We start from the raw sequence: 132,327 nt of genomic DNA on the forward strand, positions 1-132,327 counted from the left end.
TGGATGACATACAAGTTAGTCGTCCAGGAAAAGTCAAACTTCTGACATATTTCGGTCAAATGCAAAACTAACATGTTTTCTCCTGGACGACTTACATGTTAGTCGTCTCGAGTTTTTTTCTTGTCAAACAAAGGTGGACGACTTACAAGTTAGTCCTCAATGTTAAAAATAAATTGCAAAACTAAAATAAATGGACGACTTCCTAGACGTCGTCCAAGTCCTCCAGACGACCGTCTGCGTTAATGTTTAATAAACTTTCATTTTCTCAAAACCTATAAATACTTTTTAATATTTTTTTTAATTCATGTGTATATTAGTCAATATTAGAGCTACTGAATGAAATTTATAACTTAATTGGTGATATTTATGAGGTTACCAACATTCATGTTAATTAAAGTTTCTAACTGATCTGAGAAAACTTCCATATAAGTCTCTACGCTAGTTTTTAAGTCTTCTACGCTAGTTTTGAATAACTTGTATATTTTAAGAGTGTTAAGTAACTTCAAGATATGTAAAACTTATATTTTCAAAATATGTTTTCTCCCTTAGTTTTACTAAATTTGATTTAGTTTTTCAGCACAAACATGTAAAAAAATGTGATATGCTTTGACTAGTTACTATTGTTTGTTTCCATCTCTTAAATATTATTGTTATAGACACCAATGATGATTATTGGCAAGAGTTGGAAGAAAGGTTAAAATACTTTTTAAAATGTTGTATCAATAAAAATTTACCAACATTCTTGTTTATTAAGATGAGAAGAAGGTCATTGGAGTTTATTATTGCATATGGGAGATCTAAAGATAAGAAAAAAAGCGATTGAAATCAATTATTTCATTGATTTGTAAATGTGTAAAAACATTGTTAGCACATATATTACATCTTGAGAAACATTATTACTGATTTTACCAAAAATTCACAACTAAATGAGTACACATGCAAATCACAAAACATACCACAAATAAAACTATTAAAGATCATTCCTTTACAATTTCTGTTATAAAAAGGAGAGACATCGGAAAAGACTCCGTAAGACGACTTCCAGGAGGTCCAGACGGCTTTCAGGAGCTCCAGACGACTTCGAAGAGGTCCAGACGACTTCCAGGAGGTCCAGACGACTTCCAGGAGGTCCAGACGACTTCCAGGAGGTCCAGACGACTTCCAGGTAAGTCGTCCCAGAAGTCTTCCAGATCTGAATACCTGCATATCCAAAAACGTTCAAATGGCTTAAAACAGAGAACATAAGTGAAATATTAGATAAATCTACCTCTATAGAACACACAAAAAATTCGTATCTAAAATTAATAGATCTATCTTTAAAATGAATGGAATATGGGAACCATGTGTGAAAAACCTCCAAAAAATATAATTAGTGAGAAAGACATGAGACAAAACTGAAAAATTCATATAAAGTTTGGTGTTTTCAAGTCAAAGAGATTAGAGTGGGTTTGGAGAGTTTTAGTTTGGGAAAAAATGTAAGAACTTTATACAACATGAAGTTAACAAATGAAGAAAAATCAGACATAAAAACTTACCAAAACGCTCAGATCTGTTATAAAAAAGAGAGACATGAGAGAAGACTCTGTCAGACGACTTCCAAGAGGTCCAAACGACTTCCACGAGGTTCAAACGACTTCCAGGAGGTCCAGACGACTTCAAGGTAAGTCGTCCCAAAAGTCTTCCATATCTGAAAAACCTGCATATCCAAATCCAGATCTAAAAATCTGCATATCCAAAAACGTTCAAATGGCTTAAAAACAGAGAAAATAAGTGGAAGATTAGATAAATCTACCTTTATAGAGCACACAAAAATACATATCTAAAATTAGTAGATCTACCTTTAAATGAGTGGAAGATAAAAACCATGTGATGAAAAATCTGCAAAAACAAGATAAATTAGCGAGAAAGACATGAGACAAAAACAATAAATTGATATAAAGCTTGGTGTTTATAAGTTCAAAGAGATTAGAGAGATGTTGGAAAGTTTTAGAAAAATGAACATTACATTTTTTGTTGCTGCCATTTGAGAGGAGGAGAGAGAATGTGTAAAATTTTCTTTATATAGGGAGACACGAAAATCCAATTAGGTTAAATATTTTCTATTCAGACGACTTTCTAGACGACTTACTTTTAAGTCATCCAGAAAACTTTAATATATTTAGCGGAAAAATAAAATATTTTTAGCGGGAAACTAAAATAGAAGATTTCTAATTTAAATTATTTAAGCGGGAATTTTTTTTAAAAATTTTAGGCGGGAATATTAGGACGACTTACAAGTAAGTCGTCCAGACCCTAAACATAACTCCTAAACGAAATTAACTAACTAAACACTTCATAAAATCAAATTAAACTTAAAAATGTTTATTATAGATAGAAATAAACATATATAGGTAAAAAATTATTTTTTCAAAAAAATATTTTAAATTTTCAGTTTTAGTTTAGTAAAAAAATATTATTATGTAAAAATTTAATTTTTGTTTTTTTGAATAAAATAATATTTAAGCGGGAAAATAATTTTTTCAAAAATTTTAGGCGGGAATATTTGGACGACTTACTTGTAAGTCGTCTGGTTTAAATTATTCACCAGACACTTACAAGTTAGTCATCTAGACCCTAAACATAACCCCTAAACTTATTAAGTAACTAAACACTTGATAAAATCAAATTAAACTTAAGAAGTGTTTACTAGACACATAAATAAATACATATAGGTAAAAGTTTATATTTTCAAAAAAACATTCAACCTTTCCAAAATCTAACCCTAAGAATACATACAATAGTACAACATATGTTGTCAAACCCTAAAACAAAAAATATCATGATTGACTACTTTCACTCATCTATGTTGAAAACTATTCAATTTTATTATATCTTAAGTTAAATCACTTAAAATTGTTTGTAATTACATGATTTTGATTTTTCACTTGTCAAAATATTTTTTTTAAATTTATAAATTATTTTTAAGATCAACTACATTAGACAACTAACTTGGAAGTCGTCTAGAAGACTTCCAGCATCTCAGACGACTCAGACGATTTACTGGGCTATATTCGTAAAAGTAACTTCCTTTTTTTGTTTGGTCACAAAGGGTTGACTGTAATTTCACAAGGCTTTTAGGTTAGTTTTGCTTTTGATTCAAGTTTGGGTCTAAGTACAGTGCAAAGATTGGTTATATTTTTTTCTTGGTTGAAAGACTGAGTATAGGTTTTCACTAAATATACTGCACCATATCTTTTGGCTGTCATATTAATATACTATAAGATTGCCAGCTTTGTTTTAAAGTATTTACAGTATTTTGGGAGGTTTCACTGTTTTGGTCACATCAGTCAGAGTCTAGCACCCGATATTCTTTTGGACATCTTTCTCGCACCATAACAAGATCCTATTGGTAGGTGTTGACCTTTTCGATGGTCAAAATAAGAAGATCGACTATTACCGAGCGGGTATGATATGTCATTTCGATTGTAGGTTTAGCTTTTCTTTTGATATAACGTCATCAAAATTTAGGAAATCGTATGGGTTTGTTTGTCCTACATAATTTCACATATTTTCAAATCTCTTCTCATACATTGTAATGGAGGTCTTCTCTATTAATTATAATCTCTTCCTTTTATTTTTGCATTATTCATGTACATTATTCTCTTTTCTGGAATGTTTTGTGACTTTTATTTGGTCAGCGATTGCCCTAATCTCTTTACTTGAGATTCACGGAAGTTAGGGTTTATCTAGGCTTTAAAGTTGAAACGCTTTGATTATTTACTTCTGCAGTTTGGGTTGAAAAAAATAAAGGAATGTGTTCGATGATATTCTCCACAGTACGTGGAATAGGATCGTTATTAAAACTTAAAACTTGCGACAGGAGGGTAATATCAGTGGCTTGGAACCAAGACTGGAACGGTCACGTTGTTTAATGCTCGGATCTCTTTCCGTTAGTGTGCCATATAGACTCTTGCATATATATACACATATATAACAAGTCAAGAAAGTAACAAAACTTGGTTACGTTTACACTCGCAGACAGTAGATATCAATAAATAAATTCTCTTTGTTTATTTGATGAAACAACGTCTCTGTCGTGTCCAAGATCATTTCACGTCACTAAACAAAGTTTAGGTAGAGTGCGTGTCAATTCGTACAAGCTTGTCTACCCACTTCCTATACAATTTTATAATACTAATACGCAGTAATGACCCGATCAAACGGGATTAAAGTAAACCGGGACTGTACCGAAAAGTCTCAAAAACGTAGTAGAACACAGAAAGTAACACTAAGTTGGGATCCTATCTTGGCTACGAACTGGTGGAATTCAGACAAAATAAAACAGAGGAATAAACAATTTGTTCAAAGAAAAGCTCGGTTGTGGACTCACACACATTTTCTTTGTTTATCAAAGTTTGTTTCCAAGAACGTATTGAAAGAACTTGAAAGGAAAACCTTTATCATGTTGTTTGGTAGCTCCCTTGAAGTTTCCTCTTAGCAAACTCAAACTTTGTGCGTCTGCGTCAAGACCTTTCAGTTTCTGTCAGGGACAGGAACGAACTAAACAGTCAATTACATGTCCAAAATACAAAAAAAAAAGTAAGTTTAAAGATGGAGCACAATATAAATAATTACTTCACAAGATGGAGCATGCAAGAGTAAATAGATACTTCACTTATGACAATAAATATGCTGATGAGATGAATCATTCAAAAGTAGTAGCTAGATACGCCACATGTGTGTGCTAGGTATGATCCCAACCGCATATGGTCATATATAAATAATTTAATAAGAATCAAACACATGGCTCGAGTATATGGTATTTCATTTTTTGCTCGTTTTTATGTTCGTTGTTGTCGATTATTTGAAGTTAAAAAGAAATCAGAGACTCCAGCTTTATTTAAAGGTTTAGTATTCAATGAAAGGACGTTACACCAAAGGAATCTGATCATAGAATTAGAAGAACATAATAAGCTAAAAAAACATGCATGAAATCTTAGCAGGAGCAACCCTCAGAAGTCTCCTCTTGCTTTGGAACCGGAACCAGACTTGGTACAAATGCAGAAGAAAGCTTAGTAACGCCAACGCGTTCATACCACCCATGTCGCTCTGTCTCAACTTGTTTCTTGACCTCCCCCTCTCCTATTTCGTAAACGCTGGCGTAGATACATTCATCTTGGTCGTCTTTTTCCGAACACCATAACTTGACCCTATCGGTATGGTGGAACCATAACTTGACCCTATCGGTATGGTGGATCAAGTATGTTGGATGAAGGGGTAATATCCTGAAATCAGGAGTCACATTACAATACATGCTCCACGAGACAACCTCATCAGTCACAATATTGTTTGTAACCCAAACCTGAATCTCCCCAAATCTCTGTTGAGCTAACAAAGAAAGCCTATCTCCTCCGAAACCTGATAGGCGTGGCGACAAACCTGATCGGCCTGGCAGCAGCCAATCATTGTGATTTATAAAGGGAATACAACATGTTTCTTTGAATACCTCTTTGGAGAAATCAAAAGACTGGATGAAATAAGTTTTGGAGTTATCATTCTCCCTTTCAGCAATCCAATACATGTTTCCATTCATAGACATAGCTTGGCTCTTCCATGCACACCAAGAATAAGCCAATGAATAATCAACACTTCTCCAGAATTGTGACTTCAACTCATATATCTCAACCTCTTCACATCCTTTTTCTCTTTTAAACCTCAAGATCTTGTAGTTGTCACGAGACACATTGTCGTATCCAAAACCGTAGATATCAAACCATGTGTAAGAACTCGAGGGTTTGATCCGCTTGAATTGGCCCAAAAACGGATTCCAGACTGCTAGTTTTCTCTCTTTTGTAGGTTCAATAATTCGTCTACCTATACTACATAGCAATAATCCGTCGCAGTGAATCATTGAACCAATTTTAGATGGACCTTGTAGACTCGAAAGAGATAGGGTCTCAAGATTGATGATTTGATACGAGTTGTGATCAGTAACTCGTATGAAACCTTCATGGGAGAGATCCAAGTGTTTGTAGATGAATATCTTGTCGTCTAGAAGAGCACGCCATTCCTTGCATGTGGACTTGAATCGTGCCAAAGATTCAACCGGTATCCTGAGAAGTATATTTTCTAACAACTCCAAAGGAAGCAGCGACCAGGAAGGGTTTGAAGAAGCCATCAGCAAAACTAGTTAGTAGGTTGCACCAAGAGACAAAACCAAAACTCTATTATATAGGCGCTAGTAGAGAAAAGAAAAAGTCAAATTTCCTTTTTTAAGCAACAAAAAAGGTAGTTTTTTTTTGTCTCTTTCCTAAACTTCTATTTATACGAGCTAATTTGCCCGTTTTCCTTTTTCTTTATCTTTCACACGCTCCTATATTTTCTCTGTTAATTTGAAGTTGAACCAAACCCTCTCTGTTTCTAAACTCGTTAACACACACAAACTAAACAGAAAGATGTCTTAGTGGGCCTAGTTGTTGACCCATTAGTCAAAGATCAAATATAGGTGAGAAATATTATCATTTACTAGGTACTTTTCTCGCTCTATGTCCGGATTCTCCAATAAGTTTTAATTTAATTATTTTTCTTTGGATCAACTTTTTTTGTTTAAATTAATTTTTTTTTTTGCACTTATATATGAGTAAAATTGTGTATATGTATTGCAGTCGATTTTAAACTATCAAATTGGTAGAGAAATAAAAATGGTTTGTATTTATTCATTATCTTGTGACTATGAAATTAACATAATTAGAGTTCAAAATTTGTTTTTTTTTTTGGAAATCATATATAGGATGATAAGTAAGATGGATATAAATTTAACTAAACTTAATTATGATTTAAATAATTTTATCTTATTTTTTTAAGGTTTGGTATAAAGCAATAGTAAAATTTACAAACCGATTTAAACTTTGTTTTAACTTTAGAATTATTAAGTTCCAATATCAATTGATTTAAACTGAATCAAATTAATTCATACTTAAAATATTGTTATTCTCCAAACCAGTTAATGAAAACATATTATAAATTAAAAAATAAATAAAATAAACCAAACCATATTAAATAACAAACTTTTTAAACAAATCATCATCAAAAACTTAATATTCAAATCATTTAAACCAACAATGACTCTCCAAATTAAGAACTTTGGCGTCGTCTCAAAGACATTACTCTTTTCTTTATGTTAGTTTGCAGTTTTAATGATTCTTTGTCATAAAAAATTATAATGATTAAATTAATATGTTATTTTAGAGTTGAATGGGATTTGAATGGGATTTGATAGATTTGAAGATGTTACAGATAAAAAAAAGAGACATCACATGCTAAGGTGTTTTCCAACTCAAAACCAAGTTGCTTGCAGCCTCATGTAGATATATATATAGATATAGATATGTATACATATATATATATATATATATATATATAAAATTTAATCATTTTCCTACTTAATGATTCTTTTTGTTATAAAAACTAAAACCTACTATTTAAAAGAATTGCCATAATTCAAATAATTATCTTTTCCTATCTCCTACCATAAGAGAATTGCCATAATTGAAATAATTCTCTTTTTTTCTTGAAATAATTCTCTTTCCTTTCTCTCTGAAGTTATGTCAAGTCCAAACAATGGAAATCAATGACTTGTGCAGTGGCCACGTTGCTGGACGATGCAAAGCACATAAGCATACAATTAGCGAGAATTCCCTTGCTCGCACGCCATATTCATGAAACGATTAACAGCCTAAAAAAGAAAATAAAATGCATTAGTTAATCAGTAAGAAAATCCGAGTCACTTAAATACCATGATTCAACAGCCGGAAAGTATATTTACCAAAAGAGCATGACACAACTTCTGTTCCTCCTTATTTCTTGAATTTGTTGTTCTTTTTCAAATCCAAGGTTATTGGGATCGATGAGACACTGAGAACCAATGCGGCTTTCTACTTAATGTAATGGATCGTATTCGTACCAAAGAGTAGTGAAGGGAGACTGACCTGCGGAGAGTACTCGATCACAAAATATGAAAATACCAACCCCAATGCTACTGAGACCGCAGAGCCTAGCTGTGTCTGTGTGATTTAAGTGCCTGAAGCCTAACATAAAGGGATGATGAATGCAAGGAAAGAGCCATTTAAATATGATGAGAGTAAATTTGAAAGTTACATAATTAATACAATCAAAACCTGCTGTTACGTAACTAAGCAACTCCATCCTTCTATCTAAATCTATCATCATCATGTGTCTGCCTTGGCGATAAGCGACACTTCCCCTGACTCTTGTCCTTCTTGCATGAACCTTGCATGATTCATCAATTGTTGTTAGCAGTCAAAAAGCGCCTCCTGAAATCAGACAAAAAAAAAACTTGGGATTTATATATCAGGAGTGTTGTGCGGAGTAAGTTATCTGAAGCATTAAATTTACCTTGGCGGATTCCTGCTTCATGTAAGCATAGATTTCACCAATTGTCATTGTCTCGACCCTTGTGACCTCCACTGCATTCACCAGATGAGCAATCTCAGGGTTAGAACCGAACCTGATACAACGTGGGAGACAATATATTTGGAAAGGTCACTGAAGAAGTGAAGAGAGGGTGAATTTGAATATCACTTGGATTTGGCAGGAATTTAAGTGTTGCTTCTACAAACACTGACCAGTTGAAGTAATCAATGGTTGGCTGCACATAATTGTCTGTGAAAACACGTGAGAGTGCCATTGAGCTGAGGGCCAGGTTCCTTGGAGTGTTTTGATATTCACATCATAAATAGATGTGACCTGCACTAATAAACAAATGCCATTGTAAACATAGTATGAACATGAACACATATCTACGTGAGATACACTAATAAACAAATGTAAACTGTAAACACAGTATGAGCATGAAACCATATCTACGGAAGCGCAAGCGCAAGTATACATTAGTCATGAACTTGGACTTGATGAGACATTCGTTTTTAAAGTTAACCATATTATGATCAAAACCTATTAGGCGTTGATTCAATTAATGCTTGAATAGAACACTCTTTGTTGCTGCGTAAATATTATGATGAAAATTTTCATTTTTCTATGTCGGATGGTTCTTTAAAAATCACATTACCAACCAATGTTAGACCAAATCAGAAACGTTGAACATGAAGATTAGTAGCGAGATCTTGGTTAAAGGGAGAAAAGCTTACCTCCAATACATTTCGGGTTGACAGTGTGGTGTCTGAAAGTGGACCACGGAATCTTGGTCAGGGGGAGAGAGAACAGAGTTGTATGAGAAAGAAATGGTAAAACTTTGATCGGCAACTCAATATATCTGAAGGTTGCAAAAAAAAAAACTGAAGGTTATACATGGCTCCTGGTTTGTGGTGCCGTGACTATAGGGGAGCACGACTGGATGAGATGAAGCCTTTGCATGACAGTTCCCAGTCGGTACAAAAATCTGTTAGTAGTGTCGGAGAATGATTCAGATGTCTTTTTGGTTTTTGCCTACTGAATTTTTTTCTTCTGTTTAAGTTAACTCTTCTCTATTTGCTGGCTCAAGGCCGTGGAGGTGATGCGCTCGGCTCGCTGGACTCACTTGTCAATCGCTTACTTCAGTATTTAGGAGCAAAAGAGGTAATTTTCTATTTCTGATTCACATTAATTAACTGTATCCCACTTTTGTTGTTAGGAACTAAATCATATCACACTAGATTTATAAACAGTGTCTACTTGTTATACTGAACACCTCCTTGAATTCCATGCAGGGAAGATCTCTCCTTGCATCATCAAACGAAGATCACCTAATGCAGCACAAGTTTCCTTGCTTGTATATAATTCTTTATGGAGCTTGTCTAGGCACAAATTTACCCCCAAACCACTTGTTGAATTATAATAATGCGGTTATAATTTTTTTGTCTCAGATAACAGACGGAAGCGCTTCCAATGTTGATATAACTGCACCTGGAGCGATTATTGCACTCGCGTTAATATCTCAAGGTGGTCCTAAGAATGTTTTTTTTATTTTAAATAGATTACTGGTTTGACGTTCACCCTGTACATTCTGAAAGCTTCATATAATTTTTTTTTGCAGACAGAATCAGATGTCATTTTCTCAAAGCTTTCTGTTCCACAAACCCATTATGAGTTTGGGTGCGTAAGGCCTGATTTCATAATGCTCCGTGTCATTGCTCGGAACTTGATAATGTGGAGCAGGTATTCTTTTATCTTTCTTGATTAGGAGTGCTGTTATTCAGGCTTCTAAGATTGTATTTCTAATATATTTTGTTTATAGGATCCGTCCGACATGTGATTGGATTCAATCCCAAGTTCCTGAAGTTGTCAGAAATGGTATCAGTCACCTCCAAGATGGCATGGATGATATGTATGAGATGGATGTTGAAGCCCTTGTGCAGGCATATGTCAATATAGTGGAAGAGAGTAAGTGTACCGAAGAGAGAAGGTGGACTGGGATTTAGAGATTTGGAAGTTTTCAATCAAGCCCTTCTGAGTAAACAAGTTTGGAGGATTATGCAGAAACCAAACTGTTTAATGGCAAGGGTTCTTATAGCCAGATACTTCCCTGATGGCAATATTCTTAAAGCCACTCTGAAAAAGAAAGCTTCATATGGATGGAAGTCAATTTTACATGGACGGGACTTAATCACTAAGAGATTACGATACATTATTGGTGATGGATCACAAGTTTATATGTTGGAAGATCCATGGATACCGGATCATCCCCCTCGAGCTCCAAGACCACGCCATCACATGACTCAAGGCACCAAAGTCAGCCAGTTCCTGCATCGTGATAGGAAACAATGGGACATAGAGATACTTTAAGAGGAAGTCAGAGCTGAGGATGTTGAAAAGATATTAGCCCTCAAGATCAGTCCAACGGCACAACAAGATTTATTGGGTTGGCATTACAATGATAATGGGATTTATACAGTGAAGTCAGGGTATTGGCTTGGTACACACTTACCAGGCAATGATCAACCTATACCTACATATGGGAATATCGAGCTTAAAGCAAAGATTTGGAAGACAAAAGTTCCAACTAAACTGAAACATTTTTTCTGGAAACTTATGTCCCTTTCATTAGCTACAGGCATCAACTTGAAAAGAAGACATGTGATAAGAGATGCAGTATGCCGACGATGTTGTAATGCTGAAGAAACAGAAGATCACATATTTTTTGAATGTGAATATGCAAAGGAGATATGGAGAGCTTCAGGAATTTCAAACTTGACGATCCTCAGTAATTTGACCAGTTTAGAAGATAAAATTGGCGCCTGTCTACAGATGTGTATGCCAGCAAGGTTAAAGCATTTTCAGGATCTACCACTCTGGATCCTTTGGAGACTATTGAAAGGGAGAAATGTGTTAGTTTTCCAACAAAAACATACACATTGGATGAATATTATACGATGATGCAAAGGAGTGGAAGCTGATTTATGATGCAGAGATGAATGTGGTTGATCGGAGGAACAATATTAGAACAGTTCAAACACAGGGCCATTGGAGAAGGCCTCCACAGGGATGGGTAAAATGTAATACAGATGGAAGCTTTATTAATGAAGAAACACTAACAACTGCAGGTTGGATTATGAGAGATTCAAACAGGACTTATAGAGGTGCTGCACAAGCTATTAGAAAACGAGTACAAAGGTCTCTGGAAAGTGAACTACAAGCTATCCTGATGGCGCTTCAACATTGTTGGAGTATAGGTCATCGCAAGGTAATCATGGAAACAGATTGCAAGACGGCAAAAGAAATTCTACAAGACAATAAGCTTCATTTTCCAGTTTATAATTGGACAAGAGATATTAAAGAATGGAGTAAGAAGTTTGAAGCAATTGAATTTCAGTGGATCAACAGAAGATCAAACAAGGTTGCAGATAAGCTGGCAACTTCAAATCCAAACCTAGATTCATTTTTATTTCATTACTATGTACCAAACAATCTAACAACTCTTCTTCAAGAAGATTATGTACTATCCCATTCAAATTAATGAAATAAGTTGATATATATAAAAAAAAAGTTCTAGAAGAAAGGCTAAGAAAAATTTGGAGTGCTTCTCTGGACCAACACGGACATGACTTTTTCTTCACTTTCTCACCATATCTGTGTGTGTGTTTTATTAATTTCTAAAATGAAATATATAAATTAAATTATTAATAAAAAAACTGAATAAAAAAGATACTCTCGCCGTCGCCAGCCATTGGCGAGAGCCAACTTCTGGCCTGACCCAAATGTGAAATGCGAAATCTCTTATGGGCTCCTAGAGTCTCTTATGCCCCTATTTCATAATTATTTTTTTGATCAAAATCAAAACTCTCAAATCAAATCCTTCTCGGTAATCAAAACTAAACCCTAACCCCCTATGTATTAGTGAATCCATGGGTAAATATTTAAATTATATACCTTTCAAATTCAAAAAAAAAAAATATTTTAAAATCGTTTTTAATCATATTTTGATGATTTTTTTCGAAAATATGGAAAACAAAGTTTTTGGATTTTTGAAATATTTTTATCAAATTGTATAAATCAAATAAAAAATATTAACGTTTTCATTTTTATTTTATGATTTTTTCGTTTGACATAAAAAATTAAAAGAACAAAAGGGTCCTTTTGAGATTGTGTTATGAGATATAAGAGGATTTGTCTCCATTGGCGACTTCTTCTTCTTCCTTCCTCCGATCTTCTCCTCTTCTTTTGCCTCCTCCACCAGATCTCTCTCTTTTTCATTCGTCTCCTTCTCGTTCTTCTTCTTCATATTGATGTACACGCTTGCGTCACCCTCCATCTCTCAAAAAGTGAAATTCTCCAGGATCCGAATCTACCCATTTCGGGAATAAGCTTTGGGCTTCCCTCTGTGCTCGATCAATTCCATTTTCGTCTCGAAAAAGGATAGCTTTTTTTTAATCTCTCCGATTGAGGATCTGGATCTACCTCATTTCGCAGGATCGTCCCTCCAAGGAGAAGCTCTATCTCCGATTCGACCTCTGGGTATCGTCATCTTCTCCTTCGATGAGTTTTCAATTTGATCCGTAAAGTTCACTCCTTTCAGTCAGATCCTCTCTCAGATGGATAAACCACCTCTTCATCCTCATCACGAATCCATATCTTCGAGATGGAGCAGCGTCTCTTTCAAAGACAACAAAGAAGTAACTTTCTCCGATTTGGGCTCGAAGCGTATCCGCCACGGTTCAGCCGGAGCCGACTCCGAGATGCTAAGCATGTCTCAGAAGGAGATCAAAGACGAGGACGCTCGTCTAATCTACATCAACGACCCCGACAGAACCAACGAGACCTTCGACTTCACCGGGAACTCAATCAAAACAGCTAAATACTCCGTCTTCACATTCCTCCCCAGAAACTTATTCGAACAGTTCCACAGAGTCGCCTACGTCTACTTTCTCGTGATAGCAGTACTCAACCAGCTCCCTCAGCTTGCAGTCTTCGGGAGAGGAGCCTCCATCATGCCCTTAGCGTTCGTCTTATTAGTCTCAGCCATCAAAGACGCTTACGAGGATTTTAGGAGGCATAGATCAGATAGAGTCGAGAACAATAGGCTTGCTTTAGTTTTCGAGGATAACGAGTTTAAAGAGAAGCAGTGGAAGTATATTCGAGTTGGTGAGGTTATTAAAGTTGTGTCCAACCAGACTCTTCCTTGTGACATGGTGCTATTAGCTACGAGTGATCCTACAGGTGTTGTTTACGTGCAGACGACTAATTTAGACGGAGAGTCTAATCTCAAGACGAGGTACGCTAAGCAGGAGACTCTTCAGAAAGCTACTGATGATTTGGAGACGTTCGATGGGTTTATTAAATGTGAGAAACCGAACAGGAACATATACGGGTTCCAAGCGAACATGGAGATTGATGGGAGAAGGCTCTCTCTCGGACCTTCTAATATTATCCTCAGAGGATGTGAGCTTAAGAACACTGAGTGGGCCTTAGGTGTTGTTGTCTACGCTGGTAGCGAGACGAAAGCTATGCTGAACAACTCCGGAGCGCCGTCTAAGAGAAGCAGGCTGGAGACTCGGATGAATCTAGAGATCATTCTCCTGTCTTTGTTCCTCATCGCTTTATGTACCACCGCGGCTGCCACGGCTGCTGTGTGGCTGAGAACGCACAGGGATGACTTGGACACGATTCTGTTTTACAGGAGGAAGGATTACTCTGTGAGGCCGGAAGGGAAGAATCATAACTACTACGGTTGGGGCTGGGAGATATTCTTCACCTTCTTTATGGCGGTTATTGTCTACCAGATCATGATACCGATCTCTCTCTATATATCTATGGAGCTTGTCCGTATTGGTCAAGCGTACTTCATGACCAGAGATGATCTGATGTATGATGAGTCTTCGAACTCGAGTTTCCAGTGCAGGGCTTTGAATATAAATGAAGATTTGGGGCAGATTAAGTATTTGTTCTCTGATAAGACGGGTACTCTCACTGATAACAAGATGGAGTTTCAATGTGCCTGCATAGGAGGTGTAGATTACTCTGACAGGGAACCTCCTGAGAGTGAGCAAGCTGGATACTCCGTTGAAGGTAAAGAAACTCTTTTGTGTTGTTAAGAGTAATAATAGCTCTGCGATTTCGGTTCGGTTTTTGGTTAACCAAAATTTTGAAAAACAATTCCGAAATTAACCGAATTACATTTCGGTTCGGTTATGGTTAATTTTGGTTTTCACATTTTCCGAAAATAACCGATTTTTTCTGTTAATTTCGGTATAATTTACTTTTCTTCACATTTTCCCAAAATAACCGATTTTTCGGTATAATTTTCTTTTAAAATAGGATATTTTTGGTTAAATTCAGTTATTTCGGTTAAATTTGGATTCGTGTCAGTTCGAATTTTTGGTTATTATTTTCCTAAACCCTACCTAACTAAACCGAACTCAAAACCGAAAATTTCGGTTTAAATCGGATATTTTTGGTTAAATTCGGTGAAATTTGGATTCGTTTCAGTTTTTATTTTTTCATTTTTTGTGTTTGAAAATCGAAAACCGAACCAAAAACCAAATTATTTTCCTAAACCCTATCTAACTAAACCGAACTCAAAACCGAAAATTTCGGTTCGGCTGGTTCGGTTCAGACAAAAACTGCAGGACTGGTAAATAGTATGTTTTCTCTGTTAGCTGACGTACACCTTTTGATACAGTTGATGGAGTTACTTTGAAGCCAAAGATGAGGGTGAGAGTTGATCCTTCACTTCTTCAGCTGACGAGAAACGGCAATGCAACAGAAGAAGCAAAACATGCGAATGAGTTCTTCCTCTCACTAGCAGCTTGCAACACAATCGTGCCAATCGTTACCAACACATCTGATCCCAATGTAAAGCTTGTCGATTACCAAGGGGAGTCCCCTGATGAGCAAGCACTAGTCTACGCAGCAGCTGCTTACGGTTTCTTGCTCATAGAGAGAACATCTGGCCACATAGTCATCAACGTCCGCGGAGAGATGCAGAGGTTTAACGTTTTGGGGTTGCACGAGTTCGACAGCGACCGGAAGAGAATGTCGGTGATACTTGGATGCCCGGACACGTCGGTAAAGCTCTTTGTAAAAGGTGCAGACTCGTCGATGTTCAGCGTCATGGACGAAGAATCCTACGGTGACGTCATTGAAGCGACCAAGAAACAGCTTCACGCTTACTCATCCGATGGGTTGAGGACTCTTGTCGTTGGGATGAGGAAGCTGAACGATACAGAGTTCGAGCAGTGGCATTCCTCCTTCGAGGCGGCGAGCACGGCTTTGATCGGTAGAGCTGGACTGCTGAGAAAGGTCGCTGGGAACATCGAGACTAAGCTAAGGATAGTAGGAGCTACTGCGATCGAAGACAAACTGCAGCGCGGCGTCCCGGAGGCGATAGAGTCTCTGAGGATCGCGGGGATTAAAGTGTGGGTGTTGACAGGCGACAAGCAAGAGACAGCGATCTCCATTGGCTTCTCCTCGAGGCTTCTGACTAGAAACATGAGGCAGATTGTGATAAACAGCAACTCGTTGGATTCGTGTCGGAGGAGCTTAGAAGAAGCGAATGCTAGTGTTGCGAGTGATGATGATGACGAAAGCGTGGCTTTGATTATTGACGGTACCAGTCTCATATATGTACTCGACAATGATCTTGAAGATGTGGTAAGTGATGAAGAAGATCCCTTATGTCTTGTCTTACTCTTTCATGGTGGTGTAATTTCATTTTTTTTTTTGAAAACTATGCAGCTCTTCCAAGTAGCGTGTAAATCCTCTGCAGTACTCTGCTGCCGTGTTGCTCCTTTTCAGAAAGCTGGGATCGTTGCCCTTGTCAAGAACCGGACTTCTGACATGACTCTTGCCATTGGTGATGGTAATTAGTCTCCTTGATCATGTCTAAGCAGGTTCTTTGTTTTGTTTTTCTCACCTATCTCACTTGTTCAGGTGCAAATGATGTCTCGATGATCCAAATGGCTGATGTTGGGGTAGGGATCAGCGGCCAAGAAGGTCGGCAAGCTGTGATGGCGTCTGATTTCGCAATGGGACAGTTCAGATTCTTAGTTCCGCTACTCCTCGTCCATGGACACTGGAACTACCAAAGGATGGGTTACATGATACTATACAATTTCTACAGAAATGCAGTTTTCGTTCTAATTTTATTTTGGTGAGTTATTTTGTCTTTACTGCCTTTTGTTCTATCCGTCTTAGACTATAAGACTTAACTCTCAACAATTTTTCACGTAGGTACGTTTTGTTTACTTGCTACACATTGACAACAGCCATCACAGAATGGAGTAGCGTCTTGTACTCAGTCGTGTACACTTCCTTCCCTACGATAGTTATCGGTATACTCGATAAAAACCTCGGAAGGAGGATTCTTCTAAGCCATCCTCAGCTCTACGGTGTTGGCCAGAGGGCGGAGGGGTATTCGACCACGCTCTTCTGGTATACGATGTTTGACACGGTCTGGCAAAGTGCAGCCATCTTCTTCATTCCTCTATTCGCTTATTGGGGCAGTACCATCGACACGTCGAGCCTAGGAGACTTGTGGACCATTGCTGCAGTTGTGGTGGTGAATCTTCACTTGGCAATGGATGTGATTAGATGGAACTGGATCGCACACGCCGCCATTTGGGGATCCATTGTTGCAGCTTGTATATGTGTTGTTGTGATTGATGTTATACCCACTCTCCCTGGTTACTGGTATAAACTTCTTTCCCTCAAGCTTTCCCTGCATTTTTTTTTGCCAACATGTTTTTTAACTTTTGGGGATGTGACAGGGCAATATTCCAAGTGGCGAAGACATGGATGTTCTGGTTTTGCTTGCTTGCTATTGTGGTGACAGCATTGCTTCCTAGATTCGCCATCAAGTTTCTAGTTGAGTATTACAGACCTTCTGATGTTCGGATTGCTAGGGAGGTTGAGAAGCTTAGAAGTTTCAGTGAATCCCAACAAAACATGGGAACTGAAATGAACCAGATTCGAGATCCTTCAAGGAGTTGATATATCAGGAAAGACCACATTTTCTCAAAATCAAAATTCTTTATACCCTTCAGTGGAAGTATATATTTTATAAATGTTCCATTTTCCCTCTTGGTTTGCTTACTAATGCAAGAGTAGAGTTTGTTTTGGGTTTTGTAGTGTAACAGAAGATTTACTTTAATCTCCGGCTGTAATTTTACATTTTGTTGTAACATACACACCAGTTTTCCTTTGTAAAGAGAAGAAAATTGAAAATTTCATTCATTTCGTTTCATGTAATCTAAAATAAAAAAACAAGTTTCCACAAGAATTTAAAAACGGTCTGAACACTAATATGATTACATATCCAACAGGAGAGAAACATGAGAACACATCTTCCACAATCCCGAAAAAATCATACACAGCTTGCGTCTTATGCTGTTGAAGAGAAGATCAAACCGAGACTTTAACACTTTAGTTGCCACCACCACATTCACTGCCAGATAAACAAAGCCCAGAGGTTCCATCTTTTAAGCTTTATTCACATATCTAATATAGATTCAGTACATAAGTAACAAATAAAAACGAGATACTAACCTTTCCCATCCAAAAATCATCAGAGGTCACTCTTCTCTCCCCATCATCAACCAAATGAACCACGGCAAAACTCTGATCCGCAAAAGCACTTCTTCTTACCACATAAACTCTGAGCTCCACTAGTTCTCGTAACTCCATAGTCATAAGTCAACTCAGTCATGGGAGGAATATGAGAAATAGCAAAGAAGGCAACTTGCAAGAAGAGCTGACCGTTATTCTCATAACTAACCGGCTGCCAGAAAACATTAGGCGAGCAACTATGGTTCATGAACCTCGCAACGTTCCCCACGTTCTTAGCACTGATCACAAGAGGCAGCGGAAGCTCAGGCTCTTCAGACATCTCCTCAGAACCATCTTCATCCGCTAAGCCAGGCTCATAGTTCCATTTAAAAGGGGTGTACACACGCGTCGTATCAAAAGTATAATCATCATTAGCCATCGCTGGCTGCATTTGCGATTTGTCTATAGCCTCGCCTGCGTATATACATATAAACGAACCAGCACGGATTGGATCCCACGACCGTAACCCCCATCCTCTGTTCACAGTCTTGAACACTTCGAGCTTCAGTTTCACTCCCATCTGAGTCACCTTGTTCTTGCAGCCCGGACAGAGGCAAGCCGGGCTGCACTCATGTACCATTCCCCTCCGGCTAACGAGAACTCCGTTGCCGGAGTAAGGGAAGTCACCTCCGTTTTTCCTGATGCAGTGACAGTTCAAGTTCCCCGGCTTGCACGCCCCGCCGCACTCGCATCCATAAGAAGGCTGCTGAGTAAGCTTAAACGACGTCACAGTCGTGGAGTAAGTGAAGTAAGCAGGACCATTCTCAGCGTCAACTACATTCACAAGCGAGACTCCGATGCTTTCGACACCCGAAGTGAGGTCGGTGAGGATCATTCCTTCCCTCGAAGGCAAACCTTTCTTCCACTTCTGTATCTCAGTCCACGAAGCGAACGCAGGAGCCTGACCAGGAGCTCTCACTAGCTTATACTTGAAAGTGTTGTGTCCTGACTTCCCTTTCTCCACCCATGACTCTTTGACGTCATACAGACCATCATATATGTAAATCTTAGCGCTCTGAGAAGCTTCTTTCAACCCTCTGATCACCCTGACCGGACTATTCTTCTGCAGACTCTTCTCCAACGCGAGGTTACCTCTCTCTAGCTTCTGGTCAGACGATTGCTTATCTTTATCAGCGTTACCTCCTTGGCCAGTGTACACCAACACATCAGGGTTACCTTCGTCGTTGTCGTAATAGCCAGAGGAGACAATGCTGGTTGCGATAGGCTCTTCTTCTGCTTCTCCTCCTCCTCCTTTGACGACGAGATAGTCAATCCCAGCCATGGATGGAGAATGTAAACCGATCAAACACATCTCGAACCTGAAGAAGAACACGTCACCGATCTCAAGACCCGGAACAGGGCCGGTTCTCTTCTTGGTGTTTGTCCTGACGCCTCTGCTCATGCAAGTGGACCCTGCTTTCAAGTCAGGGCGTTTGATGATCCCGGTGACGGATTCTTTCGCATCTTCCAGCTGTGAAAGCCTCCTCCTCAGCGCGTCGAACCGCGTGAGGACACTCATCACCAGCTTCCTGTCGCCGTTCTCTTTCTCCGCCGCGCTGATCCCGCTCGAGAAATTCGGGTTCTGAGCTATCGGAGTTCGCTTTCTTTGGATCTTTCTCTTCACTGTTGACCCCTCCACAGCATCACCATTAGATGCTGTATTATCAGGAGGAGGAGGAGACCTGAAAGTTCTTAGAGGAGTAACCAACGAAGGCTGATGTTGAGATTGGTTGAGATCTGGAGTGTGTTGAGAGGAGCTAAAGGGATAGAAAGGTGTGAAGCCAGGAGGGAAGGGTCCCAAAGGAGGTGCGCAGACGAAAGGAGGAGCTTGGTTCCCGCTTGGGAACACTGGTTTTAGAGTGCGTAATGGTTTTATATCCAACACTCGAGTCTTGTCAGTGTAGCCTCCGAAGCTCCCTTCCATAGCTGCAAACAAACAAACAAAAAAATTCCTAGATAAAAATCAGATTTTTATTCAGAATTAACAAAAGATCTGTGAAAGTCAGAGTCTTTAATCAGATTAATCTAAGATATTAGAGACACTCAGAGCCAAATCACACGCATGCACAGATTCAGAGATGTTCAAGCGAAAGAAACCCAGAAAAGCTTATAACTTTAAGAATGATTAACCTGAAAGGTACGGACTTTGAGATCGAGATCGCTCCGTTCAGATTTTTAGGGTTTTCAGAGATGAGAGAGACAGAGAGGAGAAGAAGAATGAAGAGGGAAACAAATCGAGCTGAAAGTTTCCACCTTTGGTAACCAAAAAAAAAAATCTGTAATAGTTGGAGAAGATGATTAATTAGATCAGCCGTTGGATCAAAATCTATTTGCATCTTTGACCGTACAAAGATCTAAAAATGACTGGATTACCTACGGAGCAGGTTGTATCTTCCGTTTCAGTTTCAGTTTCGTACTGTGTACTTGCGTTCCTTGTTGAAGTGATGTAATGAACTTTTGGAGCTTTTGTCAGCTGCCGGTTGGTTGTCAACACGTGTGTAATAAGATGGTTGTCGTTTCCCTTGGCTCAATTGTTTTCACTATCTCATTGAATAAGTTTTGGAACTTGAGCTAAGATTCTTGGCTATGCAGTTAAAATCATTTTCATCTAATTTTTAATCAAGCACAAGCTATGAGTGATTTGTCCTAAAAACAATCTGAAGAACTAGTAAGATTACTTGATCAAGAAAAAAAAAGTCTAATTTTTAATCAAGCACAGGCTATGAGTACACAGAGTGACTTGTCCTAAAAACAATTTGAAGAACTAGCAAGATCACATATCTAATATCAAGGAAACCTAAGGATACACTTACTACAATACTAGAAATATTTTTTTTTTTATTGGAGATGCAACAAGAATCCATCACAGTTGGCGTCTTATGCCATGCCGTTGAAGAGAAGACTTAGCACATCTCCATCCCTACTCCATTTTTTTTTCTCTAAAATGGAGTAAAAGTGATTATGGAGTAAAGAATGCTCCAAACCAACCTCATATCTCACTCTATAATGAAATTTACTCCGTAAATAGAGTAATTTATTTTTTTTTGTTCATCACTCCATTATAGAGTGGGAAATGAAGTAGGATTGGAACAATTTTACTCTATTTTTACTTTTACTCCATTTTGGAGGAAAAAATGGTGTTTTACATTGGAAAGAGCATCTCCATCCCTACTCCATTTTTTTTCTCTAAAATGGAGTAAAAGTGATTATGGAGTAAAGAATGTTCCAACCCAACCCCATATCTCATTCCATATTGAAGTTTACTCCATAAATAGAATAATCTATTTTTTTTTGTTCATCACTCCATTATAAAGTGGGAAATGAAGTAGGATTATAGCAATTTTACTTTATTTTCACTTTTACTCCATTTTGGAAGAAAAAATGGTGTTTTACGTTGGAGATGCTCTTAAACACTATAGTTTGTCACCAAAAGAACAAAACGCTTCGCCTACCAATCGAGAGTTTAAACTTGATCAATATCTTCTTCATGAGTTGAAATGTTCATGCGGATTTTCTAGCAAAAAAAAAAACAAGCTAGAAAGAGATGCATAATAATTTTCCATGTAAATTATATATATCGGATAAGAAATACTAGAACTTCAGATGCATGTATATTTTCTCTTTTAAACTATATATATAATCGGATAGAGTTGTTTCTAATAATTTTTTTTACCACCCCCCAAAAAAAATCATATGGACAATTGACAAAAAGTTTCAAACTAATTTCTTGCCATTCATGTTTTAAGCAAATCAAATCAAATCAAATTAAAATTTTGTTTGGTTGTTCAAATCAATATTTCAAATATGAATCCTATAAACTGATCGCATTCATGGGCTTGGTGTAGTTCTAGTCTTGGTGTATTTCTTTTTGAGCCACCATTACCATACAATCATACATCAATCACAAACAAAACCAATATGATAACATAATAGTATATGGATGTGGATTTTTCAAGAATTTATACCAAGCAAATAAAAACATTATTTATATTATTTTTTATTGATGAAAAAAAAGGAACAAAGAAAGAGTTCTTCTGTATCTTCACAGTTCATAACGAAGGTCAAAGAACTCAAAATTCACCAACTTATACGAGCCACACACACGTCAGAAAACACACAAGATCACATGAAATTAAAAAGAGAAATTAATACAAGACAAAAACATTAAAACACATATAGTCTCAAGAGATGAGATGTGTTCAGTAATTACTTGCTTTAGTTACTCGATGGCACTAAACTCCTCGATCATCATCTTCTTGCAACGATTGTTCATAATCGCATGGACCTTAGAGCAGTTACAAGGCATGAACATGCAGCCACGAGTACCATTGACCCCCGTCGTGGTCGAACCACCTAGCTTGCGTGCGATGACAACCGAGTTAACAACGTCATCGGTCGGATGATAGATGGTCAAGAGCTGGAAGCCTTTGAGGTCAGAAGAGTCAACGACTGGATACAAGAAAGCTCGAAGAGCATGAGCACTCCTTAGCATGAGGGTAGCTCCAGGAGCCATGTGCTTCTCCAAGTGCTCGATGGCTTTGACCTTTGCCTCTTTGTCCATCCCAACGAGAGCCGCCAAGAAAATTACGTCGTATTGGTCTAGCCCTTCGGTAGCGTTTAGCACGTCCGTTGTGTGGAAGATCATGCGTTTTGAGAGGTCTGGATCGCGAGAGACGAGGCTTGAAGCGAGTGTGTTTGCGTGTGCGTCGATGTCAAAGTTGTGGAACGTCGTGTTCTTGAGATGAAACTTAGCCAAGACGATGGATGTGAGAGGCATCGGTCCAGAGCCAACGAAGGCAATCTTGTTGGGAACATGGCTCGAGTGTTGACTCAAGAGATCAAACTCGAGCTTGCCTAGCTTGAGGTAGTTGTTATAGTAAGGAAAGATGTTTAAATGGTCAAGTGGGTTTTGGTCTCCTGGTAAGGACCCCAAGATTGTGGAGAAGTGTTGCTCTAAATAGCCTTCGGCTTCACCACATAGCTTGATGAGGTTAGATCTCATGTCTTTGACTTCATCACTCATCTTTGTGACATCGATGTTTGTGTCCGTGGGTAAGCACGTGGACACGAGTTGTCCGAACAAAGTGTCGACATTTTTTGAAGGTTTCAAACACTCGAGCTTTGAAATTTGGTCGTATAAGTCGATGATCTGCTTCACAACAAGATTGTTTTGGCAAGCCATGTCGACACTATGAGGTTATCTTTTTGGAGAGAGATGATAAGTATTTGATTTCTTAAGTATTCTTTTTAAGACTTTTGAAAATCTTTGTGTTGTGGCTTTAACCTTCACAAAGGGTCGTTATTTATTGGCAGTTGTAGCTGTGGGTCCCTTCTTCGCTGAAATTATTTATCTATCAATGATTTTATTTATATACTTTGTATCTATACTATTACTTGCGAGATTTTTCGCATTCGAATTTCCACGTTAGAAATTAAATTGGTAATATCGTTTATACCTTTAATAAATAAAATTAAATCTCGACCCGTGCAACTGCGCGAGTTTTTGTTTTTCATTTATTTTTATATAAACATTTTGTTTTCAATTTTAAATTAGTATATATTATAATATAAATATGTCTATCAATTTTAAAACATAATAATTTTACGGTATATTTTTTTCATTGAATAGATTGTTTCAAACTTTCACATGTATTTGTATCTTCTTCTATATATATATTTTCGGATTATTATTTCATTATTAAAATCATAATTATATATATAAAGATTAGTAAAATGTTGTTTTATTGTCATATTCAAAGATATTGTAACATTTCACAAATTTAGAATTTTTTTTAAAAAAATAAACTTTTTTCTTCATAGATTTATATTATCGAGTAAATAATTAAACATTTAGTTTTTGTTTAATTTTTTAAAATAAACTATATAGTTTAAAATTTGTTTTCATTGGTTTAAGGTAGTAAAGATTAATCATTGTTAGATAATATGATTTTTGTTATTTAAATTTTTTTTTTTATAATTTTAAAAGTTAACATCGACAAATATTTAAATAATTAACATATGGAGATATAATATTACAACATTAAATTATATCTATTTAATTTATATTATCTATAAATCCAATGGATCATCTATTGTTTAAATCCAATTATTGATAGTCCAATAAAAATTTTTGGTAGACCCAAAATTTAAATGATAAGATTAGAGATTAAATGTAACATGATTTTCTATGAATATGTCAATTAGGTCCATTTTTAAAAAAATCACACATGAATCAAGGTTGTGACTTCTGTTTTAATATATAAGATATATAAATTAGTTATAAAATAAAAACGAATTTAAATTATTTTGATTAGGTAAGTGATTAAAATTAAGAATGATAAGAATTATCCGGTTGACCACGGTTGCCGGAAACCCGCGGTTACCGAAAAAAAAAAAGATAATTTATATATACACTGTGTTGTTATCTGAAAAAATATATTTTAATAAAATAATTAAAAATTAAAAAAAAACAGAAAACACATAATTAAATACTTATCAAATAACTTTTTTAATTTATATAATTGAAAAGAGAATACTTTTAAGATTTAATAATGAATATAATATAATTTCTTAAAAAAATTATATGCAAAAATTTTCAAACGAAAATATACATAATAATTTTATAAAAAATATAAACAATAATTTGTCATTATAGTTTTTAATTAGTAATGAATGTATTAATAATTAAGTATAAAATGTTTATCTTCGCATATACGGGCGAAACACCTAGTTTGTTTAAAATGATATAATCTCAAATCATCTCTACGTACATAATAACTATGTAATTTTTCGTGCTATATAAATATTTAAAATAACTAATTCATAATACTTAATTAGTATTTATTTTATATATTTATAAAAATATAGCTTTATATGTTAAAAAATAATTATAGATTATTTTTAATAATAAAATGTTTTTTAGGTTAGTTACACATAAAATTGTCTGTGTAAGAATCTGATGGTTAACTTATTTATTTCTGTATAAATTGAGTTCATATATTCTTCTGAGTTAAACTAATTTTTTGAAACTCAAAATTCAATATACTGGTTGTATATTGGTGTATACATATTATAATACCCAAATTTTAATACTTAGTTTAGACGTATAAAGAAACCGGTAAGACAGTCGCAGAAATGAGGATTGACTATATGATTCTAGTTCGATTTTTCTCTTTGTCAGTTATAATAAACATGCATTTGCATTAGACATAACTTATCTAGTCACTAATCAGATAAATAAACTGTATTATTTAAAAGTATTTCAATTATCTATTTGCATATGCATTATTTTATACGTAAGCACACCCCAATATATTCCTTTTACACATACATATATGCTGGAAATTAAAAGAGCGGCATAAACCATTCCAAACTAAATGAACTATATAGTCTTTACCCACATGGCATGACCCACAACTTGGACTACCATATGATACAACTCTTTCCAATTATATCATTCATTATTATTTTAAAGATCACGAAAGGTGCGCCTCGTAAGTCTGTATAATAAAACATCAAAACTATATGTAGATAATGTATTTAAGTTGTGGGTACGTACTGATATGCTTCCCGAACAGTGAACAGTCCCATATTGGGGCTGGGAAGTGAACTAGGGTCATCTGGACAGGCCTCAAAAGGCTTCCAAAGAACTATGTTTCAACGTTTTTCAATGATTTTGGATCGAGGAATCTCTTTTTCTCGGTTTGATTCCTAAGGTGAAATCTTATATAAATAAGTCTTTTGATAAATTATTTACTTGACACGTACTACAGTTGAAAACTGAATTTTGTTTTATTTTCTATGGACTTTTACATGATTTTGGTGCGATTTAATTATACTGATTTTGGTATCTTAAAATTTAATAATTGTTGATTGGTCAAACTCTTACACTAGATGTAAGTAGTAGTTTCATTGCTACACGTATGAATGGAATTATAATAGGAGATATTGAGAATACATTGTCTTTATACGTGTTTGCAGAATTGAACTTTTGATTTTAAATATTATCACTCGTTCGTCTATACGCGAGATAACGTATGTGATAGTTGGTAAATGGTAATTAATTATATGGCATGTCTCAGAACATTTGATAAGTCACCACGAAAATGTAGCATATTTAAAATATAAGATATGATTTAGTTGGATATCATATTCATATGACATATAGTTGAATTACAAACAGTCGTCAAATATTAGATTCCGTTCACTCGCATGCTTGGTTCACAATAAATCTCACTTCTTCTTTTTCTGAACATAATAAATCTCACTTCTTGAAGTGGTAGAGGTAAAAAAATTGGGTAGAAAAGATAATCAGTATGTGCGAAAATGGGAAAAAATTACACATTAATAACAGATTTTCTATTAAGCTTGTAAAGTATATAATGATTGAACGTATAACGTAATTTCCAAGTTATATGAATGGTTAGAAATAAACAGAATTGAATTAAACTGATGTTACATATACATTGATCTTATTATTTACATTATTTGTGCCTCTTGCGTAAAATGAATGGCCAAATTGAAGTCCCTCTCAACGTACGTTGACAGATATGATCCTAAAAACAAAATACGATTTTGTATTCAGACTTCAAATCAAGCGTAGTACAGTATAACATTTTTTTTGAACTGTACAGTATAACTTCTTGTTGAAATGCATATAGTGATCTTGATTGTTTCGTTTGCTTTTAATTTTACCTTTAAAACTTTTACTTACACAGCACAAACTATAAATTCAAGTCTCAAAAATATATGTGAGAAAACTAAATAAAATGGTTTGAGGTGTTAAAGAAAAACAAGTATGTATGTCTTTCTTTTTCACCTTTCTTTGTTAATATTTTCCAACCTTAGAATTGGAAACAGTTTAACTGTAGTTGTATAAATTCATTTTGCTTAAAAGGAAGCTTGTTGAGTACCAGAACAACGTCCACCATGTCGCTGTTTAAATTCATAATTAGACAACCATACATGTTTCGTCTATTTATAGCAATATCAAAATCCATAAATAAAACATATATTTTTGATATTTAAATAATGTGTGGTACTGTTTTTAACTTTTAATATGTTGCATATAATAAGTGGTGGACAGAACAAAGATTTGCAGCCACTAATCAAAGCATCTATCAACAAGTCAATATCAACAAAAAGTTATATCGATGCCAAAAATGATGTTTCTCGCATATTATTATTGTTTAACGAATATGATATTTGAATATGCATACAGTGTTCAAAGAAAAAAGAAGAATGTGCATACATATTTCTGGAAGATGAGATAACATCCATAACTGAAAACCCAGACCAAAGATTTGTGTAACTAGTCATGGTTTGGAATATATCAACTAAGATGATTGCATTTGATTACATGTTTTTACCAAAACTGATTACATGTTATAATGTGTATGTTAAAACGTGCATCCAGCATCCGTCTAGAGAGAATATACTTTTGCAAATACTTATAACCTTTTTAATGTTTTCGGAAAATTCTTCAACGCTACACCGTGTCCCTTTATAGGTAACGATCTATATGTAGCTAAGATTTCAAATATGGACAAATATAATTCATCAGTGCTTTGTCCCTTTAAAAGGTAAACGATCTATACCTCTAAAGATAAATATAAGTTACTTGATCCGAGTTTGGATCGGGGATCACTGGAATTTTGTTTAGATGTGCTTGACTTCTTTAAGCCAATGGATATATAGATCAGCTAGTCTGTCTCGTATTGGATAATGTGGTCATGCTGGTTAGCACACGGGTAATATAAGACCAAACTATATGTAGCTAACATAGGCTGTAACCTTAAGCCATTTCATTTCTAATGATATTAACATTTTTACCAAAAAGTTATACATTATGTTAATTGGTTTATTCAAGTTTTGGTGACACCCTATAAATTAATTTGAGACCGTTCTTCAACCTGACTTCTTGGGATTATTGATGCAGGCCATAATCGTTAGTAGTATACCATTCATCTAATCTAGTTTAAGAGGGATTAGCTCTTAGAGAAAATTTTGAGGTTTAAGTAATCACAAATTAAACTTGACGTGTGGTGTGGAGGTTGTGAAATATCAAACAAAGTCCCACATTGGATATTAGACGAAGGTATGTCTAATATATAAACAGATGTCCAACTCTAATTAGTATGAGGTTTTTTGGGAAGAAAACAAAAAGTAAATTCATACATGCTTGTCTAAGGTCCAAAGTGGACAATATCGTACTAATTGGATAATATAGAGTTGGACATGAATTGAATAAATCTCAACATTGGTATCAGAGCGTCAGGTTGACGAAGATCTGGAAGAAGACCAAAATACCCTTCAAATAGGAAGTGGACCCTTCAAGTAAGAATAAGAGAGGTTCTCAAAGGACCGAGATGTTGTGGGAGGCGCATTCTCAAAGGAAAGAAACACACGAGATGAGTGTTGTCCTTAGTTTGAGGGGGAGAATGTGAAATATCAAACAAAGTTCCACATTGGATATTAGACGAAGGAATGTCTAATATATAAAGAGATGTTCAACTCTAATTAGTATGAGACCTTTTAGGAAGAAAACCAAAAGTAAATTCATGCGAGCTTGTCTAAGACCTAAAATGGACAATATCGTACTAATCGGATAATATATAGTTGGACATGGATTGAATAAATGATGTGTAGGGAAGTTCATATATCATTTAACTATTGAGGAAAAAGTACTACAAGTGGACCATACATATGTGATTTGGTATCCCACTCCCACATAGTGATGGAATACATACAATAGTTTTGAATAAGATCTCTACTAAGTGCAATATTTTAATTTGATTGAAAAGTATATTTGTAAAATATAAATAAAATAAAACGAATCTTACAGAACATAATAAATCAAATGTCATTTCAGTTATAAAATCCGTTTCTAAACATTAAAATTGGTTTTTAGTTTAAATAAATTAATAAAAACAGCAAGATTCTAGCATATAAAAAAACATGAGAAGCACTCGCAATGTCCCTAGGCTTAATAATGAAAGTATCAAACGATTCATCTTAGTGCCTCGCACGCAAATATGTATCCACCGCGTATAACCAAATTTCATATTCATTTCAAGCCAATAAAATATATAAATCAACAACACTATAAAATCCTTATATGCAAATGAAAACGAATCACTCAAAAGCCAAAACATTTGATAATATCATTCGATAATATCAAAATGGCCTCCTACGGCAAACTCGACGAGCATGAACAAGCCAAACTCGAGGCAAGTCGAAGGACGAAAAAGAGAATCGCCATTATCGCTATATCTTCCATCGTCCTCGTCTGCATCGTGGTAGGAGCAGTCGTCGGCACCGCAGCTAACAGTAGCGGCAAGAAACCGTCGTCAACGGAGGGTAACGGTAACGGAGATTCAATCTCCGTCTCGGTGAAAGCCGTGTGCGACGTTACGTTACACAAAGACAAATGTCTTGAGACCGTTGGATCCGCTCCAAACGCGAGCACACTAAACCCTGAGGAGCTATTCAACTACGCTGTCCAAATCACGCTCACGGAGCTCACAAAAGTCCTTAACGGATTCTCCGACAACAAACACACGGACAATGCCACGTCAGCAGCGATGGGAGCTTGCGTGGAGCTTATCGAGCTAGCCGTTGACCAACTCAACGAGACAATGACGTCACTCAAAGACCATACGACGTCGTCCACCAAGAGTGTTGCGGATCTCAGGACGTGGCTTAGCTCCGTTGAAACGTACCAAGAAACGTGCATGGAGGCATTGGTCGAAGCTAACAACCCTAACACGACGACGTTTGGAGAGACGCATTTGAAAAATTCCACGGAGATGACGAGCAATGCGCTAGCGATCATAACGTGGCTAGGGAAAATCGCTGACTCGATTAAGCTTAACCATCGTCGTTTACTGGCGACTGCTGAAGCTGACTTGCCGATGATGAGTGCTAGGGGACTTTTGGAGAGTAGTGATTTAAGGAAGATAGCGAACATTGTGGTGGCGCAAGATGGGTCAGGGAAGTATAGGACGATAAGTGAGGCTTTAGTGGAAGTGGAAGAGAAGAATGAGAAGCGTACGATAATTTATGTGAAGAAAGGAGTTTACGTGGAGAATGTTAGGGTTGAGAAGAAGAAATGGAACGTTGTGATGGTTGGTGATGGACAGAGTAAGACTATTGTCTCTGGTGGACTTAACTTTATCGATGGAACACCAACTTTCCAAACGGCCACATTTGGTAAGTACTTATACATATGAAAATCTTTAAAAATTTATAATTTGATTTATTTAGATAACTTTACTAAAAAAATTCATACACACACACACACACACAAAGAACAGTAGATGCTTTTGAAAAATGCTGGATTTATATATGAGAATTGCGTTTCCAAGTCATTTTTCTATTTCACTTAAATTTTTTTGCTGATTAATGTAAACGCCGAATGATTTGTTTTTGCGTTTATAATTTAAAAAATAACAATTGAAATATTTCAAAATTTATAATTTGATTAATTTAGATAACTTTACTAAAAATATTCATGCACACACACGCAGAAAGAACAATAGATGCTTTTGGAAAATGCTGGATTTATATATGAGAATTTGGGTTTTGTGTGACTTGTTAGCTAATTGAACTGAGTTGGAGTACTTATTTATATTAAACTCGCTACTAGTGTGTAATTCCATACACACTAGTGTTTTTGCTCATTTGTATGTAATTTCATATGATCTTTTATTAATTTATTTCTTTGAATTGTATAGCTGTCTTCGGAAAGGGATTCATGGCTAGGGACATGGGTTTCCGAAACACTGCTGGTCCAGCCAAGCACCAAGCCGTAGCTCTTATGGTGAGCGCAGACTTATCTGTGTTCTACAGATGCACCATGGATGCTTTTCAAGACACGATGTACGCTCATGCACAACGTCAGTTTTATCGAGAGTGTGACATCTTTGGAACAGTCGATTTTATATTCGGAAACGCTGCGGTTGTTTTCCAGAACTGCAACATTTTACCTCGTCGTCCTATGAAAGGCCAGCAAAACACCATAACCGCTCAGGGAAAGAAAGATCCGAACCAAAACACTGGAATCTCTATCCACAATTGTACCATCTTGCCTTTGGATGACTTAACTGATGTTCAAACGTTCCTAGGCCGGCCTTGGAAAGATTTTTCTACCACGGTGATCATGAAGTCTTTCATGGACGGATTTATCAACCCTAAAGGGTGGTTACCGTGGGTAGGAGACAATGCTCCAGACACTATCTTCTATGCCGAGCACTTAAATTTTGGGCCAGGAGCCTCCACGAAGAACCGAGTTAAATGGAGAGGGTTGAGGACGTTTTTAACAAAGAAGGAAGCGAATAGGTTTACAGTTAAACCTTTCATCGACGGCAAAAAGTGGTTACCGTCGACCAAAGTTCCATTCAAATCTGATTTTTGATTCTTTTTACCTGAAATGCCTGTCGTTCTTTAATTTTTTTTAACGAACATACAATTTCTCCTTCCAGTTTTCATGTGTTGTGTGGCTTTCAAAGTTTCTGAATTTGTTTCTTACCATCAACAAATATAATCATACAATTCAATTTATTTTCCTTTATGAAGTTTTGCATATGTTACGAGATGATTATAGTAATACATTATACATATTAATATATTGTTCGAGGTATACGACTTATTTGCTTCACGAAAACCATGCATGTAATATAGCACTGCATCAACGGCTACAATCAATTTTTTAATTTTTGAACAACAATCAATTAGTTCGTATTTTTAAGTAAGAGGAACTTTATATTTTTAAAATTCAAGAGTTTTATAAAAAAATTATTTTGTTCATTAATACTAAGTAAATATTTTTAAGTTTTGACATAGGCATAAACCCCCTAATACATGAAACGTTCATCGTAGAAAGTAACTAACACCAAATTCAAAATTTCTAACAGCAAAAATGAATAGTAATTTTTATTACATTTATTTTTGGCGCAGGATCAATTGTGAATATAACATAGTAGGACATTTTCATTCTGTGCGAAGCAACCCACCGTAGAAGGGAATGTCAGTTTGAGGCAACCAAGTGTCTCCCAAAGTGAAATTGTAGACGGTGAAGTTCATGGCTTGTGCCAAGTTCAATAGGCTATAACCTGACCACTGGACCCTCTTGCTTGTATTAGCCCCCGGTCCAAAGTTGTCATATTCACCATATGAGATCGTATCTAGCCCGGTTGTACCATTCCATTCAAGCCATCCCACTGGTTGGATAGCATCACTGATGTAGGATTGGATGTATACCGTTCTCGAGTAAGGCTTCCATGGCCGCCCAAGAAATGTCATGGCCGGGTTGGGGTCAGCAGCGAGGTCCGGAGCAGCTCCAATTGTACAATTGATTATGGATATTCCGGTTTTTTGGCTTGGGTCGGTTCTTCCATGGGCTGTCACTGCATTTTTCTGGTGTTCCATTGGTTTGCGAGCATATATATTGCAGTTTTGAAATACTGCAGCTGCATTTCCGAAAATAAAATCTATGGTACCTGTAACAGCAAAGATAAAATAATTCAAAAAATATTGTTGTATTAGTTTGGAGTTAAAAATGTAAACTATATCATTACCGTATATATCGCATTCACGGTAAAACTGTCTTAAAGAATGCACGTAGAGAGTATCTTGATAGCCTTCGAAACTACACCGATAAAATGTCGATCCATCCGCATTATTTCTCACGGCCACGGCCTGGTGCTTCTCCGGTCCAGCTGTGTTTCGGAATGTCACATCAACTGCAACAAATCGGTCTCCAACCACCGCTACAAACGCCAGTTAAATCACAATTAATCTAGTATATATTTAGGAGTCAAACCATTCTAAATGTAAGAAAAGAAAAATCGAAGATACTTTACCAAAGGTTGAAGAATTATAAGTAGTCCAGCCATCAATAAAACTGTGGTTTCCAGAAATGATGGTTTTATTGATTCCATCACCAATAAGCATTATGTTTCTTTTTTTATTTGAAATGACAATGTATTCTTCGTAAAGACCTTCTCTTGCATAGATGACGTAGTAGCCTTCCTCAGGAAATGTGTTGTTAGGTGCGGCAGCGACGGCCTCAGTTATAGTAGTGAAGTTATCGGTTTCGTATGGACCGACGATCACTGCTTCTCTTACGAGGATCGAGCCACCGCTCGTTTCCCCTAGCTCACCTAATTTCCTATCATTCCTACAATCTTTGCTCTTGTCGCATGTTTTACGTAAAACCTTCACAATGATTAGTTTATAGTTAGTTATTAGATACTTAACATAATACTGATTATCGAGTTCATGATCATAATCATAATGAACATGACAATACTGATGTACATTAGGGATGGGGGGGGGGAATCCATGTGAGGGTATTGATTGGTCCGGAAAGACCATGTGGCCCCATGTGATTTTATTCGCATATCTTTTGTTGCATATTTTCGTGTTAAGTTTCAACTTTTAAGTTTCAAGTGATTAATGTTTGTACTTTCTAGTTTTAAATTTGCAAGTCAAAACTCAAACGTCTTTCGACATATTCACAGAATTTCGTTGACTTTGTATTATATGTGGGCCATATGCCATTATTGATTGTACTAAGTACGTACGTACACTCCAACCACTATTTGAATCACATGTGCAGATCTATAAGTTAACCAAAACGAATAAGATAATTTATAATTTATATAATTATACACCTAATGATCCGATCAGTTTAATTACATCCTTCACCCAAATAAAAAAAATAGAGCTCAAGGAGTTTATGACCGACGCACATTTGATCATTAAGTAAAGTAAATTAGTCTGTGAGATAAAATACTACAATAATTAAGAGGCCATTATGTATTTTTCCTAAATTTAAAGCAACTAAAAATGATGAATTCATTTTTTTCTAATACGTTGCATCTTACCTATTTATATTTTATTTTCCAATTTGTTAAAAGTATAGTTTTGTACATTGTATTAAACTTCTAAACTTGTAGGATATGATTTGTCTCAATGTCAGTATTGTGAAATATTCCCGGTCCACCACAGGGATGCCAAACCTAGCAAAGTTTAATAAGTATTTTCACATACATATTTATTATTAGTTATATAGAATAAATTCAATATAATTAACTATATATATTTTTTTTATATAATTAACTATATTGAAGAATATTAAAGTAAACAATACTTATATTAACCATTTCTCAACGTATCTTAATATTCCGACATTGTAGGTTAGTCTATTGTTTCTTTTTAAACACATAGGTTAGTCTATTGTTTATGCTAGTTTTTGTCGCATCTAGTTTTATAATCACATAATAAGTTTATTTAAAAACCCACGAAGACAATAAAATAAAGAGCTAATAAAGTAAAGGAAATTACCTTAATCAAAGTCTCGAGCGGTTCACGCACAGCTTTTTTACCACCACCAAAGATTTTACCCTTGGATCCTTTATACCGCTTCAGGTTACGGCTAAGCGCGTGACTCACAAGCCCCAGCGATACACTGTAGAGCTGCGTGACATTCCCCAACGGCGATCCAATCACCGTCGCAAGCGCGCTCTTAGCGTCCTCAAGACCGTCGAGGCAAGTCTGTTGGTTCGTCACGACGCCGCCAAGAAGACTCGACACACGATCAACTAGCGCCTCCGTCATGAGCTCCGCTGCTTTCAGCTCATCCGAAACCGTTTCAAGGTACTCAACGCTAAGCTCCGCCAGGTCGCCGCAGTCAGCCACCGCGCTGACCTCTTCCGCCGTGGACGCTCCGGGATCTTTCTGTACGCGCTGGGCGAAGCGGTTAATGACTTTGGAAAGGCGACGCGCTTGTTTGAGGCATTGCTTGAGCGTGAACTTACCGTAACGGTATGGATCGGACGGTGAGGATTTGAAGGCGGAGAGGATTGTGCGGCAGAGCTTTGGGTAAGGAGTGGATTTACAAGCGATTTTGGCTTGTTGTGATGGAGACTGCGCTGGAGGCTGTGAAGGTGGCGGTGATGGAGGCTGTGACGGTGGCTGTGATGGAGGCTGAGTCGGTGGCTGTGATGGAGGCTGCGTCGATGAGATTATCAAAGCCCATGACAGACATAGAAGAGACAGGAACAAGAGAGATGAACAGAAGTGTTGTGTTTGCATTTTTCTTGCTTCTTTCTTGATGTTTACTAATTAAGAGCTTGTCCTATTTATGCATGGTAGAATACATATATACATTTATAAATATTGCATGGTAGAGAGAGAATTAATAATGTAATGCGCATGTGTTGCCTTGTCTAGGAATAATTAGACCGAGGGAAAATTATAAATAACTTTACAAAATTATATAGGCCCGTATATATCTAATATATTAAAAGAGAAATCACAACTTTGACTCATGTATGATTTTTTAAAAAATGAACTTAATGGATCTATTAGTAGAAAGTCATGTTGCATTTAATTTATAATCTTATCATTATTATAGATTTAAATAATTCACTTTCTAGATTATAAGAACTAAATAATATATCTACTACATTATAGGAACTAAATAATTATCAATCTTTCCCAAGCAAGAAAACGTGATCTGAAAACAACCAATTCAATAAAAAAATATACGATAAAATTATTATGTTTTAAAAAGTGATAGACACACCTCATGTATATTATACTAATATATACCAAAGTAGAATTGAAAATAAAATGTTTATATAAAAATAAATGAAAATAAATATCTGTGCGGTCTGAAATCTAGTATCATTTTTAATTTTGATCATGGAATTTTTAGAATTTTTATAGATGCTCTTCTGAATAAGTTACCGTAAGATCCAACAGAGTGCAACAAATTCTCGAGTCTTACAATGACCAAAATATACGGATATTAATATATGATACTGATATGGTGGTTTATTATACGAGTATAGATTTTTTTTTCTTGTAACTCATTTTTTTCATAATCCGCATAATTTGCGTTTTCTGGCATCTGAACCCTAAATCTTCTGAAATCTTAACGAAACCACTAAACTAAAGTAGTTTCCACGATTGCACCTACGTTAATAGCAACTTTACAGCGAGTCTTTTAAAGTCGGAGTTTTAGGCTGTTTGAAAAAACTTTTGCATTGTTTATATTGTTGATTTTAATCAATTTTCTTACCATATGATATATTTACATATCCAAACTGTTGCACAAACGAAAAAGAAAACATCATTTTACCAAAAAAATTCTATGCTCAATTATACTTGTGATAAGATCTCAAAATTTCTTATTTTTTTGAAATAGACGACCGTAATGTGTTTATTATTAGGAAAAACAATATATAATGTTGGAACATTGTATCTCGATTCGTATTATATCACATGCAAGTCGACAAGCACAAAAGGAAAAGAAAATCATCATTGAGAGAGTATAAATATCAAAATTCTCTTACAAACAAAACCAGCAAATTAAAACAAAGCAGTAATGTCTATAATTCATAAAGCAAATACGTAATGATTAATTAGAATGAAGTTAAAATGAATACATGTGTTTTGTCAAAAAAAAAAAAAGAATACATGTGAGATGATGCGGAGCTTCAGGTCGAAGGAAAGACCCGTCTAAAAGTTTTTGAAATCTTAAATCATCACTTAGTTTGTTACACTTAGAAGTTAGGCCGAAATTGATTATACTCTTTCCAAACATTGGTTACCAAAGAATTGATTCATATTTTAAAACACGTGAATAGTCAAATTACAACTCCAAAAGAGATTAATTAATTTTAAGAGGTCAAACTGCGATAATCTTAACATATTAGGCAGCCGGTAGGAACTTACGGAACATGTGAATACATACATAATCATATTATAGAATATGGATGGACACTAAATATTTTTATCATACTATAATATATATAGTGAATATTATGTTTTTAAGACATAATATGCGACACTTCCATTAGTTGGGAAATTTATTAAGCAAAATAAACAGCTGATTTTTTTGTTTTGTTTTGTTGATATTGCTGATACAAACCGAAAGAGTTGCGGAGTTTTTGGTTTGGTCGGTCAATATTACCAAGGAAACTATGTCTACTGTCCACCTTTTTCACAACACGCTAGTGAGTAGTGTGACTATGTTGTAATAACATTTAGAACGGTGTGGCCTTTTTTAGTATCTACTAAGATATCTTTCAACAGTTGATGTAAGCTATTGTCTCCTAGTTCCGGTTTTACCCTCGCAAACCTCAACGTTGACGACAAACACGGCGCAGACGGGCCGGTGATCGGAGAATCTCGACTCGCCGCGAACATAGGAGAGCTGCCGAGTTCCATCACCGTGCCAAAGAATCCTGTCACACCTAAGGAAATAGAGAGAATTCGTTCAGCATTAGCTAACCAAAACAAACCAATCAAACCAAGATAGAATGTATCCGGTTAAGTTGTACCATGCAGGAGTTCTTCTCTTGTTCTTCTTCTCTTTGGTAGTGTCTCCAGCGTAAGCATCTGAGTTATAAGAGTACTTATAAGTCGGTGCAAAGAAGATTTTTCCTTCGTGCCATCCTTTAAACACTCTTCCTGCGTCTCTCTCAATCTTGAGCTGAAATTTTCAAAACCGGTTTAGCTTTTCTTGTTTAGTAATCAACCTAGAAGTTAGTTTCTTGGGTGGTAAGGAACCGTAAAAGGAAACCTGATCTTTATTGAGAAGAGTGTCCCAAGCGTTTTTATCCAAGAGGGACTTTGTTTCTGAGTAACTTAAAGCTATTCTGTAGTTCAAATCTCCAAGCCAGATGACTCGACTGAGAGATGAATACCATTAGAATATTAAACGAGAGAAATTAGGGTAAGTTGAAGAAGATGATCATTGTTCTTAGTTCTTACTCATGTTTAGTGATTCGATGGGGAACACGGGTGAAAGACGTTCTACAGATTCTAGGGAAACTTGTGTTCTTCAGGATCTCAATCACATCAGAGTTTCTGCGACGTTCATCTCCTTCTCTCTCTCCGGAAGCTAGATGACTACAAATGAAGCAGAAGCTGGTCTTGTATAGCTGTAGACTCACAGCTATGCATCCCTATGATTATGAAGGAGAATAAAGAGATCAGAAACAACGTTTTTTTTTTCTTGTTTTGGTTAAATTGCAACGAAAGACATAATAATATATGAGATTTGAGGGTCATAAACATTTTTAGGTTAATTTTTATAAAAAAAAAAACGATAACTTGGGACCATGCGGCCTATATATAGTAACTCCATAAAATTTGAAAATCTGGAGGTCGAGGCGAATGTTTCATCTGGTTTCCCTCAGAACCGGCCCAAACAAGAGAGTAGTAAAGTACTGTACCTTGTTTCCTAAGCAACCCATGATTCCACGGCTGACACATGAGATTCTGAGATGAGTCACATGTTGAATAAGTTCCTTTCTCATCCACACAGTCAAGAATATTCCCACCATTTGCTTTGATGCCACAAGACCATACTTCATCATCATCTGGTTGCTTACAATAGAAGCAACCTTCCCTCCTCCTCCTTCCTCATCTTCTTCTTCTTCATCATCATCATCATCTTCTTCTTCGTCGTCATCAGAGAATAAATCAGTTTGGTTAACAAGAGACTCTGGACATCTGAAACAAGATTCTCTCCCATACTTTCTCGAAATCTCTTCAGAGAAGGAACTGCAGTTACAGATCTTCAGCTTTCTCCTGCACCCCGTTCTGAAGTTCTCACTTATCTTCTTCAAAGAGGGTTTCACAAAGAACATGGACCCAGCGCCAAAAGCTGGTGGTTTTGGGACAAATCTTCCACCAGAGGATGATGATGATGAGGATTTGTTCAAGGACTGGTTGATCATAGATAACCATTTAGCAGCAGGCTCGTTGTCTCCCAGCACAAGAACATTTCCAGCATTCAATGGAACAATCTCCTGAAAACTAATGAATAAAAAGAAACAAACTCGAGACATAGATTTATGCAATAATCAGCAAAAAAAAAATCAAGAAAAAAACAAGTTACCCTAAAACGTATATATCGAACTCGCTGTGGACGTGAAACAAGGAATCAAGATCAAGACCAGAGTGAGGAGACTTTCCTCCCACGTTCCATGTAGCCACAAAGACTCTTCAAAATAATCACAATACAAAAAAAAAACATTTAGAAAATGAAAACAGAGCAGCTCTGTTTCTAGGGTTTATATAACAAAAGAAGACTTTAATTGTGGAACAAGTCAAGAAAATCTATCTACAGAGAGAACATGAACACAGACCTCAAGGACTGGAGTTGTTGAGCAGGCATTGAAGATCTGAAATTGCTTGAAGATAACAGAGATTCAACTACTGTCTCGGATTGATACTCTGCAAAAATCAAAATAAAATCCAAAAAAAATCTACAAAATATGAGAGAAAGACAAGAAAAATCTGAAGCTACAATAGACAAACACAAACACACACATATATATAGAGATAGAGTGACATACTTTTATTAAATATATAGAGTGGATCCGACATGTTTTATTTTGCAAAGATTAAAGGAGATTTTCTTTGGAGCTTTCTTCTTCAGGTTTGGTCTCCAATGGAACACAAAAGAATTAAAAAGAAAACTATTGCAGAAGGAAGAGTTCAAAAGAGGACATTTCTTATCATTAATTTTGTTTTGTTTTATGCAAATGCTTCGGTGTTCAATCCGTTATTTTCCTTATATTTTATATTAAAAAGAAGAGGTCTTTATCAGGTCAAGAAGCAAAGATAAGAAAGAATTTTTTTAACTATTTGAATGAATATATTCTGAAAAGGTCTGAAATCAAGAACACTGTTCCCTTTCCTTGATACTTATATACCCCTTGTTTCTTTCCTTTTTATTAACAAATCCTCATCTTCCTTTTTCATATCAACTTTTCAATCTCTTAGATGGTGTATAAACTAAGGTTACATTATACAAATGTTACCTTATGAAGCATCCTTTGACCGAACTTTGATTACTTCAATTATAAAGTAACGTTCTTTAGTGCAATATGCATTTTACGTATGAATTCTATATGTCGAGAGCCTATAGCTCTCCAGTTAATTTGATTTGATTTTATTTCTTTCTAAAAAGCATTTCTCCGTTAGTCTGATAGAGTTTGGTCTGATAGAGTTTTGGTCTTACAATAAAAAAACAAATGAACTCACTGGTAAACTATTTGGCAGATTAGAATAGATTTGATTTAATTGAATATGACATTATCGGTGTATATTCTGCACGATCAAAACCAAGTTGGTGCGATATTCTTTGAAGATGATGTTAATTATCATATCTTTACTACAAGACAGGTAAGATGCGTTTTTATGGATTAACAAAACCAATTGGATTTCTTTAATTAGTTTTATTCATTTCATATTTTACCTTCCTTTTTCTGCAAAAATAACACTTGGCAAAATCATCTAATCACACCAAACCGGTAGATACCAAAAAAGTACAAAATTACTCAAAAGATATAAAAGCTTCGGTGTCGTTACAGAAATTTCTCAGAAGACAGACAAAACCAAAACCGGAGTTTTAAGACCTTCGGCTTGCTGAACCGGAGCCTCGCATCTCCCACGCCGGTTTACTCTCTCTAGATACATCAGACTTGATAAATCTAACCAGTGGCTTCATCACTAACAGGTACTGCAAATTCAAAACCATCAAAACATGAATCATGAAACAGTATGCAAGATTCCCGCTTCTTACATTCACATAACTATCTCCATTAGACAGTTTATTCTGAGCAAACTAGAGGCTTACTTGGAATGCAAAGATTAATGGAATCAGTCGTTTTCCTCTATCGTTTGGGTTTGGCCCTTCCACAAGTTTCTTGTCAACGTGAATCGACTTGTTGCAATTAAAGGAGATCTCTGTAATTGTCTTGAACAGATTTGGAATCCAACTAGTTCCGTCTGGAAGAATCTGTCACAGGTTTGGAAGAAACAAATCACAAGATTAGATTGGACCAACTAAAAAGATGCAGGTAAGTAAATAAAAATGGAAGAAAGAAACCAATCAAACTCACCTTTTCGTCGCTTTCATTCTTATGACACCTTCCACTGTTCTCAACAAGTATGACAGGAATCAACGAACCCTGCATATCCTGTTTCTTCAGCTGAGCGGCACCACGGATCAGTTTCAGAAGAGCATCAGATCTTCTGGAGACAAAGAGATCATAATTTAATCCGTCAGGCGGAGAGAACTGAGCATGACTGAGGACAAGAGCAGACTTCTTCCATATCTCTTTACCAAATGCATCCGTTATAGCCGTCACCACCTGCCTGTCCAAGTCATCGACCCGGTATACATCCAAACGGTCCACGTATAGTAGCACATCTATAGTCTTGTTCAAGAGAAACCTATTCAAGAACAATAAAAATTTACTAATGATGATTAATAAAATTAGGAGGAGTGAGTCAACAACATACATACATACATACCCTTTGATAAGGTTGACGGCTTGATCATTAACGTATCCTCCTTCAATAAGACCAGGAGTGTCGATGATGTTTAATGTAAAACCTGACCTTGAGCGAGAGACCAAGGTCGGTCTCAGTCCGTCAGACTATGAATAAGAAAAACCAACACTTTTAACTAACAGTGATGAAGAAAGCGATGAGAAGAGGATTAAGCATGGCACCTGGAAAGTAGTGACTGCAGCAGCTCTCTCGCCTATAACTGAATTAACAGTTGACGACTTCCCAACACCGCCTTTCCCCATTACAAGTACTGTTAGCGAGCTCACATCCTACATTATTTTGTTCTCTTCCACGTTAAATACATCATTACACAAGTAGAAAGCGTATGAAGCTAGAAATAAAGAAAGGAACCTCTTCTTTGAACTTCTCAAGGATCTCAAGCAGCTTTGATTGAGTAGCTGGTGGAAACTGCTGAATACCGATCCATTCTCGAGACATTTGCAAAGCTGCCATGGACACAAACAACTCCTTCCTTGTCCTTTTTCTGAAAGCAAAGAGAAGACTTAATCATTTGCTAGAATCTTAAATAATCAGGGGCACAAAGAGCAGAACAAGCTTAGGACTTTCTATATCAAGTGGAGTCTCTGGAAACAATTAAAGTAGATAACTTTATTACTAAACAACAAAAACCCTTGAACCCAGTTCTCTTCTAGATCTCTTTATAGGACTATAACAATCTCATTGTTTCAGAAAGCATCACCAATAGCTTAAGCACTGATTAAGTTTCACTAATCGGGTACTGACAAATCCTAAGAAGTGGGTCAAAAGGCGACAGATCAAGTGAGCATGCTTGTAAGTGAAAAAGAGACAGAGATAGTAACCTGTCGGAGCTTGAGTTTATCAGTCGCCGGATATTAGCTGACCTCGTATCGAATTATAAACCCTAGGAATGATGAAACTGACTTTTCAAAGGTTGATTAATTGCTTCAGTCAATGTCAACCGGACTAAACCGAGTATCGGTTAAGCGGATTAAACCCAACCTCCTGTTGGGCTTAAAAGCCCAATAAGAAACTGAAGCGGCCCACAATACTTCTTTACACACACTATTTAATCGAAACCGCGAATTGGCGACTCATCGCGTTTGATCAGTCTCTGGTAACGTCTTCTTCTCTTGCTCTTGGTCTCTGATTTTGATTCTACAGTTAAGTTTCTCGATAATGTGCCTCTGATTATTTTAGATCAGATTCGTTTGATCTGCAGGATTCTCACGAATTCGTTATAGTATTTTTTTTTCGTTTTGATTCGTTAGTCGAGTCTATCACAGTGTTTCGTTTCGTTAGATATCTTCACTGTTAACGCGATTTACGATTCTGAATATCAAATCTCGTTTTCTCTGTTTGTATTCCAGATTCACACTACCATTCTTATAGCTGCTTGGGATTGTTGAAGCCTGAAAATCAAATAAAAAATGGTATAGAGAGTTCTATTTCAATGATTTGTGAATATACATTTTGTTGTTGTGAATTTTTTATTGTTTTATGAGTTTGCTAGTCTGATTACTAGCACCATGCTAAAGTTTGTAACCTTTTGGTTTATCTAGGTTGTGACTAATGCCTCCATTGTGACCAAATCTGGAAAAGGTGAATTATTCTTGTATTATTACAAATTGTCATTCCACAATTATCAAAAAAAAATTTTACTATTTTTACGGTTGTTTTTTTTTTTTACAGTGCTTGTTTCCAGACAATACGTGGACATGTCTCGTATTGTGATTGAAGGTCTGCTTGCAGCTTTTCCTAAACTGATTGGCTTGGAGAAGCAGCATACTTATTTTGAGACAGAGACTGTGCGATATGTGTATCAGCCTATTGAAGCTCTCTTCTTGCTTCTTGTTACTACTAAGCAGAGTAACATTCTTCAAGATCTCGACACCCTCAGGCTTCTCTCCAAACTTGTATGCTTTCTTTTTCTGAATTATGTTTCATTCGGCTTCTTTATTCGAATAGTCTTCATGTGTATTAGTACTTAGTGATTGTGTAACTGACTGTGCCTCCTTCCGCTAGCACCTTATCTTCACTCAAGTGTGGGCATGCCTTTTGATTATTTGACTGTTTATAGGTACCTGAGTATTGCGTGTCTTTGGATGAAGAAGGGATTGGCAGGGCTAACTTCGACCTGGTACATGCGTTCGATGAAGTCTTATCTCTTGGGCACAAGGAAGATGTGACGGTTGCCCAGGTGAAGCAGTACTGTGAAATGGAAAGTCACGAGGAGCAGTTGCATAAACTGGTAATGCAGAGCAAGATCAATGACACTAAAGACGTGATGAAGCGTAAGGCTAATGAGATTGACAAAAGCAAGGTACATACATGACAGGAGAGCACCCTGTTTCTTGTGTTATATTTTTGTAACTCTTTATTAATATTTCATATGGAATTCCCAGGTTGAAAAGACTAGAGGTGATAAGGGAGGGTTTTCGTCTATGGGTTCAATGGGATCTGCAAGACTTGACAGTAGTTTCAATGGCTTGAACATATCTCAAGGTGGTGGTGGCGGTGGTTATGGAAGTGGTGCTGGGTTTGGCATGATTTCAGATTTTGATCCGCTCAATGCCAAGGCGAAAGGTTAGTGTGGTGCTTCACTGCTGACCTTTTAATCCTGAGTTTCATCTGTGGTTTGTTCAGCGCCTGTATTTCCTGATATATTTCAAACAATCATGTTTTTAACCGTTCTTAATCTCACAGATCGATCAAGGTCTTCTGTCACTGCTCCTCCTAAGAGCTCTGGCATGAAACTTGGCAAGTCGGGAAAGAACCAGTTAATGGAGTCCCTTAAAGCCGAAGGTGAACACATCATTGAAGATGTTAAGCCTACTGGGCAAACTAGAGCACCTGTCCCATCTCCAACTGATCCTTTCACATTAACTGTCGAGGAGAAGCTTAGTGTCGCATTGAGACGCGATGGTGGAATCAGTAGCTTTGATGTGCAGGGAACCCTCTCGCTTCAAATTCTTAACCAAGAAGATGGATTTGTCCAAGTTCAGGTAATCCAACTTCCATTTATTTATGAAACTATTTCCAAAGAGTCTACATTGTTCTCGAGTTTTTTTGTTATGAGACTTTCTATCTTTTACTTTGTTTCCAGATTGAAACTGGTGGAAACCCTGAAATTCGTTTCAATACGCATCCCAACATCAACAGAGAACTCTTTAATAGCGAGAGTATTCTTGGGCTGAAGAGACCTGATCAGCCATTTCCTACTGGTCAAGGTGGAGGTGGTGTTGGTCTTCTGAGGTGGAGAATGCAAAGAGCAGACGAGTCGATGGTGCCACTAACAAGTAAGGCTTTTGGAGATTAGCTTTGACTGGTTTACATTTTAAATGTTTGACCCAATTATCATGGAAAACGTTTGTTCTGGTGCAGTCAACTGCTGGCCTTCAGTCTCTGGAAGCGAGACATATGTGAGCATAGAGTATGAAGCCTCGTCCATGTTTGATCTAACTAATGTGACCATCTCCGTACCTCTTCCTGCTCTGAGAGATGCACCAATCGTTAAACAATGTGATGGAGACTGGAGGTTTGAGAATTAATTATACTTTAATGTTTTGAGATGAAACTCATAATTGTTTTATCCAAATCGTAAGAACCAACCAAACATTTGTTGTATAATATCAGGTACGACTCAAGAAACTCTGTTCTGGAATGGTCTTTGCTTCTTATCGACAACTCCAACCGCAGGTAAATACATGATTAAAACATCTGTTATATTAGTAGATCTTTTATTTATCTAGATATATGAATGATACATGAAAAAAACATGTGCAGTGGGTCGATGGAGTTTGTTGTGCCACCAGTTGATTCATCGGTGTTCTTCCCCATGTCTGTTCAGTTTGCAGCCACCAGTACATACAGTGGCTTAAAGGTATGAGACTTGAACAAAAAAAAATCCAAATTCCATCTGAGAAGTGTGTTAATCATAACGGTGATGCAGGTGACGGGGATGATTCCTCTGAGAGGCGGTAGTGGTGGTGCGACTCCAAAGTTTGTGCAGAGGACGCAGCTGATTGCACAGGATTACCAAGTCGTATGAGACGGCTCTGTCATTTCTTTTTGTTTACTGCTTCTAAACTAGTTTCTTTATCGACTTTATTCTAAGACAATAACTATACATATATACATTATTGTTATGGTTTCTTTCTCGACTTGCTTGATTTGTCAAGAGCTTTAACTACTTTTCTATATTATAGATTTCGCTATTCTACTTTTAGTTCTCAAGTAAAACCATAATAACTCCTCGCAGTTTGTTGACACCCAAGTTTCATGATTGTTGTTTATAATAATAGTAATTTTACGAGTATTCAGAAGAAAAAAGAATCTGTCAGTGTTCTCATTTGATGAGCTTTTGCTTCTAGACAGCCATCAAAACAAAGTTTTATCGTTCCAGCACTTCCTCTTCTTTTTTTCTATTATTGTTTCATCCTAAATTTATTTTCACTTGAAAATTACCGATTATCTTGGAAACTATTAGAGGACTACAAAACTTGTTAGAGAGAGAGACAGACAAAAAACTGCAGAGGATTGGTTTGCAAAGGATTATTAAGGAAAGAACAAGAAAAAAAAAGAGAGATAATTAAATAACAAGATAGAGAAATCCCCAAAACCCATGATTTTTTCCCTTTAATTTGGTTGATACCAAATAAAAAATAGAAAATTTATGAAAACGCAGTTCAAATTTTAGAATCTCGTAGAAAATTTTTCTTTTTGAAAATAGGCTTCATGTGTGGGTTTGTGAGACAAGGGGTAAACAGAAAATGCAGAGGGAGATAATGAGCAAGAAGAAGAGTAGTCAGGTTCATTGTCTTCCCTCTGGTGATCTCATGACGGCTTCAACTTCAAAACGCATTCCTGAGATCAGATTGTACAAAGCCTGGAAGGGTAACAACGTAATAATTTACATATTCTTTCTTCCCTTTTATTCAAATGCTCTTATTTTACCTCCAACCTGTTAAATATGTTGGATTCATAATGCAAAGATTATATGAATAATGATATTTGATTTTTGCTTTTGTTGCATCAGAGATTTTTCTGTGGTGGAAGGCTAATCTTTGGTCCTGATGTATCATCTCTGTTCCTAACCTCGTTCTTGATTGGAGCTCCTGCCCTTACATTCTGCATAAGGATGCTCTTCTGGATCCGAAGAGGCGACCCTTCCTTCAATTACACCGTTCTGACTTCAGGATTTATCCTCACCCTCTTGGTTTAACCTCCTTTCTCTTCAACTTGTTCAATCATCTTCCTTCCTTAATGCTGATTATCTTTGCATCCTTTTCTGTAGGACTTTATGTTTCTATTGTTGACATCAGCTAGGGATCCAGGAATCATCCCCAGGAACAAAACATCAATGAATCTTGAAGATGGTTCAGAGAGTTCATTGACACAATCTATGGAATGGGTCAACAACAAAACTCCTCATCTCAAGGTTCCTAAAACGAAAGACGTTTTCGTTAATGGCTACACTATCAAAGTCAAGTTCTGTGATACTTGCTTGCTATACCGTCCACCACGCGCATCTCACTGCTCCATATGTAATAACTGTGTCCAACGCTTTGATCATCATTGTCCATGGGTCGGACAATGCATTGCCCGTGTAAGTTCCCTACACTTCTTGATCATATATATACTACCTCGGTTCTTTTAAACTAAATTTTCTATTGTTTTCAGACGTTATATTCTTATTATAAATACATTATTTTTTTACAATTATCAATTTCCAATAACTTTCATCCAATAGCAATTTAATAAACTCAATAAATTTTCTTATAAATTTTTAATTTCTGCATAGAAAACATAAAAATCTTGTGAAACAATTTTTTTTTTTAAAACATCTATCATAAATGCATTATTTTTTACAACTATCAATTTTAATAAATTTCAACCAATAACAATTTAATAAATTCAATTAATTTTCTTAAACTTAAAAAAAAAATTAAGAAAAAAAAAAACATGTGAAACAAATTTTTTTTTTTCTAAAACATTTATCTTGTGTGAAACTTATGCAGAGAAACTACCCTTTCTTCATATGCTTCATCTCAACTTCAACATTGTTATGCCTATATGTCTTTGTGTTCTCTTGGATCAATCTAATCAGACAGCCTGGGAAACTATGGAGGACAATGTCTCATGATATAGTCTCTGTCATTCTTATAGTCTATACATTCGTTGCTGTCTGGTTCGTTGGTGGCCTAACCATTTTCCACTTCTATCTAATGTCAACAAATCAGGTAGGGAACATACTTTAAATATCTTGTTATCTTACTTACCTTTGACATCTTTCTTGTGTTGTATCTACTTTTTTTTGCAGACAACTTATGAGAATTTCCGGTACCGTTATGACAAGAAAGAAAATCCTTACAAGAGAGGGTTACTAAAGAACGTTAAAGAGGTGTTCTTCGCCAAGATACCGCCTTCTCAACTAGATCTCAGAGCAATGGTACCAGAAGAAGATGACGTGACAATAGCATCTGAGTATCAATCAGAGTATAGTTCATCAGTCAGATATGATTCAGAAATGGGAGGCAAGCTCACTAATCGGGATAGTCCAAAGAAGCTTCCTATGCGCGCAAGAAACTTAGATAATATTGACCTTAGTGATGACTATGACAAATCTCTGGCTACTAGAGATGATGTTTCTCTTGATCTTTCTTCTCATCTCAACTAGACTTGCTGCAAGTAATTGCAATGAAGAGACCTCTTGATGTTGTATCATTTTTGTCTATATTGTCAAGAACATTCTGATGAAACTTTTGTAACAAAAATTACAAACGACTGGAGGTTTGATGTATGTGTCATTGTCATGTATAAGAATCAAAACTGTAGACTTAGAACACCAAAATATTAAACATTCGGTTGGATTGGCAAAAATTGTCTAAAAGATATGTTGTTGTCTAACTTTTCTATTATATTAATTTAATTAAATTGGTCTTTCCTGCTACTATTTATTAGCAATGAACCTCTGTAACAAATAGACGCTAGAGCCTTCACTCTTGTGTCTCAGTAACCAAATTAACTACCAAATTTAGAATCCGATTAAAGATCAAAACCGGTTTACATGTCGAGTTGTGGTTCAGGGCTACATTATAATTGACCACCTAATATTTGTTACACTTCTATTAAAACAGGACTGCATTTATACAGTAGAATTAATTAGTACTTAAGGAACCTTTTAAGTAGTTTTGATATTTGTTTGTAGTGAACTCTACCTCAACCCATCCTGCTTTCTTTTCCTGGCTGACTGTTTGCTAGAATGCTGCTGTCAAAGTTGAAAGATTTGTATGTTCGTGACAACTGCTACTCAAAACATTTTAACTAAGGAATGTTGTTTCCTGGTGGGCTGCCAGAGTCTTACTTGTTCATAAAAAAAGTTCTACATTAGCCATCTTCATCTTTGTTTGACTTATTCCTTCTGAGTCACTGAATCTATGGTTTGGAAAAGCAAAACTTAACCGGTAGGGACAAAACATACTCGTTTGTTTGAATCTCTGACATGTCTGAGGTGGTCAAAGACCCACTAGTTTGCTTGTAAAGGTTTTGTTTTATTAACAGAGATCTGACAGTTTAAGTGCTTAGTGGAGTAGGACTATTGTTCAATCATAACCAAATTTGTATTTCGAGATTTAGAGACCAATTAACAATAAGATTTGTCTCTGGTTTGATAGTTGTATTCTTATCAAAGATTTTGTTTCAGTGAGATATGTCTCTGGTTTGATAATGGTATTCTTATCAAAGAAATTTAAGATTTCTAAATTTTTTTTAATGAGATATGTCTCTGGTTTGATAATGCAACCGTTTTTGTTAAAAAAAAATCAGATGTTTAAGATTTCTGCTTTGTGTACAAGCAGAAGTCGACCGTCACTGTTTGTGGATAATGAAGCAGAAGGTGATGTTCCTGATCATGCGGAAACCATTAAAAGGCTTCAGAAACGTTGTTCATCTGTTGCCTTCGGCTGAAACTGTCAGAGCCAAGAAGAAGTTTATTTTTACTTCTACCTAGATATATGTGAGTAGTAGTAACTCGAGCATGTTAATTTTCTTTTGTATGTGTGGATAACTTTTTGTTGTCTGTGTTGTTTAATGAAGCTTGATAAGGAACACCACGAGGAACTGAAAATGGAATTGACGGAAAGTGTAGTTAATGTTAGCACCTTTGTGATCGAAGAATCATCCCTGATGCAGAAGCCAGATAAAATTGCTCAAAATGAGGCTGATATTGCCCACATTGATGAAGTTCCATGTGTAACTGCTGCCAGATTGTAAGAGATATATAACCGTTGAACACCTGATTGCAAATGGTGTTACATTTTCCTAATGCTAGCTAGTCGCAGAATGATAAATTGGTCTTTTAGTTATTGGTTAGTAGTAGTACTACTACTTCATACATCATCATCATTTCCTAGCTTCGTCCAAAACCTGTGCATTCTTGTAAATGTGTATTCACTATTCATCCCTTTCAACTCTTCTGATTAATAAGGTAGTACTTGTTGAGACATTTCTGGCCATGGATCAACCAGTTGCTGACTACAATACCGAAGCTACCGGACTCACTGCGGCAGATGTTGAAGAACATGTAACTCTACATATGGCATATGTGCAGGTACACGACTGTTTTATTTGAGTGTATGTTTACATGAACTTATTGAACTGTGGTTTTCTTTTTTTTTTCTCTCTTGTGTTTACAGATAACATTGCGGAAAATAATTTCTCTACATCATGTTTTGGTAGGTCACCATTTGAACAAGCATCTAGAATGTACTTTACAAAAAAAAATTGTTCAATTGATGATTCCCATTCTCTTTTTTTTTCTTAATTAGTTAAAATCATTGATTTCTATTCCTTTCGTTTCATTTTAATTGTCGTTGTAGATCAAAATTTTTGTTTCTAAATAAGTGTCGTTTTCTGATTTTAATGCTAAATTTATTGACAAGATTCTCATGTTTATTTTTCTATTGGTTGAAATATGATTAGATGTATAGGTAATGATGTTTTTATTTGGAAAATATACAAAATTAAGTGTTTTCTTAAACTATGCATAAACCTAAAACGACAAATAAATTGAAACGAAAAGATTATTAGGTTTGAAGATGTACCACACAAGAATTATTGACACATCGCTCGTTGTGGGTAATGGCCTAAGGCGTACGTTGGAACAAGTTAAAAATGTAGATGATTCAAGTTTGTTATCTTAAATATGTAATATCTAAGACCACTTGGTCTACTGAGTGAAACTCTGTAAACTTTTCTTTCTCATGTATTTCAATAGAAAATCTTTTGTCAAAAAAAAAACAAGTTAAAAATGTAATGCATATTACAAAAAAAATTTCTTCTTTCTGTGTATTTTGATTGATCTCTCTTAATTTTTTTAAAATTTTTTAATTTTGGCTTCTTCTAATTTCAGGTGTTAGGTATAACTGGTAGTCGTAGAGTCGAGCAAGATTGTAAGGCAGCAGCAAATGAGGTATTGGCAATCGTACGAGGCATACAATCAGACACTTTTTCCCTCTAAAGATTGAATGGACCTAGGGAGGAAAATTGAAGCCACAACTCACGAGAATCCGTAGGGAAAAGAAAACCAAGTTTTATTTTTTTAGTTGCATGGGTTTAGACATTTATAACCTTCGTTAAGTGATGCTTTACAATCAAATCAAAATGAACTGAAGTTGAAGTTGTAGTATCCTCTGCATCTGAAGTTCTAATATATTTCCATGTGATTCTAGTTTCATGCATTGATTTTCTTTGGATGTTTGCTGCTTTCATCATATGTTAACTTGTTCATCCAACTCTCATATGCAAACGGTTCCAATGACACGTAAAAGGGAGCATCAACAGATGAGAAGGTTAATAAGTCTTATCACTAAAGCTGCAATTCTCATGGACACAACGAGGATGACGAGAACTTTGGAGAGGCTCGTGTGTCCTCTGTTTATTGTGAATCAGGGGAGAGAAACATAATATATGTTACCTAAGTAATTGCACAAGTTTTGGACGAAGCTAGAAAATGATGTTGACGTATGAAGTAGTAATACTACTACTAACCAATAACTCAATCACAAATGTGCTAACATTAACTGCACTTCACGTCAATTCCATTTTCAGTTCCTCGAGGTGTTGCTTATCAAGCTTCATTAAACAACACAAACAGCAGAAAGTTATCCACACATACAAAAGAAAGTAATCCGCACATACAAAAGACGGTGTAAAGATACCTGATCATGGGTACAAGCGAAAACCTTAATAGGAGCTTCAGTCACATCTTCACAGAGAACCATATCCGTGAAAAGAGATATTATGACGTCAGGATCCCTCCAACCCATATGATGCTTTTGGCCTTTAACAGACCTATCAAGACCTGCTATGGGCAAGTTACTTCCGGTTACAACCCAAGACTGTAGTAAAGGAAAGAAAATTATAATTATTTACCCAAAGATATAGATTTATATGAAAAACAACTACCAATCACACAAACCAATCTAATTCTTTTACATTTTAACACCCTACATATTTTCTCTTTTTTTCTATTATATTAACATTTTACAATGATTTTGTTTAATAAAAGTGAACGTCCCACTAATTTTATTTCATATTGTTATTTTCTTGATGTGATTAATTTTAATAGAACTTTCAGATTTCAAAATTATTATCAAAATTCATTTTATTTAAAAGCTATAAACATTTTTTTAAACAATTGTAAAATATCTAACTAAAATTTATTAAAACTAGTAAAAATTATAGTCAAGAGTGTGCTTTTGTTGTATCCAATGAAACAATTCTTATTCATAAAAGACCAAATTTCAGTTATATATAATCAAAATTACATGTATAACAAAAATTTCATTTATCAAAGGGAGATGAATATACATAAACAAACCAATAACACACAAACATATAAAAATAAAATAAGACTTTTTGTGAAAAAAATGCATTGATCTTAATTAGCTAGCTGAATACAAATATTAGTTTGAAGTTTTTCACTTCTTTATATTTTCTTCTTTAATTGTTCCTTTTCTCTCATAAATCTTAACATGCAATCTATGGTTTCTTTGTCTGATTACATTCAGTATTCCAAAACAATTTTACAAATCTGATTAAACAGTAAAAACAACATGTAACAAATAGACATTATTGTACGAAAGCAAATCAAGAGATAATTCCAATACAAAACAACCAAAAATAATTAAGTTATAAAAGTTATCAAACTCTTTAGTTTGAGAATAGGTGATATTTACTACTTAGTGTATGCTATTATACATGTAAAATATGTATGGCATAAATGACAAACTCACATACTACATTACTAAAACATCAAACGTATGTCCATTTAATTTTGTTTTAGAATTTGATCATCTTTTCCATTGCAGCAATTTTGCATCTTTTCAATGAATATCAAAGTATATTGACCGTAGAATTTAAGTATAATTGCTTTTGCCTTTTATCAAAATCAGTTCCTCATATTGTACCATGTTTGCGTTGCTTTCTTTTTTCCTCCCCGTTTCTTTCTTCTTTTTCCTATGCTGAAATCTATTTTCACTGATCTAATATGATTTACCATATCCACTCTTTCTCAAACCTTCTTTCTTAGCCCTAAACATGTTCCAATGCAGCAATGTGGAACTTCGTATAAAGCCAACAAAACTGTACAGAGTAGTAAAATAGCCAAACTGGAGAATTTGGGTTGCTAAGATCCGTTTACACAGAAAATTAACTTCCACATTGGCTCATGACATTTTATATGGCTCCAGTTTTGAGTTTGTTTGTGGTTTATCTGTCAAATTAAGAAATATAGGAACATGAGGAAAAAGATTGTGTACAAAAGAGGATCATGGGGTGGGTTGTTTCAAGAAACCGTTGATAAATTTTTTTAATCATTATCTTGTTGTAATTTTTAAAAAAATTTGTAAACTCATCTCAAATGATGTGGCAAAATTAGATTTTGTATGTAACTTGTGATTTATGCTTTAGTACACGGACGATACTTTGACCAAAATCTTGAAAGTTAACCCATAGATTTGGTACAATTTAAAAATCATAACCAGTTTATTGGTCACTAAAATATAAGGAATATCTCAAGCCTGGTTCGGTTACTGTAAACCCGATTACAAAAGAGTTTTTATAGACCAACAAATCAACATAACCAGACATGCCTGATTACATAAAAAGCCTCCAATGGCTCTTGAGAAGTAGCATGCATCATCACAGTCTCCTCAAGCTCTTTTTTCTAGCGTCTACCTTCTTCTTGTCTGCCTGCACCTTGGCCAAACCGGCTTCCCTTTTCTGTGTCGTAGTGACCACACTCGCAGAACCTGCTGCTGCTAAAGAATTGTTAGCCACTTCTTGTTGGTCTTGGCCACTCGTTGTTGTTGTTACTCTGTTGATGTCTGCCACTGAGGAGGGTATTGCAGAAGCAGCACCAGGCGTCTCGTTGTTGTTAGTCTGGCCAACGTTTAGAGCCGTCGTCGACTCTGAGATAGCTCCCGTCTTGAACTTAGGTTTTGGTTTAGCATGGATACCCGTGTAAAGCCTGCATACAACAACAAGTCCAGTAGATTTCAATATAAACGGCATTTTCATTTCTTGTCCAAACAACATATGAAAGCCAAAGTAGATGATGACTCACCGAGCATGCCTAGCATACTCTTCATAGTTCTCAAGTAGCATCTTCCCAGCCTGTTCGTTTAATGCAGATTCTGGAAACGGCTCGATCAGTAAGCACCTCACAACCTGTTAACAACATGTACAAACACACAACTCAGTCTCAAGTCTTAAGTACCTTTAATCAAAGCAATGAAAACATAAGTGGTAAAGGAGACTTACAGAGAGGACATGTCTTAATCCAAGACTAGGATTCCAATCTTTCTTAAGCGTGTTAACGCAGATCTCTCCATTAGAAGCAATATTGGGATGGAATATCTTTGTCATGAAGTAGCCTACAATGGCAAGCAGACCCAAGAGATCATTAAAAACTTAAACATTTTAGTGGTCCTTCAACTTAAGTGAGATGCATACCTTTAGGCGGGGAATGTGGAAAATCATGAGACAGTGCCAACTTCATACGGAAAAGCCCATTCTCATAAGGAGTCCCAACTGTAAGCAACATTTTACTTTTAAAATACATTCAACATTGTAATCGTTCACAGTGGAATTGAAAGGGATATATGATAGTGCACCTGGTCCTTCAATGTCAGCACATATCTGTGAGAAATCCTCGTCATTGACAACAACCTTGATGCCTTCTGGAGGAGATTCGTCAAGACTCTTGAGTTCCTTGGCGAGCTGCCTGATGACATTGGGTGGTAGATTCTCATTGCTACCCTGAGCATTCCAAAACACCCATCAAAATAAAGAAAGACAGATCAGAAACAGGTAAACTTCAAAGGCATTTTCATAAGGTTCGAATTTATTTCTAAGCAGGAACTATACAGAGAGTGAGAGTTACCATGGAGAATACTAAGAAGGAACTAACTGACTGATCAATTCGTTTTCAGGTCTTCAAGACTCAAATGCGATCAACCTGAGGCAAAACCCACAACACACAAAAAGAGGTTAATGCTTGGCTTCCTCAACAAACTAACATTCAGTACTAACATTTCATCAAGTCATAGATTCATCTCAACAGCAAAGAACCCATTGAAACTAAGGCCATTGAACAAATCGATGAGATAAACAAAAAAGGTTTAAACTTTGATCTCTATAAGAAGGGGGGAAGATACCAATTCACTGAATGTAAAGCGATATAAGTGAAAGACATCGATTGAGGAAAACCCTAAAAATGAAAAATTGGGATCTAGCTTAATCGAATCAAGGGTTTCGAACAAAAACTCAATTAAGGGTAAGATGTATACGAAAATCGAAGAGATCCGAGAGATAAGGAACATATACAAAGCAAAGAATCACATCCCAAGCTCATCTTCTCAAGTCGAACAAAGACGACGAAAATTTCATCAGAAATCAAATTACCTTGTCACGAAATCGAGATAGGACGCACAGAGTGAGGAAAGGCGATCCCTTTCTCTTCCACGAGTAGTTGAAATCGAGAGAGAAGAAGAGAGAGAGGTTCAATTATTGTAATTTTATACGAGAGAGAAGAGAGAGATGGCTTTACTATTAAAAAGAAAATTAAAGGAGCGTATCTACAAAAGAAATAAAATGGAGGGTACTTTTGTAAATTTTCTGCCAGCCTGGGACTGACCGTTAGACGTTAGTATGTCTTCTTCTTCTTCTTCTACTTCCCACCCGCCAAACTATTTAGGTAGCCGTTACTTGATGTCAGGTGTTCTTCAACTATATGATTTATTTCTCAACCTTTGAATTTATGGAAACCATATTTTGATGTTTTAAATATAAGGAAAACAACACTTAATACAGGATTTTAAGTACATTAAAGACAAATTATCGTATATACTCTGGTAACATTTGGTCCAGTGATCAAATCTTTGTCTAAAAGACTAAAACCAAAAAGAAGGAAAAATATATTTTTTTATAAAGGGTTTCTGTTATAACAAGCAAACATACGAGCTCTGACATTATTGTCATACAGTTTTTAGGAGGTAGACATATAATTAAGCAAAAGCTTAATCTAGTTTTGTAGAAGCTATCAAAAGCTTAGAAACAAAGGAAGAAAATAGAGATTTAAAATCTTGAGGTAATGAGCAATCCCTTATATATTAAATCGCAAGTCGTCTAGCGAGTCATATTCTGCCACGCAACAAGTGTTTATAATTTAAAAAAAAAATCAGTTAAACAAAAATGCTTAAAAAAACAGAAACCGTAGAACAGTTTTTTTTCTAAACAGACCACGACCCATGTTTCTTATCTTTGTCCACGACCCTTTTTTCTATACTACATCAGATTCAATAAACAAATAACAGAGAATTCCCAGTTGATCAAAAATAAAATACCAAATACCTATGATCATTCTTTTATTTCAAAACTGTGATTCATAACTGGGACCGTATGGAATGTCCCAAGGCAATGCAGAGTTCAAAATCTATGGAATTGGATCTCCACAACCAATATTTTTCAGTCACTATTTCCCATCTTTGTATAGTTTTGTTGGTTTCGGTGAAGCACTATATATTGCTTCGATGTAACCGGTTCATGGCTAGGAAGTTTCGTTAAAGAGTAGATGTGGTGGAACTGAATTGCTAGATATTCAGTCGGAACAAAGCCACTTTAGGACGAAAAAGACTACAAAGTGGAGGAAGATATTAAGCAGGCGAAACACATATGCAAATATGGTAGCTGGAAAAAGGCTTTCGAAAAAAGGTAAATACACTTCCATTAATTCACCAGAGAAAAGATCAATTGATAAATTATTTTCTACTTTACAATAGGTTTTACATCAAAATGTCGATTGAATATATTGTGGAGGGTACTTTGATTTTTTTACTACTTGGGTTATTTCTCGATAGTTTTAATGTATCAGATATTCCAGTAAAAAATGGATTATGTTTGGTCGTAGAGGCCAGAGGAACATGAAGAAGAGAGATGGCAAAAACAGTGTTGCCATGGGAATGTTAATTAAATTCTAAGACAAAATTAACAAAGGTATATACTAATAACAACATTTTTCCATTATTTCAATCCGTGCAATTCACAAATTGATTTTCAGATGTTTGATATACCAATAATACACCTGCTACGATAAATAAATTATTTTTAACTCTATTGCATCACTGAGAGTCTGAGACAATCAAATTCATCAATATGACTTTGATCTGTAAGTATATATACATGTCATTCTTAGTTATATGTTGATTTGTAAGCAAAAGTATTTTAAGTTCAAAAAAATATTCCATGCGAAGCATGGGGTTCATACTAGTATCAAAATAAATCTGCGACCTAGGTGAAGTATTGGAAGGAACATTATTTAGTTGAGTTAAGGACCTTGAATAAAGTGTGTTTTGAAGACTGCAAATTTAATATGGTAGTTACCAACCTTATTAAATATGGTCTACCGTTCAAGTAAGACTCATGATAGTTGGTTGGTAACTTGGTACCAACAGCAAATTGCAATATTTTTGTAAAATATGAAAGTTAATACACAAAAGAATGTTATATTACCAAAAGAAAAAAGTTCTCACATCAGGATTGAAAAAATAAGCCCAAAGACAACGGGCCAACTACAGTTACAGAGATCAACTTTCTCATGACCAGAGATCATCTTCCAATCTTGATTTGTTTGCTCTCTTTGGATATTCAGGTTTATATGCTACATTGATGACGTTCTGATATATAGCTTTGGAAATATCTATTGTAGAAATATGTTCGGCTAGGTAAAAGAACTAGGTTAAAATTAGATTAAATGCGAACAAAGTTGGGTTTAACAAGTCAAAACGTTTGCAAGAACTTTCCCGTGAAGCTTTCATTCTACATTGATGACATTGTAGTTTATGCTTTCATGTTGTGAAAACTATTTTTTTTTAATCATTGTTATTTCTGTTGCGTTATCTGTATAAGCAACTAGCCAATTATACACGTTTTAAGTGTTAAACGATGTGTTTCTTAAATTGACGTACGGTCTATCTAGTTTATCATGCCCTCCAAATAAAACTAGCTTAATTATAGTTAATTAATCATGCTTGACATTGACATACCGAAACACAACTTCCACTAGGTTAAACAAAACGCATATCAACCAATAATTCAGGATTTAAGTGCCATGTAGATCCAAACTAAAGTTAGGTATAAAACCTTAAATTAACATATAGTTGTTTAGACTCCTAAGAACACAATAGCATATACCATAAAGATAGAAACTCTTAGCTAATCATGTTTCATAAAGCTCTCTTCACTAGGGAAAATAGAGATGCGTGAAAATACATTAACAAACAAAACAATCAGGGATACTAATCAAATGGTTCTGAAAATTCGAAAATGTATTAATTTCAGGTTACTTGTCCATCCTAAATTATGTTTTTCTATAAAACTGAGATATTGCAATGCAGTAGGTTTGAGGTTTAAATGCAGTATCAGGCACCTCATAAGAGAAAAATCCAAACGTAAATGAGATAAACTTTCAACATGCAATATGTTCTTCATATAGTATAAGCAAAGAATCAAAGCAGTTCTGCAGAAAGTTAATAGAATTACACTAAAAATGGTAAACAAGTGGAATACACGCGCCAAAGTATGCGTCGGTCGAATCTAATGATCTTAACTCTCAACTGAGAAACAAAAATATAAAAGAATCTTCGGATGTCTCTTGCCTCAAAATCAAGAACTCTCTCTCTCCTCATTCATCGTCACTTGTCAAATTGCGTCATCTCTCGATGTTCATCTTCATCTTCAACTAAAGAGATAATCTCATTTGAATAACTTGCCATTTATAGCCGGAGACTTTCTATTTTGAGTGTTTTGAGTATGAGAGATGAAGAAGAAGAGCTTCCGTCGCCGGAGGAGCTCATACCATTATCTCAGTCACTAATCACTCCCCATCTCGCCCTCGCCTTCGATCTCAGAAGCACTCACCACCGCAACAACGGAAACTCCGGCCACCGTCTGCCTCAAACCACGCCGCCGCAAGCCAACTCATCCGCCGGAGACGAACCAGCTCGGACACTGAAACGGCAGCGTTTAGTATGGACGCCGCAGCTGCACAAGCGTTTCGTAGACGCTGTGGCGCATATCGGGATCAAGAACGCTGTTCCCAAAACCATCATGCAGCTCATGAGCGTCGAGGGGTTAACCAGAGAGAATGTCGCTAGTCATCTCCAAAAGTACCGACTTTACCTCAAGAGGATGCAGTCCGGCGGAGGAGGAAGAGGAGGTAACGTCGGTGAGTCTGATCATCTCTTCGCGAGCTCGCCTGTTCCTGCGCACTTCTTACAGCAGACAGGGAGACAAAGCTCCGACCATTTCATACCGTCTTTTGTCCCATTGGCGGAGACTCTTCAGCATCAGCATCACCAGCAACCGTCTCAGCTCCTCCACCGACCAATATCCGCCGTGAAGATGGATCAGTCGTTGTTCTTGGCTAGGCAGAGTCAGCAGCAACCTGTTGCTATCGTCAGACCATCTTCGTTGCATCTGCACAGTCAAGTGGCTAACTACGCAAATGATTTGGAACCAGGAGCCAAGACGGTCTTGACACTGTTTCCAACTCGACAAGATTGAATTAAAAAAAAAACAATTATAAGATTGGAACATTCCACAAAATTATAGTTCAACCTTTGTTTGTCTCTGTTTGTGCAATGTAGATCCGGTCAGTACAACAAGGCTATGTGACTGGATATGTATTTTCTGTTTCAAAGTATCTTTCATGTATAAGATTTGGGTTTGGATGAAAAGTTTCACTTGTTTAGACTTGATTATACAAAAGTACTTTACTCTGTTTCTTTCTTTTGTTTGTGTGTTTTTGCTTATGGGTTTAGATTTGTCTCCTAAAAGTTGTTTGCAGCTGTGAACCGAATATTTCATAAAAGAAATTGCACTCTCTTTCTTCTTGTGAAATTCAAGAATATGATACTAACCAAATTCATATTGTATGTTTGCATAGCAAACCAAAAAATGTATCTAATATATAAATATATATTGATTGACCAAACCATTGATTGAATCATAGTACATTGTACATAGAACATGAAGCAGCCAAAAAGCAAAGACTAGACAGTGCCAGCCAGGCATAATCTGAACCCCAAGATCCGGTGCTCTCATATCCTTAATCATACCCTCTTTATTTTAGTTACTTTTTAATTTCTGTACATAGAATCGGTTATGAGACCAAACTCAATCAAGATTTGTCTATTAATTATGTATTATATAATTATATGACAAAGGAAAACTATAGGTTATTCATTGGATAGGAGGGGATCAATTAAAAGCAATGATGGTGTATTCATTAGCTGGCATGTTCTGATCTGCATGCCCCCTATCAAAGTCTTCATAATTATTACTTATTATTTTTGGTAGAAAAAGTTAAATGGCATAATAACAAACACATTTTTAATTATTAACAAATCTATAAATAGTTGAATAAAATTTTAGGTCTTAGATTCCCTTGGTAGATTTAATTTGAATAGATGAAGCAGAGCAAACTGCCACTTAGAAATGAAAGCTTTCAGATGGGATTTTGATGCAAAAGCTTTGATAATATTAAATATAATTTGTAACAACAGAGTAAAAATGTCTTGTGCGGCCAATGTTTTCAACAAGAGCAGGAAAAAAAAAAACTAAGACTACATCCTAATATAAAAGCATACAGACATGGTTTGATCAGGACCAAAGGTCAGGGATTCTGGTGCCTGCAAGAAAACAACATAAGCTCAACATGAGATACAAAGCGTTTAACAAAGAAGATGAAAAAAGTTCTTTAAGAGTGAAAAGTTAACCTGAAATGATTTGGGTCTGAAGCATGCAATGTCTGTGCATAACTCATTGTGACACTAGGCCACTCTGTATAAGCAGGCGCGTTAGTAGAAGTCATAGCAGGGTTCAAGGGATGTCCGTAGCTTATATTGGGTTGTTGAGTTCTTGGCATCTGTGGGAAAACTCCGTCATGGAAAGGAAGATGAATCGGCGGCATCGGGCTGAAGTTTTGTACCGGTGGAGTAACCCTCACGTACCTACAAAAACATTACAGTATTAATTTTGATGAAGTGGCCTATAAAAAAAAAAACGTTGTTATCATTAGAGGAGATGTTGTGTACCTGTTCCGGTCATAATCAGGATCATAACGATCTTTCTCTCTATCTCTAATAATGGCGACCCGTGAAGTCCTTCCAACACCGTTCCTCTCCTCATCAACAACACTCTCACTCTCGTGTCTAGCTGGGAGTCTACTGTTGTTATGTTTTGTCTGCTGAACAGGAGGAGGAGGAGGAGCTCGAGTTGAAGAGTCTTCAGAGTCTGAACTATTAGGACTGTTAAAGATCCGCGCCCTGGCCTTCTCATACTCCTCTTTCCTCTCCTCAACGCTCCTCAACAGATTCCTCTCCACACCCGACCCACCACCCGCCCCACCAGACCCTCCGTTAGGTCTAGCCTTGATGGCGAGCTTGAAGCCCTGAGGCCTCCTTCCGTTAGCCTCAGGCTGCTTCACGGGAATCTCAGACAAACAGACGTAAGGGTATCTGCTCTCACCGGTCTTGGTGACGAGGATCCTGTTCCCGGAGCCGTCTAAAGCAGCACCGTCTAAGGCGGTGGTGAAGAGGCCGTAGTGGTGAGCGACGCGGTGAGCAGCGAGGCGGAGGTAAGAGGTTGGGTAAGGAGGGAACTCGTATTGCTGCTGCTCTGGGCTTTGAAAGAACTTTTGTATATCCAGCTCCATACGCAGAACTAAACATATACACAAAGAATAAGACATGATGATTATACACGTTAGAACTTAGAACCGATTAAACATTAAAAAAAAAACATTTAAATAAAAATCAGAGCTTTTAGATTCTAAATTGAGCTAAATTGAGGTAGAAGCAATCCAAACCCTAAATTCTCCAATTCGAGAAAACCTAGAATTCTCCATGAGTTGATTACGAACCCTAAAGACTAGAGCTTTAAGATGTTTTATAATTCCAGGGGGGGGGATTGTAAAGGAGAATTGAGTTACTGGTGAGACGATGACGAGGGTTCTGAAGAGCTTCGACTAGGAAAGGATCAACCATAGCTTCCTTCTCGTTCATAGCTGCAGCCATGGAAGGTTTCTCTTTATCTCAAATTTTTCTTCTTTTTTTTTTAAACGAGGGGAAACGCAGTAAAGAGAGAATGATGGAGAAAGATTTGAACTTTCTTTCCTGATGAGAATTGGAGAGAGATTTGATTGGGAGAAGAATCGAATCGATGAGATTGACAAAATCCAAATCAGAGAAGGTGAAGGGAAGGAGTGGTAAAAGACCTTATGGTCCTTCACCTATCTCTCTCTCTTATGAATAAAATAATAATAAAGTTTAGACCTTTAAAACCCAAAACTGGTGTCTTTGGGGCCCAAAAACTAAAGACCACAACTTTTCTTTTTGAAAGGAGTCTTTGTGATTGATGTGGTCGGCGGCTCTGACTCTTTTTTTTTTTTTTTTGGTCACTGGGCGCTCTCTCGAATCCCGGAGGAGTCGAATCCGTGTGCCTTGGGATCCAGTTCACTCTAGTGTTTTACCACTAGGCTATTCTGTCCCGGCGGCTCTGACTCTAGATTTCAAAGTTTGATGTTCAACACACATTCATCAATCACTAATGTTTAGTGGGTTTTTTTTTTAACATATTTACTTACAAAGCAAACCTTTATATATTTACAGAGCAGACAAGTTTTTTTCATCACGACAACAGTCTTTTTATTCACAGTAAGACACAACCTATCCAGTATCCAACAACAACTCTAGTGAAACTTGCCGTTTTGGTACTTCATCACTTCAACCATGAGCTTCTCCGCTTTGTTTCCCTTCTCTAGTTTCAGAAGCAGTTCGAATTTCACACGGTCTTCTACCACCTGCGCATCATTCCTTTATCTAACTAGATGCTAATTAAAAAAGACTGATAATTGTGAATTTAGGAAAATTAACAAAACAAACCTTTGCCCTGGCTAGGATTATGTCAATGAGTTTATAAGGAAACAGCGAGTTTGATCTCTGTTGAATCGACTTCACGGCGTGTTTTGCTGCCTCTTGGACTTCAGGGTCATTTGTTGATACCGATCTCCACTCAAATCCATTCCCATCTGCCTCAAAACAGAGCAAATGACATCAACAACATTAAATAGTAAAAACACACACACGGTGCTCTTACCTGATTTCAAGCCAAGGTCGGAAACAGTGAAGGAAGGGACAACACTCTTAAACTCCTGAAGCTGCTTGAAGTTCATCCACGGCTTCACCCAAACTTTGGCTTCATAAATCTTCTTCTCACCAGCTTCTATAACCTCAAGAGTAAGACTGTATAGCTTCCCAGCAACCACCTGCTCTGTTGCCTTTAATACTCTAGCAAGCTCAACAACACCATTCTACACATCAAACCCATAAACCAATGGAAAAAATATTAAAAACATGAGCTGATTAATTCTACAAAAAAAATCATAAAATTCATCATTTCTATAGTTTTGTTCTGTAGCTAAAAGATCCAAATTTTATTGAATTTAAGCTCGAAAATATAAATTTTACAAACCCTAAAAAGGGAAAATTAGGTTTGAGGAAACCAAACCTCTCGCTTGTTGTGTTCCTGAACAGCAAAGAGTGCTAGACCATCGATCTCTCCTCCACCGTTCCGATTATTCGTGGATTCTCTATATCCACCGAGCTTCATCCTCACGACGTCGTTGTACGTTTCTTTTTCTTGACGACAGATCACAAGCTGGCCGAGTCCAGAAAGGAGAACCAACGACACGCAAATCAACAACGGTGATAATCTCGTATCCATCGTTCCCAGTAAGATTCTCCGATTCCTCTGTTTTTCGATCTAAGCTTCGACGAGATTTTTCTTTAGATGCCTACCAATCGTAGTCAGGGTGGTTTCTTTCGCTGATAGAAAGAAGACTGGTTCCGTGTAAGAGAAGAAAAGGAGTCACGGGAAAAGTTTGATGGGCCATGATTTAGTCTCCAAGCCCATCATAATTAAGTTTTGGACTAACCTGAAGGGTCCATTATTCAAATGTTAATAGGTTGTTCTTGTTTTATGTAATTTAAATAACAAAAATATAAATCTATTGCTAATTTGCAATAAATAAAAAATGTTTTAAAAGGTTAACAATGATTAAAAACCACCAAAATTTTTAAATTTTATTTTTATTTAAGAGTTTTAAAAATCATGTTTTCAAAATTTACTAAATAATTTTAAAGGTTAAACTCTTATAGACTATATATAGCAAATGTGTTTTCAAGCATATCTCTAACATTTTTTTACTCCTAACTTTCTTTGGAAATCAAATAATGTTTGGAACGATTTTGACTGTGTATAACCGCAAGGAGTAATTAAGTAAACAAATTAACCAAATAAATATGCCAAACGGAAAGTGTATCATGTCAATCTCAATCTATCTACCAATTAAAAAGTTTGCTTATGTGACAGATCGAAATCATAGATTGAATCCCCTATATATTAATTGAGAAGCATTTGAAAAATTAGAACCTTAATTTTGTATTAATTAAAAAAAACCCCAAATCCTAGGTGGCACTCTAAATGCCTTCTAAATTTCATTTCAAAGAATTCTAGAGCATCTAATATAAAGCATAGTTTAATCTAATGGTGTCACATTATTCCATAATTATATAACACTAAACAACATTATATTAACCTAAAATATATGAAGTGTGTATTCTTTCCTTAAATAAAAGCTACGGAATTACCTAATATGATTTACATATATACGGGAATTAATGATTATGAATAATAAAGATTTGATAACAATTTTTGCATCCTTCTTCATTTTTGTTTAAATTTATATTATTAAAAAAACTTAAACAATCACATTAACCATATAATAAAAAAATTAGATTTTTTCTTATATGTTATATTTTGAATTTTTTAAAATGACTTTAAATTACAAAAATAAGGAAATTTCCTTAAGTATACGACTAAAAACATTAAAATGACAAAATCAAAACCATATGTAAGTTAAAAGTCAAAATAATTCAACTGTGAAAACAATACTATTCACTTTTTCAAAATGGTGTTCGAGGAAAAAAATAAGGTTTTTATGTTATAATTTGTTTAATGTCCACTAGAGAACATTATATTAGCCTAAAATATAAGAAGTGTGTATTGGTTCTCTAAATAAAAGCTACGAAATTACCTAATATGATTTACATATATATGGAAATTAATGATTATGAATAATAAAGATTTGATAACAATTTTTGCATCCTCCTTCCTTTTATTTAATTTTATATTATTAAAAAAAATAAACAATCACATTAACCATATAATAAAAAATTAGATTTTTTCTTATATGTAATATTTTGAATTTTTTAAAATGACTTTAAATTACAAAAATGAGGAAACCTTATATGTTATTTTTTTTAAAAAAAAACGACTTTAAAATACAAAAATGAGGACACCTTATATGTTAGATTTTTCTTATATGTTAGATTTTTTCTTAGATGTTATATTTTGAATTTTTTAAAACGACTTTAAATTACAAAAATGTAAGTTTTCCTTAAGTATACGACTAAAAACATTAAAATGACATGTATCAATTCGATGGTTGATTTGAAAGCTTTCAAAACCATATGGAAGATAAAAGTCAAAATAATTCAACTGTGAAAACAATACTGTTCACTTTTTTCAAGAATGTGTTCGATGGAAAAAATAAGGTTTTTATGTTATAATTTGTTTAATGTCCAATCCGATCAAGCCATGATGTATTAATTATAGTTTTGTTCCATTATTTTTAATAAAAATTGATCCGATCCATCGGAAAAAAATTATATAATAACAACAAAAAATATATATATATATAAATAAAATGATCACATATATAAAAAAAAATTATCGATAATATATATATAAATAAACTCACCCTGCGCAAGGCGCAGGTCTTATCCTAGTAGTTAAATACTTGACTTAGTCTTTGTTATTTATTAATTTTCTCAATATTTCCTTTGCCATTTCCATTAATATGCATTCAAACTACCTTATTCAAACATCAGAAAACTAAGTATATAAATTTCCATTTTATTAAAAGTACATTTATTAAATACTCAATCTTTAAATAGCCATCAGGGTGCAATCACATTCATATAACCAAACCATTAAAGTTGAATCTGCAAGAGCCCGATGGATCCAGTCGATATGTTGTCTTCAGAATCGAGTTAGGGTAGTGATGTTAGCGACGATGGTATTGCCACCGAGTTGATGGAGCAAGCGACGTACAAATGCAAGTATTGTCCGAAGACTTACTCCAAAGGACAAGCATTGGGTGGTCACCAAAATGTTCACAAGAGGGAGAGAGAGATCACCAAAAGACAAGAACGTGCTATGTTGGTGAGTATGAACCCGCCCGATCCATATCCGTACCCACATCCGTTTCCTAGCCAGTACGCACTCCCATCAGGATTTGAACAGCCTCGTTACATTATTGATGAACCAGATAATCTACATGTGGTCTACAACTCAAGTCAAAACCCATACCAATCCGTCATGGCTCAACCCCACACTCAATCATTATTGCCAGCATCGTCACCCGTTTGCTTAAAACTTTGTCTAGGTGTTGGAAGTAGCTCACAAGACCAAACGCAAACCAAAGAACCAAACGATGCGACAAAAGATATGGCTGCTGAGAAAGAAGATCATGAACTTTCCCTTTCTCTCTCACTCAAGCTGTGATGCTGTAATCTTTCTCTTTTAATATCTAGAATCAATCGATTTATTTCAATTTAATTTTGATTCAGATGATCTCCTAAGTTTTCCAGCACCATTATTGTATTAAATTCGACTTTGTTTACTTGAAAATTTTAATAGGATTGGTTATTGGATACAATTGTATTACTTAGCTTGTGTAGGAAATCAAAGTAAGTATACAAAAACTACTAAATGAAATCAGCCTTAGCAAATAAGCTGAAAAATAAATAAAAATAAAGCTAAGAAAACTAACATATGCATGCTTATGCATGATATATTAAATATCATAATATGAAAGCTAAATACAGAATACGATTAGAAATGTATATTAACACAATTGAACAAAAATAATAGAAGACAACTCAGATGGTTGGCAAAAAGAAGAAGATGGAGTAACATAACGTAAGATTCTTTCTTTTAAAAGAGAGAACAATGAAAGTTTCTTGTCTTTTATGTATATAAAATCTGGACACCATGAACAAAGCTAAAAGTGAATATCAAGAAAAGATTAAAAAAAAATCCACATATCTTCAAAACTGTTAAACTCGAAAACAAAATGATGTCAAAAACAAAATAATAACACATTTAAGAAAATAAAAGTATGTATTATAAATTGTTCATGAAAGGTAAGCCACTAATTTTGTCTCTAAAAGTCAAGTGGCCAATAGGAAAACAACAAAACTCTTTATGTATATTATTGATGAGAAAAAAACACACGATCTAAAAGTAGCTAATGTTAACCATCTATCGTAATAATAAATACTGGAGGTTCGGTCTATAAAATAACAAGAGCTATTAAAAGACCTTCCAAAACATTGATCTATCATCCATGGATATTGTTCTCAAATTCGTTGCGTTCATAATTGCATCCTCTTTATTTCAATCCGGAGAAACTTTAAAAGTTCATAAATCCTCTAAGGTAATTGGAAAATATTATCTATGGTAATACCCTAGCTCGATTTGACGATGATATCAATACTGGTTTTTTTAAACTAATCTATGATATCTCTATCATACCTATGTTTTCACGTAGGTAAATGAAAAGATGATATACAATTGTGTGGATATTTACAAGCAGCCTTCGTTAAACCATCCTTTACTCCAAAATCACAAAATTCAGGTATTTTTGGTTCATCAAACTTTTTCTCATAGATATTATTTGACAATCTCATGTTTATTTCATATACAACTTAATGGTAGCTTTTTGTAAGTCTAATGATTTAATCCCTCATTTCATGTATTAATGTGACAATATGCTTTTTTGTAGATGGAACCATCTTTTTCAGTCCCTAAATCAATTCGATTTGAAAATAAAATGCGTAAAAATATAATCAGTTGTCCAAACGGAACAGTTCCTATATTGAAAAACATAAAAGACCATGCTGCAAATACTCAATATTTTGCAGAAAAGTATTTCAATCCACTCACAGTTGAAAGTCATGGAACACATGTAAGCACTCAATTGTATATCAATTATTCTACTTAATTTACTTGTGCTATGACTTTGTATAGTACTACAGTGATTTGAAGCTTATTAAAAAGCTCCGGAATTTGAAGTTTGCAGGAATCAGATTGCAAAAGGATGGTCCTTACTATGGTATAGCAGCTTGGATAAGTGTGCATGACTTACACATTAGTAGAGACCAAGCTTCATTTGCTAACATGTATGTTGGCAATCGAGTTAACAACAAAGAAAATTTTATTCAAGTTGGTTGGATGGTAATTTTTAATGTTTTATGATATTTTCTATCTTTAAAAAAAAACAATTATTTTTTGCTAAAAAGTTATTTGTTTATATTATATAAATACTTCTTAAAAATATATTTTTTGTCACAGATAAATCCAAGTGTACTTGGAGATGGACGACCGTGGAGTTATGGATTTTGGAGGGTACATTTATTGATTCATTCATTCTTTACCACCTTCTCAATATGAAATACTCTTAAATCATCTTACTTATTCGAAAGAGCATATTATAGACTAATGTGCATGTCTTTTACTTTATTTTGTTTTTGACATCATGTGCATGTCTTTTACTAAATGTATATGTACTCCTTGATTTTATCAAAATGTTTATCTACTTTTTAACGATTTTATGACATATACATTAATGCATTTGTGAAAATTAATAATAACAGGGTGTCAACGGAGCAGGTTGTTATAATACAGTGTGTCCTGGTTTTATTCAAGTGTCAAAAGATGATCCTTTAAGTGAACCATTACCTTATGCTCCAGAAGGAAAAAGAAACATTGCTCTTACTATTCAGCAGGTAACCTATATTCTTTTCGATCCAAATATGTAAAATATATGATCTACATATTATTAAAGCAGAATCTTAGGAGTTATTTACAAAACCATGTTATTCATTTAAAAAAAAAATTTACTTTTGACAACTATTAAATCAACCAATTGAAATCAATGATTTTTTAATGGTAACAAATATATTTATTTTTAATAAGGAAATGTGAGTTTGTGGGTGAGAAAAAAAGGAGATATCAATATATTTATGGTAACAAATATATTTATTTTTAACGTCAAACAATTTTCTTTACAAATCAAAACAAAACCATAACTGTTAATTAACTATTAGCATTTATTTCGGTATAGGTTTAGCATATCCTACGTAAATTATTTTTAACCAGCTTTTTGTAATAATTAGGTCTTTATAAAAATTGCATATACTTAATTTCACAGGTAATAAATAATTAAAATTAATATCACTTATTTTGTGATACAAACTAAGTGATGTGTATTTTTGTAGTGTATTTTTCAAATTCATGGATAACAAAATTATAAACTTTCATTTTTTACAATCTTTTATAGTTATGTTTTTTCTATGGTTGGAACAAATAGATGCAACTAAGTAATTAAAATAGTTTTAAAAAATAAAATATACAAAGAATAATATTAAAATATGAGAAATATCTTTAGTATTATATCTGTAAATATAATACAGTACTTTAGAATAAATTTAAAAAATTAATACAATATTTTTCTAAAACATTAACTTCTTAAAAATTAATTTCTATAAATATAAATATACAACTTTTATAACATATCTAACACTTATGATTATTTTTCAAACGTCAACAATCAACGCATTTTAAATGTATCATATTAACTTATATAGCAACACATAATCTTATTATTAACAAATTTTGTAGAATTTTAAAGCGCGGGTCAAATTCTAGTGTATTCTTAAATTTGCATATGATGATTAATTAACTTGAAGTTAACTCTTGTATGTTGTACCGTTATATCATAGATTTATAGTATGTAAATTGTATAGCTTTAAATAATAAGTCCTAGAAGTAGCTACTAGTTATTTATTTTATGAATCAAGTAACATATTTTAAACAATAAAATGATCATTGTGTTAGAATATAACAGAAGGATAAAGATTTAGGGAAAGATGGATGGGGATCAAATACAGTTTCCTGGATACTATATTGTTTGGTTATCTGTATATCAATTCCAACATGATTTTTACTGTCTTTTGCTCGCTATTTGAATATATCAAATCTAACATATATGTTTTCTATTCATTTAAGGATACGGACACAGGTCACTGGTGGGTAACAGATATAGAAGAAGGCGATAAACCAGATATACATATTGGCTATTGGCCTAAAGAACTATTTGATCTAATGGGTGATGGTGCGAACATACTTGGAATTGGAGGAGCAGTCCAGTCTTCATCTTCCGGTGTAAGTCCACCAATGGGTAATGGTCATCTACCAACAAAAAAGGACATGGATTCAGCACGCGTTTCAGAGTTTCTCTACAGATACGAAAATTCAGACTTCAAGAATTATTACCAGTATTCTAAGTTGGATAAGCTATTAGACAGTGAAAAATGCTATGGCTTAAAAAAGGGGGACGATTATTTTTTCACATTTGGTGGACCGGGAGGAAATTCATGTGGAATATAAACATTGCAAGCTAAAACTATGTTAATGGTTATTATATAATAATCAATTATTAGATTGTTGGCTTTATAATTTATATTCAACAGTATAATGATTCTGCATAATATGTGTATGGTTCGTTACACTAATAAAGCGTGTCAATGAATCATAACGATTGTGGAAAAAATATATAATTGCATTCATGATCACGTGTTTGCATTCCAAATTGCGTTCGTGATTTCGTTTGTTTCGCGATACGTTCATGTACTCGATCCGTTTTATGTTCGTAAACCGCAATGCGTCGATCCCGTTTTATGTTTCGATGGAGTGTTAATATAATTACTAGATTTTGACCCGCGCTTTGAAAGCGCGGGTTTATTATTATTATTTTTTCAATTGACAAATATTTAGTAAATGTCACATTTTCATATATTTGTGTTTTATTTTATAAAAGACTTAAAAATTTTATCTTTATTTATCGTATTTCATTTTAAATGACTATTTATGTTAAAAAAAATTAAACTTTATTTTTTTAATGAATTAAGTTGGTATAACTCTGATAAATTAATTTTATTATGGGGTTAATATTTTAATTAAAAAATTATATACTTTTAATAAAGATTTATACTTTTCAATAAAAAAATTCAATTATTTTTATGAATGCTTAAATTATATTAAGAAAAGAAAAAAAATAATAATTAAGAATAGTTGAAAAAAAAATTATTTGAACTTGGATTCAATGGTCCAAAGGAAAAAAAAGGTGAGAATTGAATCTGATTTTTTAATAGGCCCAAATGGCCCAAGAGAGATTTGATTTGGGCTGGATCCAAAAATAATGACCCAATATAGATTTGTTATTAATATTACTTAATTGCCCTTAATGAAACATGCAATGTTAGTGAAGGAAACATGCCCCTAAGGTAATTATGACAATAGGATCCTGCTTTAATAGTATAGATTTTTAATATGACCTTTACACACCATGCAACATAAATAACCAAGAACATATTTAACAATAGATAAGGATTTTTCCTAAACTGACATAAAAAAATTACCAAATAGTTGTTATGGTCTAAAATACTCTCATTTACAATTGTGAAAAAAAAACTTAATTACAAAAGAGCCCATAGAAGAAGAATTCAAGAAAAATGGGATTAGGGTTTGTGATGTATAATTGAAGGTTCTGTTTGTTTTTTTTCTTTTCCGAAAAACTATTTTAACAAGTTTTAACTCTGGCTTCCGGAAAAAAAAAAGTAGAATGGCACCACTGTAAATCAACACAATAATTAGGCTAGGTTCTCTCAAGAGCATGACACCTCAGCACTGAAAATGGCTGTGGGATTGACATGTCATCAAATGAAAAATTTGAGAAACCAATCAATTCATTTGGATAAACACGTCACTGGAACTGAGCCGTGGTTCTTCTACAGACGCATCTCTTCCTCCTCCTCTCCGAGCTCGTCGTCGAGTTCTTCTACAGGCGCATCTTTCCTTCCCCTCCTCTATCGCATCTCTTCCTTCTTCTCCTCTCCGAGCTCGTCGTTGAGTTCTTCTACAGACGCATCGGGCCTCGTCGGCGTCGAGTTCTTCTTCAGTCTGTCCGGGCTCGTCGGCGTCGAGATCGTCTCCAGCCGCATCAAGAGGATCTAGCTCAAACAGCAGGGGATCCTCGGCACTCTTCAAGGTCGTCAGCGTCGAGTTCTTCTTCAGACGGTCCGGTATCGTCGGCGTCGAGTTCTTCTCCAGCCGCATCACGATTTGGACTTCTAGGGTTCTAGGAGTTCTGAGATATGAAATCGGTTCGAATCTAAATCCGTTTAACTTCAGTCTTAAACAGAGTGCATGTTATGCGGATCTCCGTCTTCTACAATCGTTTCGACTTTTTTCTCTTTGTATAGCATTGATTCATTGTCCAGAAACTGCTTTGATGTTTTTGGAGTTTTTGTTTTAGGTGGTTCACAGGTTCAGAATACAGCTGAATCCACAGTTTTTCAAGTATTGAACTGAGGTTATCCATCTTTCTTTTTCCTATTGTAGTCTCGGTCCGCATATCTGCTTCAGTTTGTATTATACACAAATCAAGTAGTGTTTTAATGCTTCCATTTACAGTTACACATGTTTGTGATCTTGAATCTTGTCTGAGTTCAAATGATTCTAATCTTCAAATGCCAAAGGCGATATGACAGGATCCTCTACTGAACTACCAAAGAACTTCTTTTGTTTCCAACCCAAAAGAGCTTCGATTTGAGCTTTAGAGCTCCAAAGTAAAAGAATGTCTAAAACGTTGCAAATTGCCTAACAAGATTCTGTAAATAGATAGACCAAATCAGAAGCTTCCTTTTACTATCGTAAGACAAGATTACAAGTCTTTGATCAGGAGATGGCAATTCTACACTAATAAATGTATTCACCTCATTCGTATACGTGTTCGGAGAATTAAGTTAGCAATATCTAGATCCTTTGAATTGAAGTATATAAAATGAATGTAGCCTAAAGGCACATCAATTTAATATAATAAGTATTCAATATTCTTCTGCTCTGATACGAAGAATCATGACTAAATTCAGGGAATGATAATTTTAAAAATAATCATCATAAACAAAACTGTAAACATAAAGAATACCAAAAACCTGATGAGTCTTTCTGTTTAGTACTTCTCTTATAAACATGAAGAAAATAAAATATTACGTCCGTTTACGTTGAGATTACCATGAACACTGTTCAGTTTTAGCTTGATCTATCTATGAACTCAATGACTCTATCTATCTATGAACTCAATTTCCATTGTAAGCATACACCTTATGTGATCAAATTTTATTCCAAACAAAACGTTAAACAAAATCCCGCGGCGTAGCGCGGGTACTAACCTAGTAATGATAATTGCAAACTTAAACCGCCCCGCCAGGGGTCATATACGTACATAGAGGTTTTTCACGACATCTATAAATTAAAAAAACACACACACCAGATGAAAAAAAATATATATGTACCATAACATTGGAAACAGTAGTTAAAAACTTGCACGCATATTTTTAAAGTTTAAACAAGACCGCATTGTATTGACCAGTATTGACTTAGGCTCCGACAAAGCTAAGCATGGTCTTGTGCCACAGTATCTTCGGTCGGAAATGGGTGCACTTTCCGGTTCTGCCGGCTTCTGAAACACTTTAGCCCAAGAATTAGAATCATTATAAAGAAAATTAGAATCAGTGGAAGGCTCAGAAGAAGGCAGAAGTTCATTTTAGATCTAATGCTGCGGATCTTCGCCATCAGTTCCTCTCTACGTTGAGGCGTTTGATACGAGTCTAACCTGCAAAACGAGCTGCTAAACATGAATACAGTAGAAAACTAATTCGGAAATGCTTAAAGAAAACTGAACTAATAAGTAAATGTTAAAAACAAAAAACTTAACTGATAAAGGTTTCTAAGTAATTACGATCAACTCTATTTATAATTGTAAGACTAGGTTTGGGCACGCACACCCGTGGGTTTTATTATAAAGTTTACATTTCTATGAATGTAGTTGAGTTTTATTGAAGTATTTATTCTATATATAATTTAATAAAAATATTAGTAGAACCTATTGTTTGTAACAATATCTTTTACCCTTTTTATTTCTATATAAATGCGTAATATGTTCAAATATTGTTAACAAATCTGGTATGCTAAATATATTTTTTTGGTGAAAGTATGCTAAATATTTGATTAAACAAATCCCTAAAAGGCATAGAAAAATAAGATTTACTGGTGAAAAATAAAAGGGAATCTGTATAATTATTTTTTTTTTAATAAGTGTGATATAGTTTTGTGATAAAAAAATTGTGAACTGGGCAGGTATTCGTAAAAAATGTAACGTGTTATCTTATCTAATAAGTTGCTAGCAATACCTGCTAGATCATTAATTATTATGAATCCATTAAATAAAAGAAAACAACAGTGCATATAATATCGAGACAGTAAAAATCATTGGTACTTAAATTGATGGATCAATTTATTCTTAATAAAAATTGTAAGGATAGTTTAAATGTGAGAATCAAAAATTTATTTTACAATATTATTAAATAAATACAAAAGTACATTTAATAAATTTTGTAAGGATGGTTCAACTTCAAAATCACACATTAAAATCTAAGAAAATATGATGATATATATTGAAATCCAATTATCCGATGATAAGTTATACCATCGCGTATATGCTATGCAGCTTTATTCAGATCCGTCTTATTCATGATTAATTTTTCGTTGATGAAAAACTCTGAGGACAAAGAAAAAAGCTAAGACTCTTAGGTATTTTTTTTTGACTTATCTAAATATTTCTTATGAGATACCAAAAGTTATTAGAGTACTTAACGAAAACCTAAAAGAACCTTGGAAACGAGTGATGATACAACTGACAGAAAGACGTGTGCAAATGAGTACACAATTTTTCTACTTGAGAACATATTGTGCCCAATGATCAACGACATAATAAATCTCATTTACAGATGACACCATTTTGTACTAATTTTACCGAATGTTTTCCTTTCAAACCGTATATAAGAACAAAATACCCATAAACAAATACCATTTCATTGATAGGAAAGGCACTGCCCAAAAGTATAGTATCAAACACAAACATGAGCTTTTTATTCGCAATGACGTACGATCGACCAAGACAAATAAATAACTCGATTCCAAAAAAGTTTTTGAGATCTGCTTGATTGAAACCTCAAACACGACTATTCCTTTTCTAGCTATATGGAGAAGAAGATCCAGATTTTATCTCAATCAATCCAAAGATGCCAACCAAAATCAAAAGAATCTGTGGAACCTAGTCTTCAATTGCCTTCGAGTCCTTCGTCGTCTCGTTTATTTTCTTAACCAAAGTAAAATCATTATGGTTATACTTAATCGTAGAGTATATAAAACCAAGCTTATAGTTTAATATATAGATGGCCACGATCATATGGTTTGTCTATTGTTAGTTTAATACAAAGATGCCCTTAGTGAAGCCTCTAGGTTTAGTGTTAAAATGAGTGGCAATTTTAGTAATATACATTACATGAATAAAGGTTTATTTCTAAATATACTTCTCTTTTACTTGACGTCTCAACACACTCGTTTCCAATGTTCAAAAAGTCAAAACCGTTAATGTTGTATTGTGTAATCCGCATTGTAGATACGAGACTGTGATAATGTTTTGACAGTCAGAATACTAGATATACAGAAAAAAAATAATGATATTTTTGATCAATTTTTAAAAATGATTTGCTAAACACGTTTTTATCACTCCGAGCACTAAAGTAGATGGAATAATTTTATAATTTGTTGTGATTTGTATATTATGTATATGTTTGTACAGTTGATTATTAGTTTTTGTGAATTTTTATCAGTTATGATCTCCAAAAAATGAAAGATGAAAAAGTATACCACTCGTGCATTTTGATAATTGTATATCTTATTTTCCTCGAAACGTCACTTTTGTAAAAAATAAATAAATAAAACAACTGTTATAAAAACACAATCCATTGCTGTTAGCGTCAATATCTCACGACATATTAATTTTTTTTTGTTATACTCCTTCCGTTTCAAAATGTTTGATAGAGTTTTTGATGTTTCAAAATAGATGATGTTTTCATATTTCAATATAATTTTAAGTTCAAAAACTGTGTAACCAATCATATTTTGTAGTATTTTTTGTGATTGGTTGAATACATTTTAATTTATATTTTAATGGTACATTTTAGATTAAAAAAAACAAATTTTTTAATATTTGTGTCCCAACCTAAAACTTCATATATTTTGAAACATAAAGAGTATTAGATAGCAGTATTCTTTAAACAATAAGATATAAATATAATGTTAAAATGTATTTAGAGTTAGTAAAATATAATAGTAATACGGTATAAAACGACATTCGGGACAGCATCCCTGATGCACACGAGCTTCGAGCTAATAAACGTGACACTGTTAGTATCCATCCACATTTTGATGTTGTGTGGTATCCACATTGTTGTAGTAAATATTAGTATTACTATTTTCCATCCAATTTAATGATTTCCATCATTACTACAATACTACACCATAAAGCCAAGTTATCGTTTCGTATCAGGTACCCATTTATGTGTGTTTTAACAACATAAAATATGATATATATTCACCTCAGCTTTATTAATAGCATACAAATATATTTGATAAAATGATTGGATAGTTGCATGTTATTTTGGACTACCTAAAGTTACTAACATGAAATCACACTTATAATTCATTGGACTCAACTATGAAAACGTAAGTCGAGATCTAAACAAATGAAAACCATAGTTCAAAAGTGCCAGTATTAGTTGCATTCTTATTAGGTTTGGTGTAATTATTAGGTTATTCAGACAAAACAGCCACTAATTTCTTATTCAATGGGTCCACTTATAAAGTAAGCCACTAACTATGCTGACGTGTTGGCTAATCAATATGTCATTTTATAGGTTGTGAGCCTTGTGAAGGACGCCTCCGACTTGTCTGTCTCTACCTCTAAATTCCAATTGGCTGATATTACAACTTCGTTTTATCATGTATATCATAAAATCAAATAATATTTTCTGGTGAATTTTATTAGAATTTTTAACATTACGAAAGTTTTTTTTCTATGTTCAAAACAAAACCAGCTGTTTATTAATAGTCCATGGATTTGATTGATTTTATGTCAAACTTTACCTACAATTTAGTTCAAATATATCTTCTATAAATGTTATAACATTCTCATTTTTATAAATACAACTGGTGGGTGGTGGCATAAGTATTCTTTAGTAAATAGTCTACATAAATTTTACCAGGGGTGGTGGATTGTACTGGAGTTTTAAATATAACTATTGATCTAAAGTTGTGGCTTATACTTATAGTTATCTGATGTAAAAGAAAGAAAAAAACAGCATACCTATACAACTAACTATATGGTTAAAAAAAGTCGATGAGTTCATAATATTAGACAGTTGTGAGGATAATGAGCTTAATATCTTTTTATCTTTTCGCTTTTCCAGCAAATAAAAAGATAATGAGCATTAGTTGGAAACCATTCCCAATTTCCAAAATATCGAAATTAATTATATTCGTAAGATTTGCTACGTTTTGACATTTTCGAACGTAAGACTCCTACTCCATCAATAATAATGTGGAAAATGTAGGCAAAAACTAGTTTTTTGTTTTTGTTTTGAACACTGGCAAAAAGTAGCTTAATCTTGTTAACTAACACTTCTGTCGACTCTACGTTCAACTACAACAACTCATGTGAAAGAGGAAAAAAAAATGAAATAAATAAATTTATCTATTCTTTTTAAAATAATAAAAAGCCAAATAAGACCGACCAAAGTCAGAAGAAAGCCGTAAAGTAAATCCACCTTAAACAAAAAAAAATCCAACTTATTAAACTCCAACTTACCAAACAGATACAGAGACTTCGGTAATAAAGATCAAATTTCTCTCTCTTCAAAGAACGGAAAAAAAAAACGAAACTTTATTTCTCAAATAGGAAAGAAGGAGCTTTCTTGTAGAATTGAATTGTGCCGTGCCTGGTTAAAGCAAATTGAATTCTTTTAGATTCTCAGACAACGTAACGAATCACTGTTTCGTGTCTGTCTGATTTGTGCTTGTGTCCCTCTCTCTCTTTGCTTTTCTCCATCTTCACTTTCTATTTTTTTCTCGAGAAAAAAAAAAAAAACCTTTTTCTGAGCTTTCCGGGAAAGTTTTGTCAGATTCGATCACAATCTTTAATCATCACCAAAGTCGCAACCTTTAGAATATGAAACCACCACAATCAGCTTCGTTAGATAGGCGGAGAGACGATTTCCGGCGAGGAGGCTCCGACATATTCGAGATCATCGATCACGCCATCATGGTCGCTGCCACAGATTGTCCGATCAAATTCAAATCGAGAAGAGACAAAATCGCAGAGCTTCTCTTCTCCTGCAGAGTCACTCTCTGCACGGGATGCCACCGCGAGCTATCTCTTCCCGGAGAAGACGAGGCGGTTGATGGCGGTGAGGATGATGTTGGTGGTGTTGGAAGTAAAGAGAGCAAAGCTAATAGTAGCAGAGGAGATAACAATCAGATTGTTGGCAGTTATAGTTATGATGATGAAGCTGAGGCCTTGAGCGATGCGATTGAAGAGTTCTCTATGGTTTCTAAGGAAGTTGTTAGGATCAAAGAGATCTTGCTCAACAAAGACGACGAGGTTTGTTTTTGATCTAATTTTGCTCTGAATAGCTCTGTTTGTGGATGTTTTGGGTTTTGATTGTTTCTTGTTCAGCCACACTCGGTGATACTTGAGGCTTTGAGAAAGCTAAAGTTGATGTCTTTGGATGTGGATGTTCTCAAGGTTGGTTTCTTGTGGATAGTTGTTGTTGTTGTTGTTGATCATGAGGTTTTGTATTGAAATGTGATTTGATTTTGAGGTTGTTCTCGCAGAGTACTGAGATTGGGAAGGCTGTTAATGGTTTGAGGAAACATGGTTCTGATAAGATTCGCCAACTTGCAAAGACTCTGATCGCGTAAGAGTTTTTTGATTCTTTCACCAAGATATACACTTTCTTACACTTTTTAGAATTATGGCATTGAGTTTTTTCTTGTTTTGATGCAGAGAGTGGAAGGAGCTTGTTGATCAGTGGGTGAACACCACCAAGGAGATCGCTGGTAACATTTACTGTCTTAATGAGAATTCACTTTTCACAGTTTTTGGTTTCTTGAGAATGGATCCATAACCAGGTGGTGCTGAAGAAGAAGTGTTTCCTTCACTTCCATATGGTGTTGATATCTTTACACCGGAAGCAAACGGTTTTGAAATGTTTAATGGAGATTTCTTTGATTCATTGGACTTTGATGGAAGTAAGTTTTTAATTTATTTTTAAAAAAGAACTATGCTTTACTTGTTTTAGTTATACATTTGGTTGATTGATATTCCCGGGGTGATGTTTGTTATAGATCCTTGTAACTCTGGGGAATACAACACAAGCCGAGCACACGAAAGAAAACCACAGAAGAGAAGACCAGAGGGAACACAAATGAGGATACAGAAGCCATCATCAGCTGATGGGACTAGGAGACCTCTTAATCAAAGGATGAAGAACGAAGTGGGATCTGTTCACAAGTCTGAAAGCCCCATGATCCAAAGGAGGAAACCTCCACAAGAAGTGAGTGTGGCAACTAAACCTTTTTGTTGAATTTTTAATCGTTAATCTTGGATAATGTAATTGACTCTTCTTGTCTATGGCAGAAACTTATAGGTCTTGACGCAGACGCAAAGTTTGAGTTTGCTAAGAGGAAACTTCAAGAGAGCTACCAACAACATGATAAAGGTTTGTTTCTACATTTTAATTACTTTCTTGAAAAAAAAAAGAAAAGAAAATTAACAAACCAAGAAAATGTGTTTGATATATTGCCAACAGCCAAGAAGCAGAGAACAATACAAGTACTTGAGACGATACCAAAGCAAGGTAGTAGTGCTGCTCAGAAACCGCAACTCAAGAGACCTGGAATGAACAACAGAAGTTGGTCTAACGGTCGTAAATAGCTTTAGATTGGTGAATAACTTTCAGAGGAGAAAGACATTATTTACATAAATACCACAAATATCTGCAAGCTCCGGTGAAATAAGGTAAAAGCAGAGTCTAGTTCCACAAGCTTTGAGACAGAGACAAGCAGAGGATGGATGACGAGCAGATTCCACAACCTAACTTTTCTTTGAACAGACTCTTTTTTACTCCTATGTTTTCGTTCCGTCTTTGATTCACCAATTTGCAGCCTGTTAGGATCCTAACTAGTGTTACGTTCTTGAGACTTTCGGTACAGTTCCGGTTTAGTTCAATCCCGTTTGTTCGGTTTTGGGAGATCCCCTGCATTACATATACATACGTATCTTATATATTAAAACAGAAATCACAACTGTTTTTTAAAAAATAGACATAATGAACCTATTACTAGAAAATCATCTTACATTTAATTTATAATCTTATTATTATTATAGGTCTAAATAACTCACTTTCTAAATTATATGAACTAAATAATATGTCTATAACACAATATTGCTACATTATAGGAATTAAATAACTATCAATCTTTTCCAAGCAAACAAATTGATCTGGAAACAACTAATTCAATAAAAAAAATATACAATAAAATGATTATGTTTTAAAAGTGATAGACACACTTCATATATTATAATATATATCAAATTAGAATTGAAAACAAAATATTTATATAAAAATAAATGAAAACAAACATCCGCGCGGAGATCGGAGATCTAGTTAGTATATTAAAATGTAAAAGAAAGGGGTAGACAAGCCTGTACGAATTGACATGCTCTTTTAACTAAACTTTGTATATGTACGTGAAATGATTTGGGACACGATAGAGACGTTGTTTTATCAAATAAACAAAAACCTAGCTAATGATATCTATTGTTTGCGAGTGCAAACGTGACAAGTTGTGAGGTAATGAAATACGTTTCAACCTCTGTTCCAACTTATATCACCTAAGTTAGCTTTGATCAATGTGACCTTGATACGTTTGTTTGTTTGTAAGTTAAAGACACAAGACAATTTGGTAACCCAGTTCCCTTTTCGGTACGTCTGGGGAGAGACTGTCCTCTCAAATATCCACTAGTGTCAAGAACAAGAGTTTACAATATGTTGAGCTTATATCGTAAACCTATTCTAACGTCTACTCTCTTCTACTTCAACAGGAACCAGAGAAGAGATATCACCAAAGACAGATGACACTAACACAGCCAAGCAACACAACCTGATCAGAACTTTGAGTATCTTCACCGCCACTCTAATTCTATTTGTTGTATCTGCTCTGCTAAACTTGCCTCCCAAAACCCTTTACCTCAACTTCACGTTTCAGGTATATTTATAGAACAAAGAAGCTGCTGGGGTGGGCTGATCATAAGGCTGACAAAGCCTAGGCCTTTATGGGGTTGTCGTATGGGCTTTAGTTTATATTTGTGGCCCATATGTCCTGGCCCTAGAAGAGCTCGACCTTGTGTCTGAATTGAGACAACAGACCCTTCACAAGTGTTGTTACTTTCTTGACTTGTTAGTACTCGTTATATTTTATTTTAAATAAATCACGTAATATCATTGAAAGGCTTAGAGAAGGTTTGGTTTGGTGGATAAGAAAAGAATGGGAGGTGGTGGTGGTGAGAGTTTACGTGGATGGATGGAAATGTTGCATTTCTTCCCTTGTGCGTGTTATATATGACTTATTTTTTATTTTTTAATTATACAAGGGTATTTTGGCTCTCGCCAAAATGGATCCAGAATACCTACGTGTTAACAGAGCTTATTGTATCGGTCCAATGTGTCGTTCTTTTATCTCCGGGAATGCCAAAATTTTAATTTTCCAAATAGAAACTCGAATCAAGATAGTTTCACCGTATTAGGCTTTGCCCTCAAATTAATCACTATTAGGCGCTAGACCACAAGCCCCGATTATGTTATATATGACTTATAAATACATATTTTCTAAGTTTTGCAAATATTTTTACAATATTGTAATTGTTCAAGAAAATAATAGACGCTAATCATACGGTTATTCAACACCTAGTTAGCGTCTATAACGACTTAGCGGATGCTTAAATTATTAGTTAAACGGTTTATACATTTAAAAATGATAACAATATACTAAATATATGTAATGTTTTAGTTTAAATATCATTTTTTACAAATATTAAAATTTATACTATTTTATTTTCATAAAATTTTGTATTATAATATATTAATATTATAATACAAAATAATAAATAGTAAATTATTATTATTACAATATTGTAATTGTCTAGACGGTTTAAAATATAATCGCCACGGTTTTATAAAGTCTAACGTTTAGACCGCCGTCTAGATGACCTACTAAAATGTTTTCTTGAACACTTTCCAACTTTTATCAAGTAGTAATATCTATTTGGTAAAATCTGACGAATTTTAAACTAAGCTATACATTTAAAACCAAAAATATATTATTTAGAAGATTTGTTTTTAAATTATATTGTAAATAACGTATTTTCTGTGATCATTAGTTTAATAAAACTAAACCAATTAAATTTAATGAAAAGTATTTTTAAATTAAAATTTATAATTTAAAATAATAAAAATTCATTTAAAACACAAAATCCTATTTTTATGAAACATTATTTTCCAACTTTAACCTGGTAGTAATATTTATTTGGTAAGGTTGACAAACTTAAAAAACCTATACAGTTAAAATTCAAAATTATATAAATTAATAGTGATTTTTATGCAAAAAAAATATTAGTTATGAAATTATAATAATTTATTTATCTCTATTTGTGTGGAATGTAAATAAAAATTACGATAATGTAGAATAAATCACAAAGTATTGATTTAACGTGATACTCGTGCTAGTTCTATTCTACTGATGAATTGATTGTTTTGGACGTTTGAGGAGGCCCGCAAGAGCAACAAACGTAGAAAGCCAACAAATAGAAAACAAAATTAAAAAAAAATTATGTTTGAAACTGACATTTTAATTGATTTGTATCGATATAACAATTTTGCAGTCATTTAGAGTTGTTAAACTTATAACATTAAAATGTGCATTAAAATATATTTTTTTCTATTTTTTTCTTTAAAAAAAAATAACTTTAATAGAGTTGTGCTATGCTTTAATGACATTTTTTTAAAAAAATGAAAAATAGAGTAATAAACAAAAACTAAATGGATTATTCTATATAGAATAAGAAATAAGTTTATTCTATAAATAAAGTCTCATTGAAACTTGTTTACTCTTAACAATATTTTAGAATAAAAATATCCTTGATTTTCTACTCTATAATTAAAAAAATAAGTGTATTCTATATATAGATTAATTTATTTATTTTCTGTTTATCATTTTATTCTATATATAGATAAAATTACTCAATTTGAAAAAAGAAATAGAGTCGGCCATTAAAGATGGTGTTAAGATCTTGTTATTTTGTAACGGCAATCCTCCCTTCGCATTAGTCTTTACTTTACTTCAATATTTCTTTTCTGTTTCTTCTTTCACGTCTCCAAATCTTCATCTGTAAATCCTCCAAGGCATTCCACGTATCCTTTGATAAAGAGGTATCAAACGTAAGGTCAAATGGGATTTGTACTGCGCTTGAAATTCGAACGCAATCACCAATCTCTGGTAAAGGAAGCCTTAGCAAATCATCAATTACCCACCAACTTCTTTGATGATTAAAACAACACATGAGTGATATGAATACGTTCAACAATAAACCATAACATATGTAATTAATTTGTTTCAAATCTTTTCTTAAATTTATTTATGCGATTTTGTAGAGTAGTTATGCTAGTATAGTGCAAGGTTAGTAAATTTATATGTGACATTTATGTTCTCGCTTTATCTAAATTTATTAGTTCATAAATCAAAGTGATATTTCTAGTCATTTTTATGTTATCAGTTGTGAATCAGAATTTTTATTAATACTTGGAATATACAATATACTTGTTATGTGTTGACCACAATATACAATTATAACGTTGAAAATGAAAAGATTCAAAATGATATTCCCTTTGTTTTAGTTTAATTATCGTTGTATAGCAAAATTTTAGTTTCTGAATACGTGTTGTTTTAGCATTTCAATGCAAAATTTATTAATATTCTTCAATTTATTTTTCTATTGGTTGAATATGGTTAAGTGTATAAGTAATGATATTTTTGTTTTAGAAATATGCAAAATTAAACATTTTTTTTAATTTGTGTGTATAAACTTAAAACGATCCCTAAAATGAAACAGAGAGAGTACCAATTAGTTTAAAATGTTATGTGTTGACCCCAAAAACCCTTTTTGTAGCTTAAACAAAACTTAAAAGAGTTATTCTTGGTGAACCTCTAGGTTCCGATAGGATTTTTTTTATTTCATATTTGATATCTTTTAAAAAAGTAAACAAAATAGTGTCAAGTTATATTATGTTTTCTAAATAAAATAAATAAAAAATAATAGTTGTTATAAAAAATAATTTTTTTTAAAAAAATTTTAACGTCCTCAGCAAAACACTAAATCCTAAACCCTAAATCATAATCTCTAAATCCATGGGTAAATCTTAAACTCTTGAATATATCCTAAACTATAAATAAAAAACACTAAACACTAAACCATAAATCTTAAACCCTTGATTGTTTAGTGTTTTTGATTTAGAGTTTATGATTTATCTTAGGGTTTAGGGTTTATTCAAGGGTTTAAGTTTTATGATTTATGGATTAGGATTTAGGTTTAGAATTTAGTGTTTTATTGACGACGTTAAAAATATTTTTTAATTTTTTTTTGTAACAACTATTATTTTTTTTTGTAAAAATATAATATAATTTGATAATATTTTGTTTTTTTTAAAGATATCAAATATGAAATAACAAAATTTTGTCGGCGGGTGAACCCAATAATAATTCAAATTGAAATAGTGGCCCCGATACAATTGATTCCTTTTGAGATTACTATTATTGTTTTTGTTCGTCTGTTCTGTTCTTGTCTTTTCTTTTTATCATATGCTTCTCTCTTTTGTGCGGTAGTATTTTTCTTATTTATGAAGGTGTTATAAAAAAACTAGAATTTTATTGTATCGAAGAAATTTAAATAAGGGCAAAATTTTATATCCGTATGAGAAGATAACACTGATAGCAAGAGAGGATGTGTTATTAGAAGAAGAAGGAATGGTGTCTTTACAATCGATCGAAACGATCGTTTATATAGAAGAGAAATTCACTGTGCAAATAGTGCAGCGGGCCCCATATCTTTTATATTTTTCAACGTTTGCGGCTAATCTTTCATAACACTCCCCCTTGGGAACCGGTGTCACTATCCACCCTCGCTTAACGTCTATGTTGCCTCGTTAAAAACCTTTCCAGGAAAAACCCAATGGGAAAAACCATAGTAAGGTAAAAAAGAGTACAACTACGTAAGCTCCCCCTCGAATGAACAGTTATAGATCCTTCTGATGGCGCATCCCAATGTTATGGATGTGTTTTCTGAATACCGAGGTAGGGAGTGATTTTGTGAAGAGGTCGGCTGCATTGTCGCATGATCGAACATATCTTACTTCAATCTCTTTATTCTTCTCGAGCTCTTGAGTGTATGAGAAGAACTTCGGAGGTATATGTTTGGTTCTATCGCTTTTGATATATCCTTCCTTCGTTTGAGCAACACATGCAGCGTTATCTTCATATAGAATAGTTGGCTCCGTATTTTCGTCAATCCCACTGCTTGAACAGATGTGTCGGCTTATTGATCTTAGCCATACACATTCTCTACTTGCTTCATGGAGTGCAATGATCTCAGCGTGATTTGAAGAAGTAGCAACAAGTGTCTGCTTCTGAGAACGCCAAGATATGGCGGTGCCTCCAATTGTAAAAACATATCCTGTCTGGGATCGAGCTTTGTGTGGATCTGACAAATAACCTGCATCTGCAAAACCAATCATTTGACCTTTTGAACTTTGAGGATAAAACAAGCCTAAACCAGTTGTTCCTTGAAGATAACGAAAGACATGTTTGATCCCATTCCAATGTCTTCGGGTTGGAGATGAGCTGAATCTTGCCAAAAGATTCACAGCAAATGATATATCAGGCCGTGTACATTTTGCAAGGTACATCAGCGCTCCAATTGCACTTAGATATGGTACTTCCGGACCAAGTATCTCTTCTTTCTCCTCAGGTGGTCGAAATGGATCGCTTTCAATATTAAGTGACCTAACGACCATCGGGGTGCTAAGAGGAGTTGATTTATCCATGTTAAATCGTTTCAACACTCTTTTAGTGTATGTGGATTGATGCACAAATATACCATTTTGTGAATGTTCTATTTGTAGGCCAAGACAATACTGTGTCTGTCCTAGATCTTTCATCTCAAATTCTCCTTTGAGATAGTCTGATGCCTTTTGTATTTCCTTTTGAGTTCCGATAATGTTAAGATCATCAACATATACCGCGATTATTACAAATCCGGATATTGTTTTCTTGATGAAAACACATGGGCATATAGGATCATTCACATATCCTTCTTTTGTTAAATGATCACTGAGACGATTATACCACATACGTCCAGATTGCTTTAACCCATATAATGATCTTTGCAATTTTATTGCACATAACTCTTTAGGTTTGGAACTTAATGCTTCTGGCATTTTAAATCCATCAGGAACTTTCATGTAGATATCAGTATCTAATGATCCATATAGATAAGCTGTAACAACATCCATGAGACGCATCTCTAGATTTTTATCAGCTGCTAGACTCATCAGGAATCTAAATGTAATGGCATCCATAACTGGAGAATACGTTTCTTCATAATCGATTCCAGGTCTTTGAGAAAAACCTTGAGCCACTAGACGAGCTTTGTATCTCGTAATCTCATTTTTCTCATTTCGCTTTCGAACGAAAACCCATTTGTACCCAACTGGTCTCACATCTGCAGGTGTGAGCACAATAGATCCAAATACTTCTCGTTTATTAAGCGAATCAAGTTCAGCTTGTATTGCATTTTTCCATTGTTCCCAATCATGTCTCTTTTGACATTCATAGACAGATTTTGGTTCTGGATCATCGATTTCTTCATTTATTTCATTTGACACAATATATGAGAAAGCATCATCAAGGTCATTTTGTTCATTTCTATTCCATATCCTTTTATTATGGATGTAATTAATAGAAATCTCATGATTATCTTTCGATTCATGATGCTCTGATTCATGATGCTCTGATTCATCAGAATCCTTATCATTTATTTCCTCCAAAATATTTTCTGCTATTTTAGGTGCATCATATATTTCAGCTTTCTTCTGTTTTCTAGGATTCTTATCCTTAGAACCAACAGGTCTACCACGCTTCAGGCGTGTTTTTGGCTCTCGTGTGTCATCCTCCTTTTCTTGTTCATTTGGCATTTTGATACGAGCAGGAGCATTTGCAGCTGGTATATGAGATTTAGTTACCGTCTTGGTATCTACAAATGCATCAGGTAGCTGGTTAGCTATACTCTGTAAATGCATAATTCGTCGAACTCCTAGTTCTGACTCTTTAGTAGGAGGATCAAGATATAACAATGATGGTACACTCCATTTTATATCACTTCCAACATTTTTGTTTTCTCCCCCTAGAACTGGGAATACATTTTCGTCAAAATGACAATCAGCAAAACGTGCTGTAAAGACGTCACCAGTCTGTGGTTCTAGGTATCTTAGAATTGATGGGGAATCAAAACCAACATATATTCCCAATCTTCTTTGTGGTCCCATCTTTGTACGTTGTGGTGGTGCTACAGGCACATATACCGCACAACCAAAGATTCTAAAGTGGGAAATGTTTGGTTCTCGACCAAACGCTAACTGTAGTGGGGAATACTTATGGTATGCACTCGGTCTGATCCGAATGAGTGCTTCTGCATGCAAAATGGCATGTCCCCATACAGAGGTTGGAAGTTTTGATCTCATGATCAATGGTCTTGCAATCAATTGCAGACGCTTAATTAAAGATTCAGCCAAACCATTTTGCGTATGAACATGAGCAACCGAAAGTTCAACTTCAATTCCCATTACCATACAATAGTCATTGAATGCTTGGGATGTGAATTCACCAGCGTTGTCTAGTCTAACTCCTTTAATAGTATAATCAGGAAACTGTGCTCGCAGTTTGATTATCTGAGTTAGAAATCTCGCAAATGCCACATTTCGAGATGATAATAGACAAACGTGTGACCATCTACTGGATGCGTCAATTAATACCATAAAATAGTGGAATGGTCCACAAGGTGGGTGTATAGGTCCACATATATCGCCTTGAATTCTTTCAAGGAACTTTGGTGATTCTTTATCGATTTTGGTTGGCGATGGCCTTACGATCAATTTTCCTAGAGAACATGCAACACATGTCATTTTATTCCCTTGAGAAATCTCCTGGATTTTCAGTGGATGACCATGTGAACTTTCTATGATTTTACGCATCATTGTAGTGCCTGGATGGCCAAGGCGATCATGCCATAATGTGAACTCTTCTGGGTTCTGTTTTACTAAAAGATTTGATTCGATCTCATCGATATAAGTATGATGTAGTCCCGAAGGAAGTTCTGGAAACTTTTCTAATATGTGTTTTCTGCCACATTTCTCAGAAGTTACATACATGTATTTCTTTCCATCCTCAGTTGCGGACTGAGTATCATATCCGTGAAGATATATGTCTTTAAAACTCAACAAATTCCTTTTAGAACTTGGAGAATATAAAGCATTATTTATGGAAAATTTTGTTCCATTCGGTAAAGTAAAGTTTGCTTTACCAGTTCCTTCAATCACGTCTGCAGGACCTGATATTGTATTGACGACAATTCTTGTCGGTTTTATATTAGAGAAATATCTCTTTTGTCTCAGAATAGTGTGCGTTGTTCCACTATCTGGTATGCATATTTCACGAATCCGTTTCTTGGATTTTGCTCCATTAGCATTATGATCCATTTCTGAAATTGTCATAAATATAAAAGGAAACATAAAATTCATTCATATAAGGAAAAACACAATAATTATACATTAAGGTGATGTTAAAACATCATTATTTGTTTAAAACAGGAAATGTAATTATACATGGTAATAATGAAAACTATTCAATACTCTTATCATAGGCATTTCGATTCTCTTCAGGAGTAATCTAGTCCAGCTCATTAGCGAAGTCGGAGGATTCAAGGTATGAGGTCCCTTCAAAATTTTCCGTGAGGTTCACCTCTTTAGCCTTTCCTTTCGTGGACTCTTAATATAACTTACAGAGATGTGAAGGAGTACGACAGGTACGGGACCAATGTCCTTTACAACCACATCTGTAACATACTGTCTCACGCTTCTGGGTGGTATCCTCTTGAGTTTCTTTACCCTTGGAAACTTGCCCGGGTCTAACCCACTTATTAGATCCCCTCCATTTGGGATTGTAAGTTTTTCCACGTTTGTTGTTGAAACGGCGGCCATGACCTCGATTGGCATGGTTTCTTCTTTCCGAATTTTCTATCGCCGTAGCATTCACTTCAGGGAATGCTTTGGCTCCCGTAGGCCGGGAATTGTGGTTTTTGATTAAGAGCTCATTGTTCTTTTCAGCTAACATGAGCGCAACCATCAATTCAGAAAATCTCGTGTACCCGCATTTTCTGTAAATTTCGGGTAAGAAGTGAAGCTGTTTGTGGAAAGTGATGTATGTTTTATTCATCATTTCTGCCTCAGAGACAGGATTACCACAATACTTCAGGAGTGCAACTATCCGCAGGACAGCGGAATTGTAATCCTCAACCTTTTGAAAATCTTGGAACCTCAGATTTTTCCACTCTTCTAGAGCGTGAGGAAGGTTGATTTGTCTCTGGTTATCAAACCTTTCTTTTAAAGTTTGCCACAGTTCAGCTGGGTCCTCGACGTTTGCATAGTCGTGCGTTAGACTTTCATCTAAATGCTTCTTCAGGAAGATTATCGCTTCGGCTATATGTTCGGGTGGTGATTTGTTACCGATTACAATTGTTTCGGTTATCTTTTTCATCACCAGATATGGTTTCACGTTTGTGACCCACCCGACGTAATTTTCGCCAGTTATTTTCAGGGCCGGGAACTGGAGTTTCTCGATGTTTGCCATTTGTAATTCTAAAACACAAAATAATAATTTTATTAGAACTTCATAATTAAAAACCGTTTACATTAATCATACAAGCAATTACAAGGAGAAGCGATGTAAAGAAAATTAAATCGATATTCATCTTAAATTCACTCGGAGTAAATTCTCCAACGAATAAAGCATAAATAGAAACACAAATAAAAATGGCACATAAAAACAAAAGTGCGCGAATCATCTTTCTTGAAATGAAAAATCGGAGGAGAGCGATTTGAAATTTTTTGAGAGAAGATGAAATGTTTTGGATGATGAAATGGAGTGAAAATGAGTTGTTTTTATAGATGAAAAACACTGTTCATAACCGTTGGAGAAAGGGGAAATTTTTGAAAAAAATTCTTTGTGACCGTTGGGGTTAAATCGAGTGCACCAAAAATCAGTCCGAAAATATCGTATTAAACGGTCAATCAAATCTATAAAATTTCATAAAAGTAAAAAATTATGACAATAAAATATTTATGTTATGACAACAAATCATGCGACGGCTCAGCCGATCAATGCAGAGTAATAAATAAATTATACGGCGGCTCGGCCGACCAATTAATAATAAACATAATATAAGGCGGCTCAGCCGACCATTAAATTAATTAAATTACTAATAAATAATATAGGCGGTATTCCGACCATTATAATGTGATATAAATAATAGTAGAGGCGGTATACCGACCATTATAACAGGGTATAAATGATACAAATAAATTTTACTGAATCGCAGAGTGATCGTGCTGATAACGTGTTATAAAAAAACTAGAATTTTATTGTATCGAAGAAATTTAAATAAGGGCAAAATTTTATACCCGTATGAGAAGATAACACTGATAGCAAGAGAGGATGTGTTATTAGAAGAAGAAGGAATGGTGTCTTTACAATCGATCGAAACGATCGTTTATATAGAAGAGAAATTCACTGTGCAAATAGTGCAGCGGGCCCCATATCTTTTATATTTTTCAACGTTTGCGGCTAATCTTTCATAACAGAAGGCCATTTTTAATTATCTGTGGGAACAAGAAGTAGGACCGTAAATTTGTCATGTCAGAACGATAATATTGTGAAATGGAGCATATAGAGTCGTAGAGAGGAAGGCGTTTTTTTTCATGCGGGGTCGAGATATTTTTAGGGTTTGATTTAGTCTTGTTGTTAATTAGTTAATTACAATCACAAAAATATTATCCATCTCTTTAGATTTTTTTAAAATATATATAATAAATTAAAATTAAAAATTTAGATAGTATAAGTACAAATATAAATATCTTTGATATTTTCTAGTTGTATTCACTGATGACAGTCATAATTCATATTTATAAGACTTTTAACCAAAAAATTTGTAGACCTTTTTTCTTAATCCCTAATATGCATATAGTACATACATATGAATCTAACAAATTCATTTTTTAAATTTCAGTATTAATTTTTGACAAAAGAAAAAGTATATCCATTAAATTTATAACTTTCATCTAAATAAAATAAAATAAATAAATTTACATGTTATTATTTATTATATAAACCAAGGATTTTATATTTCAGTATGAGAATATATTTTTAATATTTATAATTATATAAAATGTTAATATATTATTAAATAATTCATGTATCTATTTTCAACTAGTAATAATTATCCCGTAAATATATTCGTTTTAACTAATGCGTTAGTATTATATGAATTTATTAACAACGAATAAAACCGTAACTATCCATATCTGTAAAATCTTACATCTGCACTCGCAACTGCTGCGTTTAAACCAATTAAATCATACAAAGAATCATATTAATTCTACCGGCACAAAGTATTTTGATTTATCTTTTATACTTTCTAAATTTTAGTGAAACTAAAAATACATTATCAAAACAAAGATAACATTATATATCATCTTTATCAAACAAAAATCACAAGTTGGAAATTTAAGAATGAAATATTGCTGTTTATTGAAATGTGAAACTCTATTTTATTTCTATGTTAAAAGAACCTAAATAAGTAATTAACTATGTCTATGTTGGATTTTAACTATTACCAATTGATATAAGTAGTCATCTGGTACAGACCAGTCCTCCCCTAGCGACACCAGGCCGATGGTGTTTTCTAGATGGCTTATGGAAAGATAAAGACTTATTTTCAGGGCAAGGCTGGTATAATACTTTACCGGAGTTTGATAGTCTATTAGGGGCAAGGAATGTAAGGGCATGTCTTTCACTCCTTCATTCGGAGGTAGAGGCATTGATTTGGGCAATTGAATGTATGAAGAATTTAAGACAGTTTCAGGTAACGTTTGCAACGGATTGTTCTCAATTGGTCAAGATGGTTTCGGAACGAGAAGAATGACCAGCATTTGAAAGCTATCTGGAAGACATCAAGCTTCTCAAAGGAAGTTTCCTCAACTCAGACATCGTCCATGTACCTCGGACAGCGAACCTTCAGGCGGATAGCTTAGCACGCAGTGCTAGGAAAAAACCGTCTTTTGTCGTTCACATGGATGCGGAGTTACCGATCTGGTTTACAGAGTCAACATGAGTCTGTAAATGCTGTAAAAAAATTACTTTCATAAAGTTAGGCGAGTTTTTAATACCTTGTGACATTCTTCTATCCACGTAAGTAAATTTAGTTTTTCATTTTAGGATTCATCATCTATATATATGACCCACCAATGCATTATTCAAGGCACAACAACATGAGCTTGCTTTGGGTCACAGGATTGTGTGTTACAGCCCTAGTGGTTGTGAGGATTAGCAGTTGGTGGTACCGATGGTCAAACCCCAAGTCTAATGGCAAGTTACCTCCGGGATCAATGGGCTTCCCCATAATCGGAGAGACGTTTGATTTTTTTAAGCCGCATGGATTCTACGAGATCTCCCCGTTTCTCAAGAAGAAGATGTTAAGGTCAGGTTTCAATCATTTATATATGTGTATATGATATTTCATTTCCTTAGAGATGAAATCTTGTATGTTTGTGTGTTGTGTGAGTGTTTCAGGTATGGACCTTTGTTTCGGACTAGCATTCTTGGTGTAAACACTGTGATTTCTACAGATATGGATGTGAACTTGGATATTTTAGGACACGAGAACGAGTATTTTTATTTAAGTTATCCAGATGGTTTAGTGAAGCCATTGGGAAAAGAAAGCATGTTCTTGAAGACGGGAAACATCCACAAGCACATCAAAAAAATCTGTATGCGTCTTTTGGGCTCCGAGAATTTGAAGCGGAAGATAATAAAAGATATGGATCACGTGTCATGCGAGCATCTTAGTTTGAAAGTTGGCCAAGGAAGATTCGACCTCAGGGACCTAGCTTCAAGTGTATTCTTTCTTTCTTTCTTTATTTGTTTGTTGTCGTCAACTAATATCAACGGGCTTTTAAGCAATTTAGTAAAGATTTTGATAAACAATTTGTCTTTATAATTTGGGCCTAAATTATATCTTAAATTTTGGGGGTTATATGTCAATGTTTTATTTGTCTATGTTCATAACCGGTTTTGGCTATGATCTTGATGTTAATGTTGTTGCGTGCTAATGTGTCACTCTAATTCCTGTTTTGTTTTTTTTTGTAGTTGATAACAGAACTCTTGACACCAAAAGTGATAAGTGGTCTCAAACCAGAGACTCAATCAATGCTTATGGAAAGCTTCAAAGCCTTCAGTTTTGATTGGTTTCGGACATCCTACATTCTCTCTGCGGGGAGGGGTCTCTACAACACCCTTTGGGTAAGATTTATATTTTTTGATGCTTTTCTCGGGGAATAACACAAACGTGATTTCTATTTACAATAATATAATATTGCATACAGGCATGCAGACAGGGGATGAAGTTGATAAAGGATGTTTACACGAGGAGAATAACGTCAAGAGAGAAGTACAATGACTTCCTTGAGACAGCATTAGAAGAGTTAGAGAAAGAAGGAAGCTCAGTGAACGAAGATGTGGTTGTAAGCCTCATCTTCACTCTTTCCGGTATCACTCAAGATACCACCTCTAAGGCCATTTGCATGGTTGTGAAATTCATATCGGAAAACCCAAAAGTTCTTGTAGAGTTGAAGGTACGTAGTAACATATGCATATTAACGGTGAAGCTAGTAAATTTTGCATCTAACCGAGTTATTTGTCAAATGTGGCCTCATTTCAAATCTAATATAAGGCCTAAATTTAATGCTTTGTTGGTCTAATGCAAGAGCCGGCCTGGTGATAGTAGTCTAGTAGTTATGTTCCTATTAAATCAGCGCAGAAAGGTTTCCACTCATTGGCCAATGTAATGTAATTTGACAGAGAGAGCATGCGGCAATCCTTGCGAACAGAGAACATAAAGAAGGCGGAGTTACTTGGGAAGAATTCAGACACAAGATGACTTTCACCAACATGGTAAGTTGATAACGTCACTTTGGTTTCATAAGGCCATATTGTACAGTATATTATCAGTTTATCACATTCACATGGTGTGTTTTTTGTTTACACTCTCTAGGTTATACATGAGTCGCTTCGAATGACAAATTTGGCCCCTATAATGTTTAGAAAAGTGGTGAAAGATGTGGAAATAAAAGGCAAGTATAGTATTGTACTAGTTTTACTATTATAAATTAACAAACAAAAAATAGTGTACTAATAATTATGAAATAATGTGGTACTAGTAATTAATTGTATACAAAAGCTGGACATGATGATTAGTTGTTATTTGGCTTATACTTTTTATTTGTTTCATATTCTCCTTGTACTTGACATTCAAGTTATAAGTCTACAATTTTTATTACTTAGAAAAACGAATCAAATATCTAAATATTTGTCACATTACTTGCTCTATTATTTTATTCGTTCAAAATATATATATTACTTCTTGATAAATATTTGTTAGTCGTTAAAATGTTTTTTTGTATTGCATTGCAATTTTGTTTTTTTAAATATTGGATTAATAAGCAAAGTCCACTTATAAAAGGTAATAAAGCCTACACAAGAGAAAAACATCCATTAAATCTCAAATCTTACAAGTAAAGTGTCTATCCCTAGTATACATATAGATTTTTCTTAAAAAGTTTGTTTTTTGCTAACAGATTTTTTTGGTCCCAACAGGATATACGATTCCAGCAGGTTGGATAGTGATGGTTATACCTTCGGTGGTTCATTTTGATCCTGAAATCTATGATAATCCATTTGAGTTTAATCCGTGGAGATGGGAGGTATTAACAGTTACTCTTAGAGGTGTTCAATCCGGATATCGGTTCGGTTTAGGTTCGGTTTTTTCGGTTTTCGGTATTTCGGTTAGTAAAATATAACTACCATTCTAAATCCATATTTACTTCGGTTCGGTTTATATACCTTCGGTTTTCGGTTTATTCGGTTTTATACCAAAAAACATAATTATTTAGTTTGAAGTCATATTATATGAATTTTAGAGTCATATTGTCAACACAGTCATTTATTAAAAATATATTACATGTTCAAATAAATGAACAAACAAAGTAAAAATGCTTCTACCATCAAATAAAATAATCAAACCTATAACTAAAATCAAAGCTTCAAATTTTGAAAATAAAAATATGAAACAAAACAGAAACATGAAAGAAAATTTTTTCCACACTTCCATATTTAGTGTTCATTAAAGTCATGCTTTTTCAATCGAACACGAAACTCTGCTTGTTTATAGATAAGAAAAAAGTTGTGAAAATTTTTCATTAATTATTGTCCATCAAATTTATAATCTTCATATTAATTTAGTGAAGACTAAACTAAAGCAAAAAGATCAAAAAAGATTTAGAAAATAAGATGTCTGAATTGCGATGTACTGTTATTTAATTATAGTTCAAGTGTTTTACAAATTAAGGCTTTTTATTACTATAAAATTATGGTAATAGTTATTAACACAAATTTAACTTATGTAACAAATAGATTTTCATGTATTGTTATAAAATATATACATATTTACATGTTTCTACTTTTAATCGGTTTTGTTCGGTTTATTCGGTTTAATCGATTATATACCAAACCATATCCAAATCCTACGGTTTTTATAAAATTATAACCATTCGGTTTATATGGTATATACCAAAACCAAACCATATTGTCTATTTCGATTCGGTTCGGTTCGGTTCGGTACGGTTCGGTTTTACCATATTGAATAGCCCTAGTTACTAGCTCTAGTCTATGTAAAAATACCATATATTATATTTATATTTTTCAAATCCTAAAGTTTTAATATATGATATTCTAGAATATATCTCTATACGCCCTGATGATAAATATGATGGATAGGGGAAGGAGTTGCGGTCTGGGTCTAAAACGTTCATGGTGTTTGGAGCAGGAGCCAGACAGTGCGCTGGTTCAGAGTATGCAAGGCTTCAGATTTCACTGTTCATTCATCATCTTGTCACCACTTACGATTTCTCCTTATCCAAAGACTGCGAGGTGATTCGGGTACCAGGTGCTCTCTTCCCCAATGGCATCTCTATGAACATCTCCAAGCGTTCCAAGTGACTTGATCGGATCACATCAATCATACCATCTATCTTTCTTTTCTTCCATCTTATCAATAGCCTTTTCTATATAATGTGTAAGAATATTTGATATAAATCAGATACATTACAAATATAGTATAATATCGTTACAAAATATAAAGATATCAACTATAAAATTGATATAATGTAAAACAAGATAGTTCCCATCGGTTTCGTACGGTGCAAGTCATAATCTATAAGCAACATCAACATTTATTGGTAAGACCAAAATCACAAAATCTAGAAAAAAGAGAAGAACAAAAATGCGTTGTGTTGGTCACATTACAACCACTGCGTCTTCTGTTTGTGTTAAGGAGAAGAAATGTTTGTGTTCCAACTCCACCATCTGCCCTCCTTCTCCATCAAACCTGCATCTTCGGAAACTTCACATTTTCCAGAATAAACCATCAGACCATAGTAGCAAGTAATAAGAGCCAAAAGCATGCAGGGACAAGTCATATATATAAAGAAACCATATAGAGCTAGATAGTTTTACCTTCCATCGATGCCTACAAGTAGAACTGTGTTCTCTGGTCCAAAACCTACAATGAACTTGGTTGAAACCGGCAACGAGAACTGAGCAAACGACCGTTCATTGCCATAAGAATACATTGGCAATATCCCTGCATTAATGTTTAAGAAAATATAAGGTCAAAAAAGTATATAATATTCTTCAAACGAGCACTCTTGATGATCAGTTTTACCTCTCATTAACGACAATGATGAAGCGTGATCGATGTCTTTTGGTGAACTAAGAATGTCAGGTCTCAGATGAAACACATGGAGAGTCCCTTTCTCACTTGACGCAGCCACCCATTTCATATTAGAAGAGATTGCAACGCTATAGATCTCTGTTCTCTCCATCCCTCTCCGAAACTACACAATGGAAACCAAAACATATATGATCATGACAATCCTGAACAAAGCCGAATAAAACATTGGCTTCTAGCCCCCAAATTTTTTGAACTCCAAATTTGCAACAAAAAAGAATTATTGAAATATTTACTAAATAGCTTTCGGCCCTAAAATCTCAGGGCTGAGGCCGCCTGCATATATGACATTAGCCGAAAACCACATAACTATAACATAAGGCCATAAGGGTTAATAGTTAGTTACCTCTTGTAAGAGAGTACCATCAAGGGAGTTAAAGATCCTGATCAGTGTTCCTTTGGTGCTAGCAGTAGCTAGCAAACTTCCATCAAGAGTCAAACTCATGCAAGCAACATCAGAATCATGTGCTTTGATGACTTTAACTATATTCCTTTTCAAGTCACGGACCTGAACTTGCCCCGGGTGTAATCCGGGGCAAGCCAGGACAGCTTTCGCCTCAGCTTGAGAGACGCAACAGAGCCCTCTTGGATTCACAGCAGTTTCGATAATAGACTGAACCTTGAGGTTGGTGAAATTGTAGACATAGACACTTCTTTCAAGGACAACCATAATGTGTTTTCTCCTCAGTTTCACCGCCACAACTTGTGATTTAAAACCGAGCTCGCAGAAACAGCTGTTTGTGTGATCATTCCAGATGAAGACTTTATTGGGAGGATACTCCGAGTTGCTGTAACCGTTGCCGACAAGAGCGAAGAGGTTTGAGAGGAAGAGCATCTCCACGATTTTAAAGCCGGATTTGTGTGTTTCGCGGCTGATGCTTTCTTTGATTGGGTTGCAGCTGTATACATTGAAGCCACGTTCTGTTCCGACAATGAAACCGCTCCAGTCCTGGTTCCAGGACACTGATAATACCTTTGTGTCACCCTTGGCGGCTTCATCTATTGGTGTATCGCAAGTTTTAGATTTTAAGAACGATCCTATTCCACGGACTGTGGAGAACGATCCTATTCCACGGACTGTGGAGAATATCATCGAACTCATTCCTTCTTCTTTTTTCAACCGAAACTGCAGAAGTAAACAATCAAAGCGTTTCAACTTTAAAGCAATCTAAACCCTAGGTAAACCCTAGCTTCCGTAAAGCTCAAGTAAATAAAATTAGGGCAATCGCTGACAGAAGCTAATCAATTAAACAACTAATGAAGTCATAAAAAGATCCAGAAGAAAGAATATGTAGATGAATAGCACAAAATACAAAGGAAGAGATTATTAAAGAGAAGAGCATTACTTGCAAATCACAACGCGTTGATGTATGAGAAGGGATTTGATCAGGAACAAAGGTTTTTTATAGGGCAGTCTGTTATTGTGTGTTTGAGCTTCTCCGTGTTAATCAAATTAACAATAGGAGTAGGATTAGGAAGAAAAGACGAGATCATCTAGAGTTGTAAACTTTCTCAACGACGTCGTTAAGTAGTCTATAAATATTTTGACCATAGTCTTAAGAAAGTCAACCCATAGATTTGGTACGATTTAAATGTCACACAACCAGTTTACTGGTCACACTAAAAAAAATAGAAAGATAATATTCGCTTTTGACTTAATAATCTTTCCAAAGTAACTAGAGTAAAATATTCTACACATGAAAATACGACACAAGAACAGACAATACACACGAACATAAATAAACCGTTAACAAATAAAACAATAACATTATATATATTTTCTGTCTTTATAAACCCAAAAAGAAGTTTATTGCTCACTTCTCAACAGTTGATTCCACATTCCAGGATGTCCGGGCCAGTGACTCTTTTAGTGAAAGGATCGATCCTAACCCACAACAAGGAGAAGATGGAAGCCAAGAGAACAGACCAGACCACAACAATAGTAGGAGTCCTGTTCTGTCTCCCCATCAAACCCTTGAGGAAAGGGTACAAGTGAACAATCACCCAAAAGGCGAAGAACAGCTTACCAAAGAGCGGTCCCCAGGATTGGTATCCACTGTTGATGGCATACGAGAATCCCGCAACAACACCCACGAGGTTGACAATGAGCAGAGTGGTCGGCGGAATCAGAAGCGTTGTCCATTTGAACAAGTAGAGCTCAGCAAAGTCTCCGTCTTCGTCCGAAGCTTTTGACGTGACTGTGAAGTTTGTGTCGATACCGGCTAGGACTTTGAGGAGACCTTGAAACACGGCGAATAAGTGAGCGGATACTCCTCCAATGACCCAGAACTGCTCGTTTCTCCACCATTCGTCTATGCCTACGCCACTCCACCTCATTTCGAGTATACCCGTGGCGAAAATAGACAGAAAGAGAGACAGAAACCATATACTTGCAATGTTACTAATCTGCAAATGAGGAACAACAGTTCATAAGTTTTTGAACGTAATTAAAGTATGTTCAAAAGAGAGAGAGGTGTGTCGAACCTGAGGAATGATGAACTGGTTGGTGAAGAGACAAACGGCGGGCAATGTACAATACAAGAGAAGAGGGACGGAGGTGAGTGGGTAGATGGTGGTGTTCACATACGCAAACCTCTCCAGAAATTTCAGCCTCCCACTGTAACCATACCATATAGGACAATGCCGACTGAAGAGAATCTCAACTGAACCTAGAGCCCACCTCAGCACTTGGTTCAGACGATCTGAAAGATTGATAGGAGCAGACCCCTTGAAAGCCGGAAGCTTTGGCATACAGTAAACGGATCGCCATCCACGGGCATGCATTTTGAACCCAGTCAGAATATCTTCTGTCACAGAACCATAGATCCATCCGATCTAGGAAGACATCAACACAAGATAAACAAAGTGAGTGCCAAAGTAGGTATCTCAGAACATTGCCGTTTCAGGTTAGGAGATGAGAAAATACCTCCATTCCCCAGTCAGACTTATCCTCGTAACCACAACTAATGACATGGATAGCCTCTTTGAGAAGGTTTTCAGGAGTTTCTGTAGGAGGAACGCCTCCATTTTCCATTAGGGTAGAAGCAACAAAAACAGCAGACTGTCCAAATCGCTTCTCCAGGCTCATTTGTGACATCAAGAGCGCCTTTTCATCGTCAAAACCAGCACCTGAGTTTCACAAATGTCAAATAGTTAGGATATGATGAGATTACCTAAACTGGGAACTATTTAGACAATGTAAGCATTTTGCACTAGCTACACCAAATTTTCGCATTTGTAACTGTAGATAACCCCTCCCCTGGATCAACATCTCAACACCAACCTATGGATCTAACTAGAATACAAAGAAGAAATAAAAACAGGTGTACCTTCAACTCCCTCTTCTATGTCATCGAGGTTGAATACAGGAACAGTCGAGTCAGTATGCCTGCCTGATTTCTTTTTGTCCGAGTCTTTCTTAGATTTGGAATTCTTCTTTCTTGATCCACCACACAGCTTAGATAAAAGACTTGGCTTCTTGTGTTTTACTTTAATTGGGGGTTCATAACCATATAAGGCTGTTCTGTTGAAAACGCACCCAGTTCCCACATATACAGGTCCTTGAATCCCATCTAAACCTCTCAAGTTGATCTGCAAAACATATGAACGAAAAATCACAACAAAACTCAAGAAACTGAATGTTCTGAAACCAATTTGACAGAAGAAAAATTAGACAAAAGTATAGGCAAGTGTGACTTACATCAAAGAAAACGGTATTACGATTAGCATATCTATCGTTCTTATCGATACCATCGAATCTTTGAGGGAACTGAACATAACACACTTGCTTCCCTAGGTTTGGATCCATCAGGAAGCACATTGCTTCTCTCAAGGCCTTGCTGTTATTGATGTAATGATCACAATCAAGATTCAAGATGAAAGGTCCATTTGTAAGGACTGCCGAAACTCTAACCTGTTCATTTGAAAAGCATCCCGGTTAGCTAACTAGCCGGTTAGGCTAACAAAAAAAAAGTCAGTGAACAAAAAAGTCAAAATCCGAGATCAGAAACATACAAGTGCATTCATAGCACCAGCCTTTTTGTGGTGCTGGAATCCTGGTCGCTTTTCTCGAGAAACATACACCAAACGCGGAAGCTCATTGCCCTCTGCATCAAGCCCACCGTTTTGCCCTAAGAAAACCTGCATTCAACAAAAGCTACTTCAACAATGAACTGCCAGAGAGAGAAAACGAGAGCATATTCGATTTCCTTAAAACCCAATTTCATTTACCTGGATCATTCCTGGATGGTCTCTTGTATTATTTCCAGGCCATGGTGTACCATCTTGCATAACCCACCCTTCTTCAGGACATTTCAGGGCCTTAGAAACAAGTGCATTGATTCGGATCTTAAATTCCTCATATTCCCTCTGCAAGAAAATAAAATGTCAATATAGCATGTTCTAAAATAACAGTGAAGGTGACTGCGTAACTAAAACTAGAAACATACCTTCATAGCTCTACGATCTTTGACAAATGATGTCTGAACTTTATCCTTCAAGTAATCTATTTTCGCAGCAAAATACCATTCTGGTGCGCGAGGCTCGATGCTATATTTCTTGCAGAATGGTACCCATTTACGAGCAAACTCTGATGTTTCTGCAAGTGCTTCAAATGATAACATAGCAGCACCATCATCAGAAACATAACAGGACACCTTATCAACCGGGTAGTCAACAGCCAAAATAGAGAGCACTGTGTTGGCTGTCACAAGCGGTGGCTCCTTCAAGGGGTCAACAGTACTCACGAAAATGTCCACAGCCGCTAACTGAGAAGGTTCACCTTCACGATCATATCTGTTCCAAAATTGAGCATGACAAGATTATAATGGGATATAGTATAGTTTAAGTAATTGACTCGGAAGAATGGGGACATAGAACATACCTTAAAGCAAGCCTGTCGAGGTAGGTTTCACGGTTGACAGGAAACCATTTGGGAAACTGATCCAAAATCCAGGAAAAGGCAAACCAGATCTCACATATCACAGAGATCAGCCACAGAGTAAAGGCATTTGGCACTGGATTTGTTATACGGTAGTGCAAGAAGAGACATAGAATGACAAGACGCAACATAATAACCATTCTGTAAGGATTGATCCTTGATGAAGGAATCGAAACTTTCCTCGACAGAGGCTGTCTCGCTTCGTCATTCCTGTATTAGAAAAATGGAAAATAAGCATCAAGACACTCCTAGATAGGAAGGTGCTTAGATATCTGCAATGACGAATCAAAAGAGAAAACAAAACAAGGACTCACAGCAAAGCCTCATCTGCGAGGATATCTGTGCTGGCATCAATATCTCCTCCACCTCTTTCAGAAGCAGCCTGTGTGCTCACAGGACCACCATTATTCTTCTCCTGCTTCATTTTCCAGCCATCAACTCTCTCCTTCCAAGCTACATTCCCTAGTCCAACAGGATCCGAAATCCTTCTATGTGCTATACACCACGAATGAAAACATAGTTCACTGTCAGAGCTTTGAAATAAACGAAAAGCCTAGCTAGGTAAGGTAATAGCCAGATAATAAGTAAAATAAGGATATTTTACGTGATTGATTGATATCAGATGAATAGGGAAGACGCTTTCCACCACCTATGGTAGAAGAAACAGAGAGGCGTTCAGGCGAGGCAGCAGAAAACTCTCCTGATGTCTGTAAAAAAAAAAGCAAAAGACACACAAAATCAGATTCCAAATCTGTGAATTGCTAATGAATGTCAATGCCTTACCTCTTGTCTACTAGTGAGACGAGGGAGATGATTGTGAGAGACCTCTTTGTCATACTCAGGCTGCCCCATCTCCTCTCCTTTGCCACGTGTAAGATGCCACCCAAGCATCCGCTCCGAAATTTTCTCCTTCTGCGGGTAGCTTAACTCAACGGTGGCTTCATCCTCATCTTTATCACCAGGAATAGCAGGACTACCTAAGACACAAAAAAAAGTCAACAAACCTATAGTAAGCAACCAATCTGATCCATCCATAGCTTTCAAAAACACTGGAAATCAATAAGGAATAATCTTAACCCTTGTGCCTCTTGTAAGTGGTTTTACACTGAGGACAAGATTGATTCCCATCCTTCCTCTCGAAGTCATAGCAAGGCCTGCAAACCGGGAATCCACAAACATCACACGCCACGAACCGGTCTCCATCAACAGTCTTGCCTACATTGTCACTACAGATCTGGCATATCTGGCCACCGACGCTCGTCATCGGCTTCCCCTACCATAATTAGAAACCTTACTTAAATCAGATCTCTCCAATACACAAGCAAACAAAATCTACTCAAATCAGATTCTAGAGACGATGATTAAGCAAACATACCGCGGTTTCTCCTTCGGATTCCATATACGATCACTGAATCGTCGGGAGAGTTCAAATCTGCTGGGGATAATCGAAATGCGATTAGATCTGAGGAGATCGGAGTAAGAGGAGAAGTCAAAATCTGAGAAAGTAGAGTGAAGCTTACCATGAGAAGATCTGATGAAGATGGAGTCGTCGTTGAACTGTGACTCTTCAGATCTCTCTTCTTCTCTAAAAAGAGAGAGTATATGTAAGTAAGTAAGGGAGAACGAATCTTTAGATGGCTCTTTCGATATGCAAGCTGCTCTTTTGTCTCTCTGCTCGTCACTCTTCAGATTTTTTAAAATATTTGTAACAAATCATATCCGTCGGTAGAAAAATTAAATAAATCATTTTCATAGACAACCAAGCATGAAGCAACCACCACCACCACCGACAACTCCCCGCAGTCGTTTTTTGTATTTACTGAATTACAGTGTCAGTAAAAAGTGAAAAACGCGCTAAAGGATGATGTAGGTGACAATAACTGGGCCAACATTAAAGGCCCAATAAAGCGCGTGAAGGCTTGAGTAACGTAACACACACACTCGGATCCAATTGAATTGGTTTGTTTACGGTTCATATTCAATCTCAAAATCTAATAAGAGCTAAACCGGATCGAACCGGGTCCAATAATTGGTTAAACTGTAGGTCTTCTGCATGTGGGCGATGTTTGGTGGGCAGAGAGACAGAGACAGACTGTAAGGTTGACGAAAAGGGAGAAAATGGCAAACATTTGAATCCCAAAGAGCGCTACTTTCTCTTCGCTACACGACAAATCTTCCCTCCTTTTTCACGCCTCCTTTGTCCCTCTCTCTATACCTTCTTCCTCCGCATCGTAACTCGCAAAACCCTACAATCCTCTTCATAAACCATCCTCTGCTTCTCCCTCTTCATTTCCTGTGATCTGAGCGTCTTCTCCTCTCATCCTAAATCAATTTCAGGTCAGTGGATTCTATACTCGATTCACTCTAAGATCTTTGCTTGTATACGATTAGAGGGTTTTGAAAATCTTATGATCTGAGTCTCTAACTCAGTTTATATGAGTTTCATGGAGCTTTTTTTTTGTATGGGTTCTTCATCTGAATACCAAAAGTTATTGAATTTTGATTACAAGTTATCAAAAACTCCTAAAGTTCGAATTTTTACAGAGAAAAATGAATACTTTCGATTTCAGTTTCATGATTTTTTTTTCCCCAACAACATGTTCTTGTGACAGCTCTTGAGGATATTTTTGTTAATTTGGTTTATTTTTGCTCATAAAGTTGTTCTCGTTCGTTTGTGTTTGTTTGATCACTGTTTTAACCAGTGATTATCTTTTACCTTTGTTCAATTGTAGATGGATTCTCCAACAGAAACTAGGCTTGAGATCTCTGATGACACACGCGAGTGGTCAGAGAATTCGCTTGAACAAGTCTCATCAGGTACTAATTCATTCACGTCTCTTCGTTGATTGTGTTTGTTTTTGTTAATATGTATTCACATCAAACTCTCAGGGTTAGACCAAGGTGCCTCTTCCCCTGTAACTCCAGAGTCTGACAGATTACATGCAGCTCTCAGCTTTGGCAATGGCAGTTCGGATGTTTCTCCAAATCATGAGTCTGAGTCTTCTTACTCCGAGTTTGACTCGGAAGCTGAGGCCTTTTACTCATCTCTTAACCACCAACTGGTCTCACCAGGGACAATGGATGGTCTTGAGTTAGGTGAGAAGCCAATGAGCTACAGCGAACTGGTGAAGAAGCTTGGTCAATACGAGGAAGAGCTCAGGACTAAAAGCCTAAAGCTCCAAGAATCTGAACAAGAGATTGAAAAGCTGAAGAGTGAGAAGAGAGAGTCTGCTGAGAATCTCCGCGCTGAGCTTGAAGCTGCAAGGAGGGAGATAGAGGCAAAGGACAAAGACATTGAGAATGAGAAAAAGCGAGCCCTGGAGATGCAAGGACAGGTGGTTGGTTTGGAATCTCAGCTCTCAGACTTGCGTTTCAATGTAGGGAATGTAGTGGATGAGCTTCATCTGAGCAAAGAGTGTTTAGCTGCAGCAGATGCTGAGATCTCAAAGTTCTCTACTGAGAAAACAAACCTGGAGAGTGATGTTTCTGGTTTGTTAGAGAAGCAAACCTTCTTGGAAGATCAGATTAAGCGTTCTGACGCAGAGAAAATGGAGATGAAGAGCAACGAGGTGAAGCTGGAAGCTGAGATCAATGCATTGAAGACAGGCTTAGCATCAAGAGATGAGCGTATTGAAGCGTTGAACAAGGACTTCGACAAGCATAAGCTGAGGTACGACATGTTGATGGCAGAGAGAGATGGAGTTTGCGCTGAAGTAGACAATCTAAAAGCAGAGATGAGGACAAGAGACATCCAAATCAAGCAAATGGAGGAGCAACTTAACCAGCTTGTGTCTGAATCAGGAAATGCCAAGAACACTGTGGAAGAACTGAGGGAGATGGTTAAAGAACTGGAGAAGCAAGCAGAGTTGCAGAGTAATGCGATATCAGAAGGAGAGCAAGAGAAACGAGAGGCGATTAGACAGCTTTGTTACTCTCTGGATCATTACAAAAGCGGATACAGACAGCTTGTGCGGTTTCTCTCGGGCAACAAAAAGCAACAACAGGCAACAACTGTCGTGTGATTTAGATGAATGCTCTATCTCCCCTTTGCTTATTCCTTATACCATTAATATGTCTTCCTTTGTCCCATATTGTGTGTTCTCTTTCGTCTCAGACATTTGTCAGAATCTTTAGTAAGAAATGTTATTTATATGAAACCTAAGCTTGAAAATGTTTTATTATCCTGAGCACAACGCATCTTATTTTTAAGTTTCACTGTTTATTATTTCATGCTGATTACATAATGACGTAAACCCTATGTAGTTAAAAGCCTAGGGAATAAAAAGTCAAAAGGCCAAAGACAAACCGAATCCTCCAATATCTCAACTTGGTTGACTCACTCAAATATAAAAGAGTTTTGAGTTAATGTGAAATGCTGATAAAGGCTTTTTTGAATCTTATAACTGAATTATTATGGACATTTATTACTGATTTATAATATGTTTTGTCAAAAAGTATTGAATGAACACTGCATCAACTAAAATATAAATTATAGAAACTAAACAAAAATTGAACCCAAAAAAAAATAATAATTAATATGATAAAACAAAGTTGAACGAGTCTGTTTTTTTATAATGCTTATTCCAATTCTATTTCCTGTTACAAGTTTGTGCTTGGTCAAATCATTTATTATTTTATTTCTTTAAATAGTATAATAAGATCTGGCCATATCACTTCAAGATTGGTCATGATCTGCATGACTTTGTTTCTAACTAATTAAAGAGAATAGAAATGAAAATTTCAAAACTTCAGCTTTGAGAGAATCCATTGCGTCTCATTTTCTCATTGTGTTATTGTGTAAACACACATGCTTGAGTGCGTAATTATGCATCCCCATGCAGCTAAAGTTATATATAGTGTTTTATACTATTTACACATATATATTATAGTTTATCATTATGAATTTATGGGTATTAGGTTGTAAATGTGTTTGCATGTGTGAAATGACTTTCGCAAGACTGCTGGCGACGAGCTTTATTGGTTAGAAACAACAGATAATCATTTAAAGATGCTAAAAGGAAAAGGTTAACATGCGCCCTTTATATTTCACCTTTATTGATTTCTTAATTAAGGTTTTGTACGCAAATATAGCTAAGACGTGTTTGGATATAAGTAAATTACTTTGTGTTGTCAGATGTAAACGGTAATTCTATGATTTGCTTGCTTTGGAATTATGCTTATCTATTGGAGAAATAAATGTAGCAAAGACAAATAGTTTTGATAACTAACAAATAAATCAAATGTTAATTGAAACCTACACTTATAATTAGGGATTCAAAACTTCTTGATCACTAACAAATAAATCAAAGATTCGTGAAAATTCCTTTGCAAAAGAAGCTAAGAATCGAAACATCATTTTCTCTTAAGATCATACCGGATTAGAAAGAGATGGTTTTTGGAATATTTTTTTTTAACAGCTAAAATTTGATCTCATTGTATAGGTAGCTAAGCTTGGCAAAAAAAATCAAAAGTTATTTTTAGAAATGAGAAGCGACTTTCAAGTAATATAATGATACATTTGAAAAATTAATTTGACTTTTAAAATAAAATAGTTTCTTGTTCATGCCTTGAAGTTTAATACAGTAACATTTACAAGAAAATAGTAGTGGTCCCAAATGTAGAAGACTCGATACATATATGAAGTTGAGAAGACTTGAATGATAAATGAACTTGATTTGATCTGAAAACCGTATCCACATAGTCATTGGACTAGGCAGAGAAAACAAATATAGAAGTCACCTCTGTAGGAGGACTCCACAACCAAAGGTTTGACTTCTTCTTCGGAATCACAAAGCCAAAACGATAATCTGGAAAGGTAAACTAGACAGCACAAAACGATAAAATACCGAGTCTGCTGCCGACCATTAACCTTAATATTTTTCAAAAAAAAAATGGTTGATATAATGTCCAGACAGATCGTTAATAATGTAATAAAATTACCCAAAAAGTATTATTAAGAAAATGAAAAAACTTTTATGGACACGGAAAAATAGAGACTTTTCTCAGAAGTGGAAGGAGAGAAAACATAAGTAAAAAACCTGTCCAAAGATTTGGCCTTTTGTCACTGTTCCTCTTCTTTCTACTTCGTCCCCACGACATGAGATTCTTCTCTCTCTCTCTAGGGCCTCTCTCTCTATATAATCTGAATCTTCTTGTCTTTCTTCTTTCACAATCTCTCAACTTATAAGAGCTTAAGTTCTTGGTTCCTCATGGATTCCTGTGATAAGATCTCGTGGATCCTTGAATGATGTAATCTTTGCTTTCTCTCCATCCCGACCCGGATCCGTAACCAGCTCTTAGACCCGGTTTATTACCATTCTTAAACCTCCATTGAAATTAAACTTCTTTTTGTTTCCCTTTCTCCTCTTTGATCATACCGTGTTGACCTTCATCTTCTTTTGGTCTCCGCTCCAAGTTCCTGTAGATACTTGAAGAAATTTCTCAAAGTCTCGATCTTTTGATTCAGAAGATTGGATAAAGTCATCAGCTTTGGGACTAAAACAATGGCTAGCAGGTTGGGTCAGAGAGTTCGGTTGGTGAAATGCCCCAAGTGCTTAAAGATTCTACAGGAAGACGAAGATGTTCCTGTTTATCAATGTGGTGGTTGCTCAGCCATTCTTCAAGGTCATTTTTTTTTTATTATAAAGTCTTTAACTTTACCATTTTGATCTCGCCTAAACATTAATGTTATCTTGAATTTTAATGCTGAGCTCATACCAGTTGTGTAGTTCTGTTTTCTTTTTCTTGTCATGATGTCTCTCTGTTATTGAACTTGTTTGTTTGCTTCTTTGGTTCAGCCAAAAGACGGAGCACTGCTCCAAAAACTGCACCAAGTGCAGGAGAAGCAGAGAGGGCTCAAGCAAGTGAGCCTTCAAACACTGCACCAAGTGCAGAAGAAACAAAAGGGGCTCAAGCTAGTGAGCTTCCAAGCACTCCACCAAGTGCAGGAGAAGCAGAGAAGGATCAAGCCAGTGAGCATCCAAACGCTGCACCAAGTGCAGGAGAAGCAGAGAGGGATCAAGCCAGTGAGCCTCCAAACGCTGCACCGAGTGCAGGAGAAGCAGAGAGGGATCAAGCCAGTGAGCCTCCAAACACTGCAACAAGTGCAGGGGAAGCAGAGAGGTCTCAAGCCAGTGAGTCTCCAAACGCTACACCAAGTGCAGGAGAAGCAGAGGGGGGTCAAGCCAGTGAGCATCTAAACACTGCAACAAGTGGAGGAGAAGCAGAAGGGGTTCAAGCCAGTGAGTCTCCAAACACTGCACCAAGTGCAGGAGAAGGAGAGTGGGGTCAAGCCAGTGAGCCGCCAAGCGATCCTGAAACCAACAATGTGTCCAGCAGCTCAGGGCAGGACACGGTTCTTGCTTCACCCTCGGGCCAAGAAGATGAGAAGGATCAGGATGGATCCATGGAGTCCACTGAGAAGCAGCTTGGTGGGCTAGAGTTATCTGAAAGAGAGGAGAGGAACGAAATCCAACTGCGCGAACTCTCACTTGGTGATTCTGACAAGAATGAAGGAGAAGACAACTCCAGCAGGTTGAAGTCTGATATGAGATCCGTGGCTGGGACTAGCTCAGGAAGCTTGAATGATGATCCTGTGATGGAAGCAAGAAGAACTAGTGATTCGTCTAGTGATGCTTTCCAGAAGCTTGAAGCTGAAATCTCTCCTGATGCCTCTCCAATTGAAGAAGAGCAACAAGACCAAGAAGATCATGTTTTTCACCCTCACAGGGACTCAACAGATGATCTTCCTGCGAACAAGACTTCTTCTGCATATGATGGGAGTAAGTCTTCCTCTGACGAAAGAGAAGACCAAGATGAAAACCAACAATGGAATGCTCTTCAGAACATAAGATACCCTCAAAATTTCAAGGAGCAAGGTGGAAGTTCCTCATCCACTTTCTCTGACAAGAGGCCCAGTGGGACTACCACACACAAGGAACGGCATCAGTACAAGTCTCTGCAACTTGAGGGGCCAGGAGGACGTCTTGGAAGACAAGGGAGGAGACATGTCTCAGAACAACTTCGACCAGACGTGCCTTTATATCCGAGAGAACCATACACACGTCTAAGCCCTTCTTCATATCCATCACACGATGTGTTTGATCTCTATTCCCGTGCACACTCGCTTCAAATGCCTCCTCCATACGAGGGTGTTGACCATATGTATCACAACAACAACACAAGGGCAAGAGAACGGGGACAAGGGAGTAGGTTCTCAGGAGAGATGACGAACCATCCCGGTTGGTATTCAAGTCAGATGTATAGCTCTTACAGCTCATACTCCGCAAGTCCACAGAGAATAATGGAACAACAGCCTGAGTATTATCCGAGATGGAGCCATGAGATAGTCTCTGATGCTGAGGATCATCAGCGTACTAGACATGAGGCCCGTCTTCGTCGACAACAGCCTGTGGCCAAGCGTCATATCCGTCCAACGGCCGGTGGGGCCCCTTTCGTTAGCTGTTACAGGTGCTCAGCGAACCTACAGCTTCCTGTAGACTTTCTCATCTTCAAGAGGAAGTATCATCTTCTCAGATGCGGGACTTGCAACACTGTTCTCAGATTCTCACTTCAGTCAAGAACTCATTTGGTTCCTGCAGTAACACATGACACAAACGCTAACAGGACTAGCAATCCCGAAAACCCGAGCTCCTCTGCTGCTCAGGGAGAGGAAGAGGAGGAGGAGATACCTGTGGCTAGAGGCTCTCCGCTTCATCGGCTAATGGGATATTCTACTGTAAGCCAAGTCTTTAAAGCTTCTCAGCGTCCTCCTTCTGTGTAAGATCTCTCTGATTCTGATCAAGCAACGAGAAGCTATTGCACTTTTCTAGATCGATAGTTTTGCCAATTGGTTTTATCATTCTTTGTCTCACATGTTTATAGGTAAAAGATTTGTTTTTGCACTTCTGTTTTAAGGTTAGAGAAAACGACAACACTTGTGCAAAATTATACACAAAAGATATCTGTTGTATATATAGACATGTAGCATTTGTTATATGTTTGTAACAATACTGAATTCATCATCGTTCCTGGTTTTTATCAATCTACTATTGACTTTACCACTAGTAAGTGGAGTATATGAACTTAGTTGAAGCTGTCCTTGTATCGATTCATCCTCCTGTTGGACACGACAGAGATTCGCTGATCCTGCAGCATGTTCAGGTTTGGAGCTAATAGTCTTGTGTACCGATCGAAATACAGAAGCTGCTTCATTAGAAGTGCAAACTCTCTCGGGAACTTCAGCCCATATGATTCGCTAACCCTCACCTACACAAAAGAAAGAACACTTTAGCCCATATGCAAATGCAATGCTTAAAGCACAAAACCAACTTGGTTAAACTTCCATCCATCAATGCAGCTTCTGAATGCTAGCAACTTTGATATCATAATCAAAATTCTTAAACAACTACGTCTAGTTAGTGCTTACCAGGTCGAGGAAAAGAGCATTCATCTGTCTCTCGTCCACAACTACGTTAGCAGCAACAGCAGTTCTGTCTGAGTTTGGTCCGCGAGCTGTAGCCACTACTATCTCTGTATCTAGTTCCTGCAAGAAGAGATTCACTTATCTCCATAAGATTAGTGGTACTTGTCAATGTTTTTGCACTACAGTGGATGTAGATGGCTAAAGAGTATAAATTGCTTGCCTGGATAGAAGAGAACATCTTCTCCAGGTCTCTTGCAAAAGCTTTGGCATCAACATCTCTATTTGTGGCGCCCATTTGTATCAAAGCTGAGGCCATGGATTCATATTCTTCAGTTGCAATGGACGCTAAAAACACTTCCATAGCATCCCATGTTTTGGGTGATATCCGACCAACAATGCCTGAAAACAATGTGGACACTTACATAAATATACCACATGTAAGAGCTACTGCACCAATTAGGCTTTAGGAATGACGATTTACCAAAATCAAGAAACCCAATCCGGCCATCACGCAACAGCCATAAGTTCCCTGCATGTACATCAGCATGGAAACTTTCACAAGAAAGTAAACTTCCGAACCTGCATGTTACATTCACATGAAGTTCAATTCACCAACTGTACTCTTAGGAGGAGGAGGAGCAATCTTATTTTCAATAAGATCTTACCACACATTAAGAGCAGTAATAAGGCTGTTTTCAGGACTGGAAACAAGCGATCTAATAGAATCTAGATCGGTAAGAGGAACTCCATATAGCCTCTCCATTGTAAGCACCCGCCGGCTGCTGCAGTGCTTATACACTCTTGGAGCAGTGGCTTGTCCTGACAACCCCATGGATTCAAGATATCTTTTAAATGATTCAATGTTCTGAGCCTCTTTGTTGAAATCTACTTCTTCAAGCATTGACTCACGAATGTCCTTGACAATACCAACCTATCAATAGAATGTATTTGTTTAGAGAGTGTAACTTAGCAGCAAGTGTAGATTAAGACAGAGGAGACGGGGAGCATACCAGTGAAGTACGGCTGAACTCAGGACTAAGGAACTCAAATATACGGGCAACAACGTAGATGAAGTTCAGATCCGCCACCAAGAAATCTTCTATTCCAGGCTTCAAGACCTTAATCACTACATCCTCTTGGGAGCCTCGAAGCCTTGCACCATGGACTTGTGCTATTGAGGCTGATGCAAGCGGTGTAGGGTCAACATATTCGTACACGCTTTCTATGGGTCTCCCAAGTTCCTCTTGCAAAATTTTACGAGTATCTTCAAACGGTACTGGAGGTGCTTTGTCGAAGCAGTTCTGAAACTCTTCCACGTATTCTGGTGGGAACAAAGTCGGCGCAGATGCTATAAACTACAAATTCAAAGGATAATATTGGGGGAAAAAAAGTGGCCTTAAACTGGATAGAAAGGGGCATAAATTGACAAAGAACACTATAATAACTATGCTTACTTTAGATATGCAGTTCACATGTGTCTAGCTATTAACAACACCATCAAAGGAAGCAACAGAAATTACCTGGCCCAGCTTAATGTAAGTAGCTCCCATGCGTTCAAAGAGTTTCCTCAAATACAGAGGAGAGAGTAGACCAAGCTGCATTTCAGTCGGTAATCCACCAGACACTCTTGTTAACTGCATTGAGTCACCACAAAAAAAAAAAAAACAATCCAAGCTCACAGGAGGTGTCGAGTGTCTTACTCATATAAACAACAAGAACTATGAACGATTAACTTTTGGTTCCAAACAAACAGTTACCTTAGAGATATCAGTAAGCCACTCTCCTCCAACCCCAACAAAGGCCTGGACCCCTTGGACAAGGCGCAACGCACCACGTGGACCTGTGTTAATCGAAGTCTGAACTATATCCTCCACCAGCTTCGGCAAGTTCTCTATCCGGCCTGCATCAAAAGGGCCACGTGAGAAAAGCACAAGCCATAAATAAACTGCACTTTGAAGGTTCATTCATCATTACAGTCATCATTACAGTACACAGCCTCAGATTGAGTTTACAAAAAAAGGAAGGAAAGTTCCGTACTTTGAAGACGAGAAGTTTAAAGGTCCTGCGTCTGCGAATACTGCGCCGAGATAACGAAAGCCTTCGACTTTCTTCCTCCGATCATCTTCTTAGAACTTCCTCTCGCGACGGGAAGCTTCAAAAAACGAGATTTCAGCAGAGAGTAATGGCGTTTGCCGATTTTGATCAGAGAAAAGGAAACAGATTAGCTGAGGAGAGTACATATAGACCTGATATTGGTGAAGAAAGGGTAACCGCGCGCCACGGAAAGCTGAGACCGCCATCGCTAGCCGGAGACTGAAGCAGAGAAGGCTAGAAAACTCCGATCAAGCAGTGGGCAAAGAGACGACACCGTTTTGTATAAAAGAAGAGAGGAGTGAAGGAGGAACAATCCACGTGGATACGTATAAGTTCGTTAGTTTCCTCCCGGTTCGATTCGATCTCCGGTTTACTTTATTCCAATCCTCTTAAACCGAACCGTTCTTTAGGAAGCTGAACGATGGCGCATTTACATAAACACCCTTATTCAAATCGAGAAAATAACAAAACCATTCGAGCCCTAATCTTCATCTTCTCAATCGCCGTTGCTTCGCCATCGTCGCTACCGGTGAGTTTTTCCTTTGTTTTCTTCCGTAAACTCGGATCCTTTCCATTTGAGCTTGTTCTCGTTGTTCAATTGAATCGTTTAGAACTCAAGGCAACGAGTTTTATGAAACTTATACTATCAATTCGGATTTAGGGGCTCGTTTGATGATAGTGATGATGATGATGATGATGATGTATCTTTACTAGCTTAGCTATAGCTACGCTTGATTGATTCTTTCACAATGATTAATAGTTTTATTTTGCTGCAGCTTGTTCTTGAGGTTAGAGAGCAATGACTAAATCTCGTGGTACTGATGTAAGTCTTGATTAGCTTCTGAATTTGAGTATGACTCTTTAGTTTATTATCTGTGATTTTTTTTTTGTTGATTGTGATTGGTTTTGGCAAATTGTTATTAGATGGCAAAGAAGAAGGAGAAAGTTGATTCTGAGTCGGATATTAATTGTGTGGCTCATCAGCATGCGGTGTTTTTCGATAAGTTGATAGAGCTCATCCCCGCGAGATTCTACTTACCTGATGAGACGGAGAAGAAGTGGTTTCCTGGTCTTAGCAAGGCTCAGAAGGCTAGAGCCAAGAGGAAAACAACTGAGAATCTGAAGAAAGCGAGGAGGGATAGGTTGGATCCTGAGAAGTCTGCTTTGACGACTCTTGATTTGCTGAAACAGAAGATAGAGAAGGAGAAGAAGTTGAGTCATGTGGTTGCAGATGATGATGATGATGACAGTGAGGAGGAGGAAGCTGATAACAATAAGAAGGCTAGGACTGATTCGGTTACTTACGAGGAGCTGAGGCAGCGTCTCCACCGCAAGATTGATGAGCTTAAAGGTGGTCGTGGAGGCTCAGACAGACCAAGAAGCCACGAAAAGAGGAAGAAGATTGTGCCTAATAAGAGAAAGAGGGAGTCAAGTTCTGTGGAGGAGAGTAAGGCAGCAGATAAGGGTAAGGGTAAGCTGGATGTGGAAGAGGCTGCTAAGGATCTCACGTTCGGTTACGTCAAGATCGATGACGACGAGGAGCACGGGAAAGATAAAAAGAAACGTAGGCTTTCTAAGTCGAGAGAGCTTGAAAGAGCTTTGAAGTTGGAGGCAGCAAAGAAGGATCCAGAAAAGGGTGAAGTGATTGCAAAGAAGCACTCGTGGCAGGCGGCTACAAGCAGAGCAGCTGGTATCAAGGTTCACGACGACCCAAAGCTCCTGAAGCAGAGCATCCACAAAGAGAAGAAGAGGCACGAGAAGAACGCGGAGAAGTGGAAGGAGAGAGTTGAAGGACAACAGAAGGTTAGAGTTGAGAAGCAGCAGAAGAGATCAGGGAACATTGCGGATAGGATTGAACAGAACAAGCAGCGGAAGATCGCAAAGAGGGAGAAGAAGCTTCTTCGTCCTGGCTTTGAAGGCCGCAAAGAAGGGTTTGTGAATGAAGGTGGAAAGTGAAACTGAAAATTCTTTGATATGCCCTTTGTGTTCCAAGATTGCTGTGAAGAGGGTTTACACATCTGGAATATCATGTCCCTAGCAATATCTCTTTTAGCTCGTTTTGTTTTACTTTTACAGTTTGTGGACTTGTCAGATGTTGGATTTTCTGCTAGTTAATGATCTTAAACAGGTTTTGAAATAGAATTTGCAGTTTATAGACAAACTTATCACATAGCAGATATTAATGCAAGATACTTGCAAACTATAAAATCTCAATATTAGTTGTAGTAATTGGTGTCGAGATCCGTAATCAACATTTGTAGATATTGAACTAAACTGAGTCAAATTGAGTTTAGCCTGGTTCGTAGCTTATTCCAAGAAAAATGATCTTGAGGTGCGAGTTCTAGCTAGAATCTTGAGGGAATAGTGTAGTTCGGGCCATTACCCATTAGAAATGGACCTTTCGTGTTATGTGGAGCCCATTGCTATAAACCCTTATTACTTTATTTTATTTTATTTTATCTAGAAAAGGTTATTCGGCTTAAGACATACCACCATGCATGTGCATGTTTTTCTTTGACGTGCTGGATTCAGCGATTGTAATCACAATGAATCAACTACTCTTTAAAAATCATGCATCATAATCGTTTCCTTCAACGATTTTAGATTAGCTCCACGTTTATTGGCTTTTGAATAATTGAGCATAACTGGTCAAGTAACTGGTCCCCTTTCGGAAGCATAACGAAATACCTTCGAGGAGAGAGCTCCCGCAATACTGGAATCCCGACAGCGGCGACCTTGGCGGAACTTTGGGATCAGGGCACTTGGCAACTCCTCCCGGCGAGATCAGAAGGTCAAGTTAACATACAGACTCATCTCACTACACTTGCGCTCACTCATGAGGCTGATGCCTTTCAATGGATGCCTCACGGAAAACACTCAACTATCTACTCAACAAGGGAAATCTACAACCTGTTGCGCGTCCACCACCAGCGAGTCCCTTGGCACAAGGAAGTATGGTTCTCCAAAGGAATTCCACGCCACAAGTTCCTATCTTGGCTCTTCGTTCTGGACAGATGCCCCACTAAAGATAGAATGATGGAGTGGGGTTTTGCTACTGACCCTATGTGCATCCTCTGTAACTCGGGCCTTGAATCTAGAGATCATCTGTACTTCTCTTGCTCCTACACTTGGGACATTTGGTACTCAGTGGCTGGTAGATCGGGCTTCTCCTCTCCAAGAGTGTGGAATGAAATCCTCCGACATTTACAAAAACTAAATACTCCGACACACACCAGACTACTAGTTCTCTTGGCTTGGCAAGCTTCGATCTATTGTATATGGGCGGAACGCAATGCACGGCTCCACCGAAGTAGATTCAGACCTCCTTCCGCCATCGTCAAGGAAATACACACTATCGTCAAGCTAAGGATTGCATCTATTCGTATAGATGATCCTCACCTAGCGTCTGTCCTCTTCCAAGCTTGGGTCTCCTAATTTCCGATTGCTGTCAAGACGGAATGCAACTATCTCATCTTCAAATCCTCTCTCATCTTCTCTCCCTCCTAACTATTCACTTGGGCAATAGTTAGCGAGGTAATATTTTAAGCTGCTGGCAGTTTCGGGTCCGGTTCTTTATTAGGCATTTGCCACTAAGCTACGCTTTGTAAAACATTTCTTTCTCATGCAATTTAATAGAAAAAATTTTAGCAAAAAAGCCTATATCAAATTAATTATAAATACAGCGTTGTTTCATTTGTTTAGATCGATTATATAATCCATATAAAGAATTGCTCTAGCATATGTAAATGAATATAAAACTTCATAAATACGAACTCATAGCTCGTTTTATTAAGACTTTTATTAAAGCAAACGTACAAAGTCCGACGGGAATAGAAAATTTTTTTTAAAAAAACGAAAACATTAATAGAGATCTTCGAAATATCTGGAGTACGAAGGTTTGAATCAGTTTGTCCTCCCGCAGTTCCTCCGGATCTCACCAGCAGTGCCAGTCAAGGGGCTAATGTGACTCATCTTGACCATCGCCGCCGCGAAATCGTTGCGAAAAACCCTCGCATTTTGGCTGTACTCACGGACGATGGAGACGGTGGATCCACCGTTGAAAAGCTCTTGGTCGGAATGGAGAAGATCTCTCTGACTCATGAGGTTCCTGAAGTAACTGTTGTCGAAACCAAACGGTGTAAGCAGGTGATCAAACCACCGTTGAGCACTCCCTATCAGATAATCATCAATGGGAGAATTATAGTACAACACCACTTGTTCAAGATTCGGCATTGTTTCCACCAAGTAGGTGATCAGATCCGTCTGCTTTTTCAACTCATCCATGCACCAACAGATTCCCCCCCCCCCCCCCCCCCCCACTTCAGTATCTTCAGCTTCTTCACTGGACTTGATGATAGCCAAATTGGAGTGCCTTCCCAAGGTTTGCACACACATCAAACAAAACATTACTTATAGGCAAAGTCTTAAGCTTTGGGAGAGAAACTTCACCACCACCGACAACATCGATGGTGAACTCCTCATGTCTACTCCCTACTGGCTACTAGTATCAGCCTAACCAAACTCTTGCTCACCAAAACCTGTGGAGGAAGCTGATACCCGTGTATGTTGAATTCACAAGAGGTGTATAAATCAAGATCAACTACACCACGCTCCGACACCTTGAGTATCCAAACCATTGATAAGATACTCTAAATAGCCAAGATCACATTTTAGAGAGAATCTGTTTAAGTTTTAACTGAGCAGCATTCCCTTGCAAGGCCAGTACTTTATCTACAAACACAATGAAGCTTTTAAGCAAGTCTACGCATCTCTGACAATCACATTCACCTTCAGGATGGTCGTAGATGGAGCTATCAAAATCAAGACTTGTTACAAAAGCAAGAAGATGGCGCCACCGTTTGGACAGAACTGAAGTGGAAGCAGCTTGTGTTGTGGAGAGGAAAGAAAAGATGTGGCAAATAAGTTCGTTTGGTAGACTGCTGATTAAGTCTTTGGAGGAGCCCCTACTATCCATCACTTAAGACCTGTATCAAGTCAAGTCAAAAGGTATGAGCTTTGTGTTGTTGTTGTTTAAGTATATATCCAGAAAGCTAAGCTCAAAATCACGAAATCAGAAGAAAAGGAACTTACTTAATTAATGATTAAAAAAAGAAGAAAGAATCTTGGAACCAGAGGAGAAAGTAAACTAGGGTTTATGCAGTCGTCGCCGAGAGTGAGGGTAGAGACTAGAGTGTCTGTGTGTCTCGATGATGTTAACGACAACACATTTGTTCTTAACTCTTTTATTTAAGTCCGAACCAACTTTTTCTTGTGGATAATGAGTTTATTATTTAAAAAAAAAAAATTGGCTTGCAGACTCTGGGCCTGGGCTTATGTCTTTCAATTGCATTGGGCATTATTAGCAACAATTAAAAAAAAAAAACAATTTTATCAATTTTTGTTTAAAAAAAATCATATATATTGAATCTTGATACTACCAAGGATAAATCATGTAGTTACCAAATTTATAGTATTATTAAATGAATTTTAAAATTGAATGTATGTAAACCATAAAAATTGAAAATATTTTTTTAGTATTTTGAGGAATTTTATATTCAATTATTTTAAATGGTGATTTTTTTTTGTCATCATTAAATGGTGAATTTTAAAAAATATAAATTATTGAATTTTAGTAATATAAACCAAAAACATGAAAAATAAGCTCATAAAATTACATAATATAAATTTAATATATATATAAATTAGACGTTTACTATGAACTAAAGTTATATAACATAAAAATGAATGTTACGAAAAATATGTAAAATTATAGTGTACTCTTCTGCGTTTATTTGGCCTATCTCTTAAATTTTATTATAAATATGCATGAACTCAAAACACCTATAATAGGTTAAATGATTTATTAGGTGGTTTGTTGTTATTCGAATCTATAGGGTAAGTTATGCAAGGGTAAATCCAATTTACGAACTGACACACACATACTATATATAGCATACTGGTTTAAGTCCCTTATCTAGTTACTGTTAGAAGGATATTTTTTGGGGGAAAGAAAATGTATAGAACGATCTTGTGTATTTTAAATTCGAGAATTCATTAATTTTAAACAAGTTTCTCTTATTTTCAAATGTAGATTCACTCACCACAAGGATTTATATATCTACATATACACGCACATATTTGTGCTTATTCACATGTTGTGTGTATGCTTGTAATATGGATAAGGATACATTACATGATAAAAGGGGTGTTGATATTTTGAAATTATTATTAGAAAAGGAACATGCCTCCTCTTAAAAGAGCAAAATGGTAAGTGAATACAGCCAAATTGGTCAGTAAAGTTTTTGTAGTTATTATCTTTTTTTTCTTTTTTTTAACTGAAAAGGGTTAAACCCGGATCTATTAAAGACACAGACCTAACCCCCGGGTGGAGGTACAGTCCACGGATAGACCCTCTCCTGGGCATTCAAATGAGCCGAAAGCAATAGCTCATATCCGTGTGCCCAGCGGGGTTCGAACCAGGATTCGCCGTATTGAGTTTATTCTCTCAAGCGCCACTGGACTACCACCACTGGTTAAAGTTTGTTGTAGTTATTATCTTCAAGAGATGTTTCTCAGGCAGCTTCTTCTTTTCAACATTTCTAAGGATAAAGAAAGATCTTCAACTATTTGGAATTTCAGTAATACTTTTCTTTGTATACGTAAAGTTTTAAGTCTTGTTAGTTGCATGCAGTAACTAACACTGCGTCAAAAATGTAATACCGAGTTACAAATATCGGTTCCGATTATCAATATTTGAATACAAATTAAAATAGCCTTGTTTTTTTCTTGTCAAACAAATAGCCTTGTTAAGATAACATAACTGCATGTCTATACAATTATGTGAAATTGATGTAGGGTATCACACCATGACGCCAATGTCGTCATTTCAGATTATTATAATCTAAAAGTATAAATATACGAAGTCGCACGATTCAACGACCTTTCTACTAAATTTGAATCGTATATATTAAAATAGAAGTTACAACCTTGATTCATGTGTGATTTTTTTTAAAATAGATCCTCGTTAAAAATCAATTATCATTCATTTATTACTAATAATATAGTTTAATAATATATCACAACTAATATAACCATAACTCCTACAAAACCGGAATGGTAAACATGACCAATTTTTAATCTTTATTAAATGTAAAATCAATTTATAGATAGGGAGGATGTAAACCATTATCAAACCAGTATGTGGACCAATACATTATCCTATTGTTATTATTCTGAACATGCAATATAAATCAAATTTCGACTAACCTCTTACACTAACGAACAACACTATACCAAATGAGTTTAATTAATCACCATATGTATATTGCGTTTATAAAACAAATTATATACACCAAATCTAAATTACATACTAACTAATTGCACCGTAATATTTTACAGGCACAATATATTATAGTGTTAAAAATTTGATGTTTTAACAGTATCCCAAAATTTTTTATCTATTACCAACTTGATTTAGTTTTTAACAGTATGTCCAATTTGATTTAAATTTTATATATATTTCAAATTTAGAAATAAAAAATATGTAAAATAGTACTGTTACGTAATTATGTTTTCAAAACAAAATTTGTTACGAGAATACAAAATTTGATTTTTTATAATAATAATATCATAAATCACATAAACACATGTATAATAGAGCTAAATAATACATAATACTTAACTATATTAATTTATTGATAAATTTTTGTTTTATAAACTAAAATGATTTAGTATATAAAATAAAATTCGCACGATTGTGCAGGTCGAGATCTAGTATAATATTAAAATGGCCACAAGAATAAAACAAATAGAGAAAAAGGAAAGGATTAATCTTCCACCTAAACCAAGTCCAAAGAAGTTTGCAAGTTGCAACATCCACTTGCATCGTCAGGCGTAAGCTCTTTGATAAGGTCTCACCTTCCTCGTTTCCTCCAAATTTCTCTTTCCATACACATATATGCATATATACAATACATACATACTATATATTCTTACATATATGTAACAAACACATCAACATCTGTGCATGCACGTGTGCTCATGCATGTATGGTGCTCTGAATTAGCCATTCCTATGGGCCATGGCTATCACGAATTGTGATTAACACAACCAATCAATTATTGAGACCACATTTCACATGCGTTATTCCGGCTGATAGATATATAGATACCATATGTTCTGAATTTTGCAATAAATCGTAAAACCAGTGTTACATCAAATAACTTATAATCATCACGACTTTTATATAAAAATATATCAGAGACGATATTTTAATTGCGACTCATAAATTGATCTTAATCATTCTTTGAAAGAAATATTGTACATTTTATTTTTCCACACTTACTATACTAAAACGAGAATAACTTGAAAGAAGAGGTTGTCCACATCAGCAAAGAAAATCAACCAACCATATATTTTCAAATTATCATGTCATATTCCTTTGATAAAAAAAGAAAACAAACTTCGATTATTAATTTATTAAACCGTAACCGACGTATACGATGCTCCTCCTTCCTTAGATCTCCACTTCGCTGGCTAAAAAAACCCAGAACGTCAGGCGTTTCACTTTAGTATATTAGCATAAAGTTATTATTTTCATAAGTGTTCTTCCATGTAAATATTAATTATACTCTCAAATCTCAATATTGATAAAGTAATTATGTAAGACACAAATGTTAGATTAGGATAACAATGCACACAACCTGGTAATGTAAGTTAAATATATACATTTTTAACACATCAAGAGACAATAGATTTTAATTAATAAATAATATTAGGTTTATCTTAATTTTGATATGCATATAGAGTGTATTATCCATATAACCAAGTATAAATTATAAATTAATATAAAATTAATATAAAAACCTAAGAAAATCTGGTCATATATAAAATAATTATGATATAATTAATGTAATCATTAATTTTACTTAAAATAGAACATACTATAAAATAACAAAACAAGATGACTAAGAAAAATTAACTGCCCAAACAAATAAAGAAATCATATTTATAAATAAAAATTAAAATTCAGTAAAAATAAAATTAAAAATTATCTTAAGAGTTACTTTGATGTCTACTCTAAATGTTTTGTAAAATTGATATCAAAATAAATTAAAATAAAGTTATGTCAAAACGTTTGTCAGAACATACAAGATTTGTATATACTAAATAATGTAAATAATTAATGAAACTTTGTGGCTTTTGGTGTGTACCACTGAAACAAATCATCATATACTATTAAAGTAAAAATTAAAATATGTTTGTGGCTTTTGATTAGCTCATTACAAATATTTTTATGAGAAGTTTTTTAGGATGACCTAAATTTTTTTTGTTACAAATATAGCATTCAAGGGTCAAAATGACAAAAAGAGATTTCATTAAAAGATAAATAGACATTTATACTTATATGGTTAACTAATATATAATTATGGATTAAATTAGAGGGGTGTGTACATGATTTTTCTTTAAAACAAACTACACAAGTTCAACATAAAATTTTATAGTTTCAGTAATAATTTGGGATTTCAAGTTAAAATATTGAAAAATCTGAAAAAATAAAAAATTTCGAATTCAAAACTGTATTATTCAAAAATAAAATGTATTATTGTATTTTTATTTAAATAATTATTATATTTAAATCTATAAAATAAAGGTAGAATGGTCTTTTACTTCTTTAATGAAACATGTTTTAGTCATGTTCCTCTTTGTGAGTTATTAAATCTTAAAAGAGTAATTTGAGAAATTTTCCCTAATTATTTTAGTTGTTATTTCCAGTTTATAATATATATATATATATATATATATATATACCATTAGATTAATTTCCCATCATTTATTTATAATGTTATACCAAATAATTTTGTGTAAAGTTCAATTTAGTCACCAATCAATGCATTATGAAATAATTTTCTGTAAAGATCAATTTAGGTTAGAACATCACCAATCGATCCAATATGAGAAAGTTTTTCAAATCTCGAAAAATTTATATTCTGATTTCCGCTATTTTAACTCCATTTTAAACTGTTTAATAATTAATAATTAATTTAAGAGTGTAAAATAGTAATGGAAGTATGTTTCTACTCTAACATACAAACAATATTGCAATGTTATACACAACAACAATGACTAATAACATCTGCATATTTGAAATACGCATAATCTATCCAAAGTACTTTTACGTAGTATCTAAACATTGAATCATTCTCATTGAAATCTCCAGATTTCACACTTTTTAAAATAAATTATTATTTAAAAATAGTAAATACCAAACAAATTTTAATATTGAAAAACTATAGTTTCAAATTAAAGATTATTGAATAATTTTTATCGGTTATCAAACTTTACAGATTTAAGTATTCAAAATGATTGCACATTTATGAATATATATATATATATATATATATATATGTATATATGAAATGAAGGTCATTTACCTATTATTCAAATAATAGTTTAAAAATTAAATCAGATTACTTATAAAGAAATATATGAAACATAAAATAATAGAAAATATTACAAAATTATTAAATATAGAGTATTTGAACTTTTAATAAAATTTAACATGATTACTAAAAGATTAATAGAATTATTAACTATGTCTAAATCTAAAATATATATTAAAATATAAATTAACAATAGTTCGAAGAAAAAACTTATATTTTTTTCAAAATAATCTTTCTAATCTGTTAAATATTATATCAAAACAAATAAGTTATGTAATTAAATTTTTCCTTTTAAGTTTAATATTAAAAATATACATGCAAGTTTTATAGACAAACAAAGCGCGGTGATACCTCTAGTATTAGTAATAATGAATTAAAACATGAATACAATTAGAGTAATTTATAATAACAGGCAAATCTTTTTCTATAGGTAATAATGATATATTCTTATTAAAATGACAACTGAAATTAACCTTTTTCCAAAAAAAATATTTACCGGATCATATATAATTAAACCCTGTAGATTCTTAATCTGGATGGAAAATAAGAAATAGACAATGGAATGTATTTATAGAAAATGAAGGAGACGTCTTTTTTTTTTTTTTTTTTTGTCACTATGAAAGAGACGTCTAAAGGTAAAAAATCACGGGACATAAAATGGTACAATGCATCTATCATACATGGTCACATATACAAACACAACTGAGTCTATACATAAAGAAAACACAATAGGTTCAATATCTTATTATTTAAATTAAGTTGATCATCCTTTTAAAATTTCTCAAACAAAACCAACTTGACAACCGACAGCGACCAAGATCAAAAAAGTTCTCTTCTTCTCTCATCAACCAATATATACGAATCCACAATTTTTCATTCACATAACGAGAGCTAGACAGAGAAGAAGGGGAACAAGAGAATAAGACGAAGAAGAAGATATCAGAGATGAGTTCAGCGGTGCAGATCCAACATGGCTCCGACGCCCCCAACGGCTTCCACACGCTGCAGCCACACGACCAAACCGATGGTCTGATCAGACGTGTGTGCCTCACGCGCGGTATGCATGTGCCTGAGCACGTGGCGATGCACCACTCGTACGACGTTGGTCCGGATCAGTGCTGCTCCTCGGTGGTGAAGACGACCCACGCGCCGCCCGAGTGCGTATGGGCCCTCCTGCGTCGTTTCGATAACCCTAGAGCTTACAAGAACTTCATCAGGCAGTGCCGTATCATGCAAGGCGACGGGCTACACGCCGGAGATCTCCGGGAAGTCATGGTCGTGTCGGGACTCCCAGCGGTCTCGAGCACCGAGAGGTTAGAGATCTTGGACGAGGAGCGTCACGTGATAAGCTTTAGCGTCGTGGGTGGGGACCACCGGCTCGAGAACTACCGATCGGTGACGACACTGCATGCGTCGGATGAAGAAGGAACCGTCGTGGTGGAGTCTTATATCGTAGATGTGCCGCCGGGAAACACGGAGGAGGAGACTGTTAGCTTCGTGGATACTATAGTCCGGTGCAATCTTCAGTCTCTGGCTAGAAGTACCAACCGGCAATAATCATGTTTTTTATATTATTGCAATTATGTATCTATTTTTCTCTCTTTTTTTATATCTTATCTGGATGTTTTCATCGATCATGGCAAGGATAAAAATTTCGAGTGCCTATTTTTTAATAGTAAGTATGGTTTAGAAATAATTGAAATATGTTTGAGACTTGGTAGATTTATGTTAGCAATATCGACATATACCATACATATTTCGAGGGGTTTGCACCGTTGGTACATAATAACATTTGTGAGTTGATGATATGTTAAATGATTTGTGTTTAATTTATTGTTTCTTTTTCATGAATGTCTTCGCCGTTTATGTTGTATGTAAGTGAATTTCAATTTATTGCATCAATATTGTTAACATGATATACTTGATCACTTCTCGCAAAAAAAGTATAATCTCAAGGCCGATATATTAGTATAATCTTAAAGCCGATGTTTTGAACTAGGAATCAATTTGATTACAGAAGTTACATCTGCCGTGTGTCTGTGTTTTAACTACAAAAAGCCTGGGTATTCGGGCAAAAAAACAACTTTTGACCAAAAAACAGTATGCATTATTCTCGAAAGTTAATATATATTCAAGATTAGAAGAATCGTATTTGAAAAGATCATATAGAAGGGAATATAATTTAAACCTGATTACCATGTTCATATAATTATTTATTAGAACTAAAGCAAAGACTGACGTGCTTAAACTATTGCCAACTTGAGTTTCATTGGCTACTAGTCTGATCAAGTTGGGATATCTTATTCTATTCCGTTTGTGTTTCCTTAGTTATTTACAACCAACCAACCTAGTGGTTTATATTTTATTCAAATTTAAGTTCTTTGGTCTACTATTTTCTTTTTGTTATCTGGGGTCACTTTAATTCGTTTGATTCAAAATTTTATTTAAGTAAGAAGGTTCTAAAAGGACATGCAAAAATAAAACTTAGCTGGAAACGCGTGGCAACTTGATAGTTCTTATTCCCCTAGTGGGAAATGATACAAAGAACCTGTATATTCAATTTATTTTTACGAACACTAGGATTAAAAGAACAAATTATCAAACGTATTGATATACCTATTATTCAACTTCATAATACTAAACGTAGTAGCTTTTTCCATAATCAACTTATAGCTTTCCGCTTTCAGTAAAAAAACTCATAGCTTTATCCGCTGCAAACACCCAAATTATTCCTTCTCTAGAAGTCTACAACGATTTGAATTATAGAACAACACAAAATGGTCATACATCAATAACATAAGAGTAACTTTCTTAAATGCAATGGATATCAGGGTGTCGTGCCTTTTCTTAGAACCTAAATGATCTTGCTGTTCTTACAAATCTAGACATGGAAACTAACAAACATCGGTACATACTTAAATTGTTTAATGAATCGGGTAAGGACGATAAAATTTTGTCGTGTAATAATATTGAGTGCCGAGAGTATTTTGAAGAGTAATTGCAGCGTACACACTAGGATTATCAACTAATTAGCAATATACCTATCTGCTATATTAGTTATTATTTTTGAAACTTTCGTGACATTTTTGCCCTTATTACTAAGTCGTACACCAGCTCTGCAATAGCTATACGAAAGTAATATTCCTTTCCTTTTAGTTTTATTTTTTTCTGATGACCTAATCTATCACGAAGAAATCCAAGCTGCTTTCTTATCTTCAGTTCTTTTTCACCTTTTCTGTCCAGGAAATCCTCTTACTAGGTTAAGCCGCTGGCTTTTCACCTCAGAGTCAGACCGGGCTCCCACAGCCATGCCGCAGTCTGATTTGTTCATCTGTCGTTTTGTTTTTAGTTTCTATCTAGGTTTTATGATTTCTCTAGCTTTTAGTTATGATTTCTTCAAAAGGCAGATCTAGTTTCTAAATCTCAGATCTAGAGAAGGAGGTTAAGCAACAGCATTAGTGCTTTGGGCTTTAGAGTGGTTGTGTCTTGGCAGCAGTGCGCCGTTGGGGTTCTCGCTTTGCTGGGGTCTAGCCGTCAGATCTGTGGGTTGCTTTCGTTTCTCACTGGTTCCAATCAAAGGTTCTCCTTTGTGTTTATGGGTGATACTCTAGGCTCTATGATTTGGTGGTGGTCATTGTTATTGCCATGTTGGTGATCTTACCTTGGCTGAAGGATTTGTTCTTGCTAAGTTTTTCCATTTTATTGATTACATGTTAGCAATATATTTACCAACTTACATGCTAGTTATATAGTTAGCTTATACTTAAAAAATTACATGTTATTATGTTTTCTTTATAATGCTAATTATTTTGATATTTTATTTCTCTCTTTATTCAGGGTCATGTAAATTTGACGGGCTGCACTACACAGTAAATATGAATGTTAGCAGGGCCATACTATGACATACTCAGGAAAATATATAAGTTGGCTGGTATTTAATTACATGTCTATCGGCTAATTTAAACAATTGATGGCTAAGCTGTTTTATAAAGAGATAAGTGTATAAGTTAGTAGGTTATATTCTAACTTATCTGAGCACATTAAATGTTAGTTAGTATTTGATTCATCTTTACCAGCTATTTGAAGTTTTGAACGAATGAAGTTAATGATATTTTATAAAGAGATATATCATTCAGAGTAAAGTTATGTATGATTGTACTAGTGAACAATTAGCTTAAATAATTATTGTCCAGCCAACATTAATATTCATAGTTCGCACATATAAACATCAATGTTGATCGAATACAAAGAAGGAAATAAAATGTTGCATATAATTGGTTCAAATGCTAATATGAGATATAATAATTAATGAGATTAGTCAAATGAGATGGTTGAATAATTTGTCGTCTTTTTTTTTTTTTTTTTTGGAACACAACTTGCATTAAAACTAACAGGGTTCAAGCTCCTCTAGAGGGAGCAATTACAACAGACGCATTCAACAAGGCCTGCTTAGCCAGAGCATCTGCATCCTTGTTGTTTGTTCGTCGAATCCAAGTAATAGAAAAAAATTCAAAAGCTGAAGATAAGCTGATAATATCGGCAAGAATGCCATATAGTTCTGAGATTGGAGACCCAGTCTTCAGAGCATTGACGAGGAGGAGAGAGTCAGATTGACAATGCAGGTTCTGCGTGCCTCGGGTGACACAATCTGCCAGCGCTTCCCTTAGAGTTAGAGCTTCTGCTACTAGGGGGGACGACACAAAGCAACAATGCGCCATTCTCTTTGTGGTGGTGTTGTTCTCCCGTATGGTCCATCCAAGCCCCGCGAGCTTTCGGTCAGCTAACCACGCTGCATCTGAATGTAGTGTAGTCGTGTTCGGTGGGGTTGGTTCACGTGGGCCAGGAACCGGTTTCAGCGTCGAGCTCTTGATGTTTTGTTCCGCTAGCCATTCTCTTGCCACCTTGATGGCCTTTGCTAGGACTTCCTCCGGAGATATTATCTTGTTGCTGAAGATGAGGTTGTTTCGAGCAAGCCATATTTCCCAAAGTATCCAAGGAGCCAGCTGCCCTGTGACAATACCTGCAGGGGGAAGACAGTCCAGAGCACAGAGATCATGCCATCCAGATGCTAAATCTACCAATCCTCTAATATCAATACTCTGTGTAAAGGGAGCTAGGCTCCACATTTTTTGCGCAAAGTTACAGTGAAGGAAAAGATGATTAGTAGATTCGGCGGCATTGCATCGCGCGCATAGGCCCCCCACCGTTATGTTTCGAGCCGCAAGATTGCTCCCCACCGGTAGAGCTCCTCGAAACATATTTAGTAGCAAAAATATCAATTGTTATACGGCTAACAATTTTTTTTGTTTACTAAAATATGGCTAACAATTTTAATAGCCAGAAAAACAATTTCGTTCTTTGAGATTCAGCAGCATTTGATCCTCCAAAGAGATTAACCAAGAGAAGGTCATACACGAGGAGCAACATGAACCTTAGTAGATGGCCTCTCCTGTTCTAATCATCTTCCACTCAGTCAACAATAATGATACACATTTTTAACGCGCTTTCAGAAGTTTTCAAATCAAAAGTTTCAATCTGAAAATATTACAGAAATCACTACTTTACCGTACAATGGCAATCATGATCGTTATTAATCTCCCTTAAGTTTGGTGGGTGGTAGTAGTGGTGGTTGTATGTGGTCCCCATTGTTGCTCCGGCAACGGAACAAGACTCGTCCATACCAAAGAGATAATCAACAAAGTTTTGATTAACACACCACTGTTCACTCCTTTTGCATTTCCCAACCTTTTTTGTCTTCAGGTGAGAGAGATCTGAGCAATCAGATAATTAACAGAAGATTCATATTGGATTGTTGTTGAGTGATTCAAGTAAAGATGGAGCTTTACTTTGAATCTGGAAAAGATTAGAACGAATAAGAAGAATAAGGAGTGAAGAAATTCATCGGGAAGAAAAAAGTGTTTTACGTTTTCTCTAAAATAAAATCGTTAACAAATTTTTAATAAATCTTTAGGCTAACTAAGAACCTACGACACCAAACTAAAGCACAGTTTTCGTAAAGGGCTTCAAAGTAATTTTATATTTCCTGACACTACATTAAATCTTAATTTTTTACTGTTTTGGGTATTTTCTTAATTTCATAGTTCTTTATGGGTATTTAACCAATTCACTCTATTTTGAAATCAAGCCGAAATAGATATCTTCTATTAATGGGCTTTTGAAAGCTAAACAAAAAGGGCTTTTGAAGAAACCGGGAAAATACGACTCAATTGGTAGCCCGTTCAGTATTTAATTTTGGTTCGCTTCTAGTTTTTGAGAAGTACGTGGGATCATATTATGTCTTTTTTTTTTTTTTTTTTTTTTACCTGGGGGTGTCCCAGACCCCCGGAGAGGCCCAGACTAATTTCCAAGGGGAGGTGCAGCCCGCGGATAGACCCTCTTTCCAGGTATTCAAATGGGTCTTAAAGCATAGACTCATATCCGTGTGGGTGACATAGATGAGCAGTTCGCCTCCGCCTGGCGTCGAACCCGTGAACATGACAATTGGCCCCCAAGATTCTTACCAAGCGGGCTACCTCAACCAGTCTATTATGTCCTTTGTTCCAATTTAAAAACCGAGTCTTAACATATTGTTCTAAAGATTATGGAAAATCAATAAAATGATTCCCACTTTTTCATTTAAACCTTTTGTACACTCCAAAAGCAACTAAATTGTGAATCCTTATGAGTTCAAGTTACCAAATGTTCAATTCACACTGTGTGAATACAATTTCTACAAATCCACTTGACAAAATGTATATAAATTTTCCAAAACATGATATTATCTTTTCTTAGAAAAGTTTTTTACTTGTGAAAAAAACACCTGAGATCATCCTAGTTAAATATTTACTTTACATAATTTTCAGTATATTTTTATAATCCATCATTCAATCCATATAACTGTTTTAAGGAAAAAATTAATAAACTTTTCATAGAATTAACATTAACTATATAACTTAACCACACATTACATTGAATCATTTGTGAAATTTTGAAACTCGTAAACAAAAAATCAAAATCTGAAATCTGACCGTAAAGATTTACCAACATGCATCTCTATTTTTATTTTTAAAGTTCTAAACTTTGTTAAAATATTTTTTTGATAATTACAATTTTTTCTAAAAAACCAATTAATCAAACATTACTTAGACAAACATTGAAGTCCGTAATCCTTAGATTTTTCTCCTCATTTTCTATTGCTATTTCTCATACATTGATCAAACAGTGTGGCCATCAACCTTAATAACTCATAGAACTGAAGTTCAGTATATTTTTATAATCCATCCTTCAATCCATATAACTGTTTTAAGGAAAAAATTAATAAACCTTTCATAGAATTAACATTAACTATATAACTTAACCACACATTACATTGAATCATTTGTGAAATTTTGAAACTCGTAAACAAAAAAATCAAAATCTGAAATCTGACCGCAAAGATTTACCAACATGCATCTCTATTTTTATTTTTAAAGTTCTAAACTTTGTTAAAATATTTTTTTGATAATTACAATTTTTCTAAAAAAACCAATTAATCAAACATTACTTAGACAAACATTGAAGTCCGTAATCCTTAGATTTTTCTCCTCATTTTCTATTGCTATTTCTCATACATTGATCAAACATTGTGGCCATCAACCTTAATAACTCATACACACATCATTTACCTCTCTATCTATTATGGAAGAATCTCTCGTAGCATCAATCTTTGATGATTCATTAATCCGCTCCATAACCAACTTTTATTCTTCTACAATCTAGCCATGCAAACTAACAAACATACATACATATTGCAAAAACACTTAACATGTTTAATGAATTGGCTAACATCGCTAGATTATGTTTAGATAATAATATTTAAAGTGACTGGAGTTGTTTATTTTAGTTAAGTGTTATGTTCTTTATGTTAATACGATATATTCATTTTTGCTGTAAAATAAAAACTAATAATATTATGTTTTAAGAAAATTCAAAA

The 132,327-nt window shown here is 35.4% G+C and overlaps 25 protein-coding genes and 1 pseudogene across 27 annotated transcripts; 14 read left to right on the forward strand and 12 right to left on the reverse strand.

The window, feature by feature from the left end:
- Positions 1-4,975: 4,975 nt before the first annotated feature.
- Positions 4,976-6,157, reverse strand: LOC125584001 (putative F-box only protein 15). Its single transcript, XM_048751700.1, has one exon. The coding sequence runs from the start codon at positions 6,155-6,157 to the stop codon at positions 4,976-4,978; it is 1,182 nt and encodes a 393-aa protein (XP_048607657.1).
- Positions 6,158-12,577: 6,420 nt separating this feature from the next.
- Positions 12,578-17,672, forward strand: LOC106382992 (phospholipid-transporting ATPase 1). Its single transcript, XM_013823093.3, has 6 exons — positions 12,578-14,499; positions 15,113-16,083; positions 16,168-16,291; positions 16,363-16,582; positions 16,663-17,121; positions 17,199-17,672. The coding sequence occupies exons 1-6, from the start codon at positions 13,026-13,028 to the stop codon at positions 17,419-17,421; spliced, it is 3,471 nt and encodes a 1,156-aa protein (XP_013678547.1). The 5' UTR covers positions 12,578-13,025; the 3' UTR covers positions 17,422-17,672.
- Positions 17,645-20,330, reverse strand: LOC106382993 (histone-lysine N-methyltransferase, H3 lysine-9 specific SUVH1). Its single transcript, XM_013823095.3, has 3 exons — positions 20,167-20,330; positions 17,977-19,962; positions 17,645-17,875 (listed from the first exon to the last, which is right to left on the reverse strand). The coding sequence occupies exon 2, from the start codon at positions 19,958-19,960 to the stop codon at positions 18,023-18,025; it is 1,938 nt and encodes a 645-aa protein (XP_013678549.1). The 5' UTR covers positions 19,961-19,962; positions 20,167-20,330; the 3' UTR covers positions 17,645-17,875; positions 17,977-18,022.
- Positions 20,331-22,009: 1,679 nt separating this feature from the next.
- On the reverse strand, positions 22,010-23,401 carry LOC106385040 (nicotianamine synthase 1-like). Its single transcript, XM_013824985.3, has one exon. The coding sequence runs from the start codon at positions 23,216-23,218 to the stop codon at positions 22,256-22,258; it is 963 nt and encodes a 320-aa protein (XP_013680439.1). The 5' UTR covers positions 23,219-23,401; the 3' UTR covers positions 22,010-22,255.
- A 5,750-nt stretch (positions 23,402-29,151) lies between these two features.
- On the forward strand, positions 29,152-31,601 carry LOC106386508 (probable pectinesterase/pectinesterase inhibitor 46). The gene is made up of 2 exons (XM_013826338.3): positions 29,152-30,246; positions 30,771-31,601. The coding sequence occupies exons 1-2, from the start codon at positions 29,217-29,219 to the stop codon at positions 31,448-31,450; spliced, it is 1,710 nt and encodes a 569-aa protein (XP_013681792.1). The 5' UTR covers positions 29,152-29,216; the 3' UTR covers positions 31,451-31,601.
- Positions 31,602-31,828: 227 nt separating this feature from the next.
- Positions 31,829-35,403, reverse strand: LOC106385287 (probable pectinesterase/pectinesterase inhibitor 47). Its single transcript, XM_013825214.3, has 4 exons — positions 34,384-35,403; positions 32,898-33,252; positions 32,613-32,804; positions 31,829-32,534 (listed from the first exon to the last, which is right to left on the reverse strand). The coding sequence occupies exons 1-4, from the start codon at positions 35,131-35,133 to the stop codon at positions 32,026-32,028; spliced, it is 1,806 nt and encodes a 601-aa protein (XP_013680668.1). The 5' UTR covers positions 35,134-35,403; the 3' UTR covers positions 31,829-32,025.
- A 1,498-nt stretch (positions 35,404-36,901) lies between these two features.
- On the reverse strand, positions 36,902-39,636 carry LOC106382991 (type I inositol polyphosphate 5-phosphatase 10). Its single transcript, XM_013823092.3, has 8 exons — positions 39,414-39,636; positions 39,204-39,291; positions 38,954-39,058; positions 38,286-38,871; positions 37,822-38,015; positions 37,631-37,739; positions 37,389-37,540; positions 36,902-37,301 (listed from the first exon to the last, which is right to left on the reverse strand). Exons 1-8 carry the CDS (start codon positions 39,442-39,444, stop codon positions 37,151-37,153), a joined length of 1,416 nt encoding a protein of 471 aa, XP_013678546.1. The 5' UTR covers positions 39,445-39,636; the 3' UTR covers positions 36,902-37,150.
- A 647-nt stretch (positions 39,637-40,283) lies between these two features.
- On the reverse strand, positions 40,284-42,337 carry LOC106382990 (translocase of chloroplast 34, chloroplastic-like). The gene is made up of 7 exons (XM_013823091.2): positions 42,240-42,337; positions 41,770-41,902; positions 41,580-41,687; positions 41,380-41,504; positions 40,965-41,298; positions 40,700-40,861; positions 40,284-40,582 (listed from the first exon to the last, which is right to left on the reverse strand). Exons 2-7 carry the CDS (start codon positions 41,869-41,871, stop codon positions 40,472-40,474), a joined length of 942 nt encoding a protein of 313 aa, XP_013678545.1. The 5' UTR covers positions 41,872-41,902; positions 42,240-42,337; the 3' UTR covers positions 40,284-40,471.
- A 139-nt stretch (positions 42,338-42,476) lies between these two features.
- LOC106382988 (coatomer subunit delta) lies at positions 42,477-45,619 on the forward strand. The gene is made up of 12 exons (XM_048751807.1): positions 42,477-42,516; positions 42,767-42,830; positions 42,960-42,999; positions 43,090-43,313; positions 43,478-43,720; positions 43,803-43,983; positions 44,104-44,402; positions 44,504-44,696; positions 44,782-44,935; positions 45,034-45,096; positions 45,184-45,280; positions 45,350-45,619. Exons 2-12 carry the CDS (start codon positions 42,828-42,830, stop codon positions 45,446-45,448), a joined length of 1,596 nt encoding a protein of 531 aa, XP_048607764.1. The 5' UTR covers positions 42,477-42,516; positions 42,767-42,827; the 3' UTR covers positions 45,449-45,619.
- Positions 45,620-45,959: 340 nt separating this feature from the next.
- Positions 45,960-48,333, forward strand: LOC106386686 (probable protein S-acyltransferase 3). Of its 2 annotated transcripts, none has more exons than XM_013826496.3 (5): positions 45,960-46,301; positions 46,436-46,615; positions 46,694-47,005; positions 47,418-47,639; positions 47,720-48,333. In XM_013826496.3, exons 1-5 carry the CDS (start codon positions 46,170-46,172, stop codon positions 48,074-48,076), a joined length of 1,203 nt encoding a protein of 400 aa, XP_013681950.1. In that variant the 5' UTR covers positions 45,960-46,169; the 3' UTR covers positions 48,077-48,333. The 2 variants fall into 2 exon arrangements, with proteins under 2 accessions (XP_013681950.1, XP_022553731.1); XM_022698010.2 differs by having other exon boundaries at positions 46,154-46,293.
- A 5,048-nt stretch (positions 48,334-53,381) lies between these two features.
- LOC106382987 (ubiquitin-conjugating enzyme E2 22) lies at positions 53,382-55,517 on the reverse strand. Its single transcript, XM_013823089.3, has 7 exons — positions 55,366-55,517; positions 54,845-54,919; positions 54,576-54,720; positions 54,415-54,492; positions 54,223-54,335; positions 54,026-54,129; positions 53,382-53,929 (listed from the first exon to the last, which is right to left on the reverse strand). The coding sequence occupies exons 2-7, from the start codon at positions 54,845-54,847 to the stop codon at positions 53,602-53,604; spliced, it is 771 nt and encodes a 256-aa protein (XP_013678543.1). The 5' UTR covers positions 54,848-54,919; positions 55,366-55,517; the 3' UTR covers positions 53,382-53,601.
- A 2,192-nt stretch (positions 55,518-57,709) lies between these two features.
- Positions 57,710-60,605, forward strand: LOC106386112 (transcription factor MYBC1-like). Its single transcript, XM_013826005.3, has one exon. It carries the CDS (start codon positions 58,771-58,773, stop codon positions 59,521-59,523), a length of 753 nt encoding a protein of 250 aa, XP_013681459.1. The 5' UTR covers positions 57,710-58,770; the 3' UTR covers positions 59,524-60,605.
- LOC106382986 lies at positions 60,477-62,267 on the reverse strand. Its single transcript, XM_013823088.3, has 4 exons — positions 61,952-62,267; positions 61,056-61,683; positions 60,738-60,971; positions 60,477-60,650 (listed from the first exon to the last, which is right to left on the reverse strand). Exons 1-4 carry the CDS (start codon positions 62,034-62,036, stop codon positions 60,635-60,637), a joined length of 963 nt encoding a protein of 320 aa, XP_013678542.1. The 5' UTR covers positions 62,037-62,267; the 3' UTR covers positions 60,477-60,634.
- A 269-nt stretch (positions 62,268-62,536) lies between these two features.
- On the reverse strand, positions 62,537-63,845 carry LOC106385039 (cysteine proteinase inhibitor 7-like). Its single transcript, XM_013824984.2, has 4 exons — positions 63,529-63,845; positions 63,118-63,331; positions 62,904-63,049; positions 62,537-62,821 (listed from the first exon to the last, which is right to left on the reverse strand). The coding sequence occupies exons 1-4, from the start codon at positions 63,742-63,744 to the stop codon at positions 62,711-62,713; spliced, it is 687 nt and encodes a 228-aa protein (XP_013680438.1). The 5' UTR covers positions 63,745-63,845; the 3' UTR covers positions 62,537-62,710.
- Positions 63,846-66,114: 2,269 nt separating this feature from the next.
- Positions 66,115-67,389, forward strand: LOC106383168 (annotated as a pseudogene).
- Positions 67,390-67,438: 49 nt separating this feature from the next.
- LOC106386269 lies at positions 67,439-70,650 on the forward strand. The gene is made up of 7 exons (XM_013826139.3): positions 67,439-67,582; positions 67,697-67,783; positions 67,931-68,113; positions 68,221-68,382; positions 68,500-68,553; positions 68,802-68,933; positions 70,216-70,650. The coding sequence occupies exons 1-7, from the start codon at positions 67,493-67,495 to the stop codon at positions 70,594-70,596; spliced, it is 1,089 nt and encodes a 362-aa protein (XP_013681593.1). The 5' UTR covers positions 67,439-67,492; the 3' UTR covers positions 70,597-70,650.
- Positions 70,651-78,002: 7,352 nt separating this feature from the next.
- Positions 78,003-80,425, forward strand: LOC106382985 (probable mediator of RNA polymerase II transcription subunit 26b). Its single transcript, XM_013823087.3, has 8 exons — positions 78,003-78,772; positions 78,848-78,916; positions 79,006-79,088; positions 79,178-79,230; positions 79,303-79,422; positions 79,519-79,727; positions 79,811-79,892; positions 79,983-80,425. The coding sequence occupies exons 1-8, from the start codon at positions 78,341-78,343 to the stop codon at positions 80,105-80,107; spliced, it is 1,173 nt and encodes a 390-aa protein (XP_013678541.1). The 5' UTR covers positions 78,003-78,340; the 3' UTR covers positions 80,108-80,425.
- Positions 80,426-92,843: 12,418 nt separating this feature from the next.
- Positions 92,844-96,780, forward strand: LOC106385172 (cytochrome P450 708A2). Its single transcript, XM_048751809.1, has 8 exons — positions 92,844-93,091; positions 93,184-93,508; positions 93,760-93,912; positions 93,996-94,244; positions 94,471-94,563; positions 94,664-94,742; positions 95,266-95,372; positions 96,445-96,780. Exons 1-8 carry the CDS (start codon positions 92,859-92,861, stop codon positions 96,664-96,666), a joined length of 1,461 nt encoding a protein of 486 aa, XP_048607766.1. The 5' UTR covers positions 92,844-92,858; the 3' UTR covers positions 96,667-96,780.
- LOC106387241 (autophagy-related protein 18e) lies at positions 96,555-99,057 on the reverse strand. The gene is made up of 5 exons (XM_013827060.3): positions 98,803-99,057; positions 97,803-98,582; positions 97,391-97,562; positions 97,183-97,309; positions 96,555-97,069 (listed from the first exon to the last, which is right to left on the reverse strand). The coding sequence occupies exons 2-5, from the start codon at positions 98,556-98,558 to the stop codon at positions 96,964-96,966; spliced, it is 1,161 nt and encodes a 386-aa protein (XP_013682514.2). The 5' UTR covers positions 98,559-98,582; positions 98,803-99,057; the 3' UTR covers positions 96,555-96,963.
- Positions 99,058-99,084: 27 nt separating this feature from the next.
- On the reverse strand, positions 99,085-104,127 carry LOC106382983 (cellulose synthase A catalytic subunit 3 [UDP-forming]). 2 transcript variants are annotated; one of them, XM_013823084.3, is made up of 15 exons: positions 103,916-104,127; positions 103,771-103,827; positions 103,473-103,668; positions 103,179-103,372; positions 103,000-103,102; positions 102,710-102,890; positions 102,339-102,605; positions 101,905-102,250; positions 101,687-101,824; positions 101,471-101,596; positions 101,157-101,369; positions 100,786-101,047; positions 100,383-100,585; positions 99,941-100,291; positions 99,085-99,862 (listed from the first exon to the last, which is right to left on the reverse strand). In XM_013823084.3, the coding sequence occupies exons 2-15, from the start codon at positions 103,792-103,794 to the stop codon at positions 99,278-99,280; spliced, it is 3,189 nt and encodes a 1,062-aa protein (XP_013678538.1). In that variant the 5' UTR covers positions 103,795-103,827; positions 103,916-104,127; the 3' UTR covers positions 99,085-99,277. The 2 variants fall into 2 exon arrangements, with proteins under 2 accessions (XP_013678538.1, XP_013678539.1); XM_013823085.3 differs by having other exon boundaries at positions 103,771-103,830; positions 103,916-104,105.
- A 327-nt stretch (positions 104,128-104,454) lies between these two features.
- On the forward strand, positions 104,455-106,576 carry LOC106382982 (protein NETWORKED 4B-like). The gene is made up of 3 exons (XM_013823083.3): positions 104,455-104,732; positions 105,128-105,212; positions 105,285-106,576. Exons 2-3 carry the CDS (start codon positions 105,128-105,130, stop codon positions 106,415-106,417), a joined length of 1,218 nt encoding a protein of 405 aa, XP_013678537.1. The 5' UTR covers positions 104,455-104,732; the 3' UTR covers positions 106,418-106,576.
- Positions 106,577-108,400: 1,824 nt separating this feature from the next.
- LOC106382980 (protein ENHANCED DISEASE RESISTANCE 4-like) lies at positions 108,401-111,460 on the forward strand. Its single transcript, XM_022698521.2, has 3 exons — positions 108,401-108,700; positions 108,811-109,019; positions 109,193-111,460. Exons 2-3 carry the CDS (start codon positions 108,899-108,901, stop codon positions 111,175-111,177), a joined length of 2,106 nt encoding a protein of 701 aa, XP_022554242.1. The 5' UTR covers positions 108,401-108,700; positions 108,811-108,898; the 3' UTR covers positions 111,178-111,460.
- LOC106382981 (uncharacterized aarF domain-containing protein kinase At5g05200, chloroplastic) lies at positions 111,342-114,211 on the reverse strand. The gene is made up of 10 exons (XM_022698522.2): positions 114,066-114,211; positions 113,857-113,971; positions 113,577-113,719; positions 113,340-113,453; positions 112,830-113,174; positions 112,485-112,750; positions 112,301-112,398; positions 112,040-112,218; positions 111,823-111,939; positions 111,342-111,662 (listed from the first exon to the last, which is right to left on the reverse strand). The coding sequence occupies exons 4-10, from the start codon at positions 113,418-113,420 to the stop codon at positions 111,480-111,482; spliced, it is 1,269 nt and encodes a 422-aa protein (XP_022554243.1). The 5' UTR covers positions 113,421-113,453; positions 113,577-113,719; positions 113,857-113,971; positions 114,066-114,211; the 3' UTR covers positions 111,342-111,479.
- A 137-nt stretch (positions 114,212-114,348) lies between these two features.
- Positions 114,349-116,055, forward strand: LOC106382979 (ribosomal RNA-processing protein 14-like). The gene is made up of 3 exons (XM_013823080.3): positions 114,349-114,442; positions 114,690-114,736; positions 114,838-116,055. The coding sequence occupies exons 2-3, from the start codon at positions 114,713-114,715 to the stop codon at positions 115,867-115,869; spliced, it is 1,056 nt and encodes a 351-aa protein (XP_013678534.1). The 5' UTR covers positions 114,349-114,442; positions 114,690-114,712; the 3' UTR covers positions 115,870-116,055.
- A 717-nt stretch (positions 116,056-116,772) lies between these two features.
- On the forward strand, positions 116,773-117,348 carry LOC106383167. The gene has a single exon (XM_013823303.1). It carries the CDS (start codon positions 116,773-116,775, stop codon positions 117,346-117,348), a length of 576 nt encoding a protein of 191 aa, XP_013678757.1.
- Positions 117,349-125,056: 7,708 nt separating this feature from the next.
- Positions 125,057-126,020, forward strand: LOC106382978 (abscisic acid receptor PYL5-like). Its single transcript, XM_013823079.3, has one exon. It carries the CDS (start codon positions 125,301-125,303, stop codon positions 125,910-125,912), a length of 612 nt encoding a protein of 203 aa, XP_013678533.1. The 5' UTR covers positions 125,057-125,300; the 3' UTR covers positions 125,913-126,020.
- The last annotated feature ends 6,307 nt before the right edge of the window (positions 126,021-132,327 follow it).

Source organism: Brassica napus, chromosome C3 (genome assembly GCF_020379485.1).
Source record: "Brassica napus cultivar Da-Ae chromosome C3, Da-Ae, whole genome shotgun sequence".
Classification (NCBI taxonomy): Eukaryota; Viridiplantae; Streptophyta; class Magnoliopsida; order Brassicales; family Brassicaceae; genus Brassica; species Brassica napus.

Coding starts and splice junctions, on each gene's coding strand:
- LOC106385172 (XM_048751809.1), top strand. CDS start 92,859: ATGCATTATTCAAGGCACAACAACATGAGCTTGCTTTGGGTCACAGGA. Junction 93,509..93,759: donor TCAGGGACCTAGCTTCAAGT/GTATTCTTTCTT, acceptor TTTTTTTTGTAG/TTGATAACAGAACTCTTGAC. Junction 94,743..95,265: donor GAAAGATGTGGAAATAAAAG/GCAAGTATAGTA, acceptor TGGTCCCAACAG/GATATACGATTCCAGCAGGT.
- LOC106385040 (XM_013824985.3), bottom strand. CDS start 23,218: ATGGCTTGCCAAAACAATCTTGTTGTGAAGCAGATCATCGACTTATAC.
- LOC106382978 (XM_013823079.3), top strand. CDS start 125,301: ATGAGTTCAGCGGTGCAGATCCAACATGGCTCCGACGCCCCCAACGGC.
- LOC106385039 (XM_013824984.2), bottom strand. CDS start 63,744: ATGGATACGAGATTATCACCGTTGTTGATTTGCGTGTCGTTGGTTCTC. Junction 63,050..63,117: donor CGACCTTGGCTTGAAATCAG/GTAAGAGCACCG, acceptor GTTTTGAGGCAG/ATGGGAATGGATTTGAGTGG. Junction 62,822..62,903: donor TAATCCTAGCCAGGGCAAAG/GTTTGTTTTGTT, acceptor AATGATGCGCAG/GTGGTAGAAGACCGTGTGAA.
- LOC106383167 (XM_013823303.1), top strand. CDS start 116,773: ATGCCTCACGGAAAACACTCAACTATCTACTCAACAAGGGAAATCTAC.
- LOC106386112 (XM_013826005.3), top strand. CDS start 58,771: ATGAGAGATGAAGAAGAAGAGCTTCCGTCGCCGGAGGAGCTCATACCA.
- LOC106382993 (XM_013823095.3), bottom strand. CDS start 19,960: ATGGAAGGGAGCTTCGGAGGCTACACTGACAAGACTCGAGTGTTGGAT.
- LOC106382990 (XM_013823091.2), bottom strand. CDS start 41,871: ATGGCAGCTTTGCAAATGTCTCGAGAATGGATCGGTATTCAGCAGTTT. Junction 41,299..41,379: donor GCCGTCAACCTTATCAAAGG/GTATGTATGTAT, acceptor GTTCTTGAATAG/GTTTCTCTTGAACAAGACTA. Junction 40,862..40,964: donor AGAATGAAAGCGACGAAAAG/GTGAGTTTGATT, acceptor AACCTGTGACAG/ATTCTTCCAGACGGAACTAG.
- LOC106382987 (XM_013823089.3), bottom strand. Junction 54,130..54,222: donor GATTAAGACATGTCCTCTCT/GTAAGTCTCCTT, acceptor TGTTGTTAACAG/GTTGTGAGGTGCTTACTGAT. Junction 53,930..54,025: donor GAGTATGCTAGGCATGCTCG/GTGAGTCATCAT, acceptor TGTTGTATGCAG/GCTTTACACGGGTATCCATG.
- LOC125584001 (XM_048751700.1), bottom strand. CDS start 6,157: ATGGCTTCTTCAAACCCTTCCTGGTCGCTGCTTCCTTTGGAGTTGTTA.
- LOC106386269 (XM_013826139.3), top strand. CDS start 67,493: ATGGATATTGTTCTCAAATTCGTTGCGTTCATAATTGCATCCTCTTTA. Junction 68,554..68,801: donor GGAGTTATGGATTTTGGAGG/GTACATTTATTG, acceptor TAATAATAACAG/GGTGTCAACGGAGCAGGTTG. Junction 68,934..70,215: donor TTGCTCTTACTATTCAGCAG/GTAACCTATATT, acceptor TATTCATTTAAG/GATACGGACACAGGTCACTG.
- LOC106382983 (XM_013823084.3), bottom strand. CDS start 103,794: ATGGAATCCGAAGGAGAAACCGCG. Junction 103,373..103,472: donor CACTTACAAGAGGCACAAGG/GTTAAGATTATT, acceptor TTTGTGTCTTAG/GTAGTCCTGCTATTCCTGGT. Junction 103,103..103,178: donor GTCTCACTAGTAGACAAGAG/GTAAGGCATTGA, acceptor TTTTTTTTACAG/ACATCAGGAGAGTTTTCTGC.
- LOC106386686 (XM_013826496.3), top strand. CDS start 46,170: ATGCAGAGGGAGATAATGAGCAAGAAGAAGAGTAGTCAGGTTCATTGT. Junction 46,616..46,693: donor GATTTATCCTCACCCTCTTG/GTTTAACCTCCT, acceptor CCTTTTCTGTAG/GACTTTATGTTTCTATTGTT. Junction 47,006..47,417: donor TCGGACAATGCATTGCCCGT/GTAAGTTCCCTA, acceptor AAACTTATGCAG/AGAAACTACCCTTTCTTCAT.
- LOC106382986 (XM_013823088.3), bottom strand. CDS start 62,036: ATGGCTGCAGCTATGAACGAGAAGGAAGCTATGGTTGATCCTTTCCTA. Junction 61,684..61,951: donor CCCTCGTCATCGTCTCACCA/GTAACTCAATTC, acceptor GTATATGTTTAG/TTCTGCGTATGGAGCTGGAT. Junction 60,972..61,055: donor CCTGATTATGACCGGAACAG/GTACACAACATC, acceptor ATGTTTTTGTAG/GTACGTGAGGGTTACTCCAC.
- LOC106386508 (XM_013826338.3), top strand. CDS start 29,217: ATGGCCTCCTACGGCAAACTCGACGAGCATGAACAAGCCAAACTCGAG. Junction 30,247..30,770: donor TTTCCAAACGGCCACATTTG/GTAAGTACTTAT, acceptor TGAATTGTATAG/CTGTCTTCGGAAAGGGATTC.
- LOC106385287 (XM_013825214.3), bottom strand. CDS start 35,133: ATGCAAACACAACACTTCTGTTCATCTCTCTTGTTCCTGTCTCTTCTA. Junction 32,805..32,897: donor TTATAATTCTTCAACCTTTG/GTAAAGTATCTT, acceptor TGGCGTTTGTAG/CGGTGGTTGGAGACCGATTT. Junction 32,535..32,612: donor CCGTGAATGCGATATATACG/GTAATGATATAG, acceptor TTGCTGTTACAG/GTACCATAGATTTTATTTTC.
- LOC106382992 (XM_013823093.3), top strand. CDS start 13,026: ATGGATAAACCACCTCTTCATCCTCATCACGAATCCATATCTTCGAGA. Junction 16,292..16,362: donor GACTCTTGCCATTGGTGATG/GTAATTAGTCTC, acceptor TCACTTGTTCAG/GTGCAAATGATGTCTCGATG. Junction 16,583..16,662: donor TTCGTTCTAATTTTATTTTG/GTGAGTTATTTT, acceptor TTTTTCACGTAG/GTACGTTTTGTTTACTTGCT.
- LOC106382980 (XM_022698521.2), top strand. CDS start 108,899: ATGGCTAGCAGGTTGGGTCAGAGAGTTCGGTTGGTGAAATGCCCCAAG. Junction 109,020..109,192: donor TTGCTCAGCCATTCTTCAAG/GTCATTTTTTTT, acceptor TCTTTGGTTCAG/CCAAAAGACGGAGCACTGCT.
- LOC106382985 (XM_013823087.3), top strand. CDS start 78,341: ATGAAACCACCACAATCAGCTTCGTTAGATAGGCGGAGAGACGATTTC. Junction 79,231..79,302: donor CACCACCAAGGAGATCGCTG/GTAACATTTACT, acceptor ATCCATAACCAG/GTGGTGCTGAAGAAGAAGTG. Junction 79,728..79,810: donor GGAGGAAACCTCCACAAGAA/GTGAGTGTGGCA, acceptor TGTCTATGGCAG/AAACTTATAGGTCTTGACGC.
- LOC106382981 (XM_022698522.2), bottom strand. CDS start 113,420: ATGCAGCTTGGTCTACTCTCTCCTCTGTATTTGAGGAAACTCTTTGAA. Junction 112,751..112,829: donor AGTTCAGCCGTACTTCACTG/GTATGCTCCCCG, acceptor TTCTATTGATAG/GTTGGTATTGTCAAGGACAT. Junction 112,399..112,484: donor ATTACTGCTCTTAATGTGTG/GTAAGATCTTAT, acceptor TGTAACATGCAG/GTTCGGAAGTTTACTTTCTT.
- LOC106382982 (XM_013823083.3), top strand. CDS start 105,128: ATGGATTCTCCAACAGAAACTAGGCTTGAGATCTCTGATGACACACGC. Junction 105,213..105,284: donor GCTTGAACAAGTCTCATCAG/GTACTAATTCAT, acceptor TCAAACTCTCAG/GGTTAGACCAAGGTGCCTCT.
- LOC106382979 (XM_013823080.3), top strand. CDS start 114,713: ATGACTAAATCTCGTGGTACTGAT. Junction 114,737..114,837: donor CTAAATCTCGTGGTACTGAT/GTAAGTCTTGAT, acceptor AATTGTTATTAG/ATGGCAAAGAAGAAGGAGAA.
- LOC106382991 (XM_013823092.3), bottom strand. CDS start 39,444: ATGTCGGATCCACTCTATATATTTAATAAAA. Junction 38,872..38,953: donor TTCGATATATACGTTTTAGG/GTAACTTGTTTT, acceptor TTTATTCATTAG/TTTTCAGGAGATTGTTCCAT. Junction 37,740..37,821: donor CATCGAATCACTAAACATGA/GTAAGAACTAAG, acceptor TTCATCTCTCAG/TCGAGTCATCTGGCTTGGAG.
- LOC106387241 (XM_013827060.3), bottom strand. CDS start 98,558: ATGAGTTCGATGATATTCTCCACAGTCCGTGGAATAGGATCGTTCTCC. Junction 97,563..97,802: donor ATGGTACTCTCTTACAAGAG/GTAACTAACTAT, acceptor TCCATTGTGTAG/TTTCGGAGAGGGATGGAGAG. Junction 97,070..97,182: donor CTTGTAGGCATCGATGGAAG/GTAAAACTATCT, acceptor GAAAATGTGAAG/TTTCCGAAGATGCAGGTTTG.
- LOC106382988 (XM_048751807.1), top strand. Junction 43,721..43,802: donor ATGAGATTGACAAAAGCAAG/GTACATACATGA, acceptor TGGAATTCCCAG/GTTGAAAAGACTAGAGGTGA. Junction 44,697..44,781: donor GTCGATGGTGCCACTAACAA/GTAAGGCTTTTG, acceptor GTTCTGGTGCAG/TCAACTGCTGGCCTTCAGTC.